At 41.7% G+C, this 121,896-nt stretch overlaps 3 protein-coding genes across 7 annotated transcripts; 1 reads left to right on the top strand and 2 right to left on the bottom strand.

Moving 5' to 3' along the window:
* The first annotated feature begins 437 nt into the window (after nt 1-437).
* Nucleotides 438-8,829, top strand: LOC116314153 (prosaposin). Of its 2 annotated transcripts, XM_031732067.2 has the most exons (15): nt 438-594; nt 3,696-3,829; nt 4,079-4,153; nt 4,296-4,421; nt 5,062-5,277; nt 5,357-5,500; nt 5,589-5,645; nt 5,955-5,960; nt 6,451-6,618; nt 6,756-6,848; nt 6,968-7,151; nt 7,335-7,498; nt 7,588-7,668; nt 7,858-7,965; nt 8,119-8,829. In XM_031732067.2, exons 1-15 carry the CDS (start codon nt 561-563, stop codon nt 8,152-8,154), a joined length of 1,626 nt encoding a protein of 541 aa, XP_031587927.1. In that variant the 5' UTR covers nt 438-560; the 3' UTR covers nt 8,155-8,829. The 2 variants fall into 2 exon arrangements, with proteins under 2 accessions (XP_031587927.1, XP_031587928.1); XM_031732068.2 differs by lacking the exon at nt 5,955-5,960.
* Nucleotides 8,830-9,382: 553 nt separating this feature from the next.
* Nucleotides 9,383-15,671, bottom strand: slc29a3 (solute carrier family 29 member 3). Of its 3 annotated transcripts, XR_004199007.2 has the most exons (8): nt 15,579-15,670; nt 14,537-14,700; nt 14,040-14,452; nt 13,487-13,569; nt 11,785-12,011; nt 11,155-11,317; nt 9,661-10,809; nt 9,383-9,553 (listed from the first exon to the last, which is right to left on the bottom strand). XR_004199007.2 is itself a non-coding variant. In XM_031732066.2 (7 exons), exons 3-7 carry the CDS (start codon nt 14,367-14,369, stop codon nt 10,185-10,187), a joined length of 1,428 nt encoding a protein of 475 aa, XP_031587926.1. In that variant the 5' UTR covers nt 14,370-14,452; nt 14,537-14,642; nt 15,579-15,671; the 3' UTR covers nt 9,383-10,184. The 3 variants fall into 3 exon arrangements, 2 of the variants coding, with proteins under 2 accessions (XP_031587926.1, XP_031587924.1); XM_031732066.2 differs by having other exon boundaries at nt 9,383-10,809; nt 14,537-14,642; nt 15,579-15,671; XM_031732064.2 differs by having other exon boundaries at nt 9,383-10,809.
* A 3,318-nt stretch (nt 15,672-18,989) lies between these two features.
* unc5b (unc-5 netrin receptor B) lies at nt 18,990-74,656 on the bottom strand. Of its 2 annotated transcripts, XM_039621350.1 has the most exons (17): nt 73,862-74,656; nt 38,756-38,986; nt 38,311-38,454; nt 37,811-37,914; nt 34,795-34,975; nt 33,821-33,988; nt 32,689-32,853; nt 30,709-30,741; nt 26,875-27,066; nt 26,111-26,479; nt 25,931-26,018; nt 25,442-25,616; nt 25,110-25,349; nt 23,971-24,120; nt 22,587-22,751; nt 22,276-22,454; nt 18,990-21,810 (listed from the first exon to the last, which is right to left on the bottom strand). In XM_039621350.1, exons 1-17 carry the CDS (start codon nt 73,947-73,949, stop codon nt 21,645-21,647), a joined length of 2,838 nt encoding a protein of 945 aa, XP_039477284.1. In that variant the 5' UTR covers nt 73,950-74,656; the 3' UTR covers nt 18,990-21,644. The 2 variants fall into 2 exon arrangements, with proteins under 2 accessions (XP_039477284.1, XP_039477285.1); XM_039621351.1 differs by lacking the exon at nt 30,709-30,741.
* Between the last annotated feature and the right edge of the window lie 47,240 nt (nt 74,657-121,896).

The following is a 121,896-nucleotide window of genomic DNA, read 5'->3' as shown; positions in this document are numbered from 1 at the left end:
CTAGGACCTGGCGTCCACATATGTGGACATCACATTATCCACTTATGAGGACATGATTATACTGCTACTGTTCGATCTAAATTTTAAACGAATATCCTCATATGTGGCTCTCATTTTTGTTAGAAACAAAAATCAGGTAAAAAAAAAAAATCTGGTAATTCTTTGTTTTTACATTCATCGGGCCCCAATATGACAATAATATATAATTTCAAAGAGAAATTAAAAATGCACGCCATGAAAGAGTTCGGGCCTTAGGAGGTTAATCTAAAAATTGTGGACTACTTTCTTGGCCCACCACAGAGTCGCAGCCTCACTTTGGAAGCCATGCATTTACAGATATTACAACTACTTTAGAAATGTGTTTAGTCAAAAGTTTTGGTTCCTCTAAGTGTGTTTGAATTAAAAAAAAAAAAAAAAGAACAGCCATGATGGCCTGAGAGTCACATGTTTGTTTCGGATCACCTGACGGTGACGCATAAAGGCAACAACACCCTCGCAGTCTGCATTGCAGTCCTCCCCGACAACCAACACAAACACACGGATCGGAAAACAGCGCAGTCATGCTGCTCCTAACTCTTCTTTTGGTGTCCTCAGGTAGTATTAAAACAAGTGTAAAAATAATGTGTTTTTTAACATTATAGGTGACCTGATTTCGACAGTTGTCGGTCTATAAAAACAAGCTTTTTGGTTGTATAACTATCTGCGTTTTAACATCAATAGGCGGAAGCGTTCAAGTAGCTTTGATATACAAGTATACCGGGAATTATTTTTAATTATTTTTTTAGTAATATAACCTGGGAGTTTGTTTTCAAATTACAATATATAGATAATTTTCTACACGTTTTAACGATATAGCGGTGTCAAATGAATCTTTAACCGCGTGACTTTGAGGTTTATTGTTTGCCCGTTGGCCTTAGCTGTGCTAACGCAAGCTTCTTAGCTAATGCTATTTAGCTACTTCAGCTAACTAACGTTACTACAACAGTTACCCGAAAATAGCGTTTACGTGTGTAAATATGAAGGAACACCACAATGGAAACCCGAACAGTCAGCTAACTGTTGTAGACCCCTGTTCGGCCCAGTATCTGGTGCTTTGACTACTGGTAATGTTGAAGGGGAAGTTTACGTTTGATCTGCTAAAGCAGCACTTTGGTTCCACCCACCCCGAAATGTTGAATTTGAAACTTTCTTTTCAGTTTTTGTTTCTTTTGGGGGATTTTGGAACGGGACCTATACTTGTGTTTCACTTTGATTGTGTTGATGGGTGTATCCTTATATTGTGATAAAACTGCGTCACCGATACCAACCATTTATTTCTGCAATAAAACCAAACATAACCTGCAAAACTAGGCTATTGATGCGGATACATGTTATTTTGGTGTTGTGCCATTTGGACTATGGACTATCATGGCAGAAGCCTGGTTTCCTTACAGACCAGGCTGTTTCACACACCGACTTCTTTGCTTTGTGTAGTTACTGCTTAGTTTCACCTGGATTTCTGGGTGAAACGTAACGTCTGTTTTTTACATCCACATTCCTGCATTGGCATTCTTACTCCCGCATGTCACAGGTTTTGGGCTTAGTCACATTGTTTAACATGTGTCGTGTACTTTCTGCTGATAGTTGGCTGTTTGGATCACAAAAACCGTGTAGCCTGTCGCATTAAACAGTTTTATACCGCAGGTTACATGCTGATATTGCCAAATCCAATCTGAATCCTGCTTAAAGCCTGTTGTGCTTTTACTGTGTCATGTGATCGTGATTGCTCACCTCAAGTGTTTTTCTGTTGTTGTTGTTTTTTTTCTTGACTTTATAGAAACCTGAATGTAGGCTTTTAGGTCACACAGAATTTGTTGACTTACTGTAAAACTTTTTCTTGCCATAAATTGCTGAACAGGCAGTTTCTACTGTTGTCTGCCTCAGAACAGCTTGTCGTTTTGTATAAAAAGCTCATGTGACCCTGCATACACTGTAGCTGGTGATTGAAGGTTTGTTGGTTCAGCCTTGCCTTCGTTGCTCATTCTTGGCTGTTATCACTCAAGTCTGCTCACTGGCCTTGAAATCCAACAGTCAGTGAGTGTAAGCTTACTTTTAGTTTGTCATATTTTCCAAATGTAGTTTTTGTGACATGCAGATAGTTTGGATCTTCTTTTCAAAACCATTAATGGGCAAAACAGGAAACACTGCATGCAAAACATGGGTGCCTTCCTGCATCACTTTTTCACTTCAGCAAACATGAAGAACAGTAAAGGCTTTTTTTTTTTTTTTTTGCATTGAGCTATACACCCCCCCCCCCCACCCCTACTTCTGCAATTGTGATGCATGAGTGAACAATTGAATTCCCCTGATGCCAGATAGATATGCTAATAGGGACCCCCCCCCCCATGGTCATAAACCTTAGCAAAGTATAGTATAGCTGGGTACCCATAATCCTCAGTGATTTGTAAATTATCTTGGTTTTAAGTGAGCTTTATTAGTATTGTTCTTTATTAGTATGGAGAGACAAGGGTGCTATCATGAAACTAAATCTTAATTACTATAAAAATAATACAATATCAGTACACTTCTTTTTAGAGTTAAAGGTAATGATCGTGAGTTTATTTTTTTTTTTAAAAAAACAACAACCAAGAACCCCTCACTACTTTCTGAAAAACCTCTTAGAACTCAGTCGACATGGTTAACAGCTGACCTTTTGCCTGTCGTCTTTACAGAGTTGTTTAAAATTAAACCTGCAGGGCAGTGTCTTATTGAAATCATACTTTAAGTTGAGGAAGTTGGCCTTGAATTTCCTTTCTGTGGTCTGAAGAGTCCTGCTTGATAAAGTCATACTCTCTATTTTTGGTCTAATCGAGCTAGTTTAGCCTTTTTTAAAACTTTAAACATAGTTGAAGTATAATCTAAAAGAAGAAAATGAGAACTCTGAAAAACAAATGTATCGGTTTCCATTTCTGTCATATAAAGCAGCGGTGAACTTGCCGAGGAACATGGTTTTGTTATGAGATTGCTTTTTGATCTCTCTGTAACTGCTGTTTTAGATTTCTGCAGTGAATCTCTGTAAACTTTTAAGATGTAACCTATGGTGTCTGACACTGTTGCCAGTCAGAGGTTGTCCTAGTTTTATATTTGGTGTCAGCCATGACAGAGGGGAAAGAAATTTTGGTACTTTGTTCTTTCTTTTCTTTTCTTTTTCTTTTTCTTTTTTTTTTTTTTTTTTTTTTTTTTTTGCCCCGGAGTCCCCACTCTTTATTGTAGTCATATTTTTATCCTCCCACCACGGAGGCAAATATATTTCTCCCACAAATTCTTCCACTTTGTACATTCCCTCACGTCCATTCTGATAGCTAAAGCTATCTCCGTCCAGGAATTTGCTTACATTCGTGAGCACTCATGTTGCTACCATCATTATTCCTTGTATTGAGGTGATGATTATTATTCTCTCACTGATCCATTCTGTGGCAAAAAAGTAGCTGGAAATGCACATTAGGTTTTTGTTTTTGTTTTGTTTTAATGTACGAGCGACTCACAATAACTGCATCAGTGCAACGTGTAGTTATATTTTTAAGGAAGTGGATATTGGGATATGATGTATTTGTGTTGTGAGGTTTTAGAGGGGTCTGCACATATGACTTTGAGCATAGATTTAACACAAAAGTATACATTGTCTGTCAAAGCATGACTCTTTGTCCTCTTCACAGCGGTGGCAACTCCTCTGCTGGGCACTGAGCAGTGTGCTCGTGGCCCCCCCTACTGGTGTAAGAATGTAAAAACTGCATCTCTGTGTGGAGCTGTGACTCACTGCCAGCAGAATGTGTGGAACAAGCCCCAGATGGTGAGTGATCTGTATATATTTTAACAGATTTATTTATTTTTTTTAATTCCCAAAATGGCAAACTGTTCTGTTATACTTTCTCCTACATTGAAATGTGTAGTTAGGCAAACATGAATGGATTTTTCTTTTTTCTTTTTTCTTTTTTTGTATTGGGAGCTTTGGTTTACTTAAAACAACTTTTTTTTTTTTTTTTTTTTTTTTTTTTTTTTTTGCAGCTTTTTATTTACACACTCAATTCTCTGGTTTCAGAAATCTGTGCCATGTGTCCTGTGTAAAGAGGTTCTGACTGTGGTTGGGCAAGTACTGAAGGAGAATGCCACTGAGGTAAGGCCAAAAGATCCACAACTCTTTTTTTCTTTTTTTTTCCTTTTCTTTTTTTTTTCTTTTTTTTTTTTTTTTATATAAGAGTTTCCTGCAACCACACTAAGATTTAAACATTGGTATTTGCATATTTCTGTGACTGCAGGCTGAGATCCTAGGGTACCTGGAGAAGGCCTGCCAGCTCATCCCTGATCAAGATTTGAGTAAAGAGTGCAAAGAGAGGGTGGATGACTACTACCCCATCCTCATGGGAATCATCAAGGGAGAACTGGTGAGCTTCTTGAATCTCTTTGTGCGAGCTTTCAGTTTAAATATAGGTGGCTATCTGAGCCTTTAGCATTTGGACAAAAAAAACCATTCATTATTGAGTTTGTCTTAGAGTTGTACTGTCATAAGGTTTACATTTTGAACCATATTGCATGCTTTCAAATATAACCCATAGATTCTTTTAAACGTTTGCTTTGTCTGTGCATTTATCATTCTGCTCTTTTTAAGACTCTAAGTAAATACCCCATCTGTTACTTCTTTCTTTCTAAAGGGAAACGGAAGTGGTTGTGTGACCAGAGTGCACCCAGCTTAAAAAGGGCTATTGATGGGGAAATGAGTTTTAAGTCTAAATGGGAACAGACTAGTCATTGTGCAATACTAAACCCATGACTAGGAGCATTTAGTGTAGTTGTCTTAACACACACCTGCTACACCATTCTGGAGGAAAAAGGAGAATCCATTTAGTATTTACTAAACCAGTTTGTTTGCACAGGAAATGCAGACTTTTCTTTTTTTTTAAGCACGGTCGACTTAAATGATTTCACTTCTCTTTAGGCTAATGTGTGTGGGAAGCAAAGTGTTTTGGTCAAAGGGAGTTTAAAATGGGGAAGGTATTGAAAGTAATATGAAGTTGTGTTTATTAGGATGATCCTGCCGTGGTGTGTGGAGCCATGGGACTCTGTCAGTCACAGCAGGCAGCCCTGGCTAAGGTTCAGGCCCAGGAGCAGCTCTTGTCCAATGAAATACCTCAAGTTGACCTTTCCCAGCAAGTGTCTCCCTTCCTCTTCAATGTGCCCGGGCTCCTTTATCCTCTGGAGAACCTCAAAGAGGAGGCCCCCAAGCAAGAGTCTCCAAAGCAGGTAAGCTTGAAATGTCCTCAACACCTGCTGTTAAGTGTACTCTTTATTTGGCACTGAAACTTGCCTGTCTTCCTTGTAGGAAAGTGATACAGTATGCCAGGACTGCATCAAACTGCTGACTGATGCTCAGGCAGAGGCCAAAGCCAATTCTTCATTTATTGACTCTCTCATTGAGAATATTGAGAAGGAGTGTGATATGCTGGGGCCAGGCTTGGCTGACCAGGTAAATATCCCACGTGTGGGTTTCTTCACCACACCCAGGAGTGAGGAAAAACAAAGCTTTTCTAATACCTGTACTTCTGTCTTTGCAGTGTAAGCAATATGTTAGCCAGTATGGAACCCTGGTTGTGCAGCAGCTCATGTCCATGGTGAGTCTTCTGGTTCCTTTTGATGATGTGCTTTAACCTTCTGTTTGACTTTTTGAAGCTACAACGTGGCTTAAATAGTTATTTCATTGTAGTACTTAAGCTTAGAAGCAAATGCAGCAAGACATTTTTGTAGAACAGCACCACCTGGCCTGCTGACTTAAACTTGGTCACGTTCGCTTGTGCTCTTTTCAAATTTTATCTTCTTACTTTGTTTGTTTTCACCTGTGTTCCTTTGTTACTTTTCTCCTCTCCATTCATGTCTTTTTGCTCTGTTTTCTCCTACTCTGGGTTTTGTATGCTGCTCCCCAGGAACAGGTAGGTCATTCTGTGTTCAGCCTGTAGCCTTTTAACCCTTAGGTCTTGAGACACGTGCGAATGATGGTCTAATTATACTTTTTTTGAACACTGGGGTTGTTTGGTTAATGACCTGACACTTTGGTGCCTGTTTGAACACTATGGAGTAGGGCCACAGTCAGAGCATGCAGTTTACTTGGTTCTTGTGATATGTGCTTAGGTTATGTTAGTTTACAGAATCAAGTCAGCTATGAGGTGCACCGGTCTTTCCTGGTTCTTCATGCTGCATCTGAAATGACAGTTTGTGTCACCATGAGTGTGTGTTGCAGTGTGTGTGCTGGTAAAACAAAGATGTAGTAGGTGTATGTGCATAAAAACTCCTGTATATTGCATGGGTGGCAATGTGGAATTTTTATGCTATCAGCATGAAATTTTACTTTAAATTACTTACAAAAACAAAACAAAAACTTTGGCTTTTAATCCTGAGTAACTGTGCTGCTTCCTTCCTCAGCAACCCAGAGAAATCTGCGCCTTTGTTGGCTTTTGTACTGGAATGAAGAAATCCATTCCCATGATGACACTTCAGGCTGCTAAGACTGTGCCCGCCGCCAAGCTTTTCCCTGCCGCCAAGCTTTTCCCTGCCACCAAGGTAGACTCTGCTGCAGAAAAGTCTGGCAAGGTAAAGTATGTTGGATAGTGTGCAGTGGTTAATCTTAATTTTTGTATTTGATATTTATTTCAGTTTTAAATGAATAAATAAAAAATGGTTGTATAGCACTATATTGCACATGCTAATGAGCCATACCCTGTGTCCAGCCCATGGTCCGTGTCCGTGATTCCCCAACCTGTACCATCTGCGAGTATGTGATGAAACAGTTGGAGAGCATGCTCGAGCAACATTCTACAGAGGTGGGCTGTGTAACCCTTAATATGTCCAGTATGATCATAAAAATAAGCTACAAACTGCTGCCAACATAATACTGGTGTGGTTTGCTCTGATGTCCAGCTAACCTGTCTGTCCTGTGCAGGAGGAGATTATTCACGCTGTGGAGCAAGTGTGCTCAATCCTGCCCTCCTCTTTGAGTTCCCAGTGCAAGGATCTGATTGAGACATATGGTCAGGCTATCATTGATCTGCTTGTGCAGCAGGCTGATCCCAAAACTGTCTGCACAGTGCTGGGACTTTGCAATGGTCAAGGACGTGCATATGTTGGTAAGTTCTCAGTCTTCAGAGCATGCTGTATGCAGATGTACATTGTGCTTTAGCTAGCTGGAACCTATCCTAGCTACCCTAGGGCACGAGGTAGCGCTGGACAGATTGCCAGGCTGTTGCAGGGCTAAACATTTAAGCATTTAAATACATGGATGGATGATCACTCCTAAAACTGTTTCACAGTTGCACTTGACAAGCCCCGCTTTAAGGTCGGAGGCTACTGTGAGGTGTGTAAAGCTGCAGTCAGTTACATTGACAGCATCCTGGAGAAGAATGCAACAGAGGCTGAGATTGAGGAAGCTGTGAGAAAAGTATGCAACTTTCTGCCTGACTCTTACAAGACTGAGGTGAGTAGATGTGCTAATTAATCTTGTGGAACTCTTTTACCTGTCCTCCTGTGACACCCTTACATTTTAACTGTGGTTTCTGTCAACAGTGTGACCAGTTGGTTCAACAGTATGAGCCAATTCTTGTTCAGCTGCTGCTCGAGATGCTTGACCCAGACTTTGTGTGCATGGTAAAAGGATTACTTATTTCAAAATAATAATAGAGTTAACTGGTAGTATGTTTCACTGGATTGTAAAGGATTAACACAATGCTGAAATATACATTTTTGGTCATTAGCAGTAAATGAGATTGTTATGGCTTAAACTGTATACCTGCAACTCAGTTTTTAACATCTGAGGTTTATTTGTGTGTGTAATAGAAATTGGGAGCCTGTCCTGGTGCTGCACATAGACTGCTGGGAACAGAGCAGTGCAGCTGGGGACCTTCATTCTGGTGCAAGAACATGGAGACGGCACAACAGTGCAATGTGAGTAGTTTGAAATTTGGTTAAACATATTTTTGGGTATCTTATTAACCATGACTCTTTGGCGTCATAATGCCCCTGGAACTGTGATTGTAAACTCTTTAAGCTCAACCTTACTCTAATACATCTCTCCAACCACTTGTTTCTGTCTTTCAGGCTGTGGCTCATTGCCAACGCCATGTGTGGGTATAGAGGACGACCCGTACAAACTGACCTGTAGGGAATTCAACAGAAATACTCTAGTGCTGCTTCCCACTGTTAATTTTCGTGTTTAAATTAACTTTGATATTTTGAATGATGTTATGGTGGAAAGGGACTAGTGTTTTGTTCTTTTTCCCCCCCCTCCAACAAAGTATTGGATTATTGGGCAGGGGGGGAGTATTTACATGTATAGTGGCCCACAATTGCTTCACTGTCTACTTTTTCAAATTGGCATCATTTGAGTTGCACTTTCTTACTGGGAGAGGTGAAAACAAGAACACAATTTTCACATTTTGGATATTGGCTGTAAATCATCTGCCCCACCCCCACCCCCCACCCCAAAGCTAGATTTGCTTTCTTCTCTATTGTGGTACTCTTTGCAAATACAAATTATTTAGTTCATTAGTGTATCTGTAAATCTGCAGTAATAAATCTCTCTGAAACATTTATATTTTGTAGAGATATTTGTTGTTTTTTTATGAGCTGACACTGGAGGTTAATCAGAGTGTAATTTGAGTTCACATTTAACTCTTTCACTCTTTAACTGTTTGTAAATTCGTGTGCTTCTAATGCACTAAAAACTTCTCAGAATTAAATGTCTGCTTGAAACGCTGAGGTAATTGTTACAGTGCAAACTTTTTAACAAATAAAGCGATTCCCAATCTATAGTTTGTTTGTTTTCCTTGTATTGTGACTGGCATTTCCCTCAAACTTTGGTAAAACTATGGTAAATGGACTGGTTCTTATATAGCGCTTTTCTACTCAGCCTTAGCACCCAAATCTTCACACAGCATTACTCATTTACACAAGTCCTTTACTTTTAATGCTTTCTAACGTTCACACTCCAGTGGATCCATCCAACGAAGTGACATTTAGTATCTTGCCCAAAGAAATTTGGCATGCAGACTGGAGCAGCCAGGGATCGAAACACCAACCTGATTATTAGATGACATTGTGTGGACTGAACTTGTAAAAAGATGCTTACAAATTTAATTGCTGAGATATCTTTAAGAGTCCAATTTCAGTCTGTTTTTCTACATGATAAAAAATTGCTGCTGTAATAAATAAATGGGTAAAATTACTGGGAAACAGTTCTGGTAACTCAAAGCCCAGACTATCCTGTACAGTAGAAAGTTTAATTCACAAACCCCCCCCCACAAGGGAAACATTGTTAAAAGCAAACTACCTTGTGGAAAAAAACAACACAGGAAAACCTCTGTCTCAGTGGAGGGAAAGTATTTATTAGTAGGAAAAGGTGTAAAACTTAATAACAATACAAATAAAGTCCAATATATATGCCCTCCAGTGTGTGTTTGAGTCTTTGCTGGGCCTATTTGCTGCTGCACTCGATCAGCTCTGCTCTAAGTCTTTGTGTGCTGTCTGCTGCATCCTGAAAAAAAAATGCTAGAGACTCAGATTAAGGAAGCTGTGAGGAAAGTATGAAACTGTCTCTGACAAGACAATGGTGTACTTGTATTAAAAACTAATGATCCTCACACAAATAAAACCTCTCCCAGAGTTTTATTTGTTGTCCATCGATACAGCCAGTAGTAATGGAGTACAGCAATACTGAGAAGTAAGACAAACCACAGCATGTAGAGTTTTTTTAAACTGTTCATCAAGACGTGTCGAGGTTTATAGTAGGTAGACAGAATCAAGCCACATGTTCGATATCCTTTAACCATGTATTTTCACCTGTATTTAAAAAAAAAAAAAAGAAAAAGAAAAAGTAAATGTCATTTTTACAATTTACTGAGTACTCCAAAATTGTCATCTGATTTTTTTAAATTTTAAAATAAGTTGTTTCTTATAGACAGCAGTGATTGCAAATCACTTCATAAATGTAAACATATTAATGCGAGGTATAAAGAAATTAAGGCATGTTGGTCAAGTGAAAAAGAAGCTTATTGACAACTCCCCTCGAGCAGATACCTGACTTTACTGGTGCATGCTGCAGTTCTGATTCACATGAGCACCAACTTTACCCCTGAACATGACCAGGTTACTGTGTACCAGCCTGATCAGATATAGTGCACGATGAGCACAGACAATGCAGATCCAACAGCCAGTCCCAGAGCGAGAAAGAATGACATGATCACTCCTGTGGCCTCTGCCAGCTCTCGATGTACCACCTTTGGGCCGTAGATCATTGGCAGTGTGCCTAAGTAGCCATTAGAGAGACCCAGCAGGCAGTTAAAGAGCACCGGATACACATCATGATTGAACACTACCGTACGGAGGTGGTCCCTTGGCTGGTAGTTACAGAGCATGAGGAGTGGTACCATAACGGAGCGACACAGCACCAGCACAGGCAGGACTTTACTTGTGGGACCAGGGACCTGCAGCCAGGCTGTGGCTATCCTGCCAAATAAATCTGCTACGTTGTACAGGAGGAAACAGCTAAGAGGCACAAAGTAAGTGGTTGTCCAGGGGCTGCCGCTGTCCTTGTCGACAGACTGTATTCCTGAGGATACAGCAGGGAATACCATGATGGAGACAGAAAAGACATAGAAGACACTCAGTCCGAGCAGCCAAATCTTCCTAAGGATGGGTCGCAGAGGTGGGATTTTGTTTCCAGCACCTTCATCCTCACTCATGCCACCTGGACTACTGCATGTTGCTGCTGCTGCCGCCGCCATGTAGTGTCTAGAGAACAAATGGTGAATTGAAACAGGTTCATTATTAGAGAATTATAAATTCTTTATCATTAAATACAGTAATTTCACATGCATTTAATACATTAACTAAAATACAATACACACAAAATAACTGGAACAGGTTAATTTAACACCCATCCCAGTTCTTAATTTATTATAATTGTTTTGAGTTTTTTTAAATCCACCCTGTGTACGAGTTGAACACTGGTACAATCGTGTTAAATCACAAATAATGATATAAACTAGACAAGAACACATTTGTACAATAAAAATGCAGATGTGGTTGGTGGTGTATTTAACCACATGGAAACCAGAACTTTTGCCTACCACTGACCTTGAATATGCCAGCCTGGGCAACAGCAAATAAGTGATGATGCAAAGCAGAATGAAGACATCTGCCGTGAGGAAATAGGCCAGAGCGCTGTCTGTCACATCTTTAGCCATGGCTAGGTCTGCTATTGAGGCTAAAGCACTCAGTGTACCTCCCATAGCCTGACCTGAGGCATAGAAGAAGCTTGTTTTAAGTATTGTGCAGTAGATAAAAGTCTCGCATAGTCACCTCTTTAATTTGTTTTGTTTGTCTTTTCAAATGTTAGAAGCTTTATTAGAAAGCAGGCTGAAAGGAAATGAGAAAGAGAGGCAGTAACATCTAACAAAGGTCTCCAAGACTTATAAATGTTATGATTGTATGTGCAGCATCCCAAATTCTTGCCTCACTATGATAACCAGTAAATTCAGTGTGTTAAATAATGATAAGGGGCTGAAACATTTAGGACCATCTTTACTATAAGGGTAAACTATACTGGTACATTGTGAAGTAAGAAGTACAAATTAAAGTTATTATATACAGTAAAATCATCTTCATGGAGCAGCACATAATCAGCATTTGAAACATGAGAAAATATTTGTGAGCATGCACAGTGTCAACCAAAGACATCTCTAACTTGACTTGAACGATCTCTACCTGATATGAGGGCCTGAGAGATCCTCATGGGAAAGCGGCCGCTGATCCCGAAAATGCTACCATAGAAGATGTTGGAGGCTCCGCTGACTATGGCCACACTGACCAGTGTGACGACTAAGAATCCTATCCTGTAGTTTGACGTGTCCACCTTCACCAGCACTGTGGTCACCGCGAACATCAACAGGATCACAAACAGCGATGAAAGGATTCGGAATTTTGAAGACAGCCTATGCACACAAACACATACTGGGATTAGGCAGAAGGATCTTTGAGCTCTGTTAACAAAATTGGGTTTACAAAAGTAAACATGGACATCAAATCAGCTTTTATATTTTCCTTCATACAGCGCTCTAACAGACAGATCTTTTAGCTCTTTGGGGCATATATCACATTTAAATTTTTCAGATCAACACATTTTTAATATTAGTCTAAAGATAATCAAAGAAGATACATAATACAGTTTGTAGGAAAGGAAAATAACATAAACAAAAAACCAAACTTTAGCACACCCTGTATCAAAATTCAGAGGAGGAATTGCTAGTGTGCTTCGGATCAATGTCCTGCTACACAACTCAAGTGAGCCCGAGCTTCAGGACTGAACTAATTACCGGACATTTGCTGGTAGAGAGAAAAATTCATGGTCTCAACAATTACAACAAACTGTCCCGGTCCTAAAGCAGTAAAGCGACCAGAGACCATCACACTACACTGTTTGACTGTTGATATGTTGTTATTTTCATGAAATGCTGTGTTAGTTTAGTGTCAGATGTAGCAGGACTGAAACCTTCCAAAAAGTTCAACTTTTGTCAAGTTATTTCACAGAAATATTTCAAGATGTTTTTTGGCAAAATGTGAGACGAGCCTTTGTGTTGTTTTTGGCCAGCAGTGGTTTCCTCCTCGGTCAAGTGATGCATCTCCCTGAGAAACTGTGTAGGGGTTGGAATGAAATGAGAATGTAAAAACTAATATTGATGATCTGAAACATGTAAATGTGATGAATATGCCAAAAAAAAACCCCAAAAAACCCAAGAAATCAGGAAGGGAAAATGCTTTTTCACAGCACTGTAACTGTTTTCAAGTTCATGAGCAGGAGAAACCACAAAGAGAACAAGGGAGAAAGGCAACTTCACTTAACCAGATTTCACCCCAAATTTGAGGATCTCTCAAAAGGGCCCCATTTATCAGAACCCACCCACAAGGCTACCATGGTAAAACCCTCTGGTCAAGTGACCCATCTCCCTGAGAAATGTGTGTAGAGGTTGAATTGTACTGGCTGGCAAGAGTACAGAGTCATCCAGAGTGATGCAAAAGTCACATGTATCCTCATTTGACCATTCACAATGGGTTTGCATTTATTTCTTTTGTTGTGTTGTTTAAACATGTTATAAACTATTACACACACACGCAGTCTGGCCTAATGTGACACAGCTAGCCTTTAATTATCCACCCCAATAATAAACACAGCTGAACAAAAATCCAGAGAGAGGGTGAGGAGACACACTAGATCAAATGTTCCAAGATAAATTAGATCACCGCTGCCCTGTCCTTTAAGAACCTAGACAGGACAAATGTGACATTGTACCGTCCAATCATCCAGTAACTGAACAGCAAGGCTGAACTGTGAACGACAGAAAACTCTCCGAGAGGACTGACCTGTGTGTGTGTGTGTGTGTGTGTGTGTGTGTGTATATGGGGAGCTAACCTGTTAACAAGAACGTAGTTGAGGATCAGAGACAACACAGAGGGCACAGTGGAGGCCATGGAGAGATAACTTTCAAAGTAATCCTGTGAACAGAGAGATAAAAGAAAACATTTTTGCTCAGTATTCACTTGAATAAAAGCAGAAAGTTATGTATGCATGTGGCATCTGACACCCAAAAGAAAAAGGAAGTGAAAGGGGAGGGTGGAAACGAATAGATCAATCTGTAATATCCATTTCCTCCAAGTCTAAGCAAGTGTTTATCTCGCAAAATCAAAAATTAATCAAGACTTAATGGCAGTTTGCTTTATGTTTTTCCTTACACATTAATGCATACAAGTGTCACCTTGAGTGAGAACAAATGAACAAATTCCACAATGTCTGGGAGCAGTTCCACTTGACTGTGCTGCAATGGATTTCAATGAGACGCAAAAAGACAGCAAGTCATATGATCTCAGACGGGGTTGCAACAGCTTCATGTCACAAGCATGCAGAATTGCCCAGATGTGCTTCTTCCTGTGAAAAACATGCATATCACGCTGTGTTAAGCACTCACACTGAGGTCGGAATGCTGCTCCTCCTTGCCGCTGTGATGAGTGTCGTTGCTAAGTTTATAGAGCCAGTAGTGTTTAGCTGTTATGAAGAAGTTCCAAGGCAGCAGGGATCCAATGCCCATCAGAAAGAAAATGATGTACACCAAATAGTACGAATCCTCTGGACTGTAGCGCACAGCCAAAGGTGGTGGGGAATTTTGGGGCAGAAGAGACGCAGAGAGGCTATGGTCTTCGCTCTCTTCGTCTTCCTCATCTGATTCATCATGGTTACCAAGTGCATTAGGAAGATATGATGAGTTGAGACTGGGGTGCACAGGTCCTGTACCGTCCATTTCCACAGACTGCGTGCAGGACACCCACAAAGTGAAGGCTGCAAAAGTGAAGAGCACTAAGGCAGGAAATTTTAAACAGAAAGCTGTGGAGGAGAAGAAGAAGAAAAATATGAGAACAAAACAAGTTCACTGAGGAACTGGCATTATACTGTTATTATAATACTCACTTTTATTAGAACTTGTCCACAGATGCGAAAAGACAACCACGTTTGCTTGGAGCCCATAGTTTGGAGAGGTCACTGATGCTGACAGAAATTCCGGTGAATCAGCCACCTGACATGATCAATTTCATTCAGTGTTGGAGGTAGTCTTGCATCTTCCACATCTGTTTCTTTATAACATGTACGAAATAAAAATTAAAAAAAAGTATCCTGTGTTTGTCACCACAGTATGGCCAGTAAACATTCACAGTAAATAGACAATCGTGACCTGCTGTGGACTGTCAAAGCAGATCAATGCCCTTTTCTTAATGGGCCACTGCAACTACGGATTTGAACCCACAATTAAATGCTCCATCAGAAAGGAAAAGTCAGCATTTATATAAATTCTCATATTAGGGCATGTTCTTGTTGAACCATAATACTGGCTTTCAGTAGTTTTTTAAAGCGTATCCACTCTTTCTTAAAAGTAAAGTATCACATGAAAGACGCTAAAAATAAGTGGTAAGTGATGCAAGCAGGCTCGCTCATGAGACCAGACCAGAAGGCTGCCTGGAGTGTTTGAACACTGCAGGCAGGAACAGACAAACGAAACAAAGCAGGTTCAAACTAGCACGGCTTTATCACGTCAAAAAGTAGGTCATTAAAGGCGACTGACGTGAAAGCACACAGCTGACTTTGCATCTTAAAATCGTGATGTGCGTCGCTGATGAGGAACAAATATTCACGTGATGCTTATCCACGAAAAAGCAATAGTAACAGTAAGTAAAAACAGACCCAAGAGCCGCTTCTTTTAACAAAGTATCCTGCTAGCAGCAGTTTTTACGACACCCGGTGTTCATTGTAAAGTTATTCTGCTCCTTTGTTGGCACTCTTCATTATAAGGGTCGTTAAGGGCGAAAAGATGTCTTTTATTCGTTAACACTTACACTTAGACCGTGAACACTTACACATGACCTAACAGTAGATGTTAGCTAAGTGTAAAAAGAAACGTGAGCAACCTTTTCGACCCATACAAACTGTAGCTAAAGTAAAAATAATTTAAATGTACCTCTCGCTGTGGACTCCTTCGCTGTTGCTTCTGCCTTAGCGCGTAATGGACCGCCTCAAAAACTCCGGTCAGCTGACCAGGGCTGACAACAACGAAAACATCATTTCCGGTAAAAAGCCTTCAACGTTAAAGCCGTAAACATTTAAAACAACCAAGAGCTGATTCAAAACATATAATTTTACAAAGTGGCAAAATAAAATATCGCCGAGTTACGCTTATATGTATAAAACTCAGAGGCATTTCAAAATATGTTTGAAAAGGATTTCTAAAATCTGTTGTGGATAAGGAAAAACCGGAAGTCTTGTCAATATAGAGACCAATGACTGTAGAAAACAGTCTACAGCCATTGATAGAGACAAACACTTTTCGCTGCAGCCTTTTTAAATGAAACGCGCGAGTTTAGGTAATGAAATTCTGAAAAAAATGTCTCATGTTCACAAATTTTCAGACACGGTGAGCACTGCTGTTACGTGATCCTTGCTGTTAATAGGTTTCATTTTGTTTTTTGAGAAAGTGCAGCAATTTCTATGGGAAAAATGTTTGTAATGTGCATGAAGAGAACAATAAATTATATGGAGCGTGCCTTGCTGTGTGTTACTAATGTATAGCAAAACATATTTTAACAAGTGAGCAAAAAACACTTTTACTTTGCAGACAAATCCTTTACAAATATTTTAAATATGCATACTGCTACGAAACCTATAATGATGGGAATTATTTAAATTGGATTTGATCTAACAATTGGGTTTGGTTTCTGAGATATATATAGTATACAGCCATGGTGAAAGAGTAATGCAGTGTAGTAATCGATTTGTGCCGCTTCTTTAATCAAACTAACAAATTATAATGTAATACAATATGTAGATCTTAGTTGTAAAGTCATCTTTCCTTGCTGACGTAATAGTATCAGTTCTAGTCTATATGTGACGGGAGTACATTTTCAAACTTTTCTTGATATTGTTTTCTCTCTTGCAAAAAAGGAGTCATGTTGAATATTGTGGCTTTGTGCATATATCACATTTATTACTCCAATAAAATAAATACATAAAAAATAATGCTTAAATCATTAGCCTATATTTGCCAGGAGAGGGCACTGTAGAACAACATATCCACAGGTCTCGTCGTGTACCTCTCTTGTATAGAAGAATTCCAACATCTGTAAGAAGAAAAACGCCAGCAAAACAGGGAGGAGAAGCAGCGATTTATTGAAACGTGCACAAACATAAATTATATAAGGAAAAACACACAGTAAGGTAGGCTTCTAACAAGTTTGAAAGTTAATATTTGGTGTGATCACCTTTATTCTTCAACACAACCTGAAATCTTTTAGTAAAGCTTTTTTGTAATTTCTTTAAATAGTCGTCAGGAATAGTTCTTCCGGCTTCTTGAAGAATATTCAAAGCTCTTCTTAGTATGTTCGCTGCCTTTTGTTTTGTTCCCTGTGAAGATGATCATACACTGCTTCAATAATTTTTATGTTCAAGCTCCAATCCGTGACTGATAGTGCTCCACTGTGTGTTTTTCTATCCAGGTATTCTTTCACTGTACTGGCATTCTATTTGGGATCACTGTCATACTATAAAAATGAATCCACATTCAATCAGATGCTTTACAGACAGTATCACGTGATGGATCAAAATCTTTTCTGCGTTCATAATTCCGTGACTTTTAACAAGACCCACAACACCACTGGTGGAAATGTAGCCCCAAACCATGGCAGAGCCTCCACTCTGTTTTACAGATGGCTTTAGATACACTGTTGTACTTGTCTCCTGACCTCTTCCATACATACTGATAATAATTTGAGCGGTTACCACAGACTTTTAGCACAGTTCTTGTGTAATTTGGCATACCTCTTTCTTTTTCTTGACAGCCACCCATCCACTGAGACCATTTCTGATGAAGATTCAGTGACCAGTAGATGGATCAACTGAGCGGCCAGATACATCTCTCAGGTCCTGCGTCAGGTCTTTGCCAGATTTTTTTAATATGTATTCAGTTCATTACTTTCATACAGATACTATTCATCTGCTGTAGAGAATGTTTATTTGTTTTGTTTAGATTTTTTTTGTCTTCCACTTGTTCAGTTCCCTTAAATTCTTTTAAGGAGACAGTGCACACCATGCTGAGATATGGCGAGGCTTAACAAATTAAACCAAAACATTACCGAATGGGTTGCAAATGAGTGAAAAAGCAGCTGATGTCACACAGCCTGTTGCTCAAGATCACTTTAACTTTACTTTAAAAATGACAAGAAAGTCTGGCTCCTTGGAAGCAAAATAAAAATAAATGATGGAGGGCTGGCTCAAGACTTTCGCACATTACTATAGCGCTCAGTTTGATCTTTTACTGGGGTGGACCAGTAAAGCAACTGTAACCTAATTATGATGCCCCCCCACTTTCTTTATTCATTCAGTCTGCTGTCATTACACGAGCATTACAGAGCACAGACAAAAAACCTTCACATCTAGAGTGTTTTGGGAACTAACCCTTAAACACTCACCAGAATTTAAAAATAATAACTTTCCATAGAGTTCAGGGCCAGAGTAGTAGCACTGGCATCACCACAACAGGAATAGCAGTGTATTTTATTGGGAAACATGAATTATTAATGGCTTCACAGTGGGCTGGACTGGAACCATTGACAGGCTAGTTCTGGGTGCATGTTTCACACCAGCGCCTTAGGTACTCTTCATATGGTCACACACTTATTTAAAATGCTGTAGGCTCAGCAATGACTGTTATCAAGCAATAAAGCAGGAGAAGGATATGTTTAGTTAACGCTGCATGTTCTCATTTTCTTTTCCTTAAAACACAAAAACATCCTTTGCAGGGCTGAAGCTAGAGTCAGCTTTTATACCATCATTTTATACATTATACAAGATTCAGTTATCTCACGCACTGTCAGCCACCAATGAAACAGGTGCAAAGTGTTGTCTACCTTACAGCAATGCACGCTCCATATAGAGATGACTCACAATATTTTCTCGATATGAGAGCCTCATCTGATCATTTCCCACTCATCGCCCAGTCATAAAGAAAAACTGAGGTTAGAATCCTCAATCTCAACACCCAAGCCAGTCTTTAAAGGCCACTATCAGTACCTCCAAGACCAAGTTAATGTGAAGACCAGACGGCCTGCCAGTTAAAAGCTTTTAAAGCTAAATGGATCTAAAGGGAATTTTCCAGTGAAGTGTGAGGTAAAGAGGGACAGGTTGAGCAGCTCTGCATTTCTGTGAAAATGGGGTGTAATTGACAAAACCACAGATGCCATTTAACTGTAATTCTGTCCTTCAGTGCTAAGTACTAAGCGCTGAAGAAGCTCGCAATTAGCTCTACGGATTATTTGTGATACAGCAGTGCAATAGCAGGCTTTAATGCAATAAAGAGCAAAACACAAACACACAGCTGTTAAACTAAGAAATATAATTTATTGCATAAAAATTATATTTAGTTACAGGTAAGAAGGCTAGACATTTATTTACAATTAGTACTTTACAGAGATGAAATCATGTCACTGAATCCATTTAGTTTTTAGTTTTAGTTTTTTTTTTTGTTTGTTTTTGGGTGTTTTTTGTAAAAATGTCTGTCTTCTTGAACAAAGGGTAGTTTTTTTCTCTTTGACAGGAGCACGTTTTGAATCCAGTACAGCTCCAGCATAAATTATCCAGAGATATGGCCAAAGATCCAGCAGACACTCAAAAAATCTGGACAAATAAACACTGTAGTCTACAGCTAGTCAGTCTCTGTAACAAGACTCGAGGAAAGAAAAAACAAAAGTCCTGCAGTGTTCAGGGATCCAAAGTACTGAACAGATTGTGTCCAGGTATTTTCCTCAGGGCAAAGACCCGCAGGGCACGAGGTCATCATGTCAGTCGCTGTGCCACTTTGTTTTCCCACGTGTGCTTTTTTTTTAAGTTAGCAGCTTTCTTGGTCAGTGATCCAATTGTTCTCCGGATGGAGAATCCCCACACAGACTAGCATCACCGAAAAAATGTTAAAACTACTCCTAAACCAATTTAGGATACAAAATCAAAACCCTGTCAATGTCCTGATCTGAAAAAATAGAATCTTACTCTTCCAGGAAACAAAAGAAGTCAAAACGCTTCACTTTTTCTTATGTACTTGCATAGCACTTACAAAGAGAAATGACAGATCTTAAGAATGTGCACATACTGTACGCGCACACTCACCTGCCCACACACATCCACTCTCACATACACACACAGACACGGTTCATTCACACAAAACAGTGACATGACTCACTGCTGAGGAGGAGGGATACTGCCTGTGTTTTGGTTCTTGTGGTTGTTTAAGATATGAACACTTTTCTTTTTTTTGCTTAGAGGGATAAAAAAGACTCAATAACACAGAACTTAAGCAAAGATAATGTTACAGACGAAAGCATTTAAGCTGACGGAACAATAGTGACTATGCAAACAGACTGAGGACCCTGACCACAAAGCAGGCAGATTAAAAGAGTTGAGAGAAGAGAGGCAGAATGAGCTACAGGGCGATGCATGGACATATGGACACATAGATAAGTGGTGGACAGAGAACAGATTGTAACATAACTCCGATGGTGTTGAGGTAAGTTTCACGGTCCCCTTGCTGCCCATTTGATTCGAAGCAAGGCTATTCTATCCTACAATCATGTGTGATCTCGGGAAATGGCCTTCAATTACAGCAAAGCCTCCAAATTACAGCGTGCAGCAAATTCATCAGGACACTTGACCCCCCGTCTAATCATGTCTTACAGATTATATTTTACATTTTTTGAATCGATGCACAAGATTAAAAAAACAAAAAATAAACATAGTTTTGTTATTCACAAGAGAGACATCCACTGTGTCCTAACTCTTCAATTTTGGCGTGCTCTACTAGGATCAAAAAAATAATACACAGCAGATCAGTAGCCTAAACAAGCACAGATGTTAAAACAGGTTCTACATGATCGTAACACCAGTGACAGTGAAAGAAAAAGAAACAGAAAACAAAGAATCCACAAATCTGGACAATAAATTAAAGCGTTCCCCAAAGGAAACTTTTTTTTTGTTGATGTTTTTTTAAGGGATGACCAGAAAGCTCTCCTGCAGTTTATTCTCAAAAGATTGAAGTGTGGCAGAGCGAAAGAGGAATGCAAGGAGAGATGAAAGAGAAACACCCCTGTGAGTCGGAATGATATGCCAAGGCTTTGAGGCGTTTGTTGGTACAGTATAAAGAGTCAGTCTAGTTGTTCGCCAATTCTGAAGCAAGCTTCAAAAATTCGCACTTCTATAACATAGGAGAGGCCCAAAAGATTCGAACCTTGAGGGTTCGATCGTTACATGATTTGTCACCAGTCGAAGCAGTTAGATGAGAAATCCTAGCCTGTCTGCTTTAGAGCCGATTAATGACTGCTCTGCCTGTGTGTGTGTTGGAGTGTGTGTAGCCTGGGGAGGCTGAAGGCAGGTCGGTGCTGCCTGTCCTTCAGCGCACACATGGGGATGACAATGAAGAAACAAAAGTCCTCTGCCATGAGGTGAGGGTGATCTTAAATCATGCACTTTCATGCTGCTACTGAAACACGGGCCATCCCGCGTTAGCATTTGTGTCGTTGTGCGTGCTTCAGCGTGCTGAATACATGAACGTTTCCATTTTTTCCCAAAGCACTCATATTTGTATATACAAGCGTGGAGCCATTTTCAACATTCAAAGGCAGTCAACACCATGTCTGACAGACGACTTTAGAGCCACTTTATGCCTTGGTACCCTCGGATTGTTTTTTTTTACGTCTCGCAGATGCAACGTTGCTTTGGAGGGCTCAAGCCGAATCGGCTTAGCAGGTGGATGGCACGTATGGGAATATGTTATGGTGGCCATGGAGCTACAGTGGCTGATCTTTTCAGGGCCAGTGAAAAGGGAAATGAGGCAGAGGTAATAAAGTTTATGTGAAGCAACCAAAATGCTCTGTGGGTTTATGATTCGCGCTGGCGTGTGTGCATATTCATTCATAGGCAGGTATTCTCATTGCGGTGGTGGTGAGAGAGAAAAAAAAAAAGTCTCGCTCTCTTGTTTCTTGACCAATCAACAATCCCCATCAGTTGTCATGACAACTAGCACCTCACTTTTGCCCATTTCCTCCAGTGCGGTCGCCAGAGAGACCAAGTCTGCGTCACCTTGGTGACATGCTTCCCATAAGTCCAGCAGAACACCTGTGGGGCTGGGCTTTGTAGCAAAGTAGTTCAAATACCTGGATGGAGGAAAGAAGGCGCAAGTCGTGAGAAGAGAAAGGAGAGAGCAAAAATAGTCCTTCATCACTGATTATCTTTTTCTTTTTTTTTTGGTCATTACTGGATGATGCACATACTGAAGGAGAAACCTCTGACACTCCAATACTGATACCCAGCTAAGCATCATATTTCAAAGGCAGGGTTAGATAATTAGCAAGATGGATTTTTGTAACATTATATAACACGCATGACTGAATCATATTTTTTAACTTAATATTCAAGCCCAGCTTTTGAGATTCTAATCAGTACGGGCAGATATAACATGACTTTTCACATTCGTCTGTCTAAATTTAATTCACTTAAACCCAATTCTAAACTGACCTCTGAGGCCTCTTTAAATCATCTCATATCAGACAGTGATGAAGACTGCAGCTCCTACAGTCGTTTCAAAATGCAACTCAGGTAACAAACGTGCTTTATCTGACCTGTCAAAGCCCAGACTGCGAGCCAGTAGCCTCCAGTCACATCCTCGAGCGCTGGGTGCATCCAAACTGGCGCAGATTTTCTGGCGGATGGAGCCAGGCAAGCGAAAGGCATAAGGTCCCACTTGAGAGGAAGGTAGGCACGTTCCTCCTGAGGGGAGGGGCGAGTGCGGAGGTAAAGTCTGGAAGAGCAGAGGCGTCGAGAAGCACTGAGACCAACCTTTGTAATGATTAGAGTAACTGTGCAGCTGCATTGCAGCGTTATCTGTGTGTGTGCGTGTGTGCGCAAGCATTTTCTCAGACATCACCATTACCTCCTGGATGTCAGTGTGCAGCTGGAATATCTGTCCCTCCCCTTCCACCTGCCGGACGCAGATCTTACAGGTGAGCTGCGACACAGCCAGGCTGCCTCTCTCCAGGCTGAAGGTGCAATGCAGGGGTCTCTGACTGCCGCTCCAAATGTGATAAAACGGTATCTCCTGTCACACAGACAAAAGCGGTAAACAGGAAAAGCCAGGAAAAAAAAAGGCTCTCTACCACTGTGATTAAAGCGGCCTCTTCCCAAGCAGCACAATCTGGGATCATCTAGAATGCAGTTTCCATTAAAGGTCTGTGCAGTATGCTTTATTTTGATAGTGGGTGTTTCCACCAACTGGGTCTCTGTGCGTTGGAGGATAATTTATTTCTAAATCGCACTGTCCATAAATTAGAAGCACTATCAGATTTTCTGTTTGTTTATTCAGAAACGGTTCAGACTGCAATCTTCCTGCCAAGAGAATGCAGGAGAGACTTTGAGTGTTTACAGCAGTCAAGTATGCTATAACATTTGTAAAATAGCCCTCTTATTGAAGTGAAGCAAGATTACTGTTTTAGCTTGTGTAGTACTGCTCATTATGACAAATTAAAGGAAAAGCCTGAGCCTGAGCACCCCAGTGAGTTGATCTGGTTGTTTTGTTTAGCTGTGGGAGGCATTTTCCTGGTATAATTCAGGCAACTGCACAGTACAAAGTTGGCATGAGCGATCAGCTTCATCCTTAAATGAAACCTTTCTATCCTGGTGGGAGTGGTCGGTCTCTGGATGACAATGTCCCGAACCTTATGGCATGAGAATGATTTAAATTATATGCCATGGTCATCGCTATCATCACTATCATCAGAGCTCAAGCCAACTGAACACCTATGGGAGATTTTGGACTGAGGTTTTAGACAGCTCTCGCCGCCACCATGATCAAAACCCTAAATGAGGGAATATCTTTTTAAAGAACGCTGTTTAATCACTTCAGTAGACTGCCAGAGACTTTTAGAGCCAGTGCTCAGCTGCCCTGCAATTTAAAAAGACACCTTAATTTGTCACTGGTCTGTATCAGATTTTTTAAAGCTTCTGTGTTCTGTTCTCTTCTATTCACGTACAGCCAGACTGCACTGATGGAAGAAACAAGTCATTTCACAAAGAACATGAGTGTGGTGGTGGTGTTTCACACTTAAAACCACAATAATGAAATATCAAAAACAGTTTAGGTCTGTGACAAAAACCTAAATGCTGCAAATCAGCAATGCAATGATGTTGATGTGATAAGGTTATTTAAAAATCTGGTGAATATCAGTTGGACTTCAGGCATACATATAATATATGATGCATATTATGTATATATATATATGCATATATCTATAACGAGTCTATCTGCTGCATTATGTCACCTGGTACTTGGCCAGAAGTTTGCTTCTCCAGTAAGTGTGGGGAATGTCGTGGATGGACAGTCGCAGATTGTGGTAGCTATCTTTGAAGAGCAGCGGCTTGGGATCTTCCAGCAAAACTCCACCCAGACTCCTCTCCAAATCCAGCACCTCCTGCACAGAAAGCCATAGAAGACGGGCTTAGGGCTTTATTTATTTGGTTTTAGCGCGGGCTCATCCCCTCACATTGCAAGATCATGCTTTCAAAAGATGCCTAATTAAAATGTGTCCAAATGGAAATGCTCTGAGCTAACAGTTTAAAAGCTGTTTGAACTTTTCCAGCCAGAAATCATGCAGCGGGATGCCAATATACTGCACACGGCGCGCTCATGTTTACTATCCTGGCTGGTCCGACAGAGGGAAAATATTTTTCCACTGAATCGAACGCTCGCTTTGTGTTTGGTACAGTTTTTGTATTTTGCTCTACTATTTTGAGCCGTTGCTTCCTGCGGGACATGAAAACTCAATGTATTGCACCAAATTTAATTTGGAGAAATGAGATGGACCTGCAGAGTTGAAAGGGGATGGTACTCCTCTATCGCCCAGAACCACTATGGAAATAAGCTATATTAACTTTTAATGTTTTTATTCTGTGACATGCTTCAATATAATACACCTTGTCTATGTTATTTTCTATTTATAGTTCATTTAATTTTATTTCTTGCTATGCTTTTTGGTTTTGCATGTCCAAGTCTTATGCAGGATCTTTTGTGTTACATTATTTTTTGCTTCGCATCTCTTCAGAGTCGTGTTATATCTCACTTTTTAGTGACATAATAAACTCAAACAAGGCTATTTTTTTAGCAGATCTGATGATTATTTATTTATTTTTAAGTTTATACACCTTTGGAAGTGCCACAGTATATGTGTGTTGGTACCATGTTTTGCTAAGGAAATAAAAAAACGTGGAATAAATAAGACCTAATTAATTTTGGAATGTTTTCCAGTATAAGAAAATGCTTCAGGAGAGCAGAAAGACAAATGAATAGAAAGCAGCAACAGAAACAGGAAACTGCAGACAAGCAACGGGGCAAACTGATTAAAGTGCACGCATGGAGACAGCAACATAAACCCACACAGATGCATAAACACGAGAGCAGCACCTTGAGTGCATGTGGGGTGTCATGGATACAGTAGATCCGGAGGCTGTAATCCAGGGAGAGGCATGGTGCGCGGGGGGCGAAGAGAGCCAGCTGCAGGCGCTTGCAGGCAGGCTGTGGAGGGCACGACTGGCCCACAAGGCCGTATGTTCCAAGCTGCTCCATGAGAACGTGACAGCACTCCTCCTCCAGCTGCAGGTAGCACGGGGACGACAAAGTCTCCTCCCCTACAGTCAGCACCTCCTGAATGGAGATAAAAGGAGCAATCAGTGACCCTAAAAAGAGCAACAAAAAGAAGGCATTCGTCATTTGATACCAGCGTGAGGCTGTCTCACCTCCCATGCTCCTTGATGCGTTTGCGTTTTCAGTGTGAGAGTCCAGTCAGGTGTTGGCGTGTCTAGCTGGGCACAGTGTGGCAAAGTAAGGACAACGGGGCGATTCAGCAGCATACCAGATGGACCACAGCTCACCACAGGACTGAGTACAGTCTGACTGCCCTCAGAGGGTAACCTGTAAATATCACACACATGCACACGCTTCATTTTTAAAAGAAAATGGCAGATATGTTTGGAACATGCTAACTTAAATCAAACACCCGGAGCTACCCGCCGTGGTGAACCCTTGCGAATAAGGGAGCAGCTGAAGTAGTTTCTACAATTTTAAGTTAAAGGCTGGGACAAGTTGTTGATATTTTTATCCTCAGAAGTAGAAGCAAGTCTTGCAACAGAAAGTTTTCTGATTGAGGTGAGACTAAGGTTTATTCTGCCTTCTATGTGTGAAGCAGATAAGAGAAATAAAGAATTAAGAAACAGAGGGGCACTCACGTTGTTTTGTCCCACTTGTTGATGATGAGGTACATTTCATAGAACTTCCCCTGGGGGATTGTGCCAGGGGGGACCAGCAAACTTACACCTAAAAAAGAGAAGGAGGTCATGATTTATTTTGTCGTGTCTTTTAAAGGTGTCTTCAGTTAACACTAGCTACAAATGGCATCAGCTTTGTACCTGTATTGGGAATAGTGAGGCGTCCTCCTAGATTTCCAAGCGTGGCGCTTGTACTCAACCCAGCCTCTCTGGATAGCGTGTGGGTGTGATACTCTCGCTCTCTGCCCACGGTACCCACCGACTTTAAGCTGAGGATCTCTCCGTCACCTGAGCTTATGTCATTGGGAAGCTCCAGGGAAGAAAGCGTGGAGGAGTTGTACACCTTTATTTTCAGGCTGGGCAGGGGGTCCAGCAACGGAGAGGTGGTCATGGGGATTTTGTGGGGGCTGTCGTTGACCCCTTGTTGGAGGGAGAAGAGCGGCCCGCGGAAAGCCCCCGCTGTGGCTGTCAGATCTGGAGGAGCTGAGGGATGTAGAGGGTGAGGGTTATCTGTGGGCACGGGAGAAGAGAGGAGCTTATCACTAGAAATGACACGAGCAGGGCTGAGAGAGCCGAAAGTGACGCCAGTGAAATGGATTAATGTTACTAATTAATATTTGATGGCAAGAGCAAGAGAAAGGACACCATGACGAATGTTTAAAATGTAAAAAATGTAACGCAGTAAAGAATGGAGAGCTGACTGAGAGGAGATAATGGCATAAGAGAATTAATTTATGGGATGATATAAATAGGAACGCGATGATAAAAATGAGCAGGGACAGTGTCTCTATGAAAATAAGAAAAAACAAGAATAGCTGTGGGGGAAAAAAAAGGAATAATGCAAAAAATAATTGAGTGCAAATACCTGCCGACTCATGCGAGGATGCATGCGTGTGCAAACTCACCCTGTCTGGGAGGTTTGTAGTTGCCAGGGTGGAACGCGGTGGTGAGAGCTGATGAAGAATCGGTGATGTCTCCGTGGAGATGTCGGCATCTGCGGCGATATGCGAGCACTCCCACGCACAGTGCCATTATTACGCTCAGCGGCAGGGCCACGAGAACCGTGTAGACTGCTACACCCATACCTGGAGCCAGGGCTGAAAGAGGGACAGAAAGCCAAGACATCATCAAGAGACTCAGATGAAAACACACATTTACATCTGCAAGGGAAAACCATGAGGGAAGGAAGCATAATGTATGGCATATCTGATTTACTACATGCTGTAGAGTAAGCAGAATAAATTAGTCATGGAAGTCTAAGTTAGTGCTGAAAGCATTTGCTGATTAATTCATTAGCCCATCATCAGACGAAAAACAGAGTCTTGAAAATAAAAAATATTTAAAAAATCAGTTTTTCTCTTATATAACTGTAAATCCAATTTGTTTGGGGTTCAATGTATTGAGTGGGGTAAAAAAAACTTTTCTAAAACTCAAGAAATGAGCTCTGGGAAACTGTGATGTAATTAGTAACATCTGTTATTAATAAAAAAAATAATCAGATTTATCTGTGTTAAAATAAATCAATTTGTGTTTTCGGCCTTTTTAGATCAGGCATAGCTGAAATACACTGCCCACTTTTTTAGGTACGCCTGTTCAACTGTTCTTTTATGCTAATATTTAATCAGCCAATGGCAGCCATGGCAGCCATTGCATTTAGGCCTGTGGACATGGTGAAGATGAACTGCTGAAGTTCAAACTGAGCCTCAGAATGGGGAAAAAAGGTGATTTAAGTGTGGTATTGTTGTTGACGCCAGAGGTCAGAGGAGAAGGGTCCGGCTGCTTTGAGCTGATAGGAAGGCAACGGCTACTCAAGTAGCCACTTATTTCAACCAAAATTTGCAGAAGAGCATCTCTGAACAACACCATGAACCTTGAAGCAGATGAGCTGCAGCAACAGAAAACCACACTGATACCACTCCAATAAATAACTGAGGTTACAATTCACACAGGCTCACCAAACTTGGGCAATAGAAGACTGAAAAAACATTGCCTAGTCTGACGAGTCTCAGCATGGATCCATGCTGCCTGTATCAGTGGTTTAGGCTGCTGATGGTGGTGTAATGGTGAGGGGGAGATTTTCTTGGGACACTTTGGGGCCCTTAGTAACAACTGAGCATTTTTTTAACACCACAGCCAACTTGAGTATTGTTGCTGACCATGTCTATCCTTTTGTGACCACGATATATATATCGTGGTCACATATATTTTAAATTCACTGACATCTGTTGTTATTATAAAAATGTATTATTGGAATAAATTGAGTCCAATATTGAACAGATCTGAGATCTGTTCAATACTGAACAGATCTCAGATCTGGTGACAGATCCAGTATAGCTCCTTTGGGATGTGGAGGATCGGGAGATTCACATCATGGATGTGTAGCCAATCTTGTTTAATCTATGCAACAAAGAATTAAAGCAGTTCTGAAGGCAGAAAGGTGTCCAAGCTGGTATTAGTAAGGTGTACCTAATAAAGTGTCTGTTAGTGAGTCTAGCTAGTTCGTTTCATTTCTCTTTAAAACAGCACTGGCACAAATAGCAGACCGACTCAACGCTCTAGTTGCTGCACTTGAATGACCTCCCCAGCATGATTATGATGTAACAGATGGGGCACAAAATACTCAGCCCGCATACCACATGGGCTAAAGTCCTAAGCAGCAGAGGCTTGAGCGCTGCTACCCACCACAGGACCCCTACTGCATTCTATTGCATTTACCCGCTCCCCCTCCCCGTCTATCTCAATTTGCACCGTCAAATCAATTGCCCCCAACCTCTAAAAACCGCCACCTCCCTTAAACATGCTATGAAGCTTCACAGAAAGATGAATCAAGGGTGTATCGACTAGAGTTACGGTCATTTTAGTGATCATCGTACTATTACAGCTCAACATAAACATGTTGTCCAGGAAACAGAAGGCGATCAATAAATATTGAAAAGCTTCAAACAGAAAATACTCCACTGATCTGATATATTAAATCACCATACAGTCCATTATGTGACCAGTAATTGCATTGTCTTTTCAATGATATGATAAAATTGACTGTTTCTGCAGTCTGAGACTTTAATCCCCTGTTATAGTGTTACTTTCCATAAAAAAGATAACAGCGAGCTGCATGCAGTAAGCAGAGGAAAAGAGAGCCCTGGTATCTGAGCATATGCAGATACTCTGAGTATCATTGGTATCAGGGGAGAAAAAGATGGATTTATTCATACCTAGAAAATCAGGCAGCTTAAGCCTCGTAGCTTTCGCTGAAACTTAGAAATGAATTTTTACACGGAGCAAAGCCCGTGGATTTTCTTGCCCATCTGTTCCACTGGAAGTGCATTAAAAATGATGATGATTATGAGGAATGGGACCAATAATTCTTGTGGCTTTGGAGTACTTGTGGACACTTTGTTGTTTTTAAAGACATACTTTAAGATTGCTTCACTCTGGTCTGCCTGTCACTATGCACCATGTGGTCAGTTTAAATATAGAAATCATCCCTGAAAGGCCCATTAATAAACAGCTCCTCCAGGGGGTGTTTGGCCCTAACTTCACCTGTTCCCCACCGAGCTCCCTCCCTCGTCTCCGGCTGGGTGATTGGTTGTGACTGGTCAGCAGGCTCGCCACAGCCAGACCCAAACCAGACACGTGAGGGAGTCGCGCCACAGTAGCAAAGAAGAGAAGACAAGGAGCAAAGTTGGCGGGAGACGAAGAGGAGCAAAAAAAAAAAAAAAAAAAAAAAAGGAAAGGGAGAAGGAGTAGACGGCCTAGATACACACACAGGAGGAGAGAGAGCTAGATGAGAGGCAATTTGGCAAAAGGGACAGGAAGAAGTTAGATAAGGTTGTGATTTGTAGAGAGGACAGAGGGATTATAAGTGTGTTGAGGAGGGGAGAGGAGATAAGGATAGCAGTGCTTGAGGAAAGAAGACAACCAAAGACACTACAGAGCAGCGGTTAGAGCTGAAGAGAGGGTGGAGGATAAGAAAGCCGGAGGCAGGCGGGCTGTGGGAGAGGAGAGCTCCCATGCTCACGTGGCGCGATTGAACCGAATCGGACAGCCGTCCACACTTATTACCAGAAACGGAACAATAGCGAATTAGGTGCATTACTAAGGCTGCTCTCCCCTGAGTCCACATCACATTGAGCTGGAGGAATTACCATCACATCAAATGTAAACTATATCACAGATTAACTTAGAGTCAGACAGAAATCAAGGGCTTTTCTCCAGCGAGCGCTGTGCTTCTACCACACAGCCTATGGATCAAGGAGTCTCAGCTTAGAGGCATGTCATTTTGCTCACTCTATAACAGAGTTGTCATGACGGAGTAGCTCCCGCTGAACCATTCTGGGCAGTATGTGTAATCACACCAGCATTTTGTAATCAGATACTGCTTTTTTTCCTCCCCTTTTACAATCACAACAAGCTTCTATAGAAAAGATGAGACGTGCTAGGACTGAGTCAGCTCTGAAACCAATGTTACACTTAGTCAACACACTAGACAAGCGTGGATAACAACACTCATAAGCAGGCTGGACAAGAAGGTGAGGTGTGTCTACGCTGAACGTGATGCAAGCTGACATAAAAGCACGGACAGACAGGCAACACAAAAAGCTGCACGCATTCAGCCCCATGTGCTAACGCAAGATGTTAGGAGTCCTAACCTGCGTGAGCAGAGACACACAACACACACAACGCAAAAGGCAAGCGGCGTGAAGCGGTGAAAGAGCAAAGTCACGGGAAGGTGGACTTACGATGGCTTGTATGTTCAATAGAAATCTTTTTATCTGTTTGAACAGGAGAAAGAAAAAAAACAAAAGAAGAAAAGAAAAAAAACATAATGTAAAAAATGGGTGGACTGGTTTGTTATGCAAATGAAAGATGCAATAACATAATACAAAGCCAAGACAGGAACGTAAACAATAGCTCAGTGTGTGAACATAAAATGCATACTACAGGCAAGAAATGATAAATTCATATAAAAAAAACAAACAAACCTCTTCTAGAAATGTGCGAAAATGTGAAGTAAATTTCAGCATAACTGTTTATTTGTGGCACGAGGAAAAATAACATGCTGAATGATATCAGTATCATATGGATGAGGCTGCTTCAGAAAATGAACCAGGACTCTGGCGGTTGTGTGGTACATGACTGACACCATGTAGACTGAAACCTGAATGTCATCCTCTTCATCCTATGAGGACACAAAAACCATCTCCGCTGACGGGAACAATCATTCCTATGATAACACCAGCCTGAATCATCACTAAGTGGTTTGAGGAAATATGGAAACCATCTTTCAGGATTGTGTCGCTGACTAGATCTCAAATCAAATAAGCGTCTCTCCGTGGCATCATCAGAACGCACAAATGGCTTCCCCAGATGCTGCCATTTGTCCAATTGCAATTAGAATCTACCAGGATGCGATGAAGATGAGGGTTTGCGGTGTCTCAGAGCATTTGCACATTTACGACTCGGGGTATTTAGCTGATCCTCGGAGGGATTAACAATGCGTGAGGTAAAGAGCGAGCGTCTGATTTCTGATTAAAGCGTGCGAGGAATGCAAAGAGCTCTAATATCATCAGGTGTGTTTGTGACCACGGGATAATCATACATAATGTGCTGGGAACATGAATAAGTCAGTCAGTAACTTGTAGTTTGCCAAGTGACATATTTACAGATTTTCTACAGCACAGTGCTTCTCATCCTCGCTCCCTGTCAGAGCCACTCGAGTGCTCGTTTTTTTCCCCGATGGCCTCCTTAGAACGCCGGCTACGTGCAGCCGGATCGGACAGCGGCGTATTCCGTGGGTGCTCTGTGGAAGCTTGTTTATGTCAGGACTCGTGTGTGTGTGGCTGACACGGTTGACGCTCATCATTGCTTTGAGTGTGCATATGATCCCCCCTGCGACACACACACCTTCTTCAACCCCGCTGCACGTGAATTTAGAAGGTTTGTCTGCATGCTTGGGCGTGTTTGCATCTCTGTGTGTGTTTTTTAAGCGTGTGCTCGAATGTATCTCTCTCGCCCTGCCTTTTGTGGATGTGCATCTCTAAGATTCTAATGCGCTGTCAGCTGGATTCCTCCCAGCTCATCACGGGCTGCACATTGGGTGTCAGCGCGAGTCTGACTCACTCTCATATGCTCTTCCCTGTGCTAATTTTTCGACTTGGCTGTGTCATGCTCGCTTCCCACTCCACGCACTCCCTTTGCTTAGATTTGCTCTATCTTTCTCTTTCCCCCCTCTCTCTCTCTCCATCTGTGGTTCTTTAGATGTGGATCAGTTGCCTGCTCTCCTTGTGAACCTGAATTTTTCCTCCTGAAACATCTGTCTGCGATTTCCCTCTCTTTCCCCCCCCCCTTTTATATCTCTCACCATGTTGCAGTGGCTCAACGCCTCGGGAATACAGTTCCTTACAAAATAGCTTTGAAATACAATACGTCTTATAAAAGTGTGAGCAAAGAAATCGCCGCCTGCGAGATCAATTCAAAAACCGCCTGAAGGAGAAATTATGCTGTTAGGGAAATGACCCCTATGGATACATCAATAACACCATCTTCTATTAACTATAAGCATCAGTGAGTGAATTCAACAGATGGTGGTCTCTATTAAAAGGCAGGGGAGAGTATTAGGTTACATTACATACATGAAGAAATACACATACATATACATAAGCCAAATATTTACCCAGCTTTGATGTTTAACATCCAGTTCCAACATATTGGACACTTACTTCTTGCACATAACCCCTCAGTGCAGTTCTTGCTCTCCATCATGCTGCCACTGCAGTGCTTTCCTCCATTTATGGGTGGGGGGGCTTGGCACTCTCGGCTGCGCCAGTGGGTGCACTCTGTCCCACAGGCGGACCACTTTGCCCACTCAGTCCAACCTCCATCCACTGGAATGAAAACAGAGATGTGAGTCACTTTACAGTAAGCCAACAGCAAAACAGTTTAATCGCTTCGGGTAAAGGGGAGTTGGGCATGCTGTTATAATGCAGTCTGATGCATATGTAATGGCTCGAAGTGCATAATTTAACAATTTTGCACGAAAAAAACCATTCTGTGCTTTGGAGTTAGGGTGGTCTAGACAGGATGTTATGTGACTGTACAACATAGCACCGTGTTCCCAGTGCAGGCACCTCTTAACAGTGAAGCCAGGGCTTTCACAAGAGCAAACACTCCTCTGTCCTCTTTGGAAAAAAGTTATGATGGAGTAAACAGTCGTCTGGTTTTCTCTAAAGGTCAGCCTTCAGTTCACTAACAGGGACCACAACCTCAAATATGATCAGACAACGTTTATTGAAACTGAATGGTGAATGGAGAAAGCAAAGATCTAGGTCTGGTGTCTAACCAGGTACTTAGACTCGATTGCATCAATCGGGCATCCAGTAACACTGGGAGGATTTTTTTTTTTATCATGATTTGTCTTTCAATGAGCATTTTAAACAAATGTGAAGATCTGCTTTCTTGCATTTGCACAATATCTCTAAAATTAGAAACATCCTGTCTCAGAGTGATGCTGAAAAACTAGTTCAATTCATTAATTAATCTAATTCATTATTGTCAGGCCACTTTAAATGCTCCCTGAAAAGCCTTTGGTTGATCCAAAAAGAAGAGCTTATTTCTCCAATACTGGCTTCTCTTCACTGTTAAATCCTGAATGGACATTAAACTCCTTCTCCTCACATACAAGGTCTCGATGAATCAGGCCCCATCTTATCTTAAATACCTCATAGTACCGTATCACCCCAATAGAGCACTTTCAGATAAATTATCTCATGTTGAGGAACAGAACTGGCAGCTGTTTGTTTGCTTAAAGTCTGAACATTTTAGAAATCAACAAATGAGTATTCTGGTCTTCACCTGGGCATAGCGTGGTGCAAGTTACTCTCTGCACCGGCGGGCCCTCACAGAAGGCTCCTCCGTTCAAAGGGGCCGGATTGGTGCAACTGCGTGTTCGACGCTGCCAGCCGCGCCCACACCGAGCGTTACACTCCGACCACTCCGTCCACGAAGACCAACCTCCGCTCACTGAGACGCACAAAATGAGACAAAATGAGCAAGTCTGGAAGTTAATACGTGGATGATTTTTAACATTAATGACAATCACTTTATCAAGTCTTGCTATTATATTTAACATACATATCAGTGAGTGATGGTCAGGATCACCTCCTGAGGTATATTTACTGAAATCTGTCTACCACACTTACACCAATCAGCTGCAACATTAAAACATCATACTTGATATTGTGTAGGGCCCTGATAGGAGATTAGATTTTTCAAAGCAGCACATCGGCAGTGGATGCTTGGGATCCTGTTGGTTGTAGGGTAAAGCTGTGGTTTTGGTGCATGCTGTGGGTGCGCGATTTAAGTATTTCTAGTGTGCATTGTTCAGTCTCCTGCTGGGGGGAGGCTGCTGCAGTTGCAGAAAGTGGAGTTGCTTGGTCTACAGCAATGTTGGTAATAACATTCTTATAATAATAAAAGTAAAAATAATCTAAACGAGTCCAAAGATCAAAGGTTTACCGGCAGAACTTTAAACTTTAAATTTATACATCTACTGAAAAAATTCCACCATTAATAAAGTTCACTCAGTATTAAAGATTTACACAAGAGGGGCTAAAATGTTGCATTTCATTGTTTTTTTCAGTCAGTTATTGCTCAGCATATTGAATCACTAAACCAAAGAACCAAACAGATGATTCTGATAATGGCTACATGTTGTCACGAGTCTCATTCATAACCAGCATTTCATATTTTTTTTCTTTAATCCAAAGCAAACATGTATCATTAATGTGAGGTGTGAGGTGTGGAGGGGGGCGAAACGGATGTGTTACCATAAACAATAAGCGTAGCTGTGCTGCTGCGTCTTTTGGCAACCACATTTCGAGCCACACAGGTGTAGTTAGCCGTGTCCGAAAGTCTGGCCTGCTTGATGATCAGATCGTGATCAATCGTGATCAGAAAATTGGAGTCCTGCGATGGATCAATGACGTCCTCATTTTTCAGCCAGTCAACCTGGAGACAAGCAAGAATAGGCCGACACATACCGCTGAAAATAAAGATGAGGAAACCTCAAAAAGGTTATGAAAGTTATAATTATCCAACATAAAAAATAAATAAAAAAATACAAATCAGCCGCTTCTTACAATGAGTAAATATAGAAAACAAGAAATTAGCTCTCACAGTCTCAGATGCTCGGTGTTATTTTCAGTTTTGACTCAAATTTTTCTTTGGCAGATATTTTTTTTCACATAAAATCAGCAGGTGTGCATGCATAAATATGAGTCATCTCACCACGCACAGAGCCATTCAGTAAACACGGTAAACCTGCAGTGTATCAAGCCATCACAACACAAAGTATTGATCAAACACGCAGTCAAAATGTGATCGTTTTTGCCAAGCAAAAACACAAATTTGTTTCTTCTCTCGAAAAATGTCTTTCATTCACTTTTATTTTTACTAATTTTTGCCTTTTCAATGGGCAAAAATCCATAACTAACTGATTACAGTAACAAAATTGGTATAATTTTACAATTAAACCAATTTAGAAATTTTAGCTTTGTGCTGTTTTGTGATTGCATACTAAGTGCTTTTATTTTGAAATTTACGTAACGTGCTTTTTATGTCAAAATTCTCCTGTTAATAGGTGTCTAAAAAGAAGAAGACAGCTTTCACAAATGTGGGTAAAATAAGCAATTCAGATACAAGGTTTTACAGTTAGACTTGATTGGTGTTAAAACATGACACAAGCGTATTTCTTTACGTGTTTTAGTGAGTCTTTTATTAATGGTGTCAAAATGTCAGAGTCTCGCCCTTTGCTTTCTTTCCTTTTGTTTTATGCTGTTGCAGATTGCAGAGCATAAATCTGAAATCAAAACAACACAACACAAATAGATTTGAGTTGTTTATTGCTCATCAGAATCAAGAGGAGAAATATGAGTGTGAAAGTGTTAAAAAGGCTACAGAAGAGGAACAAATTAGCCCCCCTATGAAAAATTCATTCTTTTAAAAGTATTTCCAAAGAGCCGTTAAACAGAGCAAGGAATTTTTTAACACAGCTTTTCCAAACATGCGTGTCTTAGTTTACAGTGGCTTGCAAAAGTATTCGGCCCCCTTGAACTTTTCCACATTTTGTCACATTACAGCCACAAACATGAATCAATTTTATTGGAATTCCACGTGAAAGACCAATACAAAGTGGTGTACACGTGAGAAGTGGAACGAAAATCATACATGATTCCAAACATTTTTTACAAATAAATAACTGAAGAGTGGTGCGTGCGTAATTATTCAGCCCGCTGTCAAACGCTGTCCATCTAATCTGACTGAGCTGGAGCTGTTTTGCAAAGAAGAATGGGCAAGGATTTCAGTCTCTAGATGTGCAAAGCTGGTAGAGACATACCCTAAAAGACTGGCAGCTGTAATTGCAGCAAAAGGTGGTTCTACAAAGTATTGACTCAGGGGGCTGAATAATTACGCACACCCCACTTTGCAGTTATTTATTTGTAAAAAATGTTTGGAATCATGTATGATTTTCGTTCCACTTCTCACGTGTACACCACTTTGTATTGGTCTTTCACCTGGAATTCCAATAACATTGATTCATGTTTGTGGCTGTAATGTGACAAAATGTGGAAAAGTTCAAGGGGGCCAAATACTTTTGCAAGCCACTGTAGATGCTTAGAATATTTTACTTTGCACATAAATACAATTTTTATTCAGAAAACACAAAAACTACCAGGGTCAAAATTAGTAGCTCTCCCAATGCTAATGGTCAATTGTGCGTCCTTTTTGTTGCATAACAGCCTGCAGTCGTCTCACACACGTCTCCTGACCAATCCCAGCCCATTCTTCTTTGGCCAACATCTCAATCTCGTCCAGATTTCATGGTCTTCTGGCATGGACCTTCAGTTCACTCCACAGATTTTTCACTACGATTCAAGTCAGGGTTTTGTGCAGGTCAGTCAGTAACGTTCACTTTGAGCATTTGGAGGTAGTTTTCTTTGAAAGTTTTCTTTCAAAATCTTCACATATCCATTTTTCTTCCTGATTCCTTCTATCTTGTCAAGATTCTTACTTCCAGTCATACTCAAGCATAATACTCCTACCACCATGTTTCACGATGGGGTCACTGCTCTTTGGGTTGTATGTCTCTCCTTTCTTTCTCCAAACATAAGCAGCGTTTCTGCGGTCAAAGCGCTCTAGTTTCATCTCATGTTCCTCTCGTCACTAAATCATTCACTAGTGTCTTGGCAGTTGTTCTGGGGTCTTTAGACTCATCTCTTACTACTTTTCTTTCCAGAGTCTTTGAAATCTTCTGCTTCCTGCCTCTGCCAGGCTTGTTCTGTACTGTATGGCTCGCTTTGAATTTCATGATCATACTTCTCCCTCCAGTTCTTGACACTTGGAAATGCTGCGATAACTTTGTAAATCCATCTCCTGCTTTGCGAGCATCAACAATTCTTTTTCTTAAGTCTAAACTGATTTCTTTTGTTTTTGCTGTGATGCTTTCTCAAGTGACAGCTCAGACCCTTGCTGACGTTTTTATGCTGTGTGTAAATTGGACGATAACCCTCAGTTTTGTAATATGCCTAAATAAAAAGGTCAGTTTTTCAGGAGGCTAATAATCTTGGCTTTTATCACTTTTTTCTGAAATAATTCTGTTATTGTGTGCAAATAGAGATAATTTGTGCTCTCTAAAGAGAGCTAGTATGTGTAGAAATGTTGTAATGTTGAAAACCCCATGCTCTTAAAAAAAAGCCCTTGGGAAACTTTAAATTTCATAGGGGGTTAAAAATTCGATCCTCATGTGTAGGTGATGAGAGTGGCGGCGGGGAGAAAGGCATTTACCTCGGCAGCAGGCATGCCCTCTGGGGGGCGACACTGCAGCAGCACCTCCTGCTCAAGACGCACCTCCCGCCCCAAAGGCTCCTGTTCAAAGTTTTTTCTCAAGTCTACAGAGGGCGACACACATGCAGTCAGCAGTTAGTGAAGGCTGCCCTGTGACAGCAGAGAGTGACACCCAGTTTATCTCAGCGACACTGCCTGTCACACGCACACACACACACACCAGGCAAAGCCCCAAAAAGCCTCAGTAACTGTGTCATTTTTCCACACTCCAGACTCTCATAAACATGCGACGTGTCAATCACACCGCGCCCCACATTACCACCAGGGACCAAGATGGAGTGTTACGGCAATTTATTTGCATATATACTTAAACTGATGCGTGTGACAAGGAGAAAGTTGGAAACATTTGCCCTTTCGCTGTTTCTCTTCCTCTTGCTCTCTCACTCTGTCTCTCACACGCATACGCGCAGCATGTGTAAACACGCCGCCTTGATACTGACATGCAATGCGAACGTAGGCGCGGCTGCTCTTGGTGGTGCCAGCTGAGCTCCAGGCCACACACTGGCACCAGTAGTCCTCCAGTCCGAACAGCTCCTCCACCTGGGTCCTTGACACTGAGATGTCCACCTCCCGCACCACCAGGCCTGTGCGGAGTGAGAAAGGGAGAGAGAGAGTGAGAGAAGAGAGACACAGGAGGGACACAGGAGAGAGCAGGAGGGTGAGAGATTAGTGAGGCAGATTTTTCACAGTGCATATAAATAATGCATTGGCTGCAGGCCAAAAGCAGTTAACGTGTACATAAAATCCTATAGGAGCTAATGGATTATGTAGTTGAAAATGATGTTAGTAATTGAGGATGATGTTTATGTCTGTAAAATACAAGGTGACATTACTGTGTGTGTATGTGTGTGTGTGTTTACAGTGTGTGAGCGTGCAGGTCTTCACCTGTGATCTGGTCCAGACTCTCTCTAGTGACGTGATCGTTTTGGTTCACCCACTCTCCGTTACATTTGAAGTAGATTTGGGTGGCGGGTGAAGCACGGCAGCGCAGCTGGACTGGACGGTTCTTCACTATGAAAGCATCCTCGGGTTCTAGCAGGAATTCCGGGAGAGGTTCTGCCGGTGCTGACGGGAAGGAGTCGGGAAGAACCTCGGCCTCGCTGTAGTCGCTGCTCTCTAGAAAAAAAAGGGGGGGATATAGAAATGATTTACCAACCTGACAAAAGACCAGTGCAGTGAATCTGATCTATGGCAAATCTGCGGCTTATCCTGGTCGCTGACCTCACTGACGAGGACGTATGGAAAAAGCAAAATGCCAAATTTGCCCATATCACTAACCTATCACACATCAAAAGGGAGAAAATGTCTGTATGACAGCTTATTTTGTGTGCCCCTCTCAAGCTTCGGAGGAAAGCCACTCTGTAAGTGCATTTCAAGAAGACATTTAAGGTGCTGACAGTTTGTACCGTCATGGAAGGAGTACAGTGACATTTTTGCCTCCCTGTATAACTAGCAATCTGGACAAGGCAGACCCCCTGCTCTAGTTTCTCTGGAAGAGTCTGTGCTTCTCAGCTGGAGCAGAGAGCCGCTGACCTTCTGCAGGTCAGTCCTGTTGATCGCACATTATCCCATGACATTTTCGATGTGACACGTCCGTCTTGGAAAAGCTGTCAAAAGCTTTTCCTGGCAGGAAGGACACAGTCTTTCTGACCTCTTTTGTCAGATGCGGTACTCTAATGATGATGAGTAGATCCCAAGCAGTATATCAATGATGTTTATAGCAGAAGACAGATTTGTGTATATGGACTGATAATGCGTGACAAAATGCGTGCTATACAGATAAATAGGAAAAGTTGTGACAGTAGTCAAGACAAATAAAATGGCTTGGACAGCTTCAAGAATATTACAATAATGTATAAAAATAAACCATGCTGCAACTCATATATTTATTAAATGAAGTGTATCCTTGTGTGCACGAGTGTGTAGGTGCACAGGTGGACTGGAAAAGACCGTGTGACAGCACGGCATGGATATAAGGGTCTGCTTTGAACATGAAAAGTTAGCACCAAAGTAGCACATACATAAAAAAGTGTCGGCATACTTTGAAAGCTGCTATAGCTGCATGTGCTACAAATGTTCTCTCTGTTTTGTTGTAACAGCCAATGCTCCCTCTAATTTTTCATGTGTCTGAGCGAACACACAAACTCCCTGAGCGATCCCTTGGACCACTGTGAGCGACATCAGACGTGTGCACTGTGGTCACGCCAGCATCTAATCCATCCAAGTTACATGGTTTATTAAAATAATCAAATTACAGCATTTACATTTCTGTTAGACTACTTTTAATTAACTGCTTTAGCCCACTTACAATGAAAATTTAAAAAATCCTGTTCATGACCTGTGTAGTATGTTAACACTATTGGAAGTAAAAATAACTTGAACTCCAATTTTGAAAACACAACTTTCTTTCTTTTTTTTTTTTTTTTTTATAAAGCTCTGACTTGTATTATGAGTCTGTGGTCTGGGAGAGAGTCCTGTAACTCGGTCTGCAAAATACAGTATATAATGACCAATGTTGGGCAATTAATTATATAGTTACTTCTTCAAAAAAGTAACTCAGTTTGGCAAACAACAAAGTTTTTTGCAGCTATTTTTTTTTAAGTAGCCAAGGCGTTTTTTTAAATAAACATTTCAAACTATTTACAGAACAATCAGCTGTTCTGCATCAAATCTGATGCCACACAAATTATTTGTGCCACTCCAAAAAATAATTTCTGTCCACTATGAGATAAAGAAGAACAACAGCCTGATACCTGCAGGCCTGACAACAGGAGATGTATCACACCTGTAACACCTGTAACATTCAGCAGCCGCCTCATTGTTCTGACACACCAACAAAACTATTGACTACACTACACACTAACTACACACTAACTACACAAGATTTGCGCTAAACGTCGCAAATCTCTCACATCTCAAAGCACCGCCGTCACTCCTAAAACTTCCCCCCGTTTCTTAACAACTAGATGCCACGTTGCCATATCGTTTTTTGATTGGTCGACATGGTACTTTTTTCGACCAATAGGAAAGGGTGGGGGTTTTTTGGTGTTGTTTTTGCGCACAGACGGAGAGTGCTTTCGAGCGTTTTCCTTAAAAAACGCCGTTTTTATCATTTCTTCCCGCAGTAAATATAAACAACGATAGTATTCAGGAAGAAAATCAAACATTGCAGATATTTTTATCATAACTCTGGTTTTACGTGGCCTATCAACACAATTTAAAAACTGGTATAAAGTCCACACTTTTTCCGTCAATTGTTCCGTCTGTCCTGCTCACATCTCCAATGGTTGTACACGTTGTCATTAACGTGGCTTCGCTCTACATCAGCCACGCCGCTTTGCCAGCTAAAACACCGGTGTCGGCACATCAGGACGTTGTCATAGCCTGTCAACCACGTTGAGTATATACGAATGTCAATCGCATCATTGGCTGGACTGTGGGATAAGGTGGCATCGTCCTAATCCCATACGGGAGCAGCCAGTCACTTACTGACTAACACTGCAAAACAGAATTGTTAAAGTTTTAATTTTAATTTCAATTCAGGTTAGATTCTTTTTGTGCGCAACGCAGATTTTCTGTGCGCAGAGACCGTGCCAGCAGTGCGCAATTGCGCACGTGCGCAGCTTAGAGGGAACATTGGACAGCTACACACAGGTGACAAATGAAAGGCAAACCAAATAAAAACTGTTGGGACACTCAACAGCTTCGGTGAGTTTTGGCATTTGAGCTACAAGAGCCTCAAACATTTTCCCAAAATATTGTCGTATTTCATTGATGGCGTATGGAAAGCACAGTCTAACACATTTTCCAAAATATTCCAGATCTCTAACTGTATGAGCCATACACTATGATTCATGTCAGCTTAACTCTCACCAAAACATTCAAAGACCCTTTAGATGAGAGCCCCTGGGAGCTCAGTTGCACTGCAATTTAAGCACCACCAGCAAGTAGAAAAACTCTGCAAACGCTCAAAAAACACAATGGCAGTGATTTTGGGAAGACAATAATGTGACAATAAAAGCTGCAAAAGTGACAGAAACTGAGACTTTTGTAAGGATGAAAAAGCTGCAGGTAAAGTGTGTTCTCACCACATGATAATAATCACAATGGTAAATGGACTGTGTCTTATATTTTTTAATTAAATTTTTTACTTCCATTGTCTGTTTTGCATTCATTTGCAGTGTTTTACTATTTGCTTATGTTTTCTTAAGTTGCAGCATGTTTGACCTCTCAGGGCCTCTGTAGCACTGTCATCTTGGAACAGATCACTACCGTCAGTCTAAAAATGATTCGTCATAGTCTAAAGATGACAAGTTATACTGATTTGCAGGGACCCTTCTCTATAAGGGGACAATTTAACCTGAATCGAGGCAGGAAAATGGCCCTCAAAGCATAACAGCCACTGGATCCCCTCATTGTAGAGATGAGGAGTCCAGGTTTTCCTTTAATTTTGCCCCCCTCTATCATACTGGTCCCATCCCTTGCATTTTTGAGTAATACAGGTTCTTATAAATTTTTAATGTGTCTGACTTTACAGCAGAAAACTTGTTTTTACCTGGTTGTAAAAATGATGTGGATTCAATAAGCATTAACGTGAAGAAGATTGACATTTTCTCCAGTCAGGATAATCTAAAAGCTAAAGGCATATCGAACTCGGTGCCCTGTCTTCCCTTCACATACATGCCTACAGATGAATTCACATATGCGGGAACAGCTCACTGGGAACTGTGCTTTTCCTACACTACAGCCTTACAGCCTCGCAGTTCTCAAATCTCATCCTCTATATTCAGAATGGCTAAAAAAAAAGAGAGATGCGTGAGCAAATTCAGCTGCTTTTAAACTACGAGATTTAAACAAGGCAGATTTGCAGTGTTCAGTTTTCAAAATGTATCAAGCCTCAACCTGATCAGGTATTCTACAACCAGGGAACAAGAGAAAGTACTTAGAAAGATACCATCTCCTATTTTAGGAAAGTGAGCACTTGCCCACTCTCATCCCACTGTTCCCCTTGACAGATTCTGTCTGAGACATTAGGGAAAGCAAAGCGCAGAGCTCGCAGAGGAAGCAGGAGAGAAAAATTGTAGCAGGATTGAAACCAAGGCCAACGAGGATTTATGGTATTCAGGAGGCTGTATCATCTTCAAGTAAAGTCAAATCTATATGACTACAAAAGGTCTAGCTGAGGTAAAAGTAGAATTACCAACAACTGAGAGCTAGCAGGAGACAAGAAAGGCATCAGCTGCTCAAGGCATTACAGCGATCCAGGATAGATCGCTGTTTTGGAGCATCTTGTTTTTGACTCTTTTCTCTCTCCCACGCAAACACTTCATTGTTCCAGTCACTGCAATCACCTGTGACCTTAAACTGAACCCTCACCTTTTAACCCACCCAGACCTCGGCAGTGTACAGTAAAAGCAGAAATGCTGACGGTGATGATGAGCTCAACGTGATCAATAAAGGTTTTCAAATACTTTTTTTCTGTTTCACTGAGCATAAATGCATCGCAAACGATCCAGCTAGCCACCAGTGCAATATTTGTGTCAGTGATGGACACCTTACAACTAAATTTTACTTTAGTTTAACGAGAGTGGCTTCATTATATTAGATTTTTTTTTTAAATGCCAAGGGCGATCCTCAAGGAGTTTTCGAGGAATACAGCGAAACAAATAGAAACACTGGAACAAACGCCCACTTGTTTCTTATAGCAGGTGTTCGCACTTTTACGTCACTTATATACGCTCAATTAAGCATGCACAATGCTGAGGATACAAGCAGGTAAACACAAACAATTATGAATAATGGAAGTTAACACATCAGAACGTGATGCTTAACCATGAACATGAATCGCATTCATTGGCATGCCTCTCTCCCTCTCCCTCAGTTCCTCTCTCCCTGCTAAGCTGTCGCCTCCAGTCCCTCAAACTTTGTATTCTCTGTCAATAACCAATTGTGTCGCCCCTCCCCGCCCCACTCCCCCGCTCTTTTCCCTTTGTCCGGCATTGATCGCTCGGTGTTCAAACATCGGCTGAAAACACAGCCTGTCACTCTTCAGGCGCGATGAGAGGGGGCACGGAGAGAGAAGGAGGAAAGGCAGAAAAAGAACGGTTGCAGAAAGACAAACAAAAGAGAGACGGCGGTTCAGCCAGAGACAGAATGGAAGGAGAGCACTGCGTATTTGGATAAACCTCCCTCTCTGCGCCGTGTCTGTGTGTGTGCGCGCGTGTGTGCTCTGAGGCCTGCAGAGAGGCACAGTTTAATTAAAACACTTTTAGATGACAGAGGAAGGAGACGGACAGACAGACAGCCTCTTTTCTCTCCTGCATCTCTGTCTGGGATAATGGAGCTAGGGGTTTAAAGTAGAACCTGTGTTTTTGGGCCAGCATACAAACATCCATCAGAGCTCAGCAGCTGGCAATTTGTGCGGAATGGAGGAGCCTTAAAGACAAGAACTCCTCACCGTGCAGCACAGCAAGTCTTTTATTACTCTAATGACAGACGGCAGACAGCTAGACAGCAAACACAGGCTTCTGGGTATTCCTTTCTAGAGCACACAATTGTGTGAACACATAGGCACAAGTAGACCCAGACACTAGATGACAACCTATAGTTATACGGAGCATTCTCAACCACTCTTATTCATGCATGCTGAACTCATCTGCAAATGAAGGAGTCCCCTCCTTCACGTTTGACTGTGTGGTGAAGTGCAGAGCTTCAGTTCGCCGTAACGGAGAGTTGAAGTGACAGTGGTGGAGCCCGGCTACGCTAGAAGGCAGGACTGCGTGGGAGAAAGACAGAGGGAGTCTGGACGGGGGTGACAGGATGGGAAGACAAGAGAGCTGGCCAAAGACAGGTCAAGAGACACTCAAAGCCAAGTGGTGAGCAGAGAGACAATAAGGCACGCGCACACACACACACAAATTCACGCACACACACACTGGACAGCTATAATAACTGGCAAGGGAAATGAATCACAGCAATGTCTGTCTTTGTCTAAGCCTGTGAAACTCTCTGTTGTTCTCTCTGCCCTCTCTTTTCTTTTGCTCCTCATTCTCTCACACACACACACACACACACACACACACACACACACACACACACACACACACACACACACACATGAATGACTGTAATTTTCTTAGCCCCAGCGCCTCTAGCCAGAGTGGAGTCTAAAGCGTCTGTACTTTATCATTACCTTTACAGAGTTAGTCATTACTGTCCCCTTCAGTGCCCTCACTATCCCAACACTGCACTCAGAAGTAGGGGAAAAGCAAGCATGAGAGAATAAAGCAAAGGAGGAAGAGTACTTTGAAGAGGTCGAGCGACAGAGAAATACTACAAAAGAGATGGGGTTAAGTTGTGTTTGCGAAGATCATGAAGTTTTCCTTTTTTTAATAGAAATAAAACATCTTATGAGTTATATCAGAAACAAACAAACAGCGGCGCAGCATCCCACGGCCTCGCCTCTGCTTTCCACTGGAGTATATGACATGCCAATGCTTTCCTTCTTGCCCTCCCCTGACTCCAGTCTTCCTCCCCTCTTGCCTCCTGGATTCAAAGCACTTTGCTGTGTCCATTCAACTTCAAATGACATTTTACTTTAATGAAAAATACACATGCAAAGAAAACATGGGCCCAACTACGAAGCACAACCAACCCTAGTGCTGGGTGCTGTACTGGATGCAGCAGCACACCAGCCAGTAATTTCATGCATGATATGAATTTTTCAAATGCTGCTAAACCAGTAAACAGACAAAAATACCCGCTGTGGCTTTTCAGCGTGTTTGAATGTGTTTTATTATTGGCCACCAGGCAGCATATGGAGAAGGAACCTGTAAGAAATGGGCCCCTTGTTACTCATGCTCCTAAACATTTGATGCAAAATATTAATATAAGACATGATTTATTCGTTCTGAAGCTAAATGTCTTCAGCGAGGCAAACATTATCAAGCCGACCAGATAGGACCAAAAGCGACTTGGACAGGAGCTGCGTCTGCTGTTTAAAAGTTTATCAGTTTTAAATAATGCGACTCGTTTTGCTGTCACTTCAGGTCACTCTGCTTGCCTTTGATTGGAGGCGGAGATCAGACCCTACGCACACAATCTCAGGGAAACAGGTGAGGCAAAGATACTCAAGGCTAACAGGTGTTTTTTCTCCCAGCCACAGCTTCATTTGTGGCACAGAGTTTGGAAGAATATGTCTCAAGGCAGCACTTCACAGCTCTGCTGTGGAAACATTAACACTAACGAGCCAGATGTTGACTTTGATTACAAACAGTGGGAACAAGAAGTGGCATTACATCTAACCGAAAAGCACAACAGGCAGCCTGTTAAGGACCGACTTCATAGCCCCGTACGAAATATTACAGGTTTTGTTAACAGAGCCTAAGAGTAGGGGTCGCTGTGGCCCAGGAGGCAGAGCTGATCAACTGCTCGTTGAAAGGTCAGCGGTTTGATCCACAGTACACGCTGAAGTGTCCTGAGGCAGGATATAAATTGCCGCCCATGCATCCGACGCAACGTGTGTGATAGGTAAAAGCACTCGAAGGCACAGGATAAAGTGCAGTGCGAACGTGTGTGTGCGTGTGAATGGGTGATTGTGGCTTTGAGTGCTCGGTAAGAGTAGAGAAGTACTCCATAAGTACTATTCCTGTTTATTGTTTTGGTGGCGTTATTTTGTTTTATTTCCTTTTTATGACAACATAGTTTTTTATTATCTATATACTACTGAAAGAGGAATCAGCCACTGCAAAATGACATATGTAAAAATATGAAAGTGGCAGAATGTTAAAACATATTACATATTTTCACTGTCCGGTTCTACTCAGCCCACTGAGGTCAAACAGCTGTGAGGACAGACGGTCAAATGTGACAACACTGCTTATGACTAACAAAACAAGGCCAATTAATACAGTGATCAACAGCCATTATGCAACATTGACGATATACATCATCCTCGCCCTATCCACCTCATTATCATCATTCTTGAGAGGAAGCCCCGGGGTACGAGTTGCACACACTACACAGAGGCAGGTCGAAAGAGACAGAGATTGATGGAGGAAGACAGGCTCTCCTTGCCTTCCTTAAAGGACAATTACATTGAGTGATTGATATTCAGCCTGACCTCATCCTCATCAGCTTGAAAAAAACGGTACAAGAGGAGAGAGAAGAAACCAGGGAGGAGGTAAAAAAGATAAAGTGAAGAGATGTGAAGACTGGAAAGAAGCATGTGTGGAGATTTAGAAGGATCTGATGGAGAATCACTGCACGTGTGAGTGGGGCAGTCACAATGTGTGTGTATTTTGGCGTCAAGCAGGGCACAAGGCGACATGAGTACAGGTTGGAGCGACACAGCATCACTTCTCACATCAACAAAGGCAGACGGAGTGTGAGGAGTCATGCGGTTCACCCATCTGACCGAATACGCACACACTCGCACAAACGCTTACAACATAAGCAGCCCTTTTGAGCGCAGACAGGGGGCAAAATTGGTCATCTTTTAATAGGAAATGTCATTAATTCACCAGTGACTAACAGAGCCGCCATTATTTTCATTTCATCACGATTGCTGTGAGTCGACAGGAGGCAGGAAGCAGAATTTGATTTCCTGCTAAGAGCACCACAGCTCCAACTCAGTGTGCTCTCTCATCAAGTTTTCCAAATGTTGGCCTTGAAAGCTCTTGTTTGGGTATTTTGATACTGCCACCAAGATGTGAACCTGCGGCGGCTTCGCATGTCTCTGCAGCCCGTTTCTTTGTACTCACCATGGTGACTCTCTAACTAACAGACTTCCTCTCTCGCACCAGCAGGCACACGCAGTCCCCTTCAGGTGCTTCATGACTACTAGCGGCGACAGCGCGGCTGGTATTGCTTTCACCTTGCGAGCCTTTGTGAGTGTTTGTCATCCTGGCAAAATACGGTCATAGCAATACTATAGCAGAAAATCTATATGTGTTTTAAAGCACTACGGGAGATGTTTGTAGGTTATACGATGTTGTGAACGCAGTTGTGCCTCAGCCATGCAAGAGACAGTAATTTCTTGCAATTTGCATACTGAAATACTCTAAAGTTGGTAAAAAAACAAACAAACCAGTTATATATTGTAATTTGTGCAATTAGCTTCAATCTTTTTAAAGAATCTCTGCAGTCTGCTCTGTTAAACGTGGAACTGCCACCTTTCTTTTGTTAAATAATTAGCTAGTAGAGACTGCAAATACTAATTTTTGTCAAATATGCACCAATTAAAAGTTTTTTAAAGAACACAAAACACATAAATCTGCTTATATATTTTCTTACATCTCTAAACTTTACTTCGGGGAGCCTATCCCAGCTGACATGGGGCTATCTAACAAAGAGACAGACAACGATTTGCACTCACATTCATTCCTACGACTGCACTAACTGGATATCTTTAGACCTGCGAGGAAGACTGAGTACCCAGAGTGCACCCACGTAAACACAGGGAGAACATGCAAACTCACACAGAAATGCCCTGACCCGATGATGGAATTTCCTCTGACCTTCTTGCAAGGTCTTTGGGAAAAAGCAGGGCTAACCACTGTGCTGCCCCCTGAGTAAAAAACCTCATCCACAAAATATATCTAAAAGCTGAAGAGGCGACCACATTTGATAACCTAGAAGCCAAATCCACAGAAGGACCTGCAGCTAACTTTAGCACAGAAGTTAAATACATGGATGATGATTGCGAAACTTTCCGTGAGATTTTGACAGCTTCATCTTGAGGTAATTAGGCAGCTGGGTAAGTTGTTGTCACAGAAACAGGGCTTTTTCACAGTGTTGGTTGACATTTTAACTTTTTATCAGCTATTTACAATATACAAACACATTATGTGAGATTGGATGTTCAAAACCTTAGTATGTAACTATAATTACTATTTAATGTTGCAGTAGGCAAACACAGTAATAGTGATATTAGCGTCACAGACATTGTCAAACAGTGACCACAGCAGCTGATGTGTTGTGTAGAGGCTGTAAATAAATAACATTTTTCACTTGAAAAGCATGGGCTCACTATGTAAGTGAAGTGTTTGAATTTATAATTTCAAAACGAGTAAAGTACTACAAAAGTACCTGTACCAAGTTTTTGGTACCAGTACTAGTAATGATTCAAATGTGAAGTTACCCAAGCCCACCTGGTAGTGCTATACACCTCTGAATAGGTCCCTATCTGCCATAGTTTGTTGCTCCATTGTTCCGACATGAATGTTAAGACAAATTTCAGCTGTAATTTTTCACATATTAGCTATACTTGTAGGTTACTTCACAGGACTTTGGTGTGAGAGTACTTGCCCACCATTAAAACCTCTTTTAGACTGCTTTCAAATATAATGACGCGTTTAGTTTTGTATAAAAGTTGTGACAGCAGTTTTACGAATCTGACTATGAACCACGAGGGGCATTAATGTAAAAGTAGCTTATGACTAAAATGACAGAAATCTGACACTCTGTCAGACTCACGATGCCGGCATTTTCTGAGAATGGCACTGAAGACAATATGACAACACACACATTGTTAATGCTTTGCCACCCTTTCTGTATATTTGTCATAGGAGCGTGTGAGATGCAACTTGTTGGAAGTTCATCATAGCAGTGGAAATGTCACACCTTTGATTGCTTCCAACATGCTAATGAGGACACCTGCAGAGCGGCTATTTCTGTGGGGTGTGAAGCCGATCGTTTCATCAAGATACGAGTGCATGAGTTTAATTAACTGTGCTGGGCTTGTGCGCAAGCGGGCAAGAAAGATAGAATCTGTGTGAGGCAGTAAGCGGAAAGGAAAAGGTGTGTTTGGGAGAGAGAGAGAGAGAGACAGTGAGGTGACAGGAGGCAAGAAAAGCAGATTGGCAGAGGAGGAAGGCCGAGCAGGTGATGGAGATGCACAGTGACAGAAATCCTTCGCTTGTCCATCCAGTATGTCCCGGTGGCAGCAGGAGAGAGAGAGGAAGCCTGAGGACATAGTTACACATATGCATGCAGACACACACAGACACACACACATGCAACACAACAAAGACCTCATTTACCGATCTGATTGTATACAGAATGTTATCCTACACTCTTATCTGAAAGGTGTGTTGCCCTACAACCATCTAATTGTAAATGAAGCGTGACCTGCCCTTTTTTTTTTTTTCCAAAGGACTCGCCTCCTGTGTCATTTCTTCCCACAAACATATCCTGTCATAATAATACTTAACCAGTCCTCTTGGAGGCGATGCTTGTGGGGGGAAATGCACAGACACACAGGTAAACATGTTATCTAACTACATGGTTACAGACAGTAAATAAGGCAGAAAATGAAAGAGGGACAGACAGCGGTGGTTTTTGCTGATAACTGGGTGAATACTGGAGAATTACGTGGTTGTTTCACATGGACCCACACTATATTCAAACCATGTGTGTAAAAGAGCGACATGGTGGGTGTGTTTGCAGCAATCTATAGAATATATTTACCCACCGTGCATGCAACCGACAGTGCCCGCCCCCCATCTATAAGCGAGCTTCTGCGACTGTGTTTTTGGATGTGTGGGTGAGTGTGACTGTGAGAGTGGGAGCGCTAAGAGGATTTGGGCTTGTGTTGTAGCTGTGAGCCCACTGCTGCTACTGGTGCATTTGAATAGACGCGGGGACTGGGGGGGGGGCTACATCATGGCTGAAAGTGTGCTCTGTCACAGCTAGGGGGCGCCACCCCCCACTGAGCTCATTAATCATGGCCCATCAAAAAGTGGCTCTGTGCTGTTTGTGTATGCCCTGACGACCACCTACTGCATGGGAACACAGGCGTACACAAACAGTGCTATCAATCACTTTCGCAGATGTAGACAGGGGGTTAGAGAGGGCTGAGACAAATATTGTCGTCCTCTCAAAATTACAGACCAGCATCACAACTGTTACTTGGAGGTCAAGCTCACGCGAATGAGAACGCGACCCTTGCCCTTCCTTCTGCACGTGTAGATCCAACTGCACGAGCTGAGTGCAACGCGCCATTGCTGGCCTGCTCTCCCACTGCACAGCTGCTTGATGAGAATTGCGCAAATCTACCCGGAGTGGCTGGTTGCCATGGTGGGTATTCACATGGAGTCCTCTCCTCTAGAGGCCTGGAGTCTACACGGCTATTAACTGTGGCGCACACTCTGCAGCTACACACGCTCACACATTGCCCACAGTCTGTCTCCTCGCTTCCTCCATTTGGAAGTTTTTCCTAAAAATCTGTCCGTTTCTGTCGCTGATTGTCTCACGGTGTCTCTGTGTATGCGTGTGTGTGCAAGCATGTATAGTGAATAGGTAAGCAGTTGAGTGGGATGAGTGTTTGGAAGCCGGAGCCGTTTAAATGGCCGTAATTACATGAGAAGATGAGCTGCATTCCTTCCTGAGGGCAGACTGATTACAGGCCTCTCCTCTCCAGGCCCCTGTAATTACCCACCCTATCCTGCCTACCCTCCCCAACCGGCGCTTCACCTTCCATCCCGCTGTACTTGCATTGGTTTCTCTCTGCTTTGGCTGGTCTGTGCCCCCACCTCACCCTCCTCTCCTGTCCTCTAATCCACCTCTCTCCCAACTTCTGCAACAGTCTACCTCCCCCTTCCCTCACCGGGTCATTCTTCTGTCCTCTCTCATAACTCCTTGAACTGATTACTACTTACACGCACACACACACTTAAAGCTTAGAGACCACTCACAGGACAAACAGCGGAGGTGGCATCATGAATGTAGTGCATACAGCCTTCAATTTTTTTCCTAAAGATCTCTTTGACATTAAATCCCACGTGTTATGAAGATTTTCTATGAATTTTTAAAGCCCTTGACTATGCATGTAAGCATGAAACTTTGCATCAAAATGCATAAAGGCTACTTTTTGATGAAAGTAACTACTACATGTATAGCAGGCATACTTCTATTTGTGTGTAAATGTGTGTAGGGAGGAGGGTTGCTTTTAAATTCCAGTCAATACCAATGGCCACTCCTTTGGAACAGACAGTTTCTGCCTTAAAGGCAAAACTCTGCTCTCTCACCCCACTTTTGTTTCTCTCACAAACACACACACACAGATGGGTGGAGATAAGCACCTGACCTCACGCATACACGAACCTCACCAAAACCAGTAAGTCCACCCCACTCAGAGATTACAGCAAGACTGGAGACACACACACAGTCAAATTACACGTCCTTCACCAGAACACCCTTAATTGGTGCACAGAGCTGCAGTCTGGGTCCTCGCTGCTCTTTCATTTGTCCTCAAGTAAATGATCAGAATGGCAATCTTTCACAATTTGTGCACTTTAAAATTTGTGCTCTGTTTGAAAAATTAAGATTCAGCTCATGTTTCTGATTTTGTCTTAGGGTCCTGCCACGTTACCGTGCGCTACGTCAAGAAGCGTGACCTGCGATCGTGAGACGAGTCGGCAAATTACGTCAAAACATATGCGGTTCTTTTATTATTTGATATGACAACTCAACTCCCCGGAGAGGGAGAAAGACGGACAGATCAAACTTCCTGTACAAATCACACCAGACACTCCAAGCAGGTGATAATGAAGGGAGAGGAGAGTGTTAGGGGGCTTATCGAGTTGTGGGGAGAGAGCGAGAGTAAACTAAAACATCACAGGGGAAAGATGGATGGATTAAAAATGAAAAGTCCCTATCTCTTGGAGCATTATGAAGACACGGAGCAGAAAGAAGGGTGACAGAAATAGAGCCAGTGAGGGAGAGAACTTAGGAAAAGGATGAGAAAATGGGAGAGATGGATGGTAAGCACAGGTAACCTCGCTAATGTAAGGCAATGATGGAGGGAAAGGGCGAGGAGGAGGAGGAGGGGAGAAAGAGGGAGATTAATGGCAGGCTGTAAATGGGTAGCCATGCATAAGGGAAAGGAAGGAAGAAAGGAAGGAAGGAAGGAAGGAAGGAAGGAAGGAGGGAGAATATGTGGATGGAAAGAGCGAGGTAGAAAACGATGGAGAGAGATACAGAAACACTCCCTGGGTGCAGATCGAGAGCAACTCTTGATTGGTGTGAGTGTGTGTGCAAGGGTGTGTACATGCACTGAGCATTGGCTATGGTTGCCACGACTGCCAGCGCTATTAGAGAAGCCTGCTGTTGTAATGTGTTGTGACAGGGGCTGATTCTTGTGACTAACTGCTTTGGCAGGAGAGCTCCTCTGTCATGCTAATGAACAGATGAGGAGATGAGCCGGATTGACAGCAAATCAACGGGTCACGCCGATGACCCTTCACGGCCTGAAAAAGGAGGTTTTTAGATGGTCTGTATGAAGACACCAGAAGATGCTGATATCCTCAGCGTGTACACCGCCCGACACGCCGATGCAGACATCTTCGCACACAAATAACTACTTGCAAAGTGAGTGTGACAGAGGTGGTGACAAATGGACAAACAAAGTGAAATGAAAAAACCAAAAAAACCAACAGCAACACCTAAAAAGTAGAAGCGTGATTATACTCCACACAAACACGGGCAGGGTTGGCGTCACTCTGTTCCTTCATTGCGTCCCCTTGCATCAGAGAAATCCCTAGATGTGCAGTGCACAACAAGCAGCATGCTGTAGGATCGCCTGCGTGTAAGCTCGTGAGAGGCAGCTTTGTAAAGTTGCCAATGAAATTCTGAAAAGTAGCGTTCAATGTATATTCGAGGTGACGAAAATAGGCCTACGCTCCCAAAACGCACACAGAAAACGAACTTAGGGATCAAATTGCTGTTTAAATGAAGAGATTGGATAACATGATTGAAAAACAAGCTTGGCTTTGACTAGATGTTAAAGTGAAAAACACAGAAATAGAAACAAGACGGATTACACGGGGAGACCAGGAAGTAGGCGAGGCGTAGTAAAGAGTGGGGCACTAATAGGCAGAAAATCAGTGCTGGAGAATACGGATGACGAGAGGTGATGCGGTGACAGCAGAAGAGGACAGATAGAGAGGCAGGAGTTAAGAGATGAGATTCAATCTCCTCACTCTGCAGAATGTCAGGGCCTTGCGAGCAAAAGTAGTCTTGCGCGCGAAGCTAATGGTTGTTTTATCCTTTTGATCTTTTCCCTTCATTCCCTTTATGCCCCGCTTCATCATTCTCTCAAAATACATTTCCCTGCCTGCCTTAACTCTGACCCAGGCGCTCAAATCAGGCCAGAAGACAAAAAACCTAACAGAACTAGAACTATTTTCTTTGCTCAACTAAAGGTATATTTCCTCTGCATATTTGTTAACTTTAAAAAAAGAAAGAAACACACACAGACATGTCCATTTTGTATTTCTACAGTAGTTATTGTGCTACTTTTAGTTTTTTTTCTTTAAACCCAACAAGCAAGCAAGAAAAATTGTAAGCCCAGAGGAAGCCAGACTTCACAAGGAAATGTGCAGGTCAAGATAGGAAGGGAAAAACACACCATACCATTTGACTGCCGGGCAATCTCAGCGCAGTGCAGCACCAACACATAAAAGTAAGAACTAAAGCAGAAGCATCTCACAGACTATCACTTTTGGCCAGGCCAACTTTTCTATATCTGGCAATCTCTGTTGCTAACAGATTGTGAAACAGTGAGAACTGATAACTCTGCATCGCAGCGAAGGGAAAACGGAACATTGGTGCATCCTGGGCAGCCTGTGCGCACGCGTCTCTGCTCTCCTCCACGAATCTAAATCTTGTTATGTTTCAGGTCAAAATATTGGTTCTTTCCCAAGTGTGATGAGTCAGCATTCGTGCATCAATCATTCATGAGGCTTTGGTTGCTGCCTGATGTCAAAGTTTTTTTTTCTCTGCTCTTCATTGCAGCTGCACACGCGTCCTTGACCCAAAGACAGGGTGGGGACTGGGATGGAGCGAAAAAGAGGGCATCGCGCAGCCTCGAGCCAGGACCTGTACTGTATGACTGGACTGGCAGGGATGGCGGTGATGGAGAGCAGTGATGGAGAGAGCATGACAAAAATCCCCTTGGCATAGACAAATAAAGTAGGCGGCTGTGAATGAGAGAGAAAACTTGCTTGTGCATGTGAGGAAAAGCTGAAAGAGGGAAAGACGGACGGATTGAAGAAGAGGCAGAGTGTCACCCGCCAGACGCCCAGGGCCAGCGCAGACTGATGGTGACACTGAGTGGCCAGAGTGTGTGACACTGTGACAATAATGACGAGAGACTCAGGCCCGATTTCCGCAGCTTCTCCTTCTTCTGTCCGTCCCTCCTCCTTCTGTTGCCCCCCTGCAGCGGCCAAATGCTTTGATCCACACCCTGACTGTGTGTCCTGCTCTTAGCCTGGGTCAAACCAAGCGGGCAAGCAAAGTCGCATAATCCCACAAACCCCAACTCACGTGGAAGTCAAAAAGTCAGCAATGAGCTTTTTTCTGACTTTTTCTTGAAGTTCAGAAAAGAAAAACTAAATTGACTGTGATAATGAGCTGTTTACAGCGCGTTCTCAATTTACAACTCTTTACAATACTTGTTATGTCTCAAATGAGATACTTTGACACTTATTCATTATTTATAGTGCATGAGTGAATAAGTGTGGCTATATGAAGTACACCTTGAGTCTCCCACTCTTTTCTTTTCACTAGTTTTTTTATAAAAAGAGATCAGCAAGAAAAAGGTGCTGCAGATTCACTGTTAGCGGTAGCGATCCTGCACAGGTCTAAACTTGATGTTGGGAGAGCTTTATAACCCACTTTCACTTCAGGCTAATTGGTTTGAAGCAGCGCTTATTGTGACAGACCCTCCATGTGTTCGCTTCTCCCCCTCAGTGGTCACCATACTCGCTAGCTAGCTAGCTAACAGTGCCAGATCCTTTTTCAGTCATTAGTGTTACATTTCTCGTAGTTTGGTGAGCAACTCGCTAAAAAAATCGATATGTATTTGTATCTTAATTTGCCATCTTGACTGTGTAATACTTTAGTATTACCTGTACTCACAGGCTTCACAAGTTGCTGGTAGTTCTTTAGAGCTAAATGCCAACTGGTACTTAGAGTGATAAATTTACTGACTTGATAAATAAAAAGTTGGGGGGATGTTCAAATTATTAGCGGGACAATCCAACCTGATGAAGAATGAATTCTACATTCATACTAAATGTCATTTTTTTAAACAGATCTTTCCAATAGTTGTTGAAACATCTCACTCCAAGTGAAAAAAGGCTCTAGGTGTGCCACTGGGAGTCATCTGTAAGTGCAGTATTTCATGATAATTGATTTAATGAATCCTTTGTTGTGGCACAGAGGAACCATTCATTGATGATCCAACCTCTGTGCAATACGCAATTTTCAAAAACAATCCAATATTTAGGTGTGGACCAAAGAAGGGGAGTAACCTGAAAGACTAGTACTGCTGTCCCCTGAAAATGACAGGGACAGTGATGGTCTAAAGTTTAAAGAATATGCTTTAGTACCCGAACACACAGGAGAAGTGTGGGAGGCTAATATAAAATAGCAGGGTTTACCTCACTCTCTCAAGGCCCTTAACCTCCCATTGCTAAAATGGAGCTGCTCAGCGGTCAACAAATCAGATTGTGTTTTATTGAGTAGCTTTCAGGTCTGAACATGTATAGATTTGGGGAGGATACTGAAAATGGACCGCTTCTAAAATGATGTTCTGGAGATGTTTGGCTGTTTGTCAATTTCAGGTGTTCCAATTTTGTCTTTGTATTTTTAAATTTCAAACTCAAATTCGGCTCAAAGTTAAAGGCAATGACACGATTAAAGTATAATATTACACATGCCTGCTCCTAGTCCCCTTACCCTGGGTCCGTGCCAGTGGACAGGGGACACGTTGCCATAGTTCTAGTGAACAGCAGGGCATTAACTCTCTGTCCCAGATCCTAATGGCCCTGGCCTACTGAAACTCTCACAATCCCAAGGCCGCCCAGAGTCACGACTCTTCCTCTGCAACTGACTCCCAGCAGCATTGTTTTGTTTGCACTGTGCATTTTTCTGACCTGTGCACTTGTGTATGTTTTCAGTGTGGTCCTCGGTGCGTGCGGTCCAGCTAGTCACTTAGTGCTCTCTCTTCCCCCTCTCGCGCTCTCTCTCTCTGTCTCTTTTGGCTTCACCCAGACGAAGCCAAGGCAGCAGTGCTGGTTAAGAGGTTTGTGTATCCCATTAGGATGATGAAGAGGCCTTTCATCAGTACACTCCCTCCGGCCAGGCGTTGACAGGAGCTTTACCTCGACAAGCCTCTCAAACACACAGCTCGACATGAGACAGCACCCAGCGAAGAGGTCCGCAGGCGGTACACAGACTCACTGACAAACACTCAACTGCTGCTGACAAATACAAATACGCACTTACACACAAAGACTCTGGGCAGAGAACAAAACGGATAAGACTGGAACATTTTGTTGCTAACTTTTCACTTTCAATTGTATATCCATTTCTAGCTAATACAGTTTCATGTGAGAAGAGGGGAGAACACGAGGAGATCAGAGAGGTAGAAAAGTCTCGACGAATTCTGACTTGGTGTGCCGATCTATTTTTAATCACTGTCGCACGAGGACTAATAGCGTAACGGCCGAGCAGAGCTCCGTCCAGATGGGCAAAGTAATTTTTCAGGAGTTGTTAAAAAGACAGGACATATGAATGGATGAATACCAAGAAAAAAGAAGAGAGGAACAGAAAAATGGAGAAAGACTGGTGAGAAGAAAAGAGGGAGTAAGAGACAGAGATTGATAAAGACAGAGGAGGGTGTGAGCAGGAAGGACAGACAAGCCACAGGAGCAAGATGACCTGGATTCATAGGGCCAGTATTGATTACTTAAGGATGAAAAGCCAAACAAAGACCCTGCTTATAGACTAGATAAATGAGCTCACGGGGAGAGAAGGTACAAAGACAAAACTAGGTGAAAGTACCAGAGAAAGGTATCTAACGCTTGTATCTTAATGAGGTGGAAGAAAACCAAGTAAGCCACTTTATGCATGACTATAACTATGACTTGCAATACCGACAGAGAAAAAGTATGACAGCTAGGGCAATTAGCTGAATCTGGTGTCACATAAAAACAGGTTAAACAGGATTGCATATCCAGCACACAGGGGGCTGTGTGATTTAGCTCTTTTTTTTGGGGGGGGGGGTTCATTCATGTACACAACAGCGAGTCTGGATTATTCTGAGATATCCGAGCTTAAAAAACATTGAGTCTACCCAAAGATATGCCATTAAAAACTTAGAGTAAATGTATCACAGATAGTAGAAAAATCTGTGCATCCTTCAGCTCAACACATAACGACATCAGACATTTTCAGTTATGCTCCACTACATTTATATATTAGCAAATAAAGCTGTTTCTGCAGGAAAATAAAAAAGCGTAGAAGGAAAACCCATCTCCACTGTCACGTAGCACGTTTACACAAAAATAGATTCAAACAATAGAAATGCTTCAGCTGATTTTTTTTCCTCCCTTTTTTGTTGTTTGAAACAAGCCGAAAGCCATAAACTCAACACTTTTCAAATGGCCAGCGAAAAGTTGCAGCATTAGCGCTGATTGTAATCACTTGATGAAGGTGGGTCCAGTACTCACTCTGCTTTCATTCTCACAGCTGATTTTATAGCACTTTTTTCTTGTGGGAAAACAGCAATCTGTTGCTCCAGGAAACAGGTGTCAACCAGAACAGGTAAGTAAGCACTCGAGCTAAATGCTCTGCAGAACTGAGAAGACTAAGATCATTATTTTTAAGTTTATCACTATGAGTGATTCCATGTGTCTTATAAGCAGCCGTGCGATCCTTCCTCTTTAAATAATCACTGATTTTTGACGGCTGCAAGGACCGTTTGAGTTATTGTAGTCCTGAAGTATGCAGGGGTTAAAACATCATCAGCTCTAAACTTTCTCATTTCTGTGAGCCTTTGTAAGACTTCTTGCCCACAGAGCAAAAAGGGGGGAAAAAGTGCAGCTCTTGAATGAGCACACTACATTGGAAACTGTAAGAATGGAACAGCTTGACCCTCATATGGTTGCGGTCAGATGGGTCATTTGTGAAGCACAATGGCAGTCTGCAAACATAAAGGTGTTTATACTTTTCCCACAATTTACAATCTTTTCAGCATGAATGACTTCACAGGTTCTATTTTTCACAACAACAAAGAAACAGCTTATAGTGTGCATGTGTGTGTGTGTGCTATTCATATAGAGCATGGGCTGAAGTGCAGGTGAGAGCATGAGCCCCCCTGAGCAGACTACAGAAACGCACTGTGAGCTATAGTTTATTCTGTCTGGTATTATGAACTGCATTATATGCAACACAATGAGGTTCGGGCTGATAGTTAACAAGCTAGCATCAAACCACAAACACACAAACAGCGAATGAGTGATGGGAATGAAATGAGACGCAGTGCGCGCAGCTGCTCTGCAAATGTGCGTGAAGCAGAAGTTAAGCCCGACACCATAGCTTTATTAACTCCGCAGCATTTGGCGGCTAGTAAATGAAATTCAATAATAATGGCGGTGTTTTGTCTTTTCTGTTATGCTTGTTCGCTCTGGCCCTGTCCTCGTAATGCGCCAACCCTGCAAATTATTGGTGCTAATCTGTAGGTCAAAGGTCACAGCTTCCCGCTAACTCTTTATGCCAGGCTGCACTGATCAATATTTGACTGTTACTACAGTTGTGCTTCACTACGATGTCACGCTACACTAAGAAAAACCTGCACACCTATGAAAAAGGTCTCTCGACATGTGCGGCTTGGCCTCACCTCCTCCTGACCCCTTGACCTGTCACCTTTTTGATGCATATGTGATGGGCAACTCTCAGGTTTCGGCACTCACGTTTTATCTGCATACGCATGTAGAAAAGATCACAATCTCCATTTAATTACCCCAGCACAAAGCCTCACTGCTCTGTTTTCTCCCCATGAAATATTATAGCGCGCACAGCTAAACTACTCTAAAAGTACAAGCACATTAATATACATTACACAGTCTCCAATCATTTTAATGGCTGTGGAGACACTGAAAGCAATCAGTGGAGCAAATAAAAAAAGGGAGGAAAGAGGGACAGAAAGACACAGGGAAGCAGCAAAGTGGATGGGATGTGTACTTAAGGAGTGTGAAGATGAAACAGAGAGAAAGTAAGCTGAGCAGAAGAGGCAATTTTGGACAGCGTGAGATTCATCATGCCGTCTTGTCTTAGACTCATCATGCTCTGAGGTGCTCCATATAACAAGGTGTGGAGATCAATAGCATCCATTTACTGAGGTGCAGCTCATCTAATCATCTGGTGCTCTGCTGCCCACAAAAGGAGCTGTGACACACACCTGGGCCTCTAGAGGGGAACGAGTAATGAAATGTACACTGCAGCCCAGTCTATCTTCAAAGTCCCCCACAGCTAGCACAAACATAGCCCCCATGCCACCACTGCCTCACTTCCTTCATCTTCTCCACCTTCACATATGAGCAATAAATTCCACCTTGCTCTCCTCTCTGCCCCCCCCACACAATCCACCCCTTCACTTCGCTTTCTTATGCAGAGTCGAGTTTGGCCAAAGTTGCATGTTGTGTGGTCCATTAAGAGTCTGAGGGCGGTGAGACACAGACTCAAATACCCACAGCACTAAGCTTCTCTAAGTCATTGACCGAGCGCCTCTGGGTAGCATCGCAATAAGCGCTGTAAGTCCTGATTCCCATGTGAAATTTTATAATTCATCTTAATTGAGAAATTCAAGCAGGAGAAGGAGGGGTGGGGTGGTGGGCGGATGTAAAATGTGTAGGGTGTGTATTTGTGGAATTGGATGACACAGTGTGAAAGATAAGGTAAGGGGATTCCTATTGCCAGATCATACTATTTGTCTATTATTTCTTTTGCAACGCTTATTTAAACCTTTTTTCCTTCCCTCTAATGGGCTTGGATGCAAAACAATCACACTGGATGCAAAAATGTCATGCACAAAAGAAGCAGGCTTTATGTCATGATTCACTGTCAATTGGTTCATTTGCCACAACGACTAAATAAATTGACATAATTGTTGCAACTGAATGCAATATTTTAAGAGCAATGAAAATGAGATCCTGCGTGCTGCAAACATAATGAAGCGCGGGGCCTGTATTTTGATCATCTGTACTCACTGTGATTTTATGCATGCGCTGTCATTTATTCAAGGGTTCTCTGGTTAAGATTACTGAGCTCAAAGAATGAGGTAAAAGGCAGATGGTGTTTAAACACTGTCTTAAAAATGGAGACTAAACATGGCATCGGAATATCAAATTGTTGAGCAACTTTCAGGCCAATATGGCAGCACAAATACAGATGGAGCCGCAGCTTTGACTGAACGATCGCAGCCTTGCTTTAGGTAATTAGCAGAGAATTCAGGGTCTTTTTGTTTGCTCTCTTTATGGCTGTGTTTCTGTATAAATAACCTCAAGAGCTTGCTTTTCTAGTGCAGGATGAATGCAGAATGTGGGATTGCAGCACTGGCCACCACTGTGCATTGCGTCGACTCCAACAGTTATATTAAAGAGTGCATGTTTTAAGAAAATGCTCTTCTGTATCGTCTGTGTTTGCTTATGTTTTTATCCAGAGCCTTCGCTATCTAGGGCAGTGGTCAGCAGTTTTAATCAATTTTACCAGCACAGGAGCACTACGGCAGTCAGGAAATCCCAGCAGGACTGTGGGGAATGGACATAGCAATAATAATAACACAAAATCTAATCTGAATTATGCTCTAAAGAGATTAGGTCAAAATAATCCCCAGAATAAACACAAGAGGGGAGGAGGGGAGGCTGCTTGTGATCAAATGCCGGGAGGGGAGCTGCATCGCCTGTGTGTGGATGGTTTTATTCCTGATGGTGGGATTTGTGTTTAGTTGTGTTTGATTTTGGGTGTGAGAGTGATGATGGTGTTTATTTTGGGAAACCAGAGTGTGTTTAAGGCTCAGGGAGTTGCTTTTTATTAAAGTACGATAAACTGCTTCCCATTGACTGCTCAAACACAGGCTGATTCCTTCAGTGTTGTGGATTGCTGACCCTTTTTCGGGCGAGACGACAAAAAGTGAGGAAGTGCATTTCAAGACTTTATTAAAATATATGACCACTGCCAGTCATTAAAATGAAAAAAGAAAAAAAAAGATGGGGAAAAAGGAGCAGGGATTGAGAGGGAATAATAACACGGGGGCGACAGAATTAGTGGGGCCACGTTTAAGCTCAAACAGCAGATATTATGCAGCTATAAGAGGATGCAGGCCTTCCAGGAAGCTTAGCTCAACTAAAAATTAAGGAACAGTTTGACATTTCTAGAAATGTGGTGAGTGCCTAACAACAATGATGAATCACCGCTTCCGGCTAAGAAATTCCAGTTCCCGTATCTAAGCACCTGTAAAATATTTCATTTGTAGTGAACAAACTTAATATAACTGTTGCTAACTGGTAAAATTTAAAGGTTTCAGTAGGAGTATCTCAACTGTGGTCAGGTTTTGCTAAGCTTCCTTTGATGCTAGTGCATAACAGCGTTTACAGCTCAGAACTATGGCTGAGTTGCTCAGTTCGCAGCAGGTTGCTGTCGTGGCTCTTCCTGCACTGACTCTGTGTGGAGAGAGTTCAGAGATCAGAGCAGACAGGGCTGGGCCGCGCCTCGAGGGCACTGACTGCCTTTCTGCTGAGCAGGCTATTGTCCGGCAGCTGCATGGCTACACCACTTCAGGCCTATTGAGCAGCTCCAGCTAGGTGCAGTCGAAGGGCCACGGCCTATTGTCTGACGTCAGATCTGTTTGAGCTGCAGAAGAACGCTCACTTTATCTCCCAGTGAGTTCACAGAAAGAATTAACTCCCTGTGAATGGAGGCGGATTTACACAAGTTGAAAAAAAGACCCGTTAAACACATTCAGGCCAACCTCAGCTCTCAAACAGTGACCTCAGTAGAACCACACAGTATCACCTCTGTGTGGCTATTCAACACAACAATCAACATACTGAACAGAACACAGATTAGGCTCTAAAGCAAACGGGAAAAAAGCTCAAATTTAATATGACAAACACCTACTAGATTTAATACTTGGGCTATTTTCTATTTCCATCATTTCCTGTCAAATTAGCTGGTTTTATTTGTATTCACTCCTGTTGCAGGTATATTACAAAAAGCAATAAAAAACTAAAAAAACTCCCCAGCATAATGCAAAAATGGATAACAAGAGACCAGTTGCATTACAAGCAACTTAACTGTTTCCCAAAATACTGACAAAGTATATGATCATGCAGGCAAAATGGCCATATCACACTAAAAAAAGCCATCTGGAGGCATCAGCACTTCTGCAAGCAGAATTAAGTCAAAGTGCAGTGACTTTCTCATTTAAAGTGCCTCCAAAGAGCCCCATTATTACCTTCCCAGAATGCAAATGTGCCTTGGGCCAATTAGAGGTTGAGCCAATACCAATGTAAGCCCATAAAAATCCACCCTTTCATAATCATTCAACAATATGACTCATGGGTAAGACTGGAACACTGGACTGTAAATGTGTCATGATTATGACTCTGTGCTTAAAATGAATGGAGGAGCTGTGTATTTCATTCCCACGGTGCTGGAGCGGAGCCATGCATGTTTGGTGTCAGGGCTTCTAATGAAATAAATAGACTTGTGGTAGTACTTATTAAGCTCCATAAGTGGCAGGTAAAGACAAGAGCCCTGCGGTGGATCAAAGGCAGTTAAATGTTTCTTTTTAGATCTCCCCTTATCAAGAGGTATTTAAAGGGAGAAGGGGGGGGGCTTTTTTTTTTTGCTTGTGGAGACAGACGCCCTCATCCAGGATGTCTCTGTGTAATTACACGCCACAGAAGACCTTCATTCCTCTCCTCTTCACAGAGAGAGATGAAAGACAAGAGAGACAGAGGCATGTAATCGCTCCTCTAACTGAAAGAGGGGGAGAGGAGGTGAGGGATACAGAGAATAGAAGGACAAAAGGATGGTGAGTGGTGGTGGGGTTTTAATAAACCTCCTCTGTCTCTTGTTTACAGAGTCTCTCCTACCTCTCCTGAGTTCCCCCCTCTCTCTCTCGCTCTCTCACGCGCACACACCCATACAGTCTCCCTTTGAGTGAGGCTTTCATTATTTTTAGAGTTGCCTGTTCTTTGCCTCGGGACAGATGTGTAAATTGTTGTGCTAATGTAAGGCCCACTGCTGAGAGCTTTGGAGGGAAGGAGATTTACACACTCCACACCACTGTATAACTGTCACTCACAAACTCACACTCACAAGAGCATAAAGAGAGACGCCATGAGCGACAGCATGTCAGAGCACACACACACACACACACACACACAGACGTGGGTGGACATTGACATGCACACATAAATGTTCTACTTCCTTTTGCCATTCAAAGTCTCCTAACCCAAATCTAAGAAAAAGACTCCCTCATCTCATCACAAAAGGACTTAAGAGCAGCACTTAAGTTTCAATCTGTCACTGTTTCACTGTAAAACTCTGATATTCTTCCACTGGAGTCACTATTTTCTCTACAAAAAGGAGCACACTGGCAGAGTTGGAGAGTAACACAATACATGCAATATATTAAAGTTGTAAACATTTAAACTGAAACCCAAAGTGGGAATTTACTGATTTATCAGCCGACCATCGGAATGAGTCGATATTTGTGCTGTTCGCCGCCATCAGTCGATCAGTAAATAAGAAGACATTCATCATCGTTCAAGGCAGTGTTGTCTGTTATCAGCTTTGCCATCCTCGTATCGATCCTGCTTCAGGAATTTGTGTTTATTCAAAATGTGATTGATGAGTTGAAAGCCTTCAAAACAGCCATGTAATTAAACTTCATCTTCAACTTCTTTGTCTGCCTTAGAGAGGGAATAAATGTCACAATTACCATCTCTATATAAAATGTGACTCGCTTAACTTTGGCTGTAATTGGAATATAGTTACTTTCTTAACATAAAGGGATTATTTTTCCACCTTGCACTATTCATCTAAAAGCACTTGCCCCATTAACTACCTTCTTAGCTGGTTTGCAGATCAGACTTACATTTCTGGGCATAGCAAGCTTAGAGATTGGTACAAAAAATGGATTTTGCTTTCTAAAGCTAATGTTCCCCTTTTAAATTCTATTAAAGCTTAAAGTTTCTCATGACTCAGGGCAATGGTTATTTTGAGAGACAAGCTGTAGAGGGTAGCTGTCTGAAAGCCATCACTTCAACCAATTTAAGTCACTAAACCAGATCTTCTTTTTCTACTTTTAGCTGCTCAGCTGCTGATGGACGATCACTAGCATCCTCTTCTGTCACACCAACCCTCTGCATGTCTTCCTTCACTGCATCCATGAATCTTCTCTGTGGTCTTCCTCTTTTTCACTTGCCCCGCAGCTCTATAGTCAGCATCCTTTGTCCAGTGTATCCACTATCCTCCTCCTCTTCTGCAAACCATCTCAGCCTCGCCTCTCTAACTGCGTCTCTCCAAACCGCTCAACCTGAGCTGTCCCTCTGATGTAGTCATTTCTAATCCTGTCCATCACTGAAACAGATCTCGTGGTCGTGTTTGCGGTTGTGGTTGGTGCTTTTGGTCAATGAAATTCTAGCTAGCAAGTATCTCTGCCTGTGGAGCACAACCTAGTCCATGCAGAAGTAGCCGTATGTCGCTTTTTCCATATATGGTTACTTTTATTCAAAAATAAATAAATAAAAATGATATCGCAACAGTAAAAATGGTGAACTGCAACTCTAAAGCTCATATTTAACATGTCTAATCCAACAATCTGAGCATCATAAAGTCATGTTGTGATGTTATGTCAGGAAATTGTGCTCGTTTCTTGTGCTAAGCTATGCTAACCAGCTGCTGCCTTTATCTTTACACTTTTGCACAGACATGAATCATGTTATCTGGTTTTCAGGAACACTGCATGCACAGCTTGTGCATTTCCTAAAATCCTGGCAACTGTTTTTTTTTCTCCTGTAATTCATTTATCAAACAAAAATCCAAGGCATTACACAGCTAGCTTCCTGGGAATTTACTGCTTTTTTTTAAGCCATTGTTTCCTGAATATGACAACACAAGTGATTTAAAGACAGCCCCTTGGGTCTGAAACTTTGCAGTGACGATTTTCAAAATTATGTTTATTTTTTTTCCCCTCATGGTCGCAATCTCTATTTCTCTCCATCATTCTGTCTGTCTAATGGCACCGAGGACTGTGAGGTGCTCCAAACAACCCATCTGTCCATGGATCTGCCAGTCCGTCTGTCTGTCTGTCTGATTCGCCACAGGTATGTCTGTCTTTCCCTACATGATCCACGCTTCTTTCATTAAGCTGCACAAGTGAAGACCAGGAGCTGGCTGCAGCGTGAAGGTTGAAGCTATAGACACAGAAAGACACTGCTCAGTGTTTAATGATCCACTATAACTATACCTATTCATCTCTCCCAGCAGAGCAGAGAAACACCATAGAAATGGTCCTCTGCTGACAATACTGCATCATGCTAAATCACAACTCCTCACTCTGCACGATATGAAACATGCCCCTCCAGCTGCTTAAAAATGTTCCTTTAACATGAGGCAGCACAAGGAAAGATTCAATAAAAAAAACCTAAAGAAGCAGAAGCAGTTTAAAAGAATAGCGTCAGACAACAACAAAAAACAGAAAAAAAGTGTCCGCCACTGCACCACTTCCACATGAACCAATCAAGCAGAAACGTCAAGCTCACATCTATCCCCGATCGATAAACATCTATATAGCTTTCCTTTGCTTGTGTGAGGAGCTTTCTCTACCTGCTGTACTTATAGGCATGCAGAAACAGAAACACACACACACACGCACACACCAGGTCTTGTTGCTGAGAGGATTTGAGGCAAGTGAAGCCGAGCAGCGGAGTCAGAACAGAGACACCCAGAGTTAATGAACCCTCACCAGTCAGCATGGCTGTCCATCTGCTTTCATTATCCCCATAAACAGAGAGCCATGGGCACTGCACAACCAGCCAGCAACACAGACCCACACGCAAACAGCACATCATCATCCTAAATATCCCACGTGAATTATGAGGTTTGTGCTCTATATGTATGTGTGTAGGATTGTGTGTTGCGGGGAAAGGGAAGGGGCTCGTATGTAGATTATAAAGCCCATGCGGCGTAGCCGAGCTCACCACCTAATCTAAGTGGAGTTGCGGGGAGAGGTGAGCACGAGGTCGACTGTTGAGCCCATCTGGTCAACAGCAGGTAAGAGGCTTGAAACACACACCCGCTGACACACTTGATGCAAGTGTGAGCCCATACACTTAAATCTAACCTTAATTACATGCATGTACATCTGCCACATTAGATCAGCGCTCGTCCCTCCGCTTCGCACATGGCACCCGTTTAAAACGATTCCTAACTCTTCGCCGGCTCATGCCTGGTAGCGTTTTGTAGCATGCGTCGCATAACACCTGGCGCGGTGAACGCACCGGGAGAATAAACCAGGTTTCCTCCTGTGCAATCAGAACGGCTGCCAGAACAAGAGAGATGAGTCTGTGCGCGAGCTGTGCGCTGATTGAAACCGAGGAGTGTGACCCCACTGTGATCCATGCAGAAAAGGGAGTAATACCTAAGTAATACAGTCGCTTTCCCATCGTCTGTGCACCCTTTCGCACATACGCACACCCACGCCAGACACACAAATCGAGCCAAGATGTGCCTGTCAGTGCTTGATTAAGACCTGCATCCAAGGCGAGAACAGAATCTTTACTGTGTATTGGAGGCTCTCAGTCAAAGCCTCTAGAGGAGAAGTAAGAATTAAGTCCTGGAGCTGGAGACATGTGGAGGAATTAAAGGGTGGATGAGGCCAGATCTCATTCTTTCACTCTTCTCTTTGCTATGGTTGCAATCCAAGAGTGTCAAAGCAGAAACGGGGATTACTGCAGCTACTGTGGCTGTTTGTGTGCGCCTGCATATCTTTGAAGGCTGAAGATAGATTTTGCATGGCAGACCTTTTCCTTAAACATGGACTCGAAAGATCCAACGCAAGGAAGGAGAGGATAGCAAAGAAATGGACGGAAAAGAAAAATCTGACGACGAAAAGGACAGAAGAGATAAGTGAAGAAGAGAAATGAAGAGACAGGCAAAGAAAAGACAAAAAGGAGGTAAAGGGAAAGCACAATGAATGTCTGGGTGCACCCCTGTTGACCTGCGGTTAGGAAGCCAATCACAGCCTCATTACTGACAGAGGCAATGGGCTTAAGAGACAAACATGATGCTTTAACTCCGCAACAGCCGCTATGTTAAATAACAGCAGCACACTGCTGACATGCAGCCAATCACACAAAATCCATCAAGCCTCCCCTCCTCCCCCCCCACTACACAGTCACAAATACACTCATTAAGCATCATTCGCCTTGATTTAAATCAGAGAGGAAGAAAAAAAAAAAGAAGCAAGTTTGAGTCCTGCTGTTGCCTAGCTGAGCGCCATGCAGACAGAAGGACGCAGGATCATTTCCGTTCCCTTTCTCAGCCAGAGATATGCACACGTACGCTCAAATACGCCCATCTCCCCGGGGAGGTCTATGTGTCATCCCCTTACTTTAGACACACCAGCTGCTCGGTGTGTGTGCTCTGCAGTGTTAAGAGCCCCTTCCTGCTTCGCACAAGCCCCCAGTGGCACCCACATCCACTTACACATAGGCATGACAAAGCTCCCCTCGCTCCCCTCTTTCACCCACCCTCGACAACTCAAACACCCCCCACATTCATAAGTACCTCGAGGGCAGATGGGACCCTAATAAGCGTTACACTCAAAGAAATGGGATTTTTCACACTGCCTTCTAAAGAGCAATTCCCAAACTCTGCCAGAAAGCTGGCTACAAAAAAGAAAAAAAATGATGGAGTGAGAGAGATATGGATGACAGAGGTTGGTATATGTGAGACCATAAACCTATAAATACGCCTGATGAGACTATCAAGAAACTGAGGGAAGAGAAAGGGGAAATGGGGACAAGTGATAGCAGTTATTAATGACGGTGTGAAGGAATGTAGCTTCGTATGCCAAATTCATTTAAGAAACTAACACAAACTCCATCGCCTCTGTAATGCAGCACATTTCCTCTAAGGATGGAAAGTGTATTAGTAACACACTTTAAGCAGAATTTTTTTTTTCTCCCTCCAGTTAGCCAAGCCCAGATGACACACACTGATACAAACAGACACAAACACAAGCATTAACAGATTGGCTGTGGTCTAAGCCCTTAGTGGACTTGGCTCAACTGCGTTTAGAAAACAAAACAGCCTCTGCTAAGAAGATGAGGAGGAATCTACATGGGCTGGAATAAAAAACCCTCTATTTAAGAGCACATGCAGAGTGTTGAAAAAAAAGCACAGCCAATCAAATGCTCACACTGCCTCTGATCTATGGACCTCAGAGCAACCGCTCTTACCGTGTGTGTGTGTGTGAGGGGGGGTTTCTCTGGATCAGGACTGACCTCCCGTTGTGAATCCTGATCCTATTGGTCACGACTCTCAGAGTGCTGCTGAGATCTTAAATGAAAATTCCTCCACTAACTCACTCACTCCTCCCAAGTGACCTTGCATGTCTTTCAGTATTACACGCAAAAAATACCAAAACAAAAAAACGGCGCCTCTTTATCATTTAGAGGATGTGTGTCTGTGTTGCATTAAACGGGTGCGTGTGTGTGGGTGTGAGTGGGTGGGTGGGATGCTCTCTTTTTTGACGTTTGAAGTCAGTGAGCATGTCTCAGTGCATCAGCTGAAGAGAGAAGAAGAGATTTTTTTTAAAATAAAACAAGCAGGTGTGTTCCCCTTTCTATGCACAATGCACGATTAAGTGTAACACACCTCTAAAGCCACTTACATGCAACTATAGCTCCTGTTGAAGTTGGGAATAAAAGTGTGTGTGTGTGTGTGTTCTTTTGCTGTCCCCTTTTACCCCACACAAAGGGGCAGAAAAGGCTTTCTGGAGACTCCTTTTCATCTAAAGCACAATGGAATCCCACAGAGGTTTTCTTCCTGTTTCCCTGTCCGCTCCACCCATCTCCCCCCACAGGCCAGGATGGAAGAGCAGGGGGTACCCTGTCCTGCAGGCAGAACAGCAACTCAGCTCCCATCTGCCACCAAAACTATCCACCCCCAGTTTCTCCATCCATCCATCCATCCATCCATCCTCCTGTTTCACTCCAACGTCTATACTGTGACAAAGTATTTTATATACTTTTTGACAAAATAAAATTCAACTTTACTCATTATTTTCTGAGAGTACTACCAAGACCTTGCAATGAGCAGCTTGTTCAAAAACAATTTTTTTCAGATTTGAAACCTCAAATGTTTGAATTAAATGAAACATTCCCGTATTTCACCGCGCTTTTATATGGAGGCAAACAGGTAGGAGGCACCATCTGCTGTGAGATAAACAGGACGTTTCAAAACCAGGATCCACAAAGGCAACACATGATACATTTAAATACCTTCAGCTCGTGATAATTACACTATATTGGTGAGCTTTTCTAAATAGCGCACAGATTGAAGAAGTTGGTGTAGGCTCAGCAATATTGATTAAAGCATTATTACCGCAGACTTCGAAATACACTGAGAGCACATTGTATTTGCAGAAATAATGACCTGTGCTTGAAACCATATTCATCTCAAGACAGCCAGTCTGTGCTCCAAACTTTCTCCTGCTACTAATTTCTCTTTACATTCTTCATAGTCAGCTCCCTCCTCCATTTACCTTGCTGTTTTGCCCTCCTACAGAACTCTTGCTGCTTGCTGCAGATTTATGGTCTGGTCTAACATGCGCAGTATTGGCAAAGCATTAAACATGTCTACTCTTAATACTGTGTGCTCTCTCCATCGATAAGAGCCTTAATAAAAACATCCCCCTAGTGGATTTGTGTGTCTCTTTCCACTTTCAATCCTCCACCACCCTCCCTGACAATATCCTTCTTTCTTAACCACTGTTTCTTGTGTTGCTTTGCTAACTCAAAGCGGTTCCTTGCTTGCTTTCCCTGCCAGCCTTCTCCACCGATGTCAGCCCCCACTCCACCACCTCATTGTCTGGCCTGTGCCAGAGGTGTAATGATGCTTGAATGCCACTGCTATGGAATTTTTCGTCTTCACTCTTTTCTCATAAAGGATATTTAAAAGGCATGCCCTGAGATCAATCTGTCTCAATGTGCCTCTCGCAGATCCATTTCTCTTCCATCTCTCCTTTCTGTTTTTCCCCTCTTCGCTTTCAAATGGATAACATTACCCCGCGTAACCTCTCTCTGGTTTGGTTCACACGCATCATCGCCAACAGCTCCCAGCTGCAATTGGCACACTTGCTCGAACTGCACCGCTCTCGTCCAGTCTATAAATGCACTGCCGGTGCCCTAAAATCCTTCACTACCTCCCGGAGCCATCCGGGTCACTTACGCCAATAGGAGACGAGCAGCTGTTCTCCTCCCACTTCTCTCTCCCTCTCCCCTGCCGTCTCTGATGTCAAAAAATTTGAGCATCATAAGCACATTTTAAATATTAACAAAGACCACTTTGCACGTATGAATAATACAGCAGGGAGGCCAGTGGCTGGCCGGCGAACCGATCCCCTGCCGCCCCACGGCCGTAAAACTAATGCACTGCCTGGGGCCAGAATGGGGCCTGATCTGGTCTGGGAGCAGCGCGCGCCCGTGGAGCTCGACTGGCCCGTGGCCTGGCTCGAAGAGAGCTGTCTGTCTGTTTATTTATCACGGTGCCCAACCACCTGTCCAGATCTCTGCAGATGCAACAGCCTGGCAGCACTCTTGTTATGACTACATGTTTCAGAGACTCTTTAATCTAATCTGACATCTCAATCTGTTGAGCGTCTTTGAAGCCAAATCTACTTTGGTGTTTGTTTGACGTTAGCTTTGTTGTCACATTCCTTTCTTTCCATGCGTCTAAATCTCACAACGGAAATGTCAGAGAATTACAGGATTTTTCTGGCCACTTTGTAAAACAGGGCAAACCCTCCCCACCAAAAAAATGTACTTTACAAGCTCACATATAATTTCAAAGAATGTGACTCTTCTTGGAGCTACTGCACTGTCATTCCAGACAGGAAGACTCCCACACTTAACACAAATGAGACAGCACTTTCTGTGAGAGTGTCACTATTCATCGCGTCCTCTATGGGAGTGTCTGACATGCCACGCTCGCTAACTCCGAACACTTGACTGCCCCTTTGCTACTTCCCTAGCCTTACGCACTCTTCTCCTGTCTTGACCTCCCAGTCTGCACAGTGGCTTCATGTGGACTTACTGGACATCTGGTCATCTCTGGGTCACAAACTGTGCTCAAACACACCTCACGTATGTCAGTTGGTTTGGCTTTTTTTTTGTAATTGTGCTAAAATCATTAATAATGAGACACATCAAGAGAGGCGCTGGACAGCAGGCTAGTTACTCCAGACAAGTTTTCCTGGCAGGCTTGGTAATTAATGTATATGTCAACACAGAAAGAAGAGCACCACAGCAGAAATGTGAGCTCAGCACATCCACAATACAGGCATAAAACAGAGACGTGAGGGATCTGGGGGGGAAAGCGGCAGAGGTAAGGTTTAAACACAATGGGAGAGAAGATAAATGCAATCTGTCTGTTCCATCATGCTTTCCTTAAATATATCCCTGCTTTCCTTTCTCCCAGACAGAAACTTTACTGGGGCACACTGTGCTATTGTCCCCTGGTGTCCCCCTCCTCTTGGTTCTGCTCCCCTAACAGGACCTCATTGCAGTCCTCAACTGTTTATATCGACATTTCTCATTTCTCATGCAAGGATTTCAGAACAGTCCGCAATTTTAATAAACGTAAGCTGCTTTTCTGCTCTGCCTGTTCAGGGAATAACACACACACGTGAGGACCTTGGGAGGTATGGTATGAGTGGGTGGGTGGGTGGAGGTCTTATTGGCATTCAAATAAATGGTCACATTCTTGGCAGACAGTGTATCTTCCAAAAGATTACTGTTGCCATCAAGTTAAAATCTGAGTTCTTCCCAGGAGGGTCTTATTTATTCACTGGAGAGGTTTTTAGCACACAAAAAAAACTACACAGAATCTGAACGCATTGTTGTCCGCATTGTTCTTTTTTTTTTTTTTTTTTTTTTTTAGCCTACTGTAAAATGAGCTTAATCCACAATCCACTAAACCCTCAGATTTCTGCCTTGTATTTCAATCTGATCTGACACTGGGTGCTGAGGAATCGTTCAGAATCGCCTACCACTCGGCTTCACTGAAAGGAATCATTAATCTAACACTAGAGATGTGAAGTGTCCCCTCGGTGTTCAGGTCCTGTCCCATCAGCTCACCAGCACTGACCTGTCCCGCCTGCCAAGAAATTTCATCTCCATGAAAGCTGGCTGCAGTCTTTGATGGCATTAACACTGAGCAATCCACTGATAAAAGTCTGCTCTGCCACAATCAAAGCCTGTGCTCTTCACTCTGCAAAAGGTTGTCTAATAAAATAATAATTAAAAAGGTATAAATCGTTTATGAGGACAAGTTTAGCATTTCAAAAACAGCTGGCACACCCAGGCTTGAAACAAGGGCCACTAAATTTAGCCGCTATATCTTGCAAAGAGAATAAAGAAAGAAAGAAGGAATCTCTTCCCCCTGAAGCACTACAAGTGTTCTGTCTTACTTTTCACGGGGCTTTGCTTTTTCTTTTTGGAGAGGCCAAGAAGGCATGGAGCAAAACCTTAATTACTCCCTGCGCACCAGGGGAGTTTGATTTTTCCGCTCCAAGAAGAAAGGAGAGCTCTGAGCTCAGGTCTACTGTAAGACTGAACGCTATGCTGTGAATAAAAAAAGTCCTCGTCAGCAGGTGATCCCAGACCCCTGCACTGCTCACACATTTAAAAAATAAATAAATAAATGCCATAGACCAGTAGCTGGGGTCTGAAGCAAACTTTGAGGTTAGACACTTTTAGTAAAACGCATAAAGTTTATAAAATCTTCAGGGTTTTTTTTTCATTTAAGTTGTTTTAAACTAATATAAAAACACGTTTTGTGTGTGTGTGAACACAGCTGAGCGCGCTGTCACAGTTATTACAGTACAAACTGATCTTTAATTTCACTTACCAGTAGCGGACACGGCAAATCCCCCAAGCAGGAGGAGAAGTACCAGAGGACCGAGACCTTGGCCACGCTGCATCCGCACAGAGCGCATCTTTCCCGTCCAGCCGTCGTGAAATGTCCCGGATCGTCCACGCAGCGTAACCTGCGGAGCTTTTAATACACCAAGCGGCTTTTTGTCGAGAAAAGTCTTTACCCCCAGAATGGTTGCGCGGGGAAGAGTCACACACCAGCGACTCCAGTAATTGAGTTAGAAACCGCTGTTTTTGTAAATACTTGACTCCTGACTGTTGACGCAAACGGCAAACGGCTCAAATCACATCCATCACCGAGCAGCTCGAGAACGTCTGGGAGAGGTTGAAAGGGCGTAATTTCCATGCGTAATTAAAGTTTGAAGAGGTCCGCGGATGTCAAGCTCTGCTCAAATAAAGAAACGATTCATCGTGACTATTCCTGGTAGACTTCATTGCCAGCTCCACTATTTTGGGAGCCGTGAGCGCAGAGGTGCTGCGAGAGTCACCGAAAAGTTTGACGCATCGCTAAATGAAGATGTCAAATTAAACGACAGAGTCTGGGAGGGGAAAAAAACCCCAAAACACAAAGTAGCACGGGGGTAGGTAATTCTGTCAGGTAACCGCCAACACCAAAGTCCGAACTCCCGAGTTTGTGCTGGGCCCCTGGGTGTCTTGTCTCGTCCCCGTCCGCAAGGTGTAAACATGAGCACGGGGATCAGCGCCAGCTTCACAATACCAGCCTCCGGACTACCAGTCCCAGCCCGGCCAATCACATATTATCCTCCTCCTCCTCTCAGAATGAAGGCTGAACAAGTGAAGGTAAAGTAGTGGCAAGCGAGGAGGAAATAGATGCGAGGGGAGAGATAGAAAACCCGGATCAGCTCTGGATTCAGCAGGAGTCCTTCTGCTACAAAATGAGGTTGAGGTTGTGAGTTTACTCACATCTATCTATCTATCTATCTATCTATCTATCTATCTATCTATCTATCTATCTATCTATCTATCTATCTATCTATCTATCTATCTATCTATCTATGTTTACTCTGAAAATTGAACGGCTCAAAGTCTCCTTTCCTGCTGCTGTCCATGAATTTTTTTTTAGTCCTGCAGCAGCAGTCTTTGGCTCATGTGTAGATTATTTCTCGTCAATCCCCTCTTTCCGCATCCATGGGTCATATTTTACTCTCAGCGTCCACAAGAGAGCACCCTTTCATAAATGAGACCATCTGCGGCCAGGACGAGAGCTGACCGGGTTTTCTGCGGTACACTCTAAAAGTCGCTTTCTGTACGACCGAGGGCGTCGATAAGTGACGATAAGTGCAATTCTTGGGCATTAAAACTGGGTGTTTTATTGTTGATTATTCTTGTAAAGCAGTGACTGAACAAGTAGGTACAACTAAAAACTTCAGCTTTCCATCATCTGAGCTGTATTGGCATTATTTTATTTTTAATATGGTTACCTTTCTAGGGGTCACCTGCCAATTTAAGGCCTTACCTGGCTGGAGTTTTACTTTCTCCTCCTTCTGTGTTTTCAGTCTTAATTGCATGTTTGTTTGTTTTTTAATTTGAATTTTTACGCTTTTCAGCATTTTGTTGATGCCTTTGTCACCTGGAAATATAAAAGTTCCCCTGGCCATGAGATTTTATTGGTGACAAAGCTCCACAGCATTGGATTTTATTTTAGGTTTATTTTCACTAACAGGCCACATGATGCACAGGACAAATTAAATGGAAATCCAGAATAAATAAGTGCATGAGGGCTCGTTGAATAGTTTGATTATCTTATGTGGCCTTCACAATCACTAGATTTCAGTCCAGTTGAGCACTAATGGGAGATTAGGGCTCAACAGAAACATCTTAAGAGACAATCTTTTGGAAGCTCACCAGATATTCTGCTGTATTTGAGAGTGGTTGAGGCTGTTCTGCAAACCTAATGTGTTTCCTTCTTGTGTCACCTGCCTGTTGTATGGTTTGGTGAATAAAAGCAGAAATGTATTATTATGTTTTTTTCTAAAAATGTCACAGATTATTACTTTGCGCCTTTCTTCAACGTCACTCTCTGTGAGCAGTATCGCTGTCTGGCTCGTGGCTAATGTTCATTCGCTCTGTACTGACTCACGTTGATGTTCACTGAGGGGAAGGTTTATCCTGGCATGACTCGTACCTTGAGATTAGACATATTTAAATGTAAAATGCTGAAGAATAAATAAGATACATAAGAGTCTCAGAGTAAAGCCCGGAGTTTTAAGCACGGGGTGAGACAGACAGAGAGCCAATATGCCGCTGAGCCCAGCGCGAGGCCATTCTCTAAGATGTGACAGTAGCTGGCAGCAGAACAGCATTGCTGTACTTTGCTCAAATCCAACTTCAAAGGTCATAATCCATCTGGACAAGTGATGACTCCCAATGCCTCCTTCCTCTGATGACAATTATGCTGTTTCATAAGCACAGAGTACACTCTGGATTATTTATTTATTCTCCGTGTCTTTATTGTGACTGGTGAGAGAGTGAGAATGAGAGAGGTAGGATGAGAGTGACACAGACAGAGATGGAGAGAGAGAGAGAGAGCTGCTGATAGACACAGTAAGAGCAGGAGAGGTTGGGCGTGAAATGGATTTTGCAGGTTGTGTTTGAGGCAGATCTTGATCGTGGAGCTGCAAATGCATCTTCTGTTTACATGCCCGTGCATGCTCTAGCTTCTGATTGTGTTTCTCTAGTGTTTCTTCACTTGCCCGGTCCTATCACATAGCAGCTATATGTGCCGCATTATGGATATATACAGTATATTTGCATGACACAGTGACCTTTGATTTTCAGATCTCATCGCTTTAGCGGCGACTCGCACTTTGAGGTGACGAGCTCATTTGACAGTTTTCATGGCACACCCACCTTGATGAGGTTATGCCGGATGTTAGCGTTTTGCAAACTCTAATTAGACAATTTGCCCTCTCTTCCTTTTCCCCCAATTATTACTGCAATGATGATAAAGTTGAAGTTGCCATAAGTTATTATTTTGTTTTGCCCTTTGCTAAGACTAATTGAAGATATAAGTCAAGGGCATCCAGTGGAAAACTGGAGAAGAAAGCTCAGGAAATAGAGACCCATAATCAGGTAGGATGGAACTGATATGCTGTAAACGGCAGAGAAGAGGAAACAATAAGAAGCTAGGCTATTATTAAGGCATAATAGGTTATCCTCTGAGGACTTTTTAGCACCACTGACTCTCTGTTGCTTTGCGTTGCAGGACTGACATAAAAAGGATCAAACTGCCTATCTCTGTAAAACAGAGGGGGGGTCTAAAAATAGGTGACATGCTCTAGAAGTTGCTGTGGAGATAATTGAATATTATTTTCAGGAATGATTAAGTTGACCTATCCAGTAGACTAATTATTTCTTGCAGGCCAGAGGAGAACGTGTTTAATAGATTTGGGTAGCAGTGAATAAGGGAAAATAAAGCAGGCGGTCTGTAGACTTTCTGCTGACCGGATACACAGTGTCTGTGGAAAAATGAATAATACCCATCATTAGAGCTTGGCTTGGGGAATGATCACACATTTTTCTTGCAGTATTTCCAGGATGGTGTCCTCTGTCGTTTCAGGAAGCAATGTCCTAGTTCTTCTAGATCGGTGGCGGATAGTTTGTGTGTGCATTTCTTCACCACTATATCAACTGTAAGTACAGTTTAATTATTTGAGTTTTGGTTAATACTTATATTGCATATTGGACACATATTCACTTGATTGTTAAATTTTTAAATAGATACATTTTTTACCCCCCCCCCCCTACTATTTATTTGACTGCTGGTGTTGGATGTAGTTTGCATATTAATAATCTCATTCAAAATATTTTGCACAAATGGGTCACATAAAAATATGCAATATATGGGACATATGAATAGATTATGCATTTCCACAAGCTGAACATTAAATGCTTTTTAAATCATGAATAATACATTATACAGTACACTGTACAGTAATCCATCCATCCAATTTCTTAACTTCCTTTGCAGTTCAGGGTTACAGGGGAGCTGGAGCCTCTGTGCAGTAATTTTATATTAAATTTTTAATTTCAAGTACTCACTAAAATTAATATTTCTTTACATCTACATACATATGACTCTAAATGTAGGGCATTTCCCACACATGTCTTTGTTCATGATTTTTAAGAAGTCTAATAAAACCAACCAGTATGTGCTGTACACAGTGGCATGTGATGCTGGAGTTTTGCTGATGTGTTGGCGTATGCTGGCATGCTGTGTGCCCGCTCCTGTCCGCGAGTATGTGTGCTTCAGAGTAAGACAGAATGAATGCGCGCGTGTGCACGTGTCACTGTCAGTGTGCATCGACTTCACCTGTCCTCCACCTTTGTAATCCCTGGGTACACCTGGGCCTTTTGGGCTTGAGGGCTTTTAGCAGATTGCATGTGTCAGACTTTGGACAATTACACTGATTGTTGCCCTAGAAACTCAGCTCTCACTTTGCTTCTGGGCGAGGAAAAAAAAGTTAATGAAATTAAAGGTGACAGAACAATATGGAAAATGAGAGAATCTGTCCGCAAGCTGCTCTTAATATATATCCAACTCTGCCGTTCTATACAGAAATAGCAACTTGACAAACAAATGAAAAAAAGTTTTTATACCCTGAAAGGTCAGTTCTGTAACTGCTTAATGAATTCAAAACTTTTTTTTTTTGTAAGTTCATCCAAACTTGGAAAAGCTGATTTAAATGTATCTCCTCACAGAACTGCATAAAATAAATATTTGTAAGTAGAAAATTCATCAGCTACAAATATCCTGCGTTCGGTATAATTGCACTGTTAAATTCATGACTTGAACCTTGCTGTCAAAACTCTATGTTGATATTCAGGAAAGCTAGAAAGCGTAATGCTCATCTTATTCTCTAATGGCCACCATCAGATTGAGCTCTCCTCTCAGCCGTGCACGGGAATCATTAGTAAACAGCAGACCGAGGAGCAACAAGATCGTTTGTGCCGAATACTTGGGCAGGAGCGTAGAAAGAGAAACAAGTCTCTGGGGAGATTACAACTGATTCATATCGCCACTATGTTAAGATAAAGGATGTAACTATAATGTGCGCAGCTGAGGGATCATGTGTTAGAAAGTGAGTGATGCACACTGAGAGGTATGGATCGTCAAAACATTAATCTCACCTGCTACAGATCCTTTTCTGGTGGGTTCATATTTCACGTCATCCATCGGCCTTACTCACACACACACAAAGAACATGTCACAGGAAACGAGTGACCAAAATAGGTTCTGCTTGTAATGCCTTGGTTCCATCAAGCATCCCAGTTTGAATACCAGACTGCAAAATTAGCTCACCTAGAGGCAGTCCTTCACACTTGTGCTTTCTCTGTTGTGAAAGTGTAAAATAGGTGCTGTGTAAAGAGTGATTTCAGACAAAAAAAGGGGGGAAAAAACAATTGAAAACATGAGTTTATACAGTGTCAGCTACACTATTAGAATGAGAGGAATAAAAAAGATGCGTGCGTATGCTGTGTTAATGCGAGGCGGTTCGGCGCTCTGGTGAAGAGTAGGTGTGAACACTAATTAAACATAACATCTGTTGGAAGCGGAGACACTGGCAGCTATCAAGCTCACAATCAAATCATCAGCGATTAGAAACCGCAGTATTATTGTTATGTTGTTCGAAACACAATACATTTTTTTGATTGATCAGAGGGGAAAATGCTCTTCCTCTATGCTGAATCCTGCCTCCATGTAGGAGTTTCTTACCCACTGTGGACCTTTGTCAGGTAATGTCTCAGTTTATTAGCCCTGATATGAACTATAAACCCAAATTTTGTTTATGATGAGGTTCATCGGGGCATTGTTGAGTGATGATATTTCATGAGGGAAGCATTATGTACACTTCATAATATTGGCTGCTCAGCACATTCTCTACGCCAGTCGAGTCCAGACTTGTTTTTTTTTTATGGTAGCACAGGGCTTTAGGACACTGTAAGTCAGGGTTTCATCTGTGAGAGCAACATTATGGCTCCATTTCTGTATGTACTTGTGTACTTGTTGGGGTGTGCGTGTGTGTTTTTGTGTGTAGATTAATGACCACTGGCATAAGAAATGCCACCGACTAGTGTTTTACACAAACAACTTCTAGGTTTGTGACGATATGCGCCTGAGGGTGGAAGCGTGACTTTTGCTGTCCTCTGCTTCTCCCTCCGTCCCTCTCTCTTCATCATCCATCGGTTCCGTTCACCCGTGCCACCTCACTAATGATTGCTCAGCGGCCATGAGTCTACCATGCATCATTTACCAGGGGCTCTGGAGAGGCTGCGATACAGAGCAGAGGAGAAAAGGGAAAGAAAGAAATTCTCTGTTCACGCAGGTTGGAAGGCTGAAAGGAGCAACAGTGCTATCCAGAACCAGAGAATGAGAATAAGGAGAGGAGCTGACAGAGGTGGAGACACCAAGAGACAAGCATGTGCTGCAAAAGCAGCATGAAGGGAGAAGGTGAGAATAAGCTGGAGGGGAACTGGAGGCCCATTTTATTAATCACAGCCTTGATCTGGTGGGAAACACTGACAGCTCTGGATGGAAATAATACTCAAGAACTGCAGCTAGTGCACTTCCCCCTGCCACTGAGATTGGGGGTGGCTAAGGCAAAACACGACGTTGTTTGCTTTATATGTGTGTTTTTTGTGGTTGATGTAGTTGGACAAGCTGATTGTTGACACAGAGCTGAATATTGTAACTGTGATATGCAACAGCTGGTTTATATTAATAGGTGTGAGATTGGCCAGACACAGAAATCATCTCAGTATATATGAAAATACTGTTAGTTTTTATAAGTGTAGTTATTTTTATTATTAAAAAATAGTTACATCTATATGCTGTTGTGCACTTATGATTGCATAGTCTCTCATCACCTCAGTCCCTCTCACCACCTGAGCTCATTCCTGATGATGCATCAGTGAACAGCAGATGGATCAACTGAAGGGCCAGAAGCATCTATCAGGTCCTGTGTCAGGTCTGTGCTGGATCCCCCCGTTTCTTAAAGACATGACTTTTGGACACTGGTCATCTGATGCCACTTCTTTTTTGTCATTCACTTGTCCAGCTTCCTCAAATCTGAAGGAAACACTGCACACCATGCTGAGATATGTCAAGTTTGACTCTTTGGGAATCACCTTGTTGATGCAAAATTAATGTTTTATGTCTTTCAAACTGTGCTATCCCTGGTATTTTATAATAGATTCAAGTAAAGAAATGAGTTTTTGTGACTGTTTTAAGACACAACTTAAAATTGGTTATTTGCTAAGTTATTCTATGTAGACACATCAGTGGTTAATATCTTGAGTTAGGTGTCTTTTTTATACTTGAATGATTCATAGGTCAGTGTTAAGTTTCTCATCAAACCAAAAACTATCTAAAAAATTAGACAAGCACTGGACTGAAAATAGTTGAAAAATATAAAGAAAAATATAAAGAAATGAAGGGTAGCAGTTTTGCACAGTATTGCATAAAGCAAATACAATGATGAAGTAAGGACAGCCTTACAGTAGATTCTGGTTTCATAACATTCAAATTCATGAAGGTATCTTTGTGATTTTTTTATGAAACAGTTTTGCCTGACACATTTGAGTGGTCTTCAGCTGTTATCCAAAACAAAACCAAAGCTATGCATCACACTTTTGAAAACAACAAGATGTTCCAAGAAAAAAAAATAACACCAGAGCTGTACCACAGCAACGAACCGTTAATGTTTTCCTATCAGGGACTGTACATATTGAAATCGATTTAACATATGTGGCTAGCCTGGACAACACTTGCGGTCATCCAATGATACAGCCCAGCAGGGTGGCATCGTGGCTTGCAGAGCACGAACAGCCAGTCAAAAGGAGTTTAATATTAAAATCTACCTTTCTGGTCATGAAAGCAGACAGTGACAGAAGTGACAATTTTCACATTCCTCCTTCAAGCTAAACGGACTCTATTATTAGATGTCTGACTAGACAGCCAATCATGTTGATAATAATAGGTTGGATTCCTGCAGACGGAAGGTAGATAACACAGGAGTTGACCCCACAGAAAGCCATCCAGTGGTCATCTTATTAGCCTATAAAAAGCTCAGGTGTGGGTGGGCTTTGTTTGTCTGCACATGGCCTCCCATTATACCAGTATCCCATCATTTCTGGAGGTGGGGAGCTAACAGGGGCAGAGAGGAGAAGGCAGTGAAAGACAGAGAGGGGGAGTGAAATGGATGGGAAATACTCAGAAAAATCAGGAAATAGTACTTTCCAGTGTTCAATGACCAACTAATAACATATTTCTGGTTTGCTGTTTAATTAAATTTAATACAGATTTTCAAGCTTTTAATAGAAGTATTGGAAGAGTGCACACCCTGAGCAAGGTGACAAATGTTGTTCCACATCTGTTAATGTGAATAATCAATATATTGGCAGGTTGTTAGGAGCCAGAAGCTACAAGGACAACCGGGAGCTTATCTTGTTTCTAAGTATTATCATTGACCTTTGAGCTCCAGCAGTTAAGGTCCTTTTTTATTTCACGAGATGCAAATTATGGTGGTAGTTACCAGTCAAATCCATGCAAAGCACTCAGGTGAGGTTAAATCCACAAATCAGGATGTGGTGATTACACTGCATCAAACAAGGAGGTCATATTGTGACGGTAGGTTGTGTGTTGCAGACTAACTAAGGAAAAAGCATATATGCAAGCTCCTGTCAGGCATGAAGGTCATTCATCTTTGATTTTACAGTAGCCGGTGTAAAAATATATCTATAAAAAAACAAAGGCGCTTCAAAGTGGGCTTTTGGATCAAAAGTATAGACATTAAAGTACAGATAGTAGAATTTTATTCTTTCACATAAAAGGATGAAATATGAGCCACTTCCTATGCCACCTCGGAATCACAAATAGAAGACAAAGTGCAAGAAAAGGTGTGATATTATATACAATCTCTCTGAAATGATGGAAAATTGAACCTTAAATTATAGTTTTGTGCCTTTTTTTTCCCACCATCGTTTGTGAAAAAAAAAAAAGCAATGATGTAGATAACAGGCAGAGAAACAGGGCACTGCTACACTGAGGCAAGGCATAACCTGAGATGGAATTAATGAGCAAGTATCACACCAGCTTACAGGGAACAGAAGAGGGTGGAAAAGGTGGACGCTTCGGTGCTGGAGACACACCTGCTCCTCTCATCGTTTACATCATTTTATTTGAAAAGAAAATCACAAGGTGAAGAAAATCCACCTCGGTGAATTCTGACCTCCCTCGTGATGCAATCTTAGACATTTTAGTAATGCTGAAAGAAATACGGAAAGCGATCCAATGACTTGAGGAGCAGCATGGATGTGAACGTGAAGCATGATAATTACTTGAGAATTACAGTCCTTTTCCTGTCACATTTCCTATGTTCAGGCTTTAAAGCGGCTCCTTCTGCAGCTAAAAGAGACAAAGGAACAATCACACAACTAACTAACACGGCGAGTGAGCGTGCTCCCGGGCTCTCACATTCCCTTTGGAGGGCACGCCGCAGCCTTTCATGTCTGCTCCTTTCTGTGTAGCTTTCCTCTCATCTCTATGCTTTATGTTCTGCTTTCTGAGCAGAGTTCAAACACTGGGGACCAGTTTAGATACTGGAGGTTCTAACTGCAGTGCCTCACTGAAGTGGAGCGTATAGTAAAACATATACTCCCTTCCTTTTTCAAGGTGTTGGGAATTTATATGAAAAATCTTCCCTTTTAATCAAGGCACATTAAAGATTATATTAAAGGCACCACTGTTGCCCTGGAAGTTTAAGATGAGACTGTGAGTCATTATAGAGGCAAAAATGGTCAAATCTAGAATTCTATATTTGAAACACTTTGGGATTCAGCTTTCCAAATAAACCGATGTTTGAATCAATACATAGAAATGAAAAAATGAAAGGAAAGGGTGGTGATGGTGGAGGGGGTGGGGGTGCATCTGGGTCGATAGGATTTCAGGTGACAGAGGAAATGGGAGCCTTGTTGTGCCTTATGTGCATGTGTGTTTTACACTTGAGCGGTTACGCTTAAGACCCATATCGCACTTTTGTGCTGTATATCGAGAATGTGGCTGTCTTTCTTGTGGTGGATCTCGTGGCTACCGGTCTCTCGTTTGCAATCGACTGAGTCTTCTACAGGAAGTATTTTTTCAGGAGAACAGGGGAGAGCTCCTCGCTGTAAACAGGCATTGAAGTGCATCAATAAAAAATAAAAAAAAGAAAGCGAGACCAGCAGAGAGACATCAGTGCACCAGAAACCCCAGTGGAATCCACAGGCACCTATAACAGGAACAGACAATGATAGAGACAAAAAGAGGCGGAAAAAAAATCTACTTTTTCACATGCCAAAAAAAACCAAACTTCCAAAGCAAAACTCCTGCTCAATCAGTCTTTTTATTATTAATTGGATGCTAGCAATATTAATCTCATGCTTCTACAAATACAATTATATGGATTAGGTAAGAAGACATAATCTGAGGCTCAATCCTCATTACTACGGTGATTAATCCACGCTGATTACCTAATTTTAATTAACATAATGAGATGCTCAGAGTATCCATTCTGCCCATGGTGAATGTGATCTTTGGTTATGTCTTTTTGTACCCTGAAAGCATTATTGTTGCACGTGCGCACATGTGTGTGTTTGACCCTATGATGTGAGATCTACCTGGCTGACAGGGACGGCGGCTGGTTGAAATTAGATTACACAGTCACAAATGTCCCAATCAGGGCTCATGCATAATTCATCCCTCATGCTTGGCTTTCATAATTACTTAATTAATTCCCAGCTCTAAAGAGATAGGCCAGTGCTAATCCTCCAGCCTCCCATGGGGCTTCCCAGGACTGCTATAGATGTCCTGTCCCAGGATGCACTGCAGCAAATAGAGGGAGGCATCCCAAACAGTCGTGCGGACTGTAGCCATGGTGCTAAATCTGCTCTCTTTCTTTTTGTTAATGTAGGTTGGTATTCAGAATTCCAACTCCCCCTGTAAAGCTCTCAGCTGGAGTTGTGTACAAGCAAAGTGCTTCCATCCCACAGTGAGAGCTCCTGCACGCCTCGTGTTTCCTCCAGCTGCAGAGAGAATGGCTTCTGACTGATCTGATGCATTGAAAAATAGGGAGACGCACATACTTGCATTCTTTTACAAGCAACATGTGCTCTGACTGTTTTAGCTACTTCTTCATCTCTTGTTCTGTCGGTGGCGTAACAGGCTCATGCATTCTGTTTGGCAGAGAGGGAAACAAAAGGGAAGCACTTCTGAGGCGCACTCACATAGTTATGTATTTTGATACTACTCCAGTACCCAGCAAAACCAAATTTAAAATTTTATTTTATGTTTTTTTTAGACTGCTTTGATATGAGCTAGAATGCCTTAGGAAGTAATAACTTTAAAATGAAGGGAAAAAAGACACGTTAGAATGAGCACTGTTCCCTTGGATCAGTGGGAAAGAAAACAAGAACAAGGATTTTTTACAGGGAAACAAAAAGTCATATTAATTGTCTTGACTAATGGCAGCAGTCATAAGCTGCACAGCATTTATTCCCTTTGGCTTTTAATGTAAAGTCTAATGAACCAGACATTTAACAAAGACTCCTACTGGACCAGGACCTACTTACTGGCTGATGAATGAATTTAAGCAAACATAGCAACACTTATTTAATCACACCTCCACATCCTCCATGGTAATGGCAAATAACATCTATTACTGGAATTACGTTGACCCAATATGAGTGAGTCCACGGCCTTTCCTCCCTCGCTCGCATTTGAAAAATGTTCTGTCACTTATTGGGCTGTAATTAGCAATTATCCATACAGTAAAATCATTTCTTAACAAATTAATTATACCTCCACCGAGGAATTAAATCACAAGAGTTGGGGCCGCGTGTCAGTGTTGTACAGAAGCACCGGTCACCTGCTGCTCCTGTGCTGCCATTGTACTGCATGAGGCCACAGTGGGACTCCAATGACCGAGAGTTTCCGCAGAGAAAAGAGCGCGAAAGGACAGCAAGAGACCAAAGACAGATTGAAAACACTCCAATCAATCAGTGATTTGACTTTGGGCTAAGTCTATGTTGATAATTAGCCAGTCAGCGCAGGCTGGGCAGCGAGAAGTTGCCAGGCAGGTGCCTAGAGGCCCTCGGGGGACCTGAACTGTCTCTTCCCTTCATTAACTCCTCTCGTCCTCTCCCCTTGTCCGCCTGATCCTGCGAGCAGCCGGGGCTGCTGGGTAATTCAGTCTCCAGTCTCCGAGGTGACCCCATGCCGCAGGGCTGAGGTAGCAGAGGATACAACACTTCTTTTTAACCTCTCTCTGACTCTTCTTTTCTCTGTTTCCAAAACCACGCTTCCTGTTGTTAGCTCTTTTTTACCGGGCTTGTGCTGAAATGCTCAAAATGCCATGACCTTTTTTTATTTTTTATAGCTTTTTCCTCACCTTCCATGCAGTCTTCAGATACAGCGGTCAAAGAGAACGACTGTGGCTTCTCCTCTTTTGTATTTTTATCTGCTGTACGCTCTTGATGTCTCTCTGCCTGTCCATCTGTCTGTCTGTGTCGGTATGCAATTTCCTCTCGTCTCACTATTTGCTGCACTTTATAGGGCCTTTATTGCAGTTCTTAGCTGATTGCTCATATTTATTTACAACAAATGCAGTTAAGAGGTACTGATGTGAATGCAGTGGGCATATAAATGCAATGCTCATCTCCTGTTAGCTCATTAGAATGTATTGCCTAGCTTTTATCTGCACATTTTTTTTTCCTTTTGTCTCCCTGACTGCAATTTTGAACATCTCTTAGATTAATACTGTCAGAAACTGTAACTTTGTTCGAAAAAGAAGAAAAAACCTATGCCAAAAACACGAAGGGCCTTTAAAGATGAAATACAGTCTTTAATATGTGTCAAAAACTGAGTTGTCATAATATTCAGCTTTAATAAGGCATGTGCAGAGATCCTTGTCTCACAGAAACCCACCCACTCTAGCATGCACGCACACATGCTCACACAGTAATCAGTATGATTTCACATTATGGCTTTTCACATAGCCATTAAAACTGAGTTACAATGTGATTATTGCCTGTGACAAATGAAGAGGTTATATTCAAACTGTTAAACAGCTCATAGCTTTTGATAGGAGACATACTGTATGTGATCAGTTAAGGTGTTTCAGGCAGAGAAATGCAGTCTGTGTCTTTCTCTCGCTTTTCTTCTCCCGCTCTGAAGCACAGGTATATTTATATATTTCGAAATATGTTAATCTGCCGCATTTGAAGTTTGGAAGAAGGAAGATTGCACACAATAACATCAGTTCTTCTCTCACGCACATAGGTGATGTCTGAGTGTGCATAAATGCAAACAGGCACACGCACACAAACGCATAATACCCATCAGAATGTTTCTCAAAAGCATGTTAATCTTTGGGGTTTTGAAGTCTCACAAAACTCTCTGTCTATTAAAATGATCATTTTAAATGATGGTGAATGCACGCAGTCGATGCATATGATGGAGGACTGTGCTTCACCGGAACACTGTCAGTACCTCGATCCCTTTTAAAGAAGCCGTATCTCCTAACATGTTGGGTGAAATGACACAAAGAGTGAGACGTGCGCACACGAGGTTTGCACGCCACGGCGCACACTCGCAGATGACAGGTGCAGTACGCTTCCCTGAGCAGCTTTGCTTAATGACAGATGGTGGCAGGTGATCAGGTCATAGCAAAGCTATGACTGTCACCTTTAATCTTCAAAAACAGCATGCAAACACACACAGAAATACTCCCACCACCACTGCACACTACGATATTTTTTTCCCCCTCCACACCCTGCATGTCTGATTGCTATCCTGTCTGCTGGGGGTAGGGACTACCCCAGAGGGAACCAGAGCAGAGCCAGTGACTAAACAGATCTGCCTCTCCCTAGGGATCCTTTTTCTCTTCCCACTGTGGATATCCACCTAAAGTGCTGGTGCTGTCCCAGCTCATCCAGGCCAGGCCCAGGCAGGCTCCTGCAGGGCATGCTTTAATTACTTCCTTTGCTGTTGCCCTCACTGTGCGTTTAGGTGTGGCTGCAATCTTAAAGTAGTCAGGGGTGGTGGATGGCGGTTTGAGAGATTAGCATATCACACAGATTAGTGCTTCGCTGGTGTGTACATGTAGTGACAGAGGGTGGTAATGAGGAAAAAAGACCTCCCTCCCACAATCCAAACCCCTACCCACGGTTTAACAGAGGGATTTCAAATTGAGCTACAGATAGAGTTGCAGGACCTCTTTATCTCCCTGTTACAGGTAGAGGGAGTGACCATGTTTTCTTAAATTTTGGCACAACAGTGAGATGAAAGGATTAAGCAACCAGGCAACCACAACAGAAACAGAAATTACCAGACTCAGGCTTTCATTATAGCCTGTTTGTTTCTTTTAAAATATAATGGTACTTTACAGTTTTCCATTCAGTCACCGTGATACTGCTTTAAAAGAAAAGAAGGCTTCCTATTTCTTTTCTAACCGGAAAACTAAATCTCCTCTTTTCTGTTTTCTCAGGCAGCCTTCCTGTTGGTTAGATTAGCTTTGGCCCTTGTCCAGCAGATCCAGCACTGCCCACTACCACCCAGTGAGAGGCCTAGGCTCGGTGTCACTTGCGATACTAGAACGTGACCGCTGGTGCCCTGTCTCTGCCGCAGGGCCAAGAGCTCCTTACTCCCATGGATTTTTCATTTGTGGATCTTGCAGAATCAATGTTCTGTTTTTGCCTTCCCAGACAGGGAACATGGATCAGCACTTTCTTTCACTGCTTCTCATCTGTTCGTGCTTCTGTGTGTGTGTGTGTGTGTGTGTGTGTGTGTTTATGTGTGTGCACCTGAGTGTTTGATTATTTCCTATATCCTCAATTTTCCCCCTACACCGTCTGCCCCTTGGAAACCACATCCCCTTCTGCCATTACTTTATCCTTCTTCAATTCCTCTCCCCTTTTTCTTTCTGCCATGTCATGGCATCAGTAGTGCAAGCATTAGGCTAATGTCCAATTTATGTGTTTTTTGTTTAACATAATCATTCATCCAACAGAGTATTTAAGCACCAAACCATTTATTTATGTAGACAAATTTCTTTCCCTGGAGCTGTTCTCATCCCAGCAAAGGTCTGGAGGCAGGACGGGGAATAGCTGAAGATTTAAAGCTAGGGAAAGTAGGGCAGGAGTCCCTCTTTGACAAACTAAATTGTTTGAACTGTTCTTTAAAGCACAGCATGGGGCAGTTACAGAGCTTTGCTTCTCCACCTGTTCTCAGTTGGATGGAGGAGTTTGGTAGCAGGTATTTTTTTCACCAGTACCCATGATGCCTTGCTTCCTAAGAGACTTTTAGTTGGGTAGAAGTCATTGTTACAAACATTGCACCTTACTATGACAATGGCCGCATAAAAGGGAGTCTAGCTGAGCTTTGGTGCCTCGTGGGCTTCACTGCACACAATGTAAATGATTTCTCTCTTGTGCTCCCCCAGTACTGCTGTCTAGTGGGCCACTGGACACAAATAATGAATCACATTTTATACTTCCACAACGCCAGAGTGGAGGAGTGAAAGGTAAAGCTTTACAAAACTTGCCTTTGCTAGATCCCCGTTTCTGCTGCTCACCACACGGATGACATCCAAGCACAAGATGGAAAATAATTGCATTCTCAGCACACTCTCAGACAAACACTCCCTGTAGACATTTGGGCCAGTTAATTGGAATTTCACTTAGTGCCAACGAACCATCAAGTAACGCACTGGGTTTGTGCTGGCTGCTGTTCATATTATGTTGCAACAGGAATTGAAAACCTCTGCGTACCAGCCTCCAGACAGTTTGGAAGCACTTCTTGGCCAGTGGAAGAAAGACGTGCCGGGGTGATTTTAACAGGCAGAAAAAGCCTTAATAAACAGGATAATTATTTCATTTATTTAAGTGTATCAAAACACAATCATGCGGTGCACTGTGATTGTTGTCACTAATTTTTTATTTTTTTAATTTCTTATCTCTTGTAAGCAGATGAGGTGCATATGCCAACATTGCTCTGGAGTTCCAGCAATACTAACAGTGCACAGTGACCTTTAAAGGCTGTTTAAAAAAATGAAAGAAAAGAAGAGAAAAGCTGGACCACATCCTCCCTCATGTGTAAGAACAAAAGGGAGTTCAGGTTTCCTGGTTACAAGTACACCACTTAGGAGAAAGTACACAGTGAAAGATCACTTCGTACTTGACTAGATTTTATTCAGGCTCAACATGCCATGCCAACTGCGCTGATAAGGTTTAAAAATATGATAACATTTACACTGGGGGTGATACTGGCATTGATTGGGGTTTAGTTATTGTCATTTCATTAGTTCTCTGTATATTTATGGTCTAGCTAAAATGAGAGAAACCTACCTTGAAGGCTCTTCCAGACAGGCTCTCTTAGAGGCAGTTACCACTGTTGAAAGTTAAGTTAACAGTTAAGTATTTCAAATGCCTAAAAGTAACCGTAATGTGGCAGAAAACTGAAAACAATCTAAATAAAAAAGAAACTTTTCTGGCAGAACTTCTCTGGCCGGCTATGCAAGTTTTCTCCCTCGGCAACCATCAGTCTGTCTGTTTATTCCCTGCATTCTTGAGTATTCATCTCCTGGGTTCCTTACCTTTGTTCTTCACCTGAGCTTCATCCCTGTGTTTGTTAAGTAATACATTCTGTCACAATCCTGGGTCTCTGAGCGTTTTCAGTTTACGTTTTGAGTTCTTAAGTTATTCCTTTATATGTTGAGTAAATTGGATTATCTTTTGGTTACCTTTAGTTTAGTTATGTTTCACTTAGCTCCTCTGTGTTAGTCTGTCATGCTATTGTCTTCTTGTCCATGTTGTGAAGTTGTATTGTTATGTCTGCTTTCCATTCTGTTTCCTGTTTTATTTTGAAGGTCTGTGTCCTATGTCAGTGTTGTCAGCTTTGCTTCCTTTGTCTTGTTATGTCAGATTAGTGTCAGCTGTTTCCCCATGTGTTTCCACTTCCCCTAAACACCCTTGTGTGTATTTAGTCTGTGTGTTTCTGTTCGTTCTTTGTCAGGTCGTCTGTTGTTTTCGTCGTGTTCTCCATGTTATGTTACTAAGTTTTATGTCCAGGTTTGTTCAGGTTCATGTCAGGCTTTTTTCATGTTGTTTGTTTAGTTTACCCAGTTTAGGTAAATGTTAGTTGTGCTTCAGTTTGCCTTGCCCTTTGTTTGTACCTTGTTTTTTTACCAGCCTCATTAAACGGCTTGCTTTTTGTTAATACCCAAGTTTTGGTTCCACGTTCCTTTTGTGTCTGCATTTTGGGTCCTTTTCGTCAATCCATACAGTCTGCCTCTGCCAGACTGTGTCACATTCGGGTGTGTACCTATTTTGTTTATTGTCACCTGCTGCCTATCTATACTCCACTCTTTGTTCTTTTAACCCACCTTCTATGTCCTGCATTTGGCTCTTTTAATCATAGCTGTTATTTTGGGATACATATTTTTTTTTTTGTCCAGCCCCTGATTGGGAGGTGTATACTTTTATCTTTCCCTAAGATGTGGCCTTTCTTTGTGCCCTCTCCCCTCCAGCAAACACGGCACAGTGCCGGATTATTTGTACATCTCTGGTGAGCATTTCATCACACGGTTTCGTCATGACGGAGCAGCTACGTGCCACAGCCAGATAGTATCAACGTCCAGCATTATTTCCAAGACTCCCGCTCTATAGCCAGGGGAAGCGTTAAGGCCAGGCAGAAAGCCTGTGCAGGTCTAGTTTCGCCTCCTCCGCCATATATTAAATCCCACCCACTCCCTTGGAAAGTCAAGGGGCCATAAAAAAAGCTCTGCAAGAGAGAGAGGAAAGGAGGAATCATTACGCGCAATTTATAAACCATTAAGAGCCATATTAAAAAGCCTGCAATCTAATTCACCCAGCGGTGGGCTCTGGCAATGATGGTGGCCAAGGGGGAAAGGAGAGTTCATTTAGGGAGTGTGTTTTGGCCACTCAGAGTGTGTGATGTTAATAGGGTCCGGGGGGTCACCTCTAGCCAAGGGAGGCTGCTTACCTCTGCACGGATGCCCAAGTCAGCAGTGGGAGGGTAGAGGGAGGACAGGAAGGCTGACAGAGAGAGAGAAATTGGAGGAAAGGGGATAAGAGAGTTGAAGAGATATGATATTGCTTACACATCCCACCTAGTCCAGCTGGTCATCTCTTAAAAGTAAATGAGGTTTCGCAGCTGTAACAGCTTAAAGAGTGTATACTGGTGAAAGGAATGCACACATTTGCCCCTTCAACTGCTCGAGCGCTTAGTGGGAGCATTATTATAACTTTATTCTGGATGGAGGATGGAGCAGAGCTTAATTTTGATGTGCAGGGAAGAAGCCAAGGTCCCTAAAGTCATCAGAAATTTCAGACTGCATACAAGACTTTAAACATTTTCCACTTCATATAATAGCATAGTCAAAAAAAAGTTACCTTTGGTCTGAATATTTCACTCAGTGTGTGGAACAGCTTCAGGGAGACGCTTGACCAAAACATATGAGACATTATGAATTTAAGATTAATTATAATTGCCACCAGCAGCACAGGGTTGTAGAACATAATAGCAGATGTAGTCCCTTTGTACTACTAAGAAAAAATATATTATATATGCAATCATGATATAAAGCTACAATTTGTACTGAAGTGAGGGGTGTGTGAATTCATTTGTCTCGCAGCCTGAAGAAAGAAACTGCTCTGAAGTGTGGCAGAAGAGCAGCAGGTACTTCTGTGTCACTTGCCAGATGGCAGAAGGGTGAACAGACAACAGTCGGTGTGGGTATCGTGTTTTAGTATCCTTTGGGCTCTACATGTACACCTCATCCCACCTCACATCTGCTGGACTGGTGGAGGTCATGTGCTGTGGGGTTTAGTCACCCTCTGTAGAGCCTCCTGGTCTTAGGCCACACTCATATACCACACCAATTTGTGATGTGCACACTTAGGATGTCTGCTGTTGCCCCTCTGTAAAAGAACTTGGCACTGTCATTTAGTTCTTCTTTGTTTTCCTTAGAAAGAGCAGCAGTTTCCGAACTTTCTTTTCCCGAGGTGAAATTTGTCTCTGTTATCAATAAATTGAGAAAGAGGTTTCCAAAGAAAAGTTTAAAAGGAAACTGCAAACCGAAGCTGGACACATTTCCAAAATTTTGAGGAGCATGCCAGCTAAGCCTAATGATAATATTAATAACAACTTAGATTTGTATAGCACCTTTCAAGAAACCCAAGGGCGCCTTACAAAAGAGTAAAAGGGGATAATAATTTAAACCAATCTTTTTTTTCAGTATAATTACTAAGTGCAGTTTGATCACCTGCTTTATTTGTAATTTTGCACACTTTAACAGAAATGAAAGTCCTAAAAAACATGACTTAAAGGTTATAAATTGATTTCCATGGACGGGCCCATCTACTAGAAAATCTTGACTGAAAAACCTCCTTCCCTCAGCCAGACCACTGAAGATGAGTTGTGGATGGGGCTTCCAGCACAACAATGACCCAAAACACACCTTTAAGGCAACAAAAGAGTGTCTAAAGAAGACACACATAAAGGTCATGAAGTGGCCTAGACAGTCTCCAGACCTCAGTCGTATAAAAATCTGTGGAGGGAGCTGAATCTTCGAGTTGCCAAGCAGCGGCTATGAAACCTGCAGGATTTAGAGAGTTTCTTTAAAGAGGAGAGGGCCAGAATCCCTCCTGAGACGTGTGCAAACCTGATGACCAGCTACAAGAAAAAATGTTACTGCTGTGCTCGCCAAGTCAAGTTTTGTTTTGGGATCATTCATTCAATGACATGCAAATCAATTTTTAATGTTTATGGTTTTTTTTCTGGATTTTTGGTTGATGTTCTGTCTCTCTCTACTGAAATAAAACTACCATAAAATGACCATAAACCTACCAAGCACCTCTTTGTAAGTGAGCAAACATACAAATTCAGCAGGTATATATGTTTTTACTCAAGTGTTTGTCTTCCACAACAACATTAGCTAACACGAAGCCACTTTAAAGGAACAGTTTGCTGTTTTTATCTTTTTCACAACGAGATTATGTCTATCTGTCCATTAAGTGTGAAGCTGCCATCAGGACATCATTATTTAAGCAGAACAGAAAACACAGGATCACAGCACTCGTGACCTTCTATACACTGGCTTCCGGTATGTATTTAAAATAGATTACAATTGATTAATTGATTGAGGATTTTCAGATCCTTTCATGGCCTTTCACCTCCAGTAGTTGCCGAGGTCTCTGACCTCTTAGGGCCAGTAAATTTTTAGGCAGATATCATCTTACTGTTTCAGTAAAGGAGACAGTCCGGACCCAGAGACTGGACCAAAGAAATGATTTCCACTGAGTTATCTTTTTATTTAGTTTATTGAACTTCACACTTTTTCTTAACACTTGTTTTATTTTGCTTTTCCTGAAGCACTTTATAACTTGAATTTATAAAAGTGCCATATAAATAAAAACAGCTATTTCTCCACATATATTATTATTTCTCTGTGCGTAAGCACTAACCTAGCTGTGGCCAACTGGGGTTTTTTTTAATGACTATTTCCCTCCAAGCATGTTTGGAACTCACTGAGACATTTGCTTAACCTGTAGACAACAAATATGTTAATACAGTTTGCTTTAGAGGTGTTAGGAAAGTTGAATTTGATGTGAAAGTATACACATATTTTTAAAAGTTTGGCTTGGAAAGCAAAAAAAAACTGTTCTTGGTTTTTCTACAGCTTCAGATTTACAGCAGCTTTGCCTTTAATTGAAGTCATTGTCCTTTGAAATATGTCAGTAGAAAATGAAGGACTATTTTAAAAGTGACACCAGTTTGAATATTTGATTTTCACTGAGTAACAATTTATTTTGCTTTTGGATTATGGATTTGTGCTGCAGAACCATGCGGCACATCATCTAAATAAAATGCAGTATTCAACTGTAGATAGAGATGTACTTGGTCGAATAATAAGGAAAAATCCAGAGCATTCAGTGGAGATACAGGAATATAACAGGAAAAAAACAGTACTCAGAAAGCGGTGAAGGACAGTCCACAGCACTAATGGGACTGCTACTGGAGAGAAGCATTTTAAGCACTTTTGGTTCTAATAAGAGTAGAACAGCTAGTTCAGTTTATATCTCTGCAGTGTTGATACAAAATACCTGGACCACATAGATATGTCTATATTGTCTTTGTAGGGAGACGGTCAGGAGGTTCAATAACTGTGGCGTTGAGAGCGTCTGCTCGGAGCCCGAGGCCCTCTCTCACCATATCACAACAACGCCACAGTCAATACAATCCAAATTGAGCCCTCATGCAGAACACTGCACGAATCAATATTCTTAAAAAGGTTACACGTCAAACTATTAAATACTTTATCGATCCCTGAGCAATATGCAGTGCGTATATGGAAATCTATAGATACTCTATGTTATTCTCGTCCTATAGCGGTGAAGTAAGAAACATTCTTAGTATTTTAACTTCTTGCCGTCACGTAGCAAAGCACGGGGAAATTAATGATAACTAATGCTGCTTTTTTTTTTTTTGAACATCTCGTAAACTTCAACGCAAAAATCTGACACTTTGTTTCCCACATTTGGTTTGACATTAAGTTTTCTCCCATACAGACACAGAAAAGAAGGGAGACAACATTTAACAGGGCTACCTCTAACTCAGCTCTTACATAAGCGATGTTAAGAATATCTCAGAAAGAAAAAAAGACTAAACCTCAGGTTGGGAAACATTCATCTTCTTTCTTATGGTTGTCAACGTTCGGAGAGAAAACTCTCTTGCATCTCTCTCATCAGACCAAACTATCACAAACCCTAACATTAAGTTCTTTTTCACATGCCAGCCAAATGTCTTTCAACTAAATGGAGCAGCTGCACTGAAATCACAGAATGTACAATAAACCTGTCACAGTCTGTATTAGCAGATGGGAAATGGGAAAACAAAAGCATGTGTCGCTGAGGATTGCGATTTTAGCTTGCCAGGTGTAAATCTGGCAAATAGGAGATAAAGGGAGAGCAGAAGAGGACAGGTTGATCAAGATGGATGGATGTAGTGATGGTGAGTACCAAGGTGACCAGTACAGCTGAAAAAATGCAAGGTGAGGTGAATATCGAAGAATCGAGAGCCAGAAAATGTGCAACTGTGCTTATTAATGTGCCAGAATGATCTGGTGTTACAGCGATAAAGATGGAAAAACTGAACATTGGAAACAATTACATCAATCTAAGGCGAAGAAAAGAGGAGTTTCATATATAGAACCATAAGCTGTGAATAAAAAAAATTCACAAGTGGCACTTTCGGGCTTAATGGCGTTGTTGATAGCTGCTTGGGCCATTATAGCGAGTTGAGACGAACATCACCGGAGGGACGAGGGATGGAATATTGTATAAGGACACAGAGAAGAAATAAATGACCAGATGGTGGTTATAAATGCACAGTCAATAGAGAGACAGAAAAAGCAGCAGAGGAAAAATCGAGAAAAAAAAGAAGGGCACAAGAGAGCAAGAGAAAGTGAGTGGGATTGAGAGAAAAGGGACTGACAGTGAAGAATGCAGGCAGTTAAAGATATCTGCAGAGTGATCTGTTATTACAGAAAGAGGGAGACAAACAGCTTCTTTCTTTTGTTTTTTTTCCAACAGCAAAATAAAGACACTCATCAATTTAAATCAGCAGGGTTCCCGGACCTCACCTTTTATCTGTCAGACACTGGGTGGTGAAGGCCTGTTCCTCCCTCCTCTTGTCCATTCATCACACAGAGGAAGAAGACACCCCTCCAGGGGCATGCTGGGTAATCTTGCATGGCCGGAAACATGGCGATGGTGAACGGATGGCGGCGGGACCCTTTGTTATTTACTGCTCACTTAGCCCCTCTGCACCCTGACACACACACAATTTATGAGGACAATCGTCAAAGCCGCTGCGCTCCACTGGAGCACTCCCTGATGGATGTACATGAATCCAGGAGAGGAGAGGAGAGAGAGAAGCAGGGAGACAAAGATAGAGGTTGAGGCGTCGTACAGTTTCCATTACTGTAAATTAAACCACTCACTGGGCTTCATAAAAGAAAGATTTACATCAAAACAATAGATCAGAACAAACATTTTGCAATTAAACGTTAAGCCCCGAGACTAAAAAAATCATTTTAAATATAAACTCCGCAGCAGCTTATATTACTGCCGTGCAGTCCCGTCTCATGGAAGGAGTGTGAACTGAACTGCGTGCTCATATGTCTTGCGAAATGCCACTGAATGCACCAAATGTCACCAGAATGTCAGCAGTTCCACCGTCTGTGTTTTGAGCTTTTATTTTGGTGCATTCACTCTAACAGACACCTCTTTTCCTCGCTGCTTTCATCCGGTATTCACATCCCCAAAACTCATCTACATCGTCCCCGTGCTCTTTGCTAAGGCAGCTGACAAACAGTACAGTAAGTGTTCAATCATAACAATCCATTAGAATAATCACTGATAACAAGTCCATTTTCATAAAAGAGACGGGAGAGGGATTAATGAGCTTAACCCTACTTATGTTCCATCCATTTTGTGCTGTAAATCAATAATCCAGTAATAATGTTCTTCAGTGGGGCAACAGAGCCCCAAGAGCAGCATCCTCTCTCTCTTCATGAGTTATTTGAGCTGCCCTACTATCTCCTTTGTTCTCTATAAAGTTGCCTTTTGGGAGTGCCAGGACCAAACACATATATTTTTAGTGTTTTCTACACAGTCTGGTGTGAAACAACACAAGGGATTGGTGAGACTCCAAGAAGCACAGAGCGCACAGACGGGAAAGGGAGGGGAGGAGGAGAAAGTAAATGAGCAGAGAGAAGGAGTGATGGGGCCAGGAGACCAGGGAGGAAGAAGAAGAAGAAGCAAAAAAAAAAAAAAAAAAAAGATGGAGGGAGCACATGGTAGTGGAGAGGTAGGGAATTTTTACAAGACTCTGTTTAATCAGCCTTTCTCTAACTCTGCGTCAAGGTGCAGTGCTCCTCTCTTTGTATCCTAATGTTTCCTTTATGCATCCTTTTAGATTTTAATAGCACGGAAATCAAAGACTTTCAGCAGCCTTCTAACATAATTGTTGGGTCAGTTGCAAATGTTTCCAGAATATAAATTAACACCACAAAACAGAAGCATTTCAAAATTAAAGCACATTCTGATGCTCGTACCCAAAAACAAAACCTGTCTTTCAGGTTTTTTTCAACTACTCAGTAATGCTTCAGTGAGGCTGTATGCTGCCATAATTCTAATTTTTTACATAAAAAAATCATGTGAACCCTGAATTTTTGATTTCTTGCAGTGCTGTCATGACAACGTGAGGTATTTTTAAGCTTGCAGCTGGGTGCTATAAAAATAACATGCAGCCATTGTTTATTGGCTGGCCCGTGTAGGTACATGAGACAGTTAAAACACGGACTGATTAAGAAAACTTTGCGAACACAAATTATTTCCATTTGCACACAATAGCAATTTCTGAAAGAAAACAAAAATTGCTGGGATCAATATTATTAACCCCCTGAAAAACTGACCTTTTTACTGAGACATAGCACAATCCACTGCTGTACAGTGTTGGGCTTCAACTTTGTAAAGCTCAAAACTTATAAAAATCAAGTTAAAACTGGATTTTTTTGCTAGGGTTATCATCCAATTTGCGCACATTTTAAAAACTTCAGCAAGGGTCTGAGCTGTCACTTGAGAAAGCATCACGCCAAAAACAAAAGAAATCAATTTAGACTTAAGAAAAAGAATTGTTGATGCTCACAAAGCAGGAGATGGATATACAAAGCTATCACAGCGTTTCCAAGTGTCAAAAGTTGGAGTGAGAAGCATCATCAAGAAATTCAAAGAGAGTCATACGGTACAGAACAAGCTTGGCAGAGGTAGGAAGCAAAAGATTTCAAAGACTCTGGAAGGAAAACTACTGAGAGATGAGTCTAAAGAGCTCAGAACAACTGCCAAGACATGAGGGAATGACTTCTCAAAGAAGACAATCACTAGAACCCGGCACAGAAATGGACTCTGAGGTTGAAAACCAAAAAAACCCTCCACTTCTGCAGAAGGGACACATTTAAGCGAGACTGAAATATACTAAGGACAACCTGGAGAAAGACGCATATTGAAAAAAACACCCTTTTTCACATGAGATTCATATAAATAGAGCTTTGGTCACAGAGAAGCTATTTAAAGAAAGAAAGGACCATTGTCCCCACAGTGAAACACAATCCTGAACAAAGATGGATATGTAAAGATTTTGATTGAAAACCTAAATCAGTCAGCAGAAAAACGGAGTCTCAGTCATCGCTTTGTCCTGCAACACGACGCCATCCCAAAACATACGTTGGTCCCGATGAAGAACCACCTCCAGAGGACCAACATGAATGCTGCCTCCACAAAGCCCTGACTTGAATCCTATTGAAAATCTGTGGGGTGAACTGAAGACCAAGGTCCATGCCAGAAGACCATCAGATCTGGAGGAGTCTGAGAGATTGGCCAAAGAAGAATGGGGTGGGATTGCTCAGGAGACGAGTGTGACATTTGTTTAAAACTACAACACATGACTGCAGGTTGTTATCCAGCAAAAAGGACACACTGACCCTTTCAGTTATTGTGAAATAATTTTATTTCTGTGTGTAAAGTAAAATGTAAGCATCCAAAATAAACTAGGATGTCTAAGCTATGCTAAAAGTTCATTTCATTGTTTAACAGCACTTTGGAAATACTTAAAATGAAACTCTCTATCCTCATCTGTATTTCATGAAGAGCTGCATACTGGACTCTTATGATGGAGGTCATTCATTGAAAATACAGCTGCTCTGCTACCAAATGGATATCACAAAAGAACACATCTCCTCACTTTAGCAAGTACCCAGCTACATTAGGTTTTAGCCTTGTCTAACCTTACCCCTAACCTTAACCTGTACCCAACAAGAAAAACAAGTCTTCACTTTAAAATGCAACAATTTACACAAAGTTGGAGTTCCATGTAGTCGATGTGTGGTGTAGCAGCCTGCCTCACCTCCACAGACACATGAATATTTGGATCAGATTCAGATTGAGCAAAAGTCAAAGTCATGTCACATTTTCCCATTTCCCAATGCTTCCCTCAACTGCAAAAGTGAACTCTCAGTTTTTGAGCTCCAGCAGACAACATTTTGAAGAAAATGACAGCAGGTAAGTTTTATCAACTACATTTCTTACATGCTTTATGTTGTAGAGAAGCTGCAAAGTAGATTACAAGTTAATTCAGCTCATCTGCATTCAATGAGGTGCATGAAGTCTCAGTATCAGCTCATCAGTATTGTCCCGGTCACTCAAACTGAAGCTGTAATTGTAATTTTCAGATGCTGTTGCTCTGATCTTGATGTGCTGATGTGTATAAGTCAATGAACCCAGAACTGTGTTTGTCACTGAAGTGTAGATTTTGTCTTTGACTGATGTAAATTAGTATTGCCGTGTTGAGTTATTTAAGTTTTGTATTTTATAATTAGTTTTCAGATTGGCTTTGAGTTTTTGTTGTCAGTTACGGTTAATTATAGTTAGTTTCCAGAGTGGATCTGGGTCAGAACAGTTTAAACTGACTTTATGTATAGTTGATGTCCTGTCAGCAGTTTTATAGAAATCTCTTTTACAGTTTAAGGTTTTAGTTTTTGAATTTAGTTACTTTCAGGTTTCATTAATTTTACCCTTCCTAATTATTAAAAAAGGAGGATTTGTCAGGGACAAGATTTAACAAGGTCAGATTAATTCATAGTCCCGTAGACATTCCAACCACATTACCACTATATCTATTTTATTTTAGTTAGTTTGTGAGCACATCCAATTTTATTTAAGTTTTTCCACATCCAGTTTTATTTAGATTTACTATAATAACCTTGCTGCTATGCTTCATAAGCTCTCTAACTGGTCCTGATAGCTTCAGCATGGTGTTTAAAGTTGTATACATTAACCTAAAAAGGGAAATGCTAGAGGATGTTGCTGGGAGCACTACAAGGCTTATTTTCTAAGCTATATTTAGGATGCTTCCTGGTGCGCTTTTACTTTGATCTCTGCACTTTTATTGTTTTTGGTTATAAATGTTAAGGCACTAAAAAACAAATGTGGTGTTGATATGTTTTAAAGTAGCTGCTTTGCATAGCTGAAAATAGCTAATTTTGTAAGAAATGCATAAAAGTAATGTATGATGGTGCATCTCGCTCTGCTAATCTGTATTCTGTATGAGACTGAGCCAGTGTGGAGCTTTTAGGGACTTGAGAGTTTATGCACAGGAGAATATACATGACTGATTATTTCTTCTCTGTTGCAGGCATGATAATAATAAATAAAAACAATAACTACCCCCAAAAAAACAAACAAACAAACAAACAAACAATTAATTCTGTGCTGGATGTATTTTAAATGTTTTTTCAGTTTTGGGTTATTTTGGTAGTGCTACTGTGTTTACACTCTGTTAGGTAGGCGCTTAGGGCATATGTACAAGAAAAACAGTGTGAGTGTTTATTTCCTCACCATTGCATATGCTAAGAGCATGTGTAGCATGGAGACCCTGTGAATGCTCTGTCCTTCACACCGGCGGTTACTGTGGCTGTGGGTGGCAAAGAAAGTCCTCAAAGACCTTCAAGGGAAGTTTGCCTTTTCAGTCACACACACAGAGTTAGATCACCTACACATTCTGTCTTCAGCTTTTTGGATTTTAAATTCAAACAAACAAAATAAGAATATGAATATGTTAAAAAGGAAAAACAGCAGACAAACAAACTTACCATTGTGTAGAATGGAAAAATAGATATCACTCTGATATTTACGCACATTTCTCACAACAACAAAATTTGTTTTTCCAGATAATGAACCTTGATGGATTCAAATTCACAATGCACACAGTTTAATCTCACTTGACTTGTAGTTGATGTCTTGACATCAGTTTTATTTTGGACCTTGATTTTTTTTCTTTCTTTGTACACTATCATGAGTAACCACTGCGACAACTTAGGAAGCTAGGCTGAATGGTCATGCTATTGCAGTATATTTGTGATATTTCAAAAGAAGAAGAATTGGCATCTGTTCTTTAACCTCAGTCAGCATACTTGACTCTACGGTTGCATAATGCTTTACCGTGTTTCCCAGCTAGTTGATAACTTTGTCTGCTGCTTAACTTTTTACTGAAAAGAACTGCTTAATGTGGCTGAAAACAACACAGATGGGACTAAACAAAATGAGCCATGATAGTGAAGTTGTAGGCGAGAAATCAGAAGCAACAAGCTAAAATACACTATAAAGCTCTGTCGAGCTGAAGGGGCGGGTTCAGAATTATGTTATGATGTGAAGCTTTAAACTTATTTATGGTTAAAGTGGGGCAACTTAAATGTTTAGTTACGATTCGGGATATTGGTGTGCATGTCATTCTGTCTGCAAACATGAAAGCGCAAAAAGCTTTGTATTCATTCTGATAAAACTTTGTAGATGTGTAGAGTGGGGTCATGTTAACAGTCCATAAAAATTTGGCTTAGATTTTCATGGTAACTTAATGATTTATTGGCTTGAATTTGACAAAAAGCCTTATAACTTGACTCTATCTCTTACAAGCGGGGTTTCTACAATGGCATTCTGTCAGGACAAGCAGGGCAGCAGTGCTTGCCTTCTCAAATCTAAAAGAATAATCTCTGCTTGCCTTTCTGTAAAAGTCACCGCATCCCAATGATTTCCAACATATCGAAAGTACCATATAAAGATTTAAAATAACATGTTATATTACACCTTTGACCTCTCCTTCCAGATCATAAATAGATCTGAAGGTCAAACCTATGTTTCTGCCTTCTTTTGCACAGACAACATACAGGCATACAGGGAAAGCTATATGGGGGACTTTAATATATATGTTACTGATTAAATAAGGTCAAATTTTCTTAAAGTCAAACTTTCATAAAATGTCTCTTATCTTTAAAACTATACTTAAAATTCTAATGCCTTTGTTTTGGGAATATTTAAGAAATATGCTGATTATGACTTTGTTATGTACATTAGATAAAGAGGTTATAACCATCTAAATATGCAATTTAAATACACGTACAATGTTCCTGAAAAAGGTTTTTATATAAACGAAATAAACTTATGATCAAAGACTTTTTTCACTCGTATTTATTACTAAACATCAATTTTTCAAAATTTTAATTTTACTTTTTATTCATTTTAATCAGAATCAAAATACTTTATTGATCCCAGTGACAATGTGGTCACAGTTGCTCCAAGACAGTAAGAACAGTAGCTAACAAGTTAAAGTACCAATTAAATATTACAAACTAGCTGAGAGGTTACGCGCACTGCAGCTTAAGAAAACGCTAGGAAATGGAAAAATGCTGCAAAAGTCGTTTTTGCAGAGACAATAAGATGACGGAAGTGACAGAAACCAAATTCAAAATGTGAAAGATCACACAGAGACACACTTAAAAGAAGCCGAGTATTCATTGTGACAATTGTGAGGGAGAAAAAGATGCAAATACAACTGTGTGTTTTTATCTTGTGATTCACATAATACTGTAGATACATGTTTGCTATTGGCTGTTTATTGTTAGCTGTTTACTGTTAGCTTGTCATTTCACAGCGTCATCCATCATGTTAATGTCTCAGCAAAAACACTTCCATTGTGTTATATGAGTTATTCTTTTTTTTTTTTGAGCTTTCTCTGTTTCCGTTGAGTTTTCTTCAACTTCCAGTGTGTTTTGTGTGCTTCTGTAGGTTTACACTCTCTGAGTGCTTCTTGTTAAATTATAGGTTTGGGACAGGACCCACTTTTGTGGTGTCTTACATGAAAGCTGGAAACACTAATCTTGCATGCAACCAACCAGTATTCACAGTTTATGCAATCTATCTATCTATCAAGCTAAAATGACATGTTTACTATTAGTTGAAATTTAAAATGATGAAGGATGTTGGCATGCATGAACCTGCTCTGCTCTTTTTTGAGAGGATGAAGGCATAGCAGGGTGCTGTGTAGGTTTAATTCAAAACATGTTGGAAGTATCCAAGTCCAGGCAGCCTCCTGTAGCCCCCAGCTGGCGGCTTCCCCTCTCCTCCCCCCTGCTCTGGCTGGTCCCATCGGCATCATGGACTGAGAGAGTGGCAAAAGAGAGAGAGAGTTGGCAAACTCTGTGGCCTATGTGCCAACACCAAGCCCCAACACTCCAGTGCCTGCCTCAGCAACAATCTCTGCTACAGCATTTAGAACAGGAGGTAATGGGCCACAACATATCCTGACGCTGCATTTATTCCGATAATGTAGGCACATTTGAATGCAAGAGATCAACATCCCTTTCTGTCTTTTTCCAAATTTCAAAATAGTCCTGTACTAAAGATCCAACAGACGATTGCCCTCGGGTCTATACGAGTTTTAGCTGAAACAGCACCTGAAAGCCTCAGGTGCCATGTTTACAGTCAAGCAGAGAAAGTAAAGAGATATTATAAAAAGGATGGAGCCTCCAAGAGTGGACCAAGATGTGGCAAAAACATGCAATGCGCATCAAGCAGTTAAGTAATTTGGTTTTACTCCTATTATATAACACCATAATGGGCAGTAGTTGTGCAATAAAGTAAGATATACTGTATAACTGGAAGTGCAGCTTAATTAGAATAACTGGTGCCATATTTTTAGGGATTTACTGTATATTACAAATGAAGTGCAGCATCTTAAGAGTGTAACATGAGTTCAGCATTCCCAGATGAGATGAGGATAAGAGACTAGCAGTAAGAATGAAGAAACACCAGAGGCCATCTGCATGTGTTATTAAACTGCCCATCGCCTGGCACTAAATCCCAGCAGTGGGAAAGAATCCAGCAATCAAAGCACATATGGCCAACAACCGGTGCTTGAATTATCCTTCAAATGTAGGTTAATGAATTCAGGAGCAGACTGACAGTCATGAACATCATATCTTTAACAACCTGACAGACCCACCTGCCAATCTGTGGTGGGGCTCTCTGCATGCGGGGGTGGGTATTATGGGTGAAGAGGGGGTGGGATCGATTAGCACCTCAGAAGCAGAGTCTGTTGGGTGACAGCACCGCCAGAGATGCTGGGAGACTCCGGGCCAGTCCATTCATCAGAGACCTCCAAGAGCTAATGAAACACGCTGAGAGAGTGATTAAGACACAGACACCTACTACAGCGGGGCGGTGTGCCTGATGCATTAATCACAGCTTTTGTCTGCGGGTATCTGAACCGTTTCTGTTGCTTTGTGCGAATGAGTGCCAACACGGCTGATGTACACAAACTGAATGTGGTGCATTTGTGCATACAGACACACCCACAGAGCGGTGGTTATGTTCGGATACAGTGTTAGACTAATAGCTGCAATGCATGTTCTTCCTGTGTTTGCCCATGTATGTGCAACTTGATCTATCTTTGTAGCTCTTTCAATTAAAATCGCTCTTTTCAAACTTTGCATAGATACAAGAAGCCAGTCCTCTTCTCATTATTACATTTTTGGTGTTGATTAATTGGACCTGTATGATAATGAGCGAATGCCCAAAACTAAAAATGTGTTCCATCTTGGAACGGACCGTCCTGTCTGCTCAGCAAATGGATAATATAATGCAGATGGTACAAGTGTGATAATTTGTTTTTGTAAGAGACTTTTCTGCAGCTGATTACTCATTGCAGTCTGGTCATACATAAGTTTGTCTCATGAACTTGGCTGTTAGGAGCTCCGGCATCTTTCTTTTTGTTTTTTTCTGAGAAGTCCAAGACAGTGCTGCCATATTAAGCCTATGCTACAAATTCGTTAGATGACATCCAAACACCATCTGGGGTGTCACCGTGAGAGAGAGAGAGTGAGAGAGGGTGCATATTGTTTATGACAGAGCCAAGATGAGGTTTTAATACCCGGTTTTATTGCTTAACAAATGAAGACAGTCTGAAGGTGATTATTTATATCTATTAATTAAGTTAATCAAGATGACAGGATTTGCTTCTCTCTTCCCTGTTGCTAATTACATTGTGTTTGTGTGTACAGCACAGGGCCGGTGCCATAAATACAGATGTCATCTGTGCGCCGGCATTGCTAGGGATTAAGCTCTGTTTGCACGCGCATGTTTGTATGCAGGTGTGTAAACATAATTCGTGTCGCCAATAAATGGTAAATTTGCATACACTTCGCATATATAACATGCAAAAACCTACTTTATTCTTCTTACTTTGCACGGCAGCAGCTTTTGCATACAGGTATAGCGTACAAATGAACTACGTGTAATCCCTAGAAATGAAAAGGACTTTATCTCTCATTGTGTTTTTGTCCGGAGCAGCTCAGGTCGACCTGCTGAGTGAGCAAACCCACCCTCTCCACTCTTTCTCCTTCTCTTCTTCATACTTGTTTCTATTGCTGCAAATGGGACAGCAACCAAGGGGTCTGCACTACAAGCAGCAGATTAAAGGATTACCATTAATTAGATGTCAGGGACAGAGAGGGGCTTTGCCTGTCTTGGCCATGATACAATATCTGTTAATCTGCTCCGCTCCTGGATAAAAAGAAATCAGTCCATTGGCAGAAAAAATAGGAAAAGAGGGATGGGGCCAGGAAAGAATTGAAAACAAGAACAAAGAGGCAAAGGCAGCGAGAGGTGGGTTTAGAGACTGGAGGATGGATGAAAGGGGCAGGGAAAAAAAGGAAAACTACTCACGGCCCACTCGAGTGTACATTGAGCTTTTCGTATAGAAAGAAAAGCAGCTGGAGATAATAGGATGCATAAGGATGTGAGAGACCAAAAGGAGGTAACAAAGAGCTAATAACCGGCTGATCTATAGAGAAACAAGGGGCTAAAGAGAGAGGTGAAGTGGCTGAGGCCCGAGAAAGGAGCAGCCGCTCCATATAAAAATAAAAATAAAACAAGCACCTTTTTTTTTTTTTTTTTTTTTTTTTTTCAGATATCTGCTCAGACAAGGTTGGGCAAACATCTTCCCCCTTTAGACATCTGTCAGCTTTGACCTGCACCACTGCATCTGTATTATTTTCCACCCCCAAAAAAATTGATAAAAAAAACTGAAAATGACTGCACAGCTGCACTTCAAAGATATAGTGCTCCTTAGTCCACACGTGTCATTCTTAATTAAAGACTTGCTCAGATGGATAGCAGGTAAGTCAGGTGACTGACAGATGACTGTTCTGAGTTTGATAAGGCGCTGGTCCATAATAGAAGTCCTGACCCTCATTTTTAGTGCCGTTAACCCAAGGCAGACTGCCTGTGTTGACTTCATCTTTCTTTGACAGCGAGTTTGATTCTGTGCCCGAGGCCAGGTGAGGACAAGCTATCAGGGTCCTGCTAAACACCCGCTTACTGCCCAGCTGATAACACTCAGCCTGTGGGCATGCTGGTTTGGGGTACCGTCTCCCCTTGTCTGGACAGATCACCCTCAGTGAGCCTGCAGATGAGTGAGGCTTATCAGTGGTGCATGTACGTACACGAAGATAATATTGCTCACAGGAAATATATATATATATAACCTATAAGCAAACTGAGGTTGATCCTAAAATATATAACTATGGGTTTTCTGTTGAGTTAGTAGAACGCCTGAAGGCAAGTACAGGAGCGCAATTTTTTATTTTTTTTTTGCAGCAGTAAGTAGGACCTAATGTAAATTTGAGTTGTGAGGGGGGTAATTGATGGAGAAGGGTTGGGACATCATTTTCTTTTGGCCAGGCGTAGGGCATTCCCTCTATTTGAGTAAAGGGACTGTGGGCGCCCCTGTGAGCCCCACTCTGCTGAGACTCTAATTACTTTGGGGACCTGGAGAATTCAAAGGATTTAGATACGGGGAAAAAAGAATTTCTAATTTACTGCACCACTTGATGTTTGTCTTCATTTGTGGTATGACTTGCGCTTTGGAAAGCAAACAGACACAAAGTGCGCCTTTATCAGGAACTGCTTCCTGATAAAAGGGAAACAGTATTCGACCGCTGTCACTGCGGTGTTTATCCCCAGGGTGTGTGTGTGTGTGTGGATATTAATCTCCTGGACAAACACACTGTAACTTCACCCCCTCTTTCTGCCAGAGCTATCTTCATCGCACAAGGCTCAGCACCCTTGTCTGTCTGGCCGCTGACATTTCTGCTCATGCTGTGGAGCCACCGCCCTAAAAACCCATTTTTCACCTGGAACAAATCACCTCAGAAATATCCAAAAAGAAAAAAAAACAATTGAATTTTACTTCTTAATTGAGTCATATCTCATGCTGCTGCGCAGACATTTACACAGGTGTGTGAAAAATTCAATAATCGGTTCGCAGTCAGGGGCGAGCCGTGCATAAGAACCTGGACGTAATATCTTTGAGTCCTAAAGACGTCCGTGGTCCACTAGGCAGATGATTTGGTTACATGCAAATCTTCTTTTCATTCCGAGAGCTTTGTATAATTAGAATATGGTAATCAAATTCAAATACTAAGAGAAAAAAAAAGCATTAAAAAAATATTCATTTTCATTTTTCATTAGTTTGCAGCGTAGATTACATTCTCGCCTGATTGAGAACAGTCCCCTGTGGACTGTGAAAGGTGCTGTCTGAACAGGCTTTCTTGACAACAGACCTTCTGAAGCATGAGAATCAGAAACAAGTTTTGGTTATGAGGTCAACTAACAATAATTGCTTAGCAGGTTGGTCAATTAACACCCCCCACTTCCCCCCACACTCACCCACTTGTTTAAATTTGCATGGACATGTTTATTTTGTGCCTTTATATAGTGAATCAGAAAGGTGTTAATTTCATGCCTTTTCTGCGAGCGAGTCAGTGTGCGTTAGAGAAACAGACTGCATGCACAACATTAGTGTATCAGACAAAAGGACCTGTGTGTGTGTTTCTTACTTATTCAGCATGACGCGCTTTGGAATTATGAGGCCACAAAGGCAGTAAAAGCTTAATTTGAGAGGTTACACTGTTCCCGACCGAAAGCTATAAGAAAGCTCAATGGTGAAATGAGGATTTAATAAAAAAAATATATTCCCAGTGATTCAGTTGTCATCAGTTGAGAGCACCCCTACGCATATGCACAGACCCGTGACCAATAAAACGAGAGTGAGAGAAAATGGGTGGTAAACTTTCCATCATCTCCATTCTTTCTTATTAACAGGGGGATATTTTGCTCTCGCTCTGAGTGGCAGAGACCAGTAAAGCCACGGTGTTTTACGGCCTCCCAGCTCGCTGTTGACAAAGATTGGGCACCAGAGGGGCCTGCAGGAAAGTCACAAAGTCATGGAGGACAGAGAGTGGGGGTTTGCAAAGTGAGTCTTCACTTGACAGAATCTTACGTTATTAATGGTTTAAGGCATTAACGTCACACTTTCAAACTTTAATTGAGCAACCAGTGAGCGAGATGTCAAACAGCAGGGCTCTCTAGGGTGACATATGTTGTGCGTGTGTGTGTTTGGCAGAGTGTGCCCGTGTCTGTTTGTGTGTGTGTGTTTCTGTGTGTGCTCCTCACCTGTGTGGGAGTGTGATAGACAGAATGAGACCTCTCAGCAGAAGGTTCTGGGGAGACAATCAATACTCCTCACCGAGCTGCGTGGCTACAGCCCTCTCTCATTATGTGCCACAAGGGAGGCTGCTGCTGAGTCTGGCTGAGCAAGAGCCAAGGGAGTATGGACGCATTCATAGAAGCCCCCTGACGTAGGCTATTGCTACCTTTTTCACGATACGTGACAGGATAATGAGTCTACAGGACCCCTCGAAACATCTCTCGTGGGTGCACTTTCCTTGTGTATCTTTTCTATGAAGGACTGTTAGTGTATTCTTTTTTCTTCAGATTCACCAAGAAGTCCATTCAAAGGCACCTCTATTTTAGATGCAATGATGTCCAAAATCAAGAGAGGCTATTTGTGGATATGCTACACCTAACTCAGGGGGAGAAAAATGAGCAGAAAATGATACCTACAGCATACCGTGACATTGGAAAAAAAAATACCTCTCTGCAAACAATGTGGCTCCTATTATCTGCAAATAACCACAATCCCGAAGGTGCTTTTGGATTAAATATAACTGCGAAAATAATGGGCATATTTTAAAATTTGATAATGCAACAAAATCCTTCTGGGCACCAGTTTCTTGGACCAAGACTGTGGGACAGTTCTGACGAGCTGCACCCCATCCCCATCCATTTCTATGCAGGCTGCCAGTAAGCTGTGCCAAAGTGCTGATATCCCTCATTAGAAAAGCAGAATCCAGGAAAGAGTCCAACTCATGCCTGCCCACACTGTCACAATGATGGCGCAGGGTCTCCACAGGAGATTTGAAGGTCAACAAGAAAAACAGGTTGTAACAGATATAGAATTGCGGCCAGTGGAAACCCAGCCATTTAAGTAGAGTAGGGCTGCTGAGGAGGGAGATTAGGGAGAGTGAAGTCGTGTTCTCTCATGCTTGTTAACGTTAACCGAATTGGACTGTACAAGGGAACGGGCACGTTGATGGAGGTTGTTATTTATGCATGTGGATCCAAGTGAAGTATCTGTGATTTCCATGCCAACAGTCAATTTATTTTATTTACAGATTAAGGGGGAAAATGCAGCTATTCTAACAAGTCATTCATTATCTGTTGATACCCAGGATTTATCCAGTGAGCCCACAAAAGACAACATTTATCCAGCCCTAAGGGCAGAGCCTGAGGGGTGGGGGCTTGGCTCTAAGCCTACAGGAATAAAGAGTTAACACAGGTCAAATCCCATCTTTCATATCCTCAGGCAAAACATGCATCCTCGTGTTCAGCAATTCCACACCGGCAACTAATTTTTAAAAATTCAGTTATTTATCACCATATTTTTCTCTGTTTGACTTGGCATACGTGCCACACTTGAGTCTTATTTAAAAGCTCTGTCCCACCTGTGCTCCTTTGTTAAAGCTCAGGGGTGCAGCAGGTATCGCGATGGGCTTTCGGTACCAGAGAGGGCACGGGATTACACCATCACTAGATTTAAACTACTGGCATCGCCTGCTGGGAATTCTAACAATTATCAGCCTTGCACTCCAGGGATGTGGGACTGATGTGGGGGAACAGGGAGTCTAGATGCAGAGGAGGGGGCAGTCAGGCTTTTGGATGTGGTACAGATAAAGCCTCCATCTTTAATGCCGGTCTGTCACATTGAGATAAACGGTGCCCACCAGGCAAATTTATTACAAAACATCAGATGTCTCAAAGGCACTGTTAAAAAGCACTGCATGAGACGTGCCATTGACTATTTTGTTTCGTGTGACTGGCTTAAGAATATCCTGCTGCTTTGCTCCTTTTGTTTCGTTTTGCATCCTTGGCCACGACATCGGTCACTGATGCTGCTGAAAGTGTAGGTACAAATGTATAAATGCTCCCTTCTCACCAGCCACACATAAGCAGGCCTCTTTGTCATTTTGGAACCTGTTTTAAATCGAAGGACCCATCTGAGGACGTCGGGAAGAGAGAGAGGATCTGTAATGAGAGCACTAAAGCAACATATGTTACTCGCTTACACCTCTCGATTTAAGACTGGCTTTTATTTCACGTCTTTTTTTTCCCTCTTTCACACACTCTACACCTTCTCTGTTGAATTCCCACTTGCCTATTTTTGGAAAGTCATTGAGAGTCTTTGACAAAGATGGCCTGAAGTGAATGTGAAAGCGTACCCCTGGCCTTGTCGCCTGGTAGTAGAGCAGACCATCTGACCACCAGCAGTAGGTTGGGCCATGAGGGGCCATCCGACCAAACCTGGGAGACCTGTGTAGCCGCTATTGCCAAGTTGCTCCACTCTCCTTCAAGCTTCAGACTACTCTGCCCACCTCAGCTACCACAACCAGCACTACCCCTCGCCTCTCTTACCCCTGCAGGTGCCAGCTCTTCTGCTCAGCCAGATCCCAGTGGAGCACACTGAAAAAAGAGAGAAAAAAAATCCATCCAGCCAACCTCGTTTTTGTGTGTGTGTGAGTGGGACAGAGATGTGAAAGAGCACTGGTGGCAAAATGGGACTCGTAAGCAGAGGTGTCAGAGGAGGTTCGCTCCCAGGAGGGCTAATTTTATATTGTTGTCCAGATGACCTTGAGCTGGGTACCATGGAAACATTCCTACCTTGACTTTGAAAGGTGTCTTGGTGGCTCTGCGTTCGTGTGGCGACAAAGCCCTCTCACCTCAGAACAGAGAGAAATGGCCAAAGGCAAAAGGCTGGAAATAATAGCAGAGCGCCTTCAGTGCCCAGGGAAGGAGAGCATTAGCAGGAAATCTTTTGAGGTGCCTCTGTTCATGCTCCACAGCTCCTCTTCAGACATGTAGCTGAATTTGAAAGCTATTGATGGCCTTGTTCAATCAATGGAATAACAAAGTCCTGAACTAAAGTGACTCAGACAAAAGTGAGGGTAAGTGTTTCTGTGCGCGTGTCAGTTAAAGACAAGAGGCAAACAGATAGGAAGAGAGAGCTTTTGATTGCATGTGAGTTTGGGGTGTTCAGAGTGTGCATAGCAAGAAACACAGCTGCAGAAAGAAACTGGGAATGACTGGATTTGATCTTCCTAATATTAGCTTGGAAATGTACCAAAACCTCTATGTTTGTCTCTAAGCAACATGCACACTCTATGTAAATTCACGTCAACTAACATTATATTCAGCTGTGTTTGTCTGTTGTGTTTTGATATACAAATGAAGTCAGTTGGAACACATTAGACTACACACATTTATTTCAGGAATTAAGCACTATTAGGCTTTGATTACTAAAAATTGTGCCCAGGCAGGACAAGACAATATTTGTATGCAAATGCAGAAAAACAAAGCGACACTGGTTGAAAATGCTAAATAGGGCTCATAATGATGAGTCTTCTCATTGAGGCTAAAGACAAATGCAAAATTCTCTAACTAAATAAGAAAATATTTGTCATTAGTATTTGCAGAAGTCATTTGATTTGAATGTGTTTTGAATTAGAGATTAACTGAACTTGAAGACGTACCTGCCTGAAGTTGCACGTAGTCATGGCTGACTGTCACTGACTACAGCAGTGTGTAGGCAGAAAGAAGAATAAAGAGCACATGTATCCTGCTATGTGCCACACCCCACCTGCTATCCTGCTGTCCCAGGAATTTTCCATCTGCTATCGCAACACCTACACTGGAAAACAGAGTGATGTTGTTTTCGATTGGTTCATTCTCATTCTACATATTTAGGACTCATTATACTCCAAAATAGCACTCTGAGAGTGTCATTGTGAGCAATTGGCAACGGTCGTTTTGACTAAAAAGGATGCCAAATGTGCTCATGCAAACAATCTCTGATGAATCTTGTTTACTTCCTTTGCTTATTGAAACATTAAGACAGTTAGCATTAGCTGTTAACGTCAATTAGGAATTAATTACATAGTGTGTTATAAACAGTGTTCTAAATACAGACCAAAGGGCTCTGTGACATTGTTTTAATGTTTACACAGAGCAAGCATTTGTAGCTGGCATCCCCCTTTCCTGTGAAGTACTCTTGGAGGTAAGTCTTTTATATCTCAATTAAAGTGCTTTCCCTGAGCTCCCGTGCTCTGAGCATGGCCATTATCACCATGGCTCCCAACAGTCTAATTATGCCCACTCCCAACATCACCCTCCTCCCAATCCATCCTGCGCCCACGCTGCTCTATCTTGAACCTCAGTGAGCTCACCTCAGCCTCCTTAAAGCCAATCAGAGAGCAGTGTATGGAATCATTGGAGTATGGGATTGGCTACGTGACGCTGGGTGTCTCTATGGGAGGCATTGAGGAAATACCCCAGGGGAGACCTGGCACAGCACGGCTGCTGCTAAACCCTGAACTGCCTGTCAGCAGCACTTTGTCTGAACATGATGTGTTCTTGTTAAGAGGCAGCGATGCGATGTTGAGCAAACACCCCCCCTGCAACGGGCAGGTGCAGAAAGCTCGGTAAAATAGACCCATTTTTAGAGCAGCCTCAGGTGTCTGGATGGCAACGGTGTGGCAGCATTCACCATTTAAGAACAGTCATCACAATGCTTACAGAAAACAAGCTGGAAAATTATTTTTCAACATTCAAAATTCAGCACAGGAGCTTCCAACTGTGCCTCGGTGGTCAAAACATGGAGACCATACAACACCATAAAATACCAAAAGTTTGACTTTTGCTCAGTAAACTGCACGAGGAAACTGGTCACTTAAAGAGGAAAGCGGAAAATTCTTTATACTATATTTATAAAACTTCATTTTCAATGCCTGCCTGGAATCAGTCACTTTTTTGACAAATCCTCTAACCTTTAAAAGACGGGATATTTGTATATATTTATATGTGCTTTTGTGAGATTCTTTTCATTCAACAGTTTCCCATCATGACTTTGTTGTGGTCTGCCGGGGGAAACATTTTCTCTGACAGACTGATTTAAGTCTGCTGCCACAGGGACAGTCACAGGAAAGCCTATATCTGGCTTTCAACACATCTCTCAAGAAGATAATCATCAGAACTTCATTTTAACATTTTATCTCCGCCCGCCTCTTGTGGATCCAGAGTGTAGTAGTTTACAAATTTGAGTATTCAAGTATTAACTGCTGTAGCAAAAGAATTTCCCAAATCTTGGATAAGTGAAATATACTTCTATAGGAATTAAAAGGGTAAAAAGCAGCCAGGTGCATCTAATCAAATGTAGTTGATTCACTAATCACTTGTGTGAGCACCTATATGTTGATTTGGAGCATTCTACAATGGCAAGGTAGAAAGACATCAATCTGGGAAGAGTTATAAGGCAGTTTAAAAACAATTTGAAGTTCATCGTTCTACAGCGAGAAAGATTATTCACAACTGGAAAAAATTCAAGACAGCTGCCAGTCTTCCCAGGAGTAACCGTCCCAGCAAATTCACCCCAAAGTCAGACTGTGCAATGTTCAGAAAAACTGCAAAAAGCCCAAGAGTTACAGCCCAGACTCTACAGGCCTCAGTCAGCATGTTAAATGTTAAATTATGAAAAGAAAAAGCATGACTTGATTAGAAGGAGAAAAAAAGGTTTAAAATGAACATGGCAGCACAGCTTAGATCTCATACCAGCTATCAAGCATGGTGGTGGAGGGATGATGATTTGGGTTTGTTTTGCAGGAACAGGACCTGTGCACCCTGCAGTCATTCAGTCAGCCATGAACTCCTCTGTATACCAACGTATTCTAGAGTCAAATGTGAGGCCATCTGTCCAACAGCAAAACAGAGGATTATGATCTAAGGCACACCAGAAAATCTACAATGGTTCAGCTGAAAAAGAAAACAATCTTGCAGTGGCCAAGTTGATGTTGTTACCTCAAATAATTGAAATGCAGTATAAGACAGCTGTGCATAAATGAATGCCTGCAAACCTCAATGAAACGAAGCAATGTTGTCAAGAGGAGTTGGCAAAAATTCCTCCACAACAATGTGAGAAACTGATAAAGTCATATAGAAAGTGTCCCTTCAATTTATTGCTGCTAAATGTTTTGCAAGATTGCATAGAGTCCAGTGAAAACCTCTTTTTTGACTGTATCTCTTCTTACTTTCTGCTTCTCCTACACTTTTTTCTTGTTTTTCTTAACAGGAATTGGTTGATTGGTGTGGCAAGGATAATGAAAGGTATTTAGTTAATAATGTTTTTGCACAAATTCATTGGAAACAATAATTAATTACATTAGACCATTTAAGATTAGAGAAAGGGAACAGCATATGTCTGATAAACACACAGAGTCATTGAAAAGGTATTCCTAAATTTATAAATATAATTGGGTCACAAAAGAAGCATCTTCTGTGACTTTAGTTGTTATAATAGCTTGGATGCTTGAGGGTTAAGCAGCTTTAACCTATGTAGGCACAATTTTCAGATCTATTTTAACCTTTTAGGAACCTTTTTGGATTTTTGTAGAACTGCAAAAAACCACATGTGCACAAAATTCTGAAAACATGAAGCTCATGTATCAACAAAATGACTTTAAACTGCAAAACTCTAAGCACAATTTCATTGGCCTCACACAATGTCTTTCAAAATACTAGACTCGTAAATCTCTGAGTATAAATGGAATCATTTAGCACACTTTGTTCACCTAGGAACACCGGCCTTGAAAATGCAACACAATGATTACCAATTAGTCTCAATCCTGTTGCACCTGTTCAACTTCAATTGGAAGAACAACTGAGTTATGTGCCAGAGTATACAAGAGGTCTCGAGTGACTTACATAGTTGTGCAAGAAGACGGAGCAGCAAGAACACAAAAGAAGAGGATGAGTGAGGATAAGGATAAGAAGAGGCCTAGGAGGCAGCAAAAAGCAATTTGCAGTTTTTTGGGGCCATTCTGCAGAACACTTTGTAATGCAGTAACACATATACATATATTCCTTTTGTTACCTTTTTGTATCTGCGCGCCGATTTTCTTTCTAGTGTTTGTAGTGGGGAAATCACAGAGTTTTACCAAATACTAAGCAAAATAAAAATAAAATAAGCATTTGTGTTGCATATATAGGTCATTCCATCTCTTGGCCTTTCTGTGTGGCGTTTTCATGCTCTCCCTGTGTCTGGGTGGGTTCTGTTCGGGTACTCTGGGTTCCTCCCACAGTCCAAAGACATGCAATTAGTGCAGTTAAGTTAACTGGTGATTCTAAATTGCCCATTGTTGTGAATGGTTGTCTGTCTCTCTGTGTTTTCACCCTACAACAGACTTTGATCTGTCTGTAATGTACCCTGCTTCTTGCCTAATGACATTTGGGCATTAGCGGAAGAGAATGGTTATAGAGTAGATGAAAATCTGACACGAAAATCCCCCAAACTGAAAAAATGTCTGTGTATTGTTAAAATATGAAAAAGTCCAGCACTCCTATAAAGTCCCCTATTTAAACACACACTAATAAAACACACAATAGTATATTAATAATAAATAATAATAATGTCACCATAAAACACATAGAATACGGGGCGACCGTGGCTCAGGGGTTTGGGAAGGGCACCTGTAACTGGAAGGTCGCCGGTTCGATCCCCGGCCTCTCTGTCCTGGTCCTTGTGTCCTTGGGCAAGACACTTTACCCTACCGCCTACTGGTGTTGGCCAGAGGGGCCGATGGCGCGATATGGCAGCCTTAGGCAAGCTACAACCGTAGCTTGCCTCCACCAGTGTGTGAATGTGAGCGTGAATGAATAATGGCATTGTAAAGCGCTTTGGGTGCCTTGAAAAGCACTATATAAATCCAATCCATTATTATTATAATAGTTTTCACAATGAAATAATTAGTCACAAAAATGAAGAAAATGCTATATCTATCTGCAATGTCTTGAAAATTATTTGCTATATTATTAGCAAATAATTTGGACAATAAAATTTTCATGAAACTCAGTCGAGCAAAAGGCCCACATTGATATGAGATAAATGGATGCATATGCACTCTGTTGCAGTATTTGTACATCTGCCTTCACATGCAGGAAATGGAACTTCACATCCCATTTCTAATCTATAATCTTTAATGTATCGGCCCACACTTAGCAGCTATAACAGAATTTGGCAATAACGAAAGGAAAAAAAAAGTCTGTATTAACCAAAACTTTACTTATATTCTGTAAACTTCTATATATTTTAATACGTGATGTGCATCATGAAGCCAAAACACAAATGAACAGTTTAATGGCAGCGTTTTGAATTGATCACATCAGTGTTTATTTGATGCTCTGTAAGACATGAGCAGATAATAGCTGTGCGTATTGTTTGGCAAACTGAATCCATTTTGAGTTGCTGTGTTTCATTTTGCAAGAGATGTGTGAATTTATGAAAAGGCAGTCAGCTCTTTTCAGCTTTCGTTTAGAGGTTTCGAGAATGTGAGCCACAGTTTTTGGGAAATTTTAATTTAAATACAAGTTTCAATGTTTTCTTAAAGGGAAAAATGGTAAAATGCTGTCAGATTAGGAGATAAAGTTGTTCTGATGCAGTGACATTATGATAAGACGTTTTCTAAATGTAATTTTAAAACTGGGTTTTGCATTAGGAGTTTTGAGAACTGTGTCTTAGCAACACAGGCACTCTACTCAAAACTCTGTTTTCTCACATAAATATATAAATTTTTCATTTGTACTTTTAATGACAACTTTTTGACATGAAAAGAAGTTTAGCATGTCTTAGTGGTAAATTGTTAATTGGATAAACAACATGTGTAGTAGCTCTGCTAAGGACAGCTTTGTAACCTAACTGGATAAACAAACTAAATGAGAAAAGACCAAGAATGATTTCTTTTTTCTTTTTCAAAAGAAAAAAAATCATTTTAACAGGCACAGATTAGCAAAAAACTTGGCTATGGCAAGTTTGTGGTAAGTTTCTGAATAAGGTCTAAGAAGACAACTCTGTGTAAATTATGGAAAAAAGTTAGAAACAACAGTGAAAATAACCAGATACAACGCAGCTCCCAAACTGTTATTTTCATATAATTTGTCACTGAAAGGATATGATGTCGGACAACCTTTTCTGGGAAGTGATCACATTTTCCACATTTAGTCACTTTAAAAAATGTATCTATAAAGATTAGTTACTACCAGTTTCTCAGCCTAAAGATGAAAGTAAGTGTTCTTGCTTATGAAAGCCAAACCTTCTTCCAGAGCGACAAGGACAGAAATATGAATCAGTGATCAGTGACTTGCAGCTTTCCATGGGCAGAATGGCAGCTTAATTGAAAATAAAGGAAAGGACAGAGCTGCCGAGTGACAAGTCCAGGAAGTATAGAGCTACAAACAAAATGCACCTGTTCTGCATAGAGAGCACAAATGAGACTTCACCATCATAAATCATGCACCTATAGGAGACAGGTACCTTCTCCTATTTAGACCCCGAGGCAGGCATAGACTGTAGAACCGGAGGACTGTAGAGTAACATTCAATAACAGAGTAAAACCTACAACACACCTTTGACATATATAAGGTAGAAAAGCAATAAATCAAACCTTTTCTGTAATATGAGCATGCGTCCCCTTTAAAGCTGTGAAGCTAACCTTCTGGGTAGCTTCAAATCTCTGTGAAATTGTGTTATGCTATGTACAGTGTGCTATTAAAAAATTCTTCAAGAAAGAAAGTATGCATTCTTTAATGGTTAAAATTTCCTCTTAGATATTTTTAAATTGAAAGATCTGTGACTTCTTCCTGTTGTTCACGGAACCACTTTTTAATTTATTTAGCAGCAGGCGTCGCGGTGTTATCGTCTTGGTTTACGGGCCCATCACAAGAGTACAAAATTTACGCCACGGGGTGCACTTGCTCGTGTAAAATACCTTCGTGTTCCTCGGCTGTTACGCAATCATGCAGAGCAATCATCAGACCTAATGATCCCCAGTGGAGGCTGCCCCTACTATTACAGCTAGGCTGCAATGTTTAACCGTCAGCAACAGACACTGTGGGTTGAAAGCATCATTTAGCGTTCTTCAGAATCTAGAGAGGATGAAAGATGAGTCATGAGATGATATGCCTCTCACTGATGCTCGAGGTCTCGGTTTAAAGCAGGTTATATACATTCATTTGTAGCCTTTGGACAGTGTGTTTTCAAACAGGAACTTCGCCAAAGAAATACCAGCTTTGTATAGTCGACTGCACAGCACTCATCACTTAATACTGTGGTAACAGCTGAGACTGAAACACTGGTCAACATCTATAGTATTACATAAACGCCTATCTGCTGTTGACAGTGGCTTTCAAGCTGTGTCTTTACTGGCACATTTTAACTGTGTTTGGCAGAGTGTGGGTGTGTTTTTTTTTTCTTGTTTTGTCTTTAAGGTCATTTTCCTTGACATAGTTACTATGCTGCTTTAAATCTGTCTTTTTGTTTGCAGATGAGCTTATTAATAACTTATTCTTCTTTTAAAGTAGGATTCATGGCTAAATTGCATTCAACAGACTGTAATTTGGCACAGCCTCGTCTTTGAAATGATAATTTGATTATTCATGTGGTATCTCTATGATTATGTGTAATCTGTGTAACCTTGCATCTCTTTTATCTATTTTATGTTCTGAAATGTAAATATTTAAAATGAAAATGACTCCACTGAAGCAGAGCTCTGGTCACGCGCTCTGGGTACTGACCGAAAGAATGAGATCACGGATACAAGTGGTGAAAACGAGTTTCCTCTGTAGGGTGTCTGGGCTCACCTTCAGAGTCATTCTGGAGGAACTCACACTGGAGCTGAAAAGAGACAGTTAAGGTGGTTTGGGCCTCAGATTAGGATGCCTCGTGATTGGTCACCTAGGTGTGGTGTTTAGGATATCATAGAGAGGTGATATCTCTGGTTTGGCTTGGTGCCCCCTCTAAAGAGCTGGATAATATATACATATATATATATTTATATATATAGAGCTTTTGTTTGACTGACCTCCTGACTGAGTCTGACAAATTGAGTCTGGACAAAAGACAATTTGGGCATTGGGGCATCTAACTTTGCACAGTAGTAACTACATTCTTCTCCTTATAAAAGGATGCTGTAGCCTCCCAAGCTTGTCTCTAAAATATCTGGAAAGTTGCTCCTTCTCAGCAGTCAGCTCTGTAGCCTTGAGAGGATCTTCTGCCCTCCTCCCCAGCTTAGATCAGGCATGTTTTTCCGCTGCCAGAGGAAGGTTTACGTTCTGAAACTGGATACCTTTTCCCCACCTCTTCTGAACTTCTTCCTTCCTTTTATTGTAATACATACTTAATTTCAGCCTCACACCGTCCCACACTGCCCTTTGTCTTCCACACTTTTCTTTTTCTTTCAGCTTTAACTTAACCCGTATACTTTCATCTCGTGATTTCAATATTTCAGATCTCTTCTGCTCCATGTTTCTCTTCTCTGCCTTCTCCTTCTTTTCCATCTCTTTATGTAATTTCTTGTCCAACAGTGTTTTTTTGGCAGCCAACCTTTTCAGCAGTTTATCCAAAAGAATTTCTGTTCTTATCTGTTGCATCCGTCCTTATTTATACTGTATTATTAATATATTAATAGAAAGACCAAGGTTAAGCTTAGTGAATAAATGGTGGAACTTTAATATTTAAAAACATTTTTGCAGAATGATGAATCATGATACAAGCCAGATCAAATGTTATAAAATATTATTATTATTATTAGGAATTACCTAATAATAGTAATAAAATATATAAAGGCTGAATTCTCTATCGATGCATTTTGATGTATGCTGGCTATTCTTTGCTGTAAACCTTTATTTGCTATTTTGACCAAACAGCAGGGAATGTGTTATAATGCATGTTCTCCTCACATGTGTAAACATAAAGGATGCCACATGTAAAAGAGAGCTTCTTTTCCATAGATTCAATTAAATTAATGACAAAATAAGAAAGTTTCTTTTCTTTAATTAGGGAAATGACTGAGGGAGGAGTGTCAAAGGAATGTGACAAAGTGAAAAGTGACACAAATTAAAAACATCCAATTACAGGAAATAAAACTGCAGGAAATGAATCCATTCTTTACACTTCTGAGTGCAGCAGTCTGAAAACAGTATGTTAGTGCTACGGTATATATTGTGATAATAATGTCATTTCCACAACTTTTTAAAAAAAAAAATCTTCTGATTATAAAGAATTACTTAACTGTGCTTTTGTATTTATTTTATAGTCAATATAAATGTGACTGTTACACATTTATATTGTTGTTTAAACATTCAAATTTTTTTAGACATGTTAAATTTATACAGGCCAAAAAAAGAAACGGTATTATGCTGTTATTACACCTTTTCTGCTTCCAAATGAGTCATTTAGGAAAGATGTCATGACAGGTTTATCCACAGCTTTTTCATTCAGCAACTCTTTTATTCCTTTTTTTCAAAGCGCTAAACAAAGCAGCGTTCATATTACAGCAGTAGCAAAAACAGGCATTTGAAGTAGTTGACTGAACTCTTTCATTGCTGTGATGAATTTTTTTTTTACAGTGACGAGGCAAAGACAAGAGAGTGGGTGATAAACGAGAGGTATTACAGGCAGGCGATGAAGAAGAAAAGCAAGATTAGACTGCCAATTACTTAATCTCTATTGTTGTTTGTGACTAATGATAATTAGAAATAGCA

Source organism: Oreochromis aureus, linkage group 13 (assembly GCF_013358895.1).
Source record: "Oreochromis aureus strain Israel breed Guangdong linkage group 13, ZZ_aureus, whole genome shotgun sequence".
Lineage (NCBI taxonomy): Eukaryota > Metazoa > Chordata > Actinopteri > Cichliformes > Cichlidae > Oreochromis > Oreochromis aureus.
This window is presented reverse-complemented; position numbering and strand designations above follow the sequence as displayed.

What these genes read in the sequence shown, in the direction of transcription:
- LOC116314153 (XM_031732067.2), top strand. Translation starts at nt 561, where the DNA reads ATGCTGCTCCTAACTCTTCTTTTGGTGTCCTCAG. An exon ending in CTGACTCTTACAAGACTGAG is followed by an intron (nt 7,499 to 7,587) that starts GTGAGTAGATGT and finishes TTCTGTCAACAG; the next exon opens with TGTGACCAGTTGGTTCAACA. An exon ending in AGACGGCACAACAGTGCAAT is followed by an intron (nt 7,966 to 8,118) that starts GTGAGTAGTTTG and finishes TCTGTCTTTCAG; the next exon opens with GCTGTGGCTCATTGCCAACG.
- slc29a3 (XM_031732066.2), bottom strand. Translation starts at nt 14,369, where the DNA reads ATGGACGGTACAGGACCTGTGCACCCCAGTCTCAACTCATCATATCTT. An exon ending in AACTACGTTCTTGTTAACAG is followed by an intron (nt 12,012 to 13,486) that starts GTTAGCTCCCCA and finishes TTGTGTGCATAG; the next exon opens with GCTGTCTTCAAAATTCCGAA. An exon ending in CCCAGGCTGGCATATTCAAG is followed by an intron (nt 10,810 to 11,154) that starts GTCAGTGGTAGG and finishes TTTGTTCTCTAG; the next exon opens with ACACTACATGGCGGCGGCAG.
- unc5b (XM_039621350.1), bottom strand. Translation starts at nt 73,949, where the DNA reads ATGCGCTCTGTGCGGATGCAGCGTGGCCAAGGTCTCGGTCCTCTGGTA. An exon ending in AGCTACGCTTATTGTTTATG is followed by an intron (nt 33,989 to 34,794) that starts GTAACACATCCG and finishes TGTGCGTCTCAG; the next exon opens with TGAGCGGAGGTTGGTCTTCG. An exon ending in ACACCCCACATGCACTCAAG is followed by an intron (nt 24,121 to 25,109) that starts GTGCTGCTCTCG and finishes CTTTCTGTGCAG; the next exon opens with GAGGTGCTGGATTTGGAGAG.